The sequence below is a fragment of the Haemaphysalis longicornis genome, unplaced genomic scaffold (assembly GCF_048455015.1).
Source record: "Haemaphysalis longicornis isolate Haplotype H1 unplaced genomic scaffold, Haemaphysalis longicornis Haplotype H1 scaffold_4, whole genome shotgun sequence".
Lineage (NCBI taxonomy): Eukaryota > Metazoa > Arthropoda > Arachnida > Ixodida > Ixodidae > Haemaphysalis > Haemaphysalis longicornis.
Window position 1 is genome coordinate 96364689 of NW_027526361.1, and position 143747 is coordinate 96508435.

At 48.6% G+C, this 143747-nt stretch overlaps 3 protein-coding genes and 1 long non-coding RNA gene across 5 annotated transcripts in view; 3 read left to right on the forward strand and 1 right to left on the reverse strand.

Annotated features, from left to right (window-relative positions):
- The first annotated feature begins 4109 nt into the window (after positions 1-4109).
- LOC144179129 (uncharacterized) lies at positions 4110-6271 on the forward strand. 2 transcript variants are annotated; one of them, XR_013324156.1, is made up of 4 exons: positions 4110-5441; positions 5520-5599; positions 5655-5735; positions 5805-6271. It is a non-coding gene; the product is annotated as an uncharacterized LOC144179129 (long non-coding RNA). The 2 variants fall into 2 exon arrangements; XR_013324155.1 differs by having other exon boundaries at positions 4112-5441; positions 5520-5735; positions 5805-6270.
- Positions 6272-11080: 4809 nt separating this feature from the next.
- On the forward strand, positions 11081-37863 carry LOC144179130 (signal peptide peptidase-like 2B). The gene is made up of 13 exons (XM_077707360.1): positions 11081-11291; positions 11375-11590; positions 11854-11967; positions 12081-12263; positions 12365-12451; positions 20828-21197; positions 22771-22867; positions 23511-23706; positions 25340-25414; positions 26211-26364; positions 26765-26842; positions 28244-28398; positions 34603-37863. The coding sequence occupies exons 2-13, from the start codon at positions 11501-11503 to the stop codon at positions 35080-35082; spliced, it is 2079 nt and encodes a 692-aa protein (XP_077563486.1). The 5' UTR covers positions 11081-11291; positions 11375-11500; the 3' UTR covers positions 35083-37863.
- Positions 37864-46251: 8388 nt separating this feature from the next.
- On the reverse strand, positions 46252-62975 carry LOC144180452 (signal peptide peptidase-like 2A). The gene is made up of 5 exons (XM_077708792.1): positions 62913-62975; positions 59954-60098; positions 48976-49053; positions 48063-48217; positions 46252-46953 (listed from the first exon to the last, which is right to left on the reverse strand). The coding sequence occupies exons 1-5, from the start codon at positions 62937-62939 to the stop codon at positions 46783-46785; spliced, it is 576 nt and encodes a 191-aa protein (XP_077564918.1). The 5' UTR covers positions 62940-62975; the 3' UTR covers positions 46252-46782.
- Positions 62976-140115: 77140 nt separating this feature from the next.
- LOC144180453 (signal peptide peptidase-like 2C) overlaps positions 140116-143747 on the forward strand; it is a 7279-nt gene continuing 3647 nt past the window's right edge. The window contains exons 1-2 of the mRNA XM_077708793.1: positions 140116-140449; positions 141208-141285. Coding sequence (XP_077564919.1) covers positions 140245-140449; positions 141208-141285 — 283 coding nt within the window. The 5' untranslated portion in view covers positions 140116-140244. The remainder of the gene's footprint in view (positions 140450-141207; positions 141286-143747) is intronic.

A 143747-nucleotide genomic window follows, 5' to 3' on the forward strand; every position in this document is an offset into this window, starting at 1 on the left:
CCGCCATTCCGCGCATCGTGCGTTACAAGCCAGGTGCTGCACCGTTCTAAGACGGTCATTTTTTTCAAGATGGCCGCCGGCTGTTCCATGAATGAAATTCGTTTTTATTTCATTTTTTTAGTAAGCGGGTAAATCTCATCGCCGTTCTTGGTTTTAATGAAAATATACCACAAATATGGCACCTTCGATTGAAGGTTGAGCGCGAACAAAATATTTTTTTGTTCAGGAAAAACTTACAAAAACACTCATTTATTGCTGTATCATTTTGTAAAGCTAAAAAAATACACTAACAGGCTTCGTTTACGTTGGAGAACAGAATTTTAACAGGTCAGGCAGGCAGATTCCCGATCATAGCCAATACTTTCTAGCCTCACTAAGTTATCAGCGTCGTGCGTGAGCTCGCGTCATCCGCAAATTCCCCCGCAATGATCGTGTTGGCAGTGGCATTTCTTTGTGTTGCACATGGGCCCGCGGCGATTTCCTCCACGTGTAAGAAATCGAACTTCTATTATTAGTCACGCAGGCGTAATTATTATAATCATCGAAAAACTACGTCCAATAAATACAAATACAGTAGTCACTCGTTATAACGAAATCGCTTTATTCGAAATATCGCTTCATTCGAAATTTATTCTGGTCCCAACCCAAACGGATGCATTTTAGGCCGCATTACTCGAAGCGCCAGAAGAGCTTGACCCGCTTAGAGCGAATTAAGTGGCGAGCGGAGGCGTCGCTGTGCCGCGGTGACCCAGTGGCGAGTCAGGCTGTCAACATGGCAGGTCAACACAAGCTGGTACTTCGCCGGCGGTTTTCTCGAGCCGGTCATGCTCGATTCGGGTGATCCCCATTTTGGGCAAACGGTCCAAATGCGTGGTAGGGTCATTGAACTTCGTCGCAAAACATTGGTCAAGGGCGTGGACACGACGGTGCGCGAACACTGGCAATCGAACCGTATAGAATTGGCAGTGTCGCCGACAACGAGGCGCCGAAGAACTCTTGTGTTGCAAACTTCACGGCTGCACAACTCGGGAAAACAATTCCCAGTGATCATGCAATGCCCCTAATGCGAAACCGATCAGTTTTCATGATTGTGCTTTGTACGCCCAATGAGCGGTTAATCTTTTTATTATTACTATTTATTTATTTTTGGAGCTCAACAAACAACCTCCGTCTCGAGCCACGGCATCTGCGGCGCTTTTCAGCGCAAAACTCTCGTATAGCGTTTCGTGACGCCCGCACGCCCCCCTATAAAAGGGGCACTGCCGCTGCCAATTTTTGTTGGCGGCGACCATAGCCTCCTGCGTTGCTTGGTCAAATGGTCAAATTGTAGCAGGGGTTGCTCTCGCCCGGCAAGAACATGAAACAGCCACCACAGCTTACTCTGAATAACGTTTTGCTGCAGTGAATACATTATGGTTTGATTCCTCGCAGCTGTGGCGTATAATAAGCTAAACTGGTTTAGCTTTTCTCGAGTGCTCGCTTATATCAATATACCGCTTATAACGAAATTTTTCGCCGTCTTGCTGACTTCGCTATAACGAGGGATTACTGTATCTGTATTCTACATGTTTCCTCTTAGTTTTACGGAATAGCAAGCTCAGTTTAAGCCAATCTTTGCAGCGCGTATTTGTTTTCATCAGTAAACAATAACGAGAAGTTTGTGCTCCCCCTCGCCCCCTACTTGTTGCTTATCCCTGCTTCATTTATATGTCCCATTTGAACTTCAGCCTTCGTAATACTATACGAAACCAACTTCGCCATTTTGCGAATGCGCTCTTGGAACATCCGTGCGCTCAACGGTTCGCACCAGCCCCTGCAGGCCGTGTCGCTCATGCAATTGGTATACCGATTGTCTCATCTTACAGTGTGATTTAGTTATTCTAGAAACCCACCACGGTGGCTGTTGTGCTAGCGCTGAGTCCAAGGATTGAGCCCGAGGACGCGGGTTCGATTGCAGGCCGCGGCAGCCGCTTTTTGTGCGTGCGTGCGTGCGTGTGTGTGTGTGGAGGCGAGAAGCGGAAATGCCCGTGTGTTCGGGATTTCGGTGCACGTTAATTAGATCCCCAGGTGGTCAAAATTAATCCGGAGCCCTCTACTACGGCGCGCCTCATCGCCTGTGTAGCGTCGGCGCGTGAAACCTCATAATCAGTAAAATCAGATATTTTAGGGCGATTTTAACACATCATTAAACTTAAAGAGCAAAACACAACTGCTGAGCACCAATAAAGCCGCGCAGCTTTCACCCTCAACTGTGCGTTGTCACGTATGGCCAACTATCGGGCTGTTTTCGTGAGTAATTTACAAAGGCCATTCGGGTGCGTTTTTGTCCATGTGCATGCCGCATATATCCAGGAAACTGACCAAATGCACAGCGCCTGCTAATTAACCCAACGCGCGCGTGAAACGGATGGCGCAGCATTTCGACGTCGTGAGGCACGAATGAGAACTTGGGTTTCATTGCCGTGTGTTATTTCGTAATCATTATTTGCTGAATAAATAAATAAACTGGAATTTCAACAAGAAAATAGCTTTTTATGCCATCGTCAAATGGTATCTACTCCGACTTGAATTTACGTTCCATAGCCGCTCACTTCACCATGACATCATACCGAAATTTAACGCGGCCTCTTTACAATGGAGATGTGTTCTTTTGGGAAACGTGCACCATATGGAAAGACAAAGTGATCGGGTATACGCCGTGTTTTTCATTCGACGTGTTGTTGGCCGTATCTTTAAGAAGTTCGCGCACATTTCTTTCATAACTGCCTGAAAACAGCATCCAGAAATGACTTCCCAACTTTCCTTTCCTATTGTTAAAACATTGCGCGCCTTCCTTTGGTAGTAAACGGTTGCATTATAAAAAGGTAATCGTGCATCGACAAGGAAAATTTCCAGTTCCATTTTGCTAAGTTTTCACAAGCGACTCGCACTGTTAACTTTCTCTCTTAAAGGAGTACTGACACCAAATTTTTGCTTCATGTTTTTATTCGTTAGGTGTAATAGGTGTAATATTTGGTAAATGTTGCCGTGAATGGGTATTCTAGCGATTGCGCGATTACAATGGCGACCTTCGGAAGCCTATTTATGGCCCCTTTAAAGCATGCATGGCCGGGTTGTTTTATGTTGCCGCCTGTATATCCTTAAACAAAAATAATCTAGATAGAAGGCTCAAACATTGCCTTGTTGCTGGATCCTCATAATTGCTCGAAAAAATTAATTTACTAGAGAAATTTTATATGCAAGCTATATAAATTTCTGTGCATCATATGGGTGTGCGAGCCGTATACATGTCGCCAGCTAATTACAATCGTGTGTTTTCCCTTCATATATACATTGCCGCAGTAATTACGGTTGATTTATGAAATAGATTAAAGCCCAAAGTTCATGTACTTTAAATTGCCCCCTTCTTGTGACATTTAGTCACTGTTATAGCCCCTCTGATCAGCGAACGTTCCAACTAGTCCACACCTTGCACCTTTGTTTGAAATAGACAACATGAAGTGGGCTGTTTTATATTTCAACTTCCCCATAGACATTTCACCTACCTCGAGCGCCAAAGTCAGAGCACCATGATATTGTAACATATATGAAACAATAAAACAAAACAAAGACCTAACCCTTGTGTGACACCCATTTTCCAGGAGATACTGCCTGTACGAAAGCTCATTGGCCTATTTCAAGGATCTTTTCTCATTATACAAACGAACCTTCCAAGTAACCTGAAAATTTTTGCTCTTGTTCCCTTCCAATAGCATTGCACACACTATCTTCAGATTTTTCCTGGTGTAATTTTTATTCGTAAGAGGTTCCAATGCATCGAACACTTGTCGCGTTCTGCTTGGCGCGAAACGAAATACAGCAGGGCGCCAGGCGTTCTCGGAACCCCGCCTTTTTCCGAGACTTCAGCTGGGAATCAGGCACGCTGTCTCGCGCATTCCTTTCTTCCTGCATGCCTTATTTTTTGTTTTCGTCGACGCTCCGTCCCGTCCCGTCCCTTCTGTGTGTCGCGAAGGAAGTTTCAGCAGCCGAGCGCGAAGTGGGGGATGGCCGAAAAAAAAAAAAAAAAAGACCGAAAGAAAAGGCTTTCGTCCTTGGCCAGCGTCCTACCCTCCTCTCATACGCGCACACGTGCGCGCCCCTCGCAGAGGGGTCCTCCCCTCATGCTCCTTTGCCACTGGCAGCCGGCGGTGGGTTGGGAAGAGTAGACGAAATGCGCGCGCTTTTTTCAGAAAGGAGCAGCCATAGTGACAATCAAACGGAATGGAGAAGGAACCATGTCATACGAAATATTGTTGTGTGGCCGCATGTTACGGCGAATATTTGCGGGCCGGCAAGTTCATAGCAACCGACCAGTGAAGGTAAGCGCTCGATTTTCTGAGCTCGCCTCGTTCTTTCGAATGCAGTTTACTTCGTAAAAGAGCGGGAACAAGATTGCCCTCCCGTTTCTAACTTCTAAGCATATCCTTGCTTTTGTGAATGCGTACGGTTGTAAAAGGGGAACACGTATTCACTTAAATTTTATGGAAAGAGTATAATGAGAAATCAGGTGGGCGCTCAGTAGTAGAGTTTTTGTTATGATGCTGAAATCGAGTGTATATATGTTCTGCAAGAACCTTGATATGTACGATTGGCTTTTAATTTACTTCTCGCCGCAGCTGCTCACGAACGCGAAAAATACAACTAATAAATATAACTTTGTTATGTTTAATTTCACGCGAGTTTCGGCGGCATGCTGTAACGGAACACAATTTAGCGTTGCAGTTAAGCCATATGTTATCAGCTGCTTATGCGAACCATCTTACGATGTAAAACAACGCCTGACGTCTTTGTAGTATTCACATATTTTCCATGTGAAAGGCTGGTCTACGTCGGATGCTTATAACTATAAAGAAAATAAATGACAAATAAAAATAAATAAAATGATCAAAAATAAATAAAAATAAGAAAATAAAACAGCTCAAGCCAGTTTTTAGCACATTTTTCGAGAGCAAAAGGTAAAATTAGGCAACCAAGAAAATACACGGTTGTAATTTCATCTAGTTGTGCATGTAATGTTTCCCTTCTTTACATTTGCCTGTTTACTAATTTTTGTTCGTTGCGTTTTTATGTTTATGGCCATTGAGGTAATTATCGTCCTCTTTCAATGATTGCCGACGTACCACGTCGTCATCAGTTGGTCGGCTTCTCTTGTTAATTGAAAATTCTCTGGCAAGCTGTCTGATCGAAGACTTTTCACTTAATTACTCAATGGCCTGGAAAGAAAGCTGTAAGGTATTTTATATAATTCAGTATTTTGTCCTTTTCTGTTTTCCAGGGATGCTTGAGAAACCAACTGAAGCGATGTGCGTCATAAAGTTGGCACGGGCATTAGAAAAAGTTAAACAAGCAAGACAAAGTGAAAAGTGAAGAGGCCTGTTTTGCTATAATATTCCTTCCTAAAGGTAAGGTTTTCTCTATTAGCTAAAATTTGCTTCACTTCAGTTTTCTGAACCACTTCTATACACTCCGTTTTGTTTCAGAAATACCTTATGATTTACCAGCACCACAACATTGACACACGAATAAGCTCATCTGGCAGCAAGCGTCATCCAAACTGCAGGTGAGCTTCTGAGCACCCTGTGTGTTAGAGCAATGCCATTTTGTTTGTTTTCCAGGAATGGCAGTCAAACCTCATTTGAAGTACAAGAAAATTGATGAGGCCATATTGTATGCCAAAAGTCCTGGTGTTCTGAGAGGTGAGACATTGTCTATGCTGTAACAACTTTGCAACTTCTCCTAAACTACAGCTTTTTTTCATTTCGCAGAAGCGTGGCAGTAACAGCCCCATGTTACTGGGTTCATGGCCGTCAAGTATGTCATCAAACTGACTTGTCAAGGCAGAAGAACAAGCAAGCCCAGGAGGAGAAAAACGAAGACAACGGCTGAAACAGCGTACTTGCGAAATTCAATTGCTTTAACACAATACGTATTCGGATCTATTGTTAATGGTAAAATAAAACGCACATGTTCTTTCATCTTAAAGAGTGTCAGTGTTGTTATTTACGCTAGCTGGCATGTTCCTTGCTTTAAAATTCCGCCATTTCTTAGTTTGTTATTTTGCCGGACTGCCTTAATTGTGTGTGTTGGTCAGTGTAGGGATCAAATGTATGAACATGCAGTCTAAAATGCCAGTTTATACCTTTCAGGAGTTTATGAGGACGAGGTTTGAAGTGCTCGCTTATCATGCAGTCAACAATCGTCTGTCTAGGAAAAAGTTAACTTATAATATTTTCATCTAGTTATTGTTGCATGTGTATTAGATACATGTAACTGTAAGTCACCTGTGCATTGCTGCAATATCATCGCTTCGTAAGAGAAACATTGCTTGAACGTCATATCAACAGTGCGTGGATGTGGCCCTCGTGGGGAAAAAACGTATCTGTAAAGTCGCGGTAACGTTGTAGGAAGCATCGCTTGAACATGATAGCGACGTTTTCTAAATGTTACCCGCACGTTGGAAAAATATAGCTGGAAAGTTACCACAAAATTGTAGGAATGTTATTGCAACCTCATAAAAACATTGCTTGAACGTTGCAGCAACGTTCTTTGTATGCTAACTTCATGTTAAAAGTGTGGATCTAAAGTTGCTGCAAGATTGTAGCAATGTTATCACAACGTCCGAATGGTACAGGGATATGCTTAAATGTGGTATGCACGTTGCGAAAATGTAGCTGAAAAGTTGCTGCAATGTCATCAGAAAACGTCTCATAACGTTGTTCAAATGTGTCCCGCACGTGGCTGGAAGGTTGCTCCAAGGGTGTAGCAACGTTGACGAACGTCAGAAACAACGTTATCCAAACATTAAAACAACACCCTTAAAACGTTGCCCCCATGTTGGAGCAATGCTAATAGCATGTTGACGCAATGTTTCTGGGAAACATTGCACTAACGTTAAAAAAAGCGGACATTAGCCACGTTTTGGCAACGTTAAGGGGAAACGTTGTGGAAATGTTCGGGTGACATTCTGTGCTACTAGGGAGCGTTCAGTAAACAGACCCGGTGAAGGAGCTTTGACGATTCTGCCTGAGGCATAGGCGTTTGTTCTGCCAAAATATTTGATTTCAGTTTCCAAATACGCCAACGGCAGCTTAAAAAAAAAAAAAAAAACGTCGCGCCCGGGGAGAATCGAACTTCCCGCCTCCGCAACGTGAAGCCAGATTCTACCTATCGTCTATCCCAACAGATGGCGCATTCATGCCCAATAGACCGTTGCATTAAAAAACACACAACGGAACAGGAAAGCCTGCGATTCAAACTTTTTTTAGCTGGGGAAAAGTTTTTGAATATCGTTTTTTATTTCGCATACAGACAAAAGTATGTTGCCGGGCTTCTCTATGTCATGGCTGCCAGCATCATTTTTGGGAGGGACACATACGCATCGCAGATCTAAAAACTGGCCAACTAGCTCTAGAAAGGCAGGAACTTTAGGAATATGAAAGTGTCAAGAATAAAGGAGCAAACCTAATTCGCGGAGCGGTCGAAATAGGTTAACAGAAGCAAGGTAAGTACCCATAAAGTTAACAATAAGTAAAATGTGGGTTGCATAGTAAAACTAGCGGCAATGTTTTACGCTCAGTTCTAAGCCGTGATATTGCGTGCATGTATGCGTTTACACTTCTATTAGACCGCGAGACGGATATGTCTGATTTGCCCGAATCGGCGATACAACACGGGTTGCGGTGGGATTCAAAAACGCCGCCACAGCTCCTGTTGGCTTGATGTAAGAGATCGGTTTTTGGTGGAAAGTGGCTGTCGTTTGGATAACAAATGTATTAGTAGCAGTTTTATTTAAGCTCTTTAAGAAAAAACAAAACTATTTGTACTTGCTAAGTGAAAAAATAAAAACAAATTGTAGATAAATGATAGTTTTATGAAGTCATAATAATCCACTCGAGCGAGCCAGGACGGTGAGCGTCAGCCAGCTGAGCTAGAGTGTACTAGAAGTTTTAGAGTGGCCCGAGCGGCGGCCTCTCCCATTGCTCCGCCGGGTCGACTTTCGCGCAGAAAATAAAACCGGTATAGCGGCGGCGCTGCTGTCGTCAACAACTGAACAGCCGGCGCTCCCCGGCACTAGCTCCCAGCCTGCGCGCGGCAATATTTGCGTTGCTCGCCGCGGTGTTTTGCGCTTGCGAAGCTGATTTATTTCGGATTATGAGGTTTAACGCGCCGGCGCAACACAGGTGATGAGGCAAGCGGTACTGGAGGGCTCCGGATTAATTTTGGCCACCGGGGGATCTTTAACGTGCGCCGAAATCTCGAAGACACGGGCGCTTTTCGCTTTTATCCTCCATCACAAAAGCAGCTGCCGTGGCCGAAAATCGAACCTGCGCCTTTGGTTAGCTGATTTAGAAAGTAGACGCAGAAACGTTATGACTCCGCTTGAGCAAACTTTAAACTAGTACGACCCACCATAAAATTACCGACCTCCCCCCTCCCCTCCCCCCACTAACAATACCTTCTCATTTTTATGCGTTTTCTGAAAACGTTAATTGTTGATATACAGTAATCTCTCGTTAACTCAAAGTCGTAAAATTGGCTGAAAATTTTCAGATAAGCGCGGAGTTTCGAGTTAAGTCAAATACAGAAAATTTGTAGCCAGGTCAATGAAATAACAGCTAGTGCTGCTAACAAAAGCACTATTGCACAGGGGAGACTTCGTAATAAAGGCAAAATAATTCGCAGGAAAAAGAAACTTTTTTTATTGCAGAAGGAAGAACTGTGTTGCGCTCGGCTGTTTTGCGTTCGCATTTGCAACCCAGAAAAGCGTACCCGAGAATTCTCAACGCATCGCATGAATTGGTGGTCGCCACCGCTACATTCTACCTTGTTACAAAGCAGACGCAGCATGTATGTTGTTTCTGGCGTGGTAGGCCCCTCTGGAGGCTCCTTCTCGTCCGCATGATCAGCTGCGTCGTCCACAGCTATCTTAATGATGTACGCGCCAGACAGCATTAATCCCGGTAACGGGGACGCGTAGTCCGCGTTAACTTGCACTTAGCGATCGCGTTCGGTGGGTAGTGGGAGTAATCATTCGAACGGGGACCTTATCAGCTGCCTGGAGCGGACTTTGCCTTGTGTCCTCTCTGCCACTATTTCGACACATCCGTGGTCCTCCGAAACAACGTTTGGAGATAAAGCGGGAAATGCGTAGCGCCTATGGGAGGTAAACACAGAAGATATTTTGAGATATAGCAGAGTTCGAGTTAAAGAGGGATTAATTTGACGGACAGGCACCAGGAATGTTCTTCCCTTCCCCTTCTTGACTCTGCGCATGAAGCAAAAGCGGCGGGGCGCACATATTCTATGCTGCAAAAAGTTTACTGTGTTTTTTATACGTTCCTATTTGGAACGAAAATACCAAAACCCTTTTTCTGGGATACCCCTACCGCTGATGCTTGTACTGTTGTTAGTGGACTTTCTTATTTTATTAACCTGCTATGTCGCATGCAGGCACTTGGTAAGGAAGTGTGCACTGAAAACGAAGTGCCAAGTCTGCAGGACCAATGCTATATGCCAGGGGACGATGCCGCTGTGTTTACTACCTCTTGTAATTTGGGGGTGCTTCTGAATCCTTCCGCGCATTTTTTAAAGTTTATTAGCGATCTCTAGGACGTTTTTACCAGTTGCTTCAGAGACAAGGAGCTCCACCATGACAGCGTTATGGATGTGCTGCAGCCCTTAATTATTCACAACAAACACCTTAACGGCGTTGGTTGCGACCAGCACGTGAGACCTTGACAGCAAATTTGGTTTGGTTCTGTATACATTGTGACACGGATTCATTTCTATATAAAATGTTTAAACAAGTTCCGTGATTACATGCGAAGGTGGGAGCAACACTTTAAACTTAGCCGTTGCTAATGATCGAGGGCGAGTTATGAAAATGCGTTAGCCAAAAATGTCAATTTAAATCTCCATGTTAGCGTTATTCCTAAACCTTTACATGTGTAGACTTTGTGCATGATATCCCGCGTTACATTTCATTTGCTGGGCTATTGAAAAGGAAAACAAAATGTGTATTTGTTCCAGTTCCGTTTCATGTTAGCGTTCTTGAACTTTTACCTCTATAGTAGATGTGTTATATTTCATCTTTGTCGCGGTCAATATATTTTCTGATCTATGTTTTGCATTTGTTTTATGTGCGTGTAATTGTACCCTCAGCATACTTGTGAATTAAATTTGCGTTAATTTGATTCAACTCCTTTCTTGATCGAATCAGGTGAAAGGTGGTGCGATTAATAGAACTTTGCGGGAATAGTTCTATGAAATACGGTCATTGGGAGAACTGAGCTACCACTGGGCTAACCCCTGTTTAGTTAAAAAGATATCTCGCTTGCGCGTGTCATTTTCTGTTGGGCCACCACGGTGACCCGTAATTATCCCAAGCGGGCCACTGCTTAAATACTGCTATATTAACTACTCACGCAATAAAAAACAAACGCGACTTATGATATTAACCCACATAACTGCAGTCCGAGCGTAAATTGCAAGACAATAACTAAGAAATTCTTTTGAGAAGCTATCATCCCAGTCCTCATATTTTTTCGTGTCATGTCCATTAAGCAGCACAATAAGGACACAATCATAACGCAATCATAAAGTGGTTCATATTACGCAATTCAACGCGAAATACTTTTTTATGGGAAATTGAAATAGCGAAAATGTCGGCTGCAATTACTTTATTTACAATCCGTTACGAATGCTGCACCGAAGGAAAATTCGTAATTTTTCTTGTTGTCGAGCGGGAAAGGCAAAACTAACGCAAAATGAGCTGCAGCGTTTATTTTTCATTTCGTTACCCACAGTCCACTGTACCTACAGTACAATTCAGCAATTGGACGACCCGCAGAACAAATTTCCAGCGCTCCGCGCGCAAAGCGTTTCCTGGCCCGGCCGGCCGCGCGGCCTTGCGCGCGCCCAGCCGCCGCTTTCGCTTTCAATGGTCGTTGATTACAGCGCCGCCGCTATTTTCTGCGCGAAACGAGCACCTCTCCGGGCGGCCGGTCGGGCCACTCTAAAACTTCTAGTACACTCTAGCTGAGCTTAGGTGGGGGTTATGGGAACTGGCGTTTATTGCAGGCCCCTTTTACGATCTTATACAAACGCGTTGATTTTGTGATGATTGGAAATAGTCCTTGAAAAATTACGCTTCGAGCGGCGGTGCGACAAGCGCGACTGGCGCTTTCCGCAAGCAGCCGACTGCGACTGGTCCCGATGAGGACTCAAGCCGTCTACCCGCATTGAAGACAGCGGTGCGCTAATCGTTCGTTCTTGTCAAGCTCTGTGGTGCCACGGTGGAGATCTGATGGTATTTCCGCTCTGCGTTCCATTGCAGAGCTTTGTGAGCGAAGCCGAGGGGTTTGGAGCGGACGCGGCGAACATGGTCTGTCCGAGATACTGTTGCCGTCGGCCACCTGTGTTGGAGTACTCCTAGCACTTCTCCGCGACCACTCATATCGGCATGACGTTATTTTGTGGGCGCCGTTCATGCGGCGCAACGCCCGTGGCCCTGATGCGGCTGGTTTTATCCCTGGCCTTGGTCATCACGCAGGTATTGTTATCTCCATGCCGCACAAGAAATCTTTGCTGGTGCTTTGCGCATCGCTACATTTTTACCGATCGTATACGCGAAGACAATGTCTTTATTTGGCGGGAAGGATAACCACAGACCGTATGATGTAAATGGAGGGGGAAGAAAGCTAAGGGAGCTGAAGTATTTGATGTCGTGGAATTAAAGGTACAAAAAGAGAAACTGCTGTCTATGCAGGAAACGTTACACGTTGTCAATGTAACACATTCGTCGTTGTCTCGCAGGTCTCGGCTGGGGAGTACTCGGTTATTATGGCTGAAGCAGATAACAATATCCACCAGTTCTGTATGGTGTATTTCTCGGAATTCAAAGAATTGCCAGAGAGCCCAGACGACATGGTAAGAAGCTTGTTGTGGTTGCATTAATCCGACTTGCAGGTCTGAGCAAAGGCCTTACGAACAAGTGCCGAGCATTGTGGGTTATGGGAGTTCTCTTGCGTTTCACAATGCAGGCTTTCGTCCAAATGGTCAACCTGACAGCTCAGGATGGCTGCAAGAAACTGCAGTCCATTAACTTGCACGGGAAAATCGCTCTGATCCGAGACAGCGGGAACTGCACCCTCGACAAGATCGTCCTTCACTACAAGGCCGCCCAAGCGTACGGTATCGTCATCTCCACGCAAAAAACTAGAGTGGTGAGTGGATGATGCGCAGTGGCATCTGTGGTTGAGATTCTGGTGCTTGCGACACAGCTCTCATCATGTGTCCTTATCTTTTTTATTTGAAACTGCCGTAGGACAACATCATTATTAACAGAAACGACACGCGGCACATGGACCTTGTCGTAGGCTTCGTCACGGACATCACTGGCAACACCTTGCTGGTATGTTTCTTCAGCAGATATGCTCTTGTGTACTTTTAAAGTGGCCGTGAGGAAAAAATACAAATTTGGTTCGTTAAGGAGTCCTGATAACAAGGACACCAATTTTATCGCAAAATTCCAACCAGATGTTAAGGGGCCATGCAGACAAAATACAAGTTTGTTTTATTCGAAAGATTTCGTGTTTCGTAGTGCCCCCAACACTTATCCGGCAGCAAACAATGCCGTATTTGCCGAGAAATTTATCAATTTAGGTTAAAATTTTGATTCTCCCGCCAAACCGTGTGTTTTCGTGACGTCTGCCATGAAGTCACAAGGGGCGGGTAATGGAACGGAATTTCAGGGCGTCCTTAGGCTCTGCAGCCTTGCTTACCATCAATCCTCCCTGATGGTGCTGCCATACTGAGCCGCGGACCGCTGTCGACCGTTGCTTTGTTTTTGACCGTATTTGCATCTGGCTTGTTTTTGTTACTGTAGAAATTAATAATTTTGAGAAACCTGGGGTATCCTCGATGAACAGAGTGTCGTAAGACAAGATCGCATACGCCGATCGCCCAGTGTCATGTAAGACAACTCCAAAGCGGCAGACTGCTGTGCAGCTAAAACAAGCATAGTGGGCCCAGTACCAACAGTAGTGCACATTGGTACTTTTATGTTTACGACAATTTTTGTAATTTTCATTGTTTACCCCGCCATTATTACTGCTGTAAAATTAATAGGCATTACATTGAAGTGCAAAAGCTTGTTCGGCAAGCTTATAAGCCCTCCATAATTAGCGTTTGCTTTTGCCGGCCTCAGCCAATTGCACAGCTGAACGTATGACATCATAGGTTCTGTTGCGGGAAATGAGCTAGTGGGTCGCATGGCCATTCCCTTTAATTATACAGCTTATTTCAGTGAAGTGTGCATTAAAAGTGGTGTCAGTATGATTCTGAAGAGGCAATCTTTCTGATGAACCAAACCTGTGTTTTGTCTGCATGGCTCCTAAGGAAGATAGATTAAGCAGTGGTGACTTGCCCTGCCTTTCTCCCCGGGTCCTTATGATGTCATAGAATCTTGTTTATGCAGTGAGCAGCTGCTGACCAATCCAAGGAACATAACAGGGATTGTAGTGGGCTCCATTTGATCGTATTACCTAAACGGTAATTTGCAGTAAGCACACTAACGTGCTTAGCATTTCCCTTGTTACGTCGCTGCTGACATTGTATTGTGAAAAATTTAAGTTTGTTTTGTGATACATATTTCGTGTGATTTTTGGTAAAGAAATGTCTTTCGGGGCTGGAATTGAGTGGGCTGTCAAAGGCTAATTTTTCCGGAGACCACTTCCGATTGTGTTAAAGTGAAGGGTCAACGTGCATTCAGCAAGCAGCTGCGGCGTTGTTGAATTGTTCCTTTTTTTGGGTAATGAATATGGGGTGATTTAATGTCCCTATTTTTAATGGCCTCACCCTTGTCACAAACAAGATTGCAAAAATTGTTGCTCTATGCGTTAGAGGCAGGCGGTCAAAAACATTTTCTTTTTTCACTCTGGTTTTCGACGAGCAAATGCTGTTCTGGGCTTGTTATACCCCTGTCACACAGCAGATCTAATAGCATTTAGAGCAAACACCATTCACTGTAAATGTCATTAATTTGGCACTACACGAGAATACCGAATGACATTTTAGGTGAATGACATTTAGCGGCTAACTGAGGCCATGAACCTCAGTTTGCGGCTAATTGAGTAGCCTCGACAGCAGTGGCGCGTCACTAGACAAGAAAATTCAGTAATAAGCCAAAGATTACCGTTTCTAAAAGACTTCAGTAAGCTTATATTTTCTTCTTTGTGTTGCGGTTGAAATAAAGACAGACAAACAAGTACTAACAAAAAAGAAAATCTCGTCCGCAGTGCGTGCGCTACCCTAAAACGAATTTTTTGCGGACTTGTCTGGGCTTGTGATGTCTACTGATGTCACCTAAGATTTTCATATTTTTATTTTTGAAGAAATATTATGTGTGACAACATTTCTTGATGCACTTGAAGTATAATTTTGCGGTTTCGCGAGCTCGCTAATCGTCACTGCTATCTCAATCAAACGACATTTGTTTCGTCGTGTAGACTCGTACGGCCGAACCGAATGTCATTAACAGCTAATGTCATTCAATTTGAATGACATTAGATTAGCCGTGTGACTGGGGTATTGGGTTTGTTAAGGAGGAGGAGCTCAGGAGGCGACAAGGAAGAAGCACCCGAAGGCAGGGGAGACCGTTTACCGTGGAAAATGTGACTACTGAAGGCTGCGTATGGTAGCTCACAATTGACGCCTCCAGCAGCATCCAATTGAGTTACACAATCTCAAGCACAGGTGTTCACTTGGGCGTTTGTTAGCAGCTTCTGGTATCTGGGGACTGTGCATACACACAGGCATTGGCAACAGAACAGAAAGTTGGAAACTTAGTTGGTATGAATTCATCTTGGTGGTAAAAGAGGTGGTCTTTATTCTTCTTCTTTAAAGACCCCCTTCTTTAAAGAATAAAGACCCCCTTATTGAAAAAAGGGGGTCTTTATTCTTCTTCTGTCTGCTTCTGCTCACATCAATGTTGTCTGAGCACTTTTTTTACCCAGATGGGCAACAGGGTGTTGTACTGTCTATAATCTATACTTATAAAAAGAAGTGCCCGACTGACTGACTGACTGACTCATCAACGCCCAGCCAAAACTGTTAGACCTAGAGACTTGAAATTTCACGAGTTTATTTGCGTCATTGAGTAGGTGCTCACTAAGGCGGGTTTTCCAGAAATTGCCCTCCGAACCGAAGAAAATGGCGAAATTGTGGTTTTGCGAATTCATGATTTTCTCGGTCACCCATTCACATATCGAAGTGCTTTTTACTGATTTAAGTAGCCCTTAAGAATACCTAAAAAGTAGTTTTTGGATTTCGCCCTAACCTACACCAGCGAGGTGACTCCGCATTCCGGATCTAAAACGGCGTTCCTAAAGATTCTTAAATAAATCTTTCACCGATTCAGTAATCCAACTGATTTTTGCTAGAATATGTTACTCATAGAAATGCACAGAACCGCTTTGAAGAATTTCGCTCTGCGACGCCGCTAAAAGGGTCAAATTGTTTTTTACAAATTACACGGCTGATGAGCCAAAAAGGCCCGACAGGTTATGTACACGTCTAGCCAAACTGTTCTTTGAAACGGCTACAGATTGCAAGGGCACGTTCTGATTACGGTGTTGGAGGTCAATATTTCTTAAAATTTTAAAAATTCCACCATGGAGAGAGTGAAAAGCGGTAAAATTGTTTTTCACATATTAATTGTTTTACCGCCCGCCATCGGAGATATCGAACTGGGTTTTCCTGAGATAGGCAACTTACTCACTTATCTCAACACTGTTATACAACATTTTTCAAAGACACCCTCCCAATAGGGGCAAGCGGGATTTCGGGAAAACACTGTGTTTTTACACTTTCACAAATTATCACCCAGCCAGTTGATTTCTCCCATTCGTTTTTCCTTGAAAATGCTGCCCATTTAATTGCCCGGAATCCACTTTCAGGATTTTGTCCTAAAATGGTGATTAGAAGGCCAGCGAAATTTTTTATCTGCATCCTTTTGGACGTAAAATTCAGTTGAGTTTTCCCGCGTTCGCTTAGCGGTCGCCATCTGTTGACACCTTCGGCAACTACGCGTCTCCAGTAGGAGCAGGTGTCATATATCATAAATGTAAAAGAGAAGATGTACCAGTAAAAAGCGAAAAAGTGAGCCCTCGGCATCTGCTGGGACTTTCTGCAACCTCGCGTTTCCCACGGGAAGCCCATGTTACTTATGATAAAACTGTCCCGATGAACATTGTTCATATCTTCTGAGATAGCACTTCCTACGAGGAAGAATACCCCTCACCAAGCCGGCCTCCATCATGTGTTCCCAACGCAATCTCCTGCCGAATTCAAGTTGTGGCTGCAACCTGGCACTCTTCCTCATATATTAAGAGCGAAAGCAAACCAAGCTCCTCCTTCTTTCATCCACTTTTCAAAACCTTGAGCTGTGGGAGAACCTGGTGACAGTCAGCGATCTGGATGTCCTGACAATACTTCCTCCATAGTGAAGGCTGCCCACTCATCACATGGCTTTCTGAAATAGGGAACCACTCCCACTTCGCCGGCCCAATAAAACCTTTTTCACTCACTGACTCATTCGCCCAAACGCGCCATCTTGGTGCAATTTGTTTAGCGAGAGTTGGAGTAAAACACGAGTACCAGTCGTTTCACATTACCACGACGCGGCTGAAGTAGGAGCCTATGTACTGACAGCAGGCAGGCGCTCCCGAGTGTGTACCACTTCCCAATGAAGCAGCCTAATATGGCGACTAACAAATACCAATTGCTGTCCTTAATATAATGGCTCACCCGGGCACCGCCGGGTACTACCGCTAGTGTTCCCATAAACGTGTAATATTGAAAGTTTGCATTCTTTTTGTCCTGTGCATGTTCCTGTGATTTTGTTTCTGTGTCCTTTGTTTTTGCATTTTTTGATATTCGTATCTCCTGGTAACCCTAGTGTTAAATTTCTAACACAGTTATTCCTACTTACTAGGGGTGGGCGATTGATCGATTTACTTACCGATGAATCGATTATTGCATTGTTCATGACCAAATTTTTTAACCAGTGAATTGGTTCAACTCGCGTGAGTTGAGTAGACCAGATATCAAGCGCCCCAAATTTCTGTCAGCATATTTGACGGCATGGCTTTACATAGCTACAACATGTTCCTCTAATACAATGGTTAGAACCGCAACAGCATGTCATGGCAATGACGACTAGAGGCGCCGGCCGCTCTCGGGTGTACCACGCAAGGATCTCTTTAGCCCACCTGGACGGCCTCCTCGACACGCATACACAATATATCCTTAAAATGGGAGAATGTGTAATATGATTTAGGCTCCCCCGTGTTGATGACCCACAAGAAAAAGGAGACTTCAAACTCATAACCTCGCTTTATTCTTTTTATTCCTTGTGTAAATCACAAAAACAGATTAATTGGATTAAAATTTTTAATCGACGCCCAGCACTACCACTTACCTTTACCAAAAGTGGGAAACGGTGAGATTTTTTTTTTGTTTTGCTAAGACAATATTTCTCTGATTCTCATTTGACTCAAACATAGGGCTAAGTTGGAAACCACCGTTTGTCACGTAGTATGTTTTTTTCTTAGGGGGCATTTGTTGCTTTAGTGGTTCGAGGACATTTCCAGAGCAAAACAAAAAATCCAGTTTATGCAATATTTTTGCACACGTTAAAATATGGAAATAATTCATAGCCATACAGTGTGACTTGGAGTTTCAGACATAGCTTTAGTGCCTTAAAATAAGCAATTATAGCTTCGAAATTTTATACATCATACAGGGCAGTATTATTTCTTATTTCTCAGGGACACCGCAATCAATTTTGCAAGTGCTTGCGGGAAAAATCTGTGCATGAATTCTTGTGTCTGCTGCTTGTATGAGGCCCTAGCCAAAGTACTCCTTTCGAATAATATACATCACACAAAGGAAACAAAAAAAAAAAGGAGAGAGGGGAAGTCAACCCACTCTTAAGTTACCCAGAGTAATGGTCTTTCTAGTTTCAAGCCTGGACTTAATCATCCAACCTTTGCGGTTGCATGACAATAAATTCAGCCTACATTCTATAGGCCAGAGGAAAGAACAATAGTGCCTGGTCTGGGACTTAGCATTTGTTGGCCCTTTTTTTTTTAATTTATTTTTGCTGTTATTACATCCTTTACCTTCGATGCCCTGCAAGAATGGTCAGCTGATCAGTTCGGGTTTGCACTGCTCACTTCTGAAAAAAATAAAAAGGCATCCTGGCTCTTGCATGATAAGGCAAAAAAGTGAAAGTAAGCAGGGGCTGTTAGCCGGCATTGGGGATGCAAGACACTAGCTCGAGGCTAGCTAAGTGTGAGGGGACTCAAAAGGTAGTTTATCACTTGGCGGGAGGGAAAAGGTGTGCTCATAAATGCTGACACAGCTGTTCCGGAAAGATTCTTTGTTGTTTCTGTTTTGTGCTTCGTTTTAGCGCTTGCATGAAGATTTGTGCTTCCTTTCTGTCTCTCTCCGAGAAAAAATTTAGCTGTTGTGAATACCAAATGTGCATGCGCACACACGCACATACACATGTGTGTGCGTGCACATAGAAGAGCTGTATTTGGTTGCCATAATACAGTGCAAAGACAGTATATGCTTATAAAAAGTTGTTTATTGGTCGATGTTTTAATGAAAGCCCACCTTACTCAAGCAATGTTGAAAAAGGTTTAGACCCCGACCATGACGTTGCCTAATAAATGCTTATTTAAATCATATACACAGAAAGCCAATTTGGGTTCCTTTCTTTTTCCTGCGAGGAAGAAGATTTAGACCAGTGCGCTTTTCAGTTTGCCATTACCTTATTGGACACAGTGGCCACTGGGAGTGCAGTTGCTTGTTCGATTAGGGGGCCAATTAATGGAAAAACTTCATTTACATTTTATTGTTGTCTTTAGAGGATATTGCAGTTATGAAACAGAGGTGTAGTGCGTTGAATTAAACTGGGAAAAAAGAAAAACCGTTCAGGGAGAAAGTGATTGAAGAAAGAGCAGCAGTGACATTCTTACACGATACATTGCTGGGGTGCCGTGGCAATGTTTCACCTTCCCTGCTTCCCTTTGTTCAGCAGCCAGTTTTAAAAAGTGCCCATGAAGAAAAAATACAAGTTTAATTCACTGAAAAGCCTGCTTTGTCCCAATAGCAGTGGCACCAGTGTTATTGCGAACTCCAAACAAATAATGTAGATATTAAAAAATTAAAGCCGTTCCACTCCACGTGAAAGCTGTCAGAAGTGCAGAGCAGTGATTCGCCATAATGGGCTGTAGCGCCGTTATCCGCTCACTGCTATTTCCCGCCTTTGCAGTGCTCACCCCCCCCCCCCTTCCCCCCCTTCCTGCCTGAAATTGCGCCAGCGGGAGTTCTGTTCTTTTTGTGCTTGCTTTTCCTCCCGCACGTGCCAGCGTTGCACTGCCACTTTTTTTCGCTTACTATTGCAAAAACCAACCCAACGAGTGTTTACAACTAAATAAACACGGGTGCTGCCGGTTAATTACATATATATTTTGCGTCAAATGTACCTGCAGTTGTTTTAGTGCTAAACAACGGGGAGATGCAGGACAAGTGCCAGCGTTTGACGAGTTTCGAACTGTTATGACTATTTAAACTGCTTGGTTTTCGAAGCCTCTGCGGGACGCCCTACGATGGAACGCCGGGCTCTACTTGGGTCCATTATCTCGCGGCACCGCCTGATTCCGGCAGTCATTTCTCATTGATCGTTACAGCGAGCTAAGACGACAAGGCGAGCCCCTAAAGTGCTCTCTGTACTTAAAAAACATGGATGAAGCAGTGGCCACCAGCCAGTTTCTCTTGCATCTTTATGATGTCACGGAATTTTGTTTTTTGTGATTGGTAGCCACGACCAAAGCCACTGCCGGGAAGCATCACTGTGCAGTTTCAATGGAGTGTCTAGTTCCATTTGTTCGTATCACTTGAACCGTTTACAAGTAAACACACTGATAGCCATGTTTTTAGTGTTCCCTATATTGCATCACTGCTGACATTGTGTGGCACGAAATTTAAACTTTAAAAGTTATGTCTCACCTTTTTTTTTAGTTTAAAAAAGCGTTCATCAGGGCTAGAACGGAGCTGAGAGAGTTACCAGAGGCTAAATGACGTTAGATTTTGTCTTCATGGCCCTTACCCCTTTGTGACATGCATTGTGATGTAGCCGTCAGAAAAATTTTTAACTGCCTGTGTATGCTTTTGATAACCAAAACTTCACTTAAAAACCATAAACAACTCAATCTCATAAGTAGTTAATAAATTAGGTTGTGTCTTAATCGTAAACATGGCATCGCAAACGTGACCACCGTTTCCTAACCATTGCTACAGTAGAAAAGGTATTCACATTATTGTGGTCTGTAGCCCTTATATATTAAGGTAACAGCTTCAGTTTTGCTTTAATAAACATTTTTAACTAGACAGAAAAGGTAGCACCAAGAACACCTACTTGACGTGCTGTAGAACGCTGGGGCGTTCATCTTGCTCTCTTGTTTGGTAAAGCATTGGTGGATGGTAAAGGCGCGACATTTACGAGATGGCAGCACCGTTCCATAGAGTGGGAAATGCGAGTGCTGGCTGAGCGGTTCAAGTGGGGATGACGACGATTGTAACTCACAAAAGTTTTCTTAAAAGTCGCGTGTGCAATTGTACTCACTGTGTCACGAAAGGTTATAATGTTGTGCTACGGCAAAAGTGGAGACGGTGTGGTGGATGGAGGTGGTGCGAGTCCTATGTGATCACCTTGCAGAGCCTCATGAAGCCAAAGGAGCCGCTGCTGACCAAGCTGTTCACCAAGCGCAGCCTGGCGTTTGACTACAGCCTCATCATCATCTGGCTGGTGGCCGTGTTCACCCTGGGCGTGGGCTCCTACTGGTCGGGCCTGGTCAAGCACGAGATCTACCAGCACGAGATGGGCAAGTGCACGCACGGCTCGCACGTGGCCGGAGGAGGAGGGGCCGGGACGGGTGCCGCGGGGGGCGAGGAGAGCTCGCTGCCCAAGTCGGACAACCTGTTCGAGGAAGAGAGCTCGCTGGACGTGTCGCCCGTGCTGGTCACCCTCTTCGTCATCTGCATGGGCGTCATGCTGCTGCTGCTCTACTTCTTCTTCCAGTACCTCGGTCAGTCGCTGCCCTTCTCCTCGAGGATGATGGTAGCTGGGGACCCATTGTAGATATCCTCTAGTATTCTTACATAATGCTCATCTACCTCCTGGTTCCTTAATGCCCGAATGACTGCTGAGGTTTCGACCGATTCAAATGCTTTCTCACAACCTATGAAGGCTATATATAGGGGTTCAGTATACTCGGCGCACTTCTCTATCACCTGATTGATCGTGTGAATATGATCCATTGTTGAATAGCCTTTACGGAACCCTGCTTGTTCTTTAGGTTGACTGAAATCTAAGGTGGCAGAAATTCTGTTAGCGATTACCTTGGTGAGTACCTTGTAGATGACTGACAGTAAGCTTCTGGTTCATTGTGACGCAAACAGTGGCTGCAGCAGCCAGTGTTTGCATTGTGGAGTCGCTGCGAGGGAAATGAGGACGGGAAATGCACATTTTGATTAGCTGTATTTCAGCAATTAAGGCATCTTTCAGCACCAAATCAACACTAATATGTCTATGGGAAGTTTCGAACTTTCGTTTGAAACTGACTTACTGGTTGCCTTCAGCCAGCGTCCCTTTAACCCTTTCACTGTCGGGTGCTTCTGACTGTGACACACCCCCAGTGCCGGCTTGGTTTCCGAAATATGAGGGAAAGAACATAGTGGTTTATTTGCCTACGATAGCATCTGGAATGTAACGCATCGACAGGAAAGAGCGTGGGTGAGAAATTGCCTTTCTTCCAGATATTATCAGTTTGCTGTGCACGCTTCTGGAATGACCACCCCAACCGCTTAATTAAACATCACAATCTGACGGTGTGGAACTCGCACCCCTTCCTTGGGTGGGAAACTCTCAGAATGCGAATCCGAGCTCGGCTCGTATTTGGATCGTAATCAAAGAACCATTGCTCCTGTCCGCGTTGAAGGCTCCGCGTGGTCAGCCATCCGAAAGTAACCACGTGCATGGAGGGAGCATTTTCAGCAGCCCGCACAATGCACAGAAATGAGCGAGTGAAAGCTGCGATTGAGACATGTTGCGGACTATTGGAGAGGCAACAGCGCGCTGGGATAACCTGACATGTCGTAGCAGGCGCGGGAACCAAACAAACAAACAAAAAAAAACAACCTAGAAACCCGTTGAGGATAGCGCAACAACCCCAGCACCCGTAATCGCACGCGTGCCACATGGTTACTCATCCTGACAGAGTACAGCGCGCAGGGCAACCAAGCTCCACAGCAATGAAGGGTGGGCGTTGTCACTCTGTACTCTTCAATATACCATCGTAAGAGTTAGCGAGTGAAAATACGAGCCACTAGAAAAATTAGACAGATGGTGCAAACAGTCTAGGCACGCCTGCTTTGCGCTATTGTGCGGATTTTTGAACGCACAATGGAGAACGTACCGGTACGTCAGTGACACTGCGGAGGGGAAATGCGAAAACGTACAGGTACGTAAATGACAGCGAAATGGTTAAGGAGCCAGTGATGTATGTGTACGTTGCATTGTTGCACATGTGTTGCACAGCTTGTGTGCCACTCAAGTTTGTGTGACCGGCGTGTTGTTCCCCCTTGTTCTGTCTTTTGCAGTGTTCTTCATCATAGGCATGTTTGCCCTGGCATCGGTGGTCTCTGTCATTGGAGTGCTCGAGCCCCTTATATACATGGTCCCAATAGGTACCACAAGGTGGGTACATGCCACAGCAGTACGGGCTGAGATTAGGGTGTTGAGGCCAGAGAAGTTCCCTTTCTCTAGGAGTACCCAAAGTACTCTTTCACTGTAGTATCGGGCACCTAGGGTCCTGTGCAGAGCAGTTTGAGCAATGTCCTCCCGCAAAAACTTGGTTAATCGATGGGTATGAAGGGAGTTTTAAATATCAGGAGTGTTTGTCCCTTCATGTCGTTTGTAATGCTGCAGAAGCTATGTCAACCCTTGTGCATGGCGATGGCCCCTCCTGATGATAGTTGTTATATACCACCTCCAACTTAATGCTTCCATTTCAACAGGTTGGTAAGGCCATGTGTTAGAGGTGTAACAAAGTTTGCCTCCTAAATATACTGCAGGTGTAGCTTGCAGTACTGAGTACGAGCAGTTTCCGGCAGTTCGTGGTGGAGTTCCTTTACGCTGCGTGCAACACTTAGGTTGTATTAGGACAATTTTTGCTCTGCTCCAGTGCAATTAGATGTGGCTGCAGTGATCGACGCAGCCCTCAGCAGAGCAAATGCTTCAGTTTTCTGCGATACGTTGTAGGCATGAAGAAGGAAAATGAAGTTTGAGCCAATGAGTGAGTGCTCTTGGCATCGCCTAAGAAGTGCTCACTTGCCTGCAGGATCCCGCGCAATCTGTGCCCCTGCTTCTACGGCCCGCTGGAGATTCGTCAGTTGGTGCTGATCATCTTCGCCATCTCGGTGTCGGTCAGCTGGGTGGTCCTGCGGCACCACCCGCAGTCCTGGATACTCCAAGACCTGCTGGGCGTTGCCTTCAGCATCAACATGCTCAAGACCCTGCGGCTGCCCAACCTCATGGTGAGCACCTCTCGGGGCCTGTCTTCACAGCTAACCAATGTGTACCGGTTGTGGAACTCCCCGAAGGCCCTATGTATGAAAAAATTAAAGCCGTTCCACTCAATGTGAAAGCTGTCGGAAGTGCAGAGCAGTGATTCGCCATAATGGGCTGTAGCACCATTATCTGCTCACTGCTACCTCCCAATGCAAGTCAAATTTCCCGCCTTCGCAGTGCTCGCGCGCCCCCTGCCTGAAACTGCACCAGCGGGAGTTCTATTCTCCTTGTACTTGCTTTTCCCCTCGCATGTGCCAACATTGCACTGCCACTTTTTTTTCTCTTACTATCGTAAAAACCAACCCAAGAGGGTTCCTAACTAAGTGAACGCGGGCGCTGCCGGTTAGTTACGTACATTTCGCCTCAAATGTACCTACAGCTTTCTTTGCGCTAAACAACGGGGAGATGTATGGCAAGCACCAGCAGTTCACGAGTTTTGAACGCTAATGACTATATAAACCGCTTGGCTTTTGAAGCCTCTGGGTTGCGCCGCGATGACAGAATGCCGCGTGGCTCTATTTGGGTCCAGTGAGCGAGCTAAAACGACAAGGCGAGCCCTTAAAGCGCTCTGCACTTAAAACCAGTCCACGGTTGGCCCCCTACGCTGAGAACAAACAGAGGCAAGCATGGGGCAAGCTGAGTAGCCTGCCATCTGTTGGCGGAAAGTTGAAGTAGTTACTCGAGTGCTTGCAGCTATTGCCGTAAGTCATAAGGCATAAACCGTGGAAGCATTGGTAAACCACACCTAATTTAAAGTTTTCTTATTTTAACAGCAAGCCTTAGTAAGTTTTGTTATTAAAGATAAATGTTTTGCAAAGCCTCAAGTAATAAAAAAATTTTCGAGACGTAAGTAAACGTTACCCGATTTAAAGTTTCCTGATTTGAAAAACAGCCTTTATTTTATTAAGTTTTGTTATTAAGTAAATGCTTAGTGAAGTCCAGTTTCTGTCCCCTAGGTGCCGCGGTGCTGCTCACTTGGCTAGGATTCTGAAGTTGTGTTTTGCAGCTGGTGTGTATTGAAAAACTGTGCTGTTGCAGCTCTCGCAACTAATGGTTTCCCAGTGAGCGTTTGATCAGCAGAGGTAGTGTTGGCGTCTTGCTCTGTAGTTCTTTGATTGATTCGTAGGTGGCACAATGTGAAATAACCATGTTTTCACCGGGCATACTGCGGGGCAGATTTGTGTCCTTGGCTTTGCTGACCTCTCTGGAAGCAGTCTCACACTTGTCACAGAATGCAATGTCTGCTTGGCTCCAGTGAGAAATATGTCGGTACTTACGTAAGCGCATTTATATGTTGCAATGTACCTTACCACCGCATTATCCCATTTTCTGTGCCCCCCCCCCGTTGGTGTACCGGCCAAGTTCAAAAGGTGTTACTGCTTCGAGTACCAGGGGAGGGGGGAATTTTATACGTGCCAGCTTTATTCTGATTGTTAAAATTTAAATCTGAGGCTTCTTAGATCTTTGTGCCATTGCAGCAAAAACAGTTCACAGTGCAGTGAGCCCCTAAGAACTTAAATTAAGTATGGCTCTACAACATGTTTGGTAGCAGCTTGATTCTCAGACGTGTTCTTTTGTTCCCTTTACCTTGTGTCGCAGATCTGCAGTGTGCTGCTTGTGTTGCTGTTCTTCTACGACATCTTCTTTGTGTTCGTCACTCCTTTCTTGACTATGGTAAGTTTGGATGCGTGGTGCCAGACTGCAGAGCATTTTGATGTGAAACTTGTAAATACAGTGGAATCCCGGTAATACGACTTTCAAAGGACCGTGCGAAAGTGTCGTATGACCGAGGTGTTAACTTCAGCAAACACACAGTGGTTCAGTCAGCTATGAAACGACGACGATGCAATGTACATAGGTGCATGCGGGTTTCTGCGCTTGCCAAAAATGCCAGGAGCGCACAGTGGGATGTCTCAGTCGCATAGCTCCCAATGAAGAAGCATCCCAGATGTCGTGTTCATAAGCCTGATGAATAGCCAGTGCACACGGTGGAAGAAGCTGTGCTCTCTGGCTATTCATCAGGCTTGTGAACTCGACATCTATTATTCATCTTCTGCAAACAGCGAAAGAGGAGAAAGCTTGCAGAAGCTGTTGTAAAAAAACAGTTTAAATATAATCGTGAAGCAAACAAGGATTCAGAACTACCTCATAAATTCCGCGGGCAAAACATAAATCAGAATAAGCCTCTTGCAACATGCTGTAGCCTTCCTTTGCGCTTATTTTAGTTCTACTGTGCCCACATTTAACTACGGGTTGATCAGTTAGTGAAAATATGGTTCCCTGCTTATAAGAGACCTGTCATATAAGAGACAGGAACTGCTTTCTGGTACGTGTCTCCTATAAAGGGGTTCAACTGTAATGCAGATAGACACGTTTATTAAGACTTGCGAAGGAATGGCGAGAGTTTTCGTCCGCGGTTGCGGTGTGTGCTGACCGCCCTGTTCTCGCCTCTGCTGCTGCCCCCTCGCAGAAGGGCGAGAGCATCATGGTGGAGGTGGCCAAGGGGGGCAACACGCAGGAGCAGCTGCCCATGGTGCTGCGCGTGCCCCACTTCAACAATGAGGCCCTGTCCGTCTGCTTCGGCCAGTTCTCCCTGCTCGGCTTCGGCGACATCCTCGTGCCCGGTCAGTGGTGAACGTTGAGTGCTGGTGGCGGGAGGAAAATTCCAAGCCTGAAAGCAGCTGCGCTTGGAAAGATGAGGAAATTTACCAGTGGACTTGCTATGTGCAACAGCTTGAGGGCAAAAGAAGTGGGGCATTTTGTAAGGCCGAAGTGATCTTTTTGGGACCACTGCTCTTTTTGGGAAGAACTTTCACCTTTCATGGTTTGGAACGTTGCAAGTTGTGGTGTGGAGTAACGTATGCGTTGGACGACACCTGCTCTCAATACATTTGGCTGTTTTTGTTGTTATTGTTCAGAGTGATGCATACCACTCGTGTTGTTTTTACGCTTTTGTGTACCTTTTAGAGAGGGTCGCTTCTTGACCAGGTAGGCGTAATTAAACAGGGGTCCGTGTACTTGCAGGTCTCCTGGTTGCCTACTGCCATGGCTTTGACCTGCTGACGACCCGGAGCCGGCTGTACTTCATCTCCGGAACCCTGTGTACGTCGCATCCTGTCTCCACTCTCCTCCCTCCTTATTTCTTGGAACTTTCCCCATTTTTCATTTTTGTAACGTGATGAGAACAGTCCTTAACTTTGCTTTGCTTGATTTAGTTTTATGAAACTTTTTTTTACTTGTGCTTGCTGCGTGCTGGATTTATCTATTTTAGATGCCAATTAGCAGTGCTTACTGCTAGCTGGCGTCCGATCCTCTAGTGAATTGTCAGTGTTACTAGCTAAATAGTTTTTCAGCAGTTAATAACTTGGTAAATGTGCATGAAATTGGCTGTTTAACACTTTTCTGCCCATGGGAGAAGAAGTGAGCTTGGGTAGTCCAGTAAATCTCCTATGAGGAAGCAAGTGGTGCAAATACTCCGGCCACATGAGCACCTTGAGCCCCGCAAAATGAGATTGTGAGGCCAGGAAAGTGCAGCCATAATAAAATGAAGAAAGATTGTGCAACTTTAGAGAGATAAAAGTACCTCGCAAGCAATCCATGAAAAACAAACGGCATAAAGTGCCATAATGTTACAGCGGCAAGCACTTTGAATGCACCCGCCGCGGTGGCTCAGTGGCTAAGGCGTTGTGCTGCTGAGCACGAGGTCGCGGGTTCGATTCCCGGCCGCGGCGGCCGCTTTTCTGATGGAGGCGAAGAGCAAAAACACCCGTGTGTACGAGATTTCGGCGCACGTTAAAGATCCCCAGGTGGTCAAAATTAATCCGGAGCCCTCCACTACGGCGCGCCTCATCGCCTGCATTGCGTCGGCGCGTTAAACCCTACAATCAATCAATCACTTTGAATGCATCTGTGACAATGCTGGAAAGTTGAACTGGCGACCGCAAAAGGGTCAAGCTCCCGCGATAAAAAGGAAGTGAGGGGAATCTATGGATTTCTTTGTATCGAGGAAGTACAGGGCAAAGTAAAGGCACTGTTTCTGTTTGTTGAACACCGAATTCTATACATGGCTCCTGGTTGGTTGAGAACAGTTGTGTCAGAGTGGTAAGCCTTGTAGTTCTTTTGTTGTCCACTGAGCTTCAGTCTGCCGAAGGATTAGAAAAGGAAAAAATAAAGATCTGAGACAAGGGCTGTTGAATTCGCTACCAGAAGGGGGCACTGCACAAAACCAGTTGCTACCTTGCATTGCTTTTGGAAATAAATTCAGCAATGCAAAATGCTACAAACCTATTTATGTTTGGGGAGGACGCTAGACTCTTTTTAGTGCTTACAACTTGGCTGCATTTCATTGTTTCCTTTCTTCTAGCATTAATTATAGGGGTGGGGGGGATGTAATTACACTGTACCTAACTAGGTCAATGCAAACAGTGAACGGCGGATGTGCTTTCAAAGTTCTGGCAAGCAGCAAAGCTGGCCCTCCAAGTGCTTGGTTGTTCCTGTGCGCAGTCTATGGCGTTGGGCTGGTGCTGACGTTCGTCGCGCTCTACATGATGAGGACCCCTCAGCCGGCCCTGCTCTACCTGGTCCCTGCGACCCTGCTGCCCACGGTCTGCATAGCCTGGTGCAGGGGGCAGCTGGCCGACATCTGGCACGGCGTCAAGGTGAGCTCTCCGCAATCGTCCCTGGTGGCCGCGAGGGCTGTGCAGGGAGTTTGGTTAGGTGACGGAGGCCATAGGGCTTCGTGCTAACACAGTGGAACCCCGCTGATGCGTCCCCCTGACTCACCACGACCCGCTTCTTACGACGGATCGCTGTGGTCCTGGCAAACTCCTTATAGAAACAATGCATTAAAACCCCCTAATATACGATGCTCGGGTGCACACAGTCCGCTTCATACAACGGACCTTACCAGCAGGCGAGTAGTGGCGGGCGGCAGCTGACCTTCAATCGCCCCACGCGGCAGCAGAATGCCAATACGGCAACCGCGAGAAGTCAAACTCCAAGTGGCCGGCAGACTGCGAATTTGAAGCTCCTATCGAGCCGACTAATGCGAAAACACATACAACGCAACCTTACGGCGATGGCAGAACGCCCACTTTTTCTCGCCCACTCATCTAAGTTTCTTCCTTTCACGACGTTCTCTTTCTCCCCATCTCTTGGCTCTCTGCTTAAAGGAGCCATGAAGAGAAAACAAAAGTTTGTTTTATTCGAAAGATTAGGTGTTTCATAGTACCCCAAGCGCTTTCCCGGAAGCAAATGATGCTTTATTCACTGAGAAATAAGGCAATTTAAGCCAAAATTTTAAATCTCCCGCTAAAATTGCACATTTGGTGACGTGAGCAATGGTGTCACACGGGCCGGTCCATGAAACAGATACTTAGTATGTCGACTCCATATAGCACCCACACGCGGGAGTCGACCGAGACGGCGGCCATTTTAAAAATGCTAGTAAAACCTAGTGCACCCGCAGCCCTAGTCATGGAATCGCCTGATCCGGAGAACAAAACTCTCGCCGAGGAGCTCGGGCTTGCATTTAACAACCTCACACCACTTGAACGCTCAACGCTTCTAAGTGCACGAGCGGCAAGAGTTGTGGGATACGCGGTGGACGGGAAAGCGACCATTCCGCGATAGCCACAACAGACGAACGCCCTGCCGTCGGCACCGCTGCCTCGTCAGCGCCGTCGCCACGGACGAATACAGACTGGTACGTATGCGCCGTATTTTTATTACGGTTAATAATAGTTCAACTTCAGTAGCAGTATCGCTTATGCCAGTTGGCCGGTGTCGTGTATGGAAAGCCGTTCGCGCGAGCTCTCTGCTTCGACCAGAAAGATACGAGCGTCAATGCGCGGTGTTTACGGCATTTTTCCTCCAAGGTCAGAGCGCCTCGAACCCGAAAATTCGTCTGCGCGACGGCGAGATGTCGAGCTCGGCCAGGCGGTTGTTTCGTACGCATTGGCGCACACGCTTGCGTGTTCGTTCGGAACTTCAACCGTTTACTCCACCGTTCTTTGTCATAAAAAGAATGTGCAGTATGTTTCACGGGCATTTAGCTCGCTATGCAAACTGTAAGCCCTGCCTAACATGCGTTTGCTTTTGCCGGCCTCCGCCAATCGCAGAGCTTAGCCCATGTGACGGCATAGGTTCTGTTGCGGGAAATGAGCTGGTGGGTCGCATGACCATTCCCGTTTTTCCTAATTATGTAGCTTATTTGAGCGAAGTTTGCGTTATAAGTGGTGTCGTTATGGTTCTAACGAGGCAATCTTTCGAATGAACCAAACTTGTGTTTTCTCTTCATGGCTCCTTTAAGCGGGATTCACACGACGGAGAAACCCTCTCACGGAGGCGGACGGATATGTGACGTCAACAGCATGTGACCGGATTATCCGGCCTGGCGGCGCATCCACACGTGCGGAGCTACGCGGAGTGACTAGCAGACGACAGCGCCGAGGAACAGGTTCCATTCCCCGCCGAGGCCCACCGCCGTCGAGCGAAAACATGTGGAGGCATTCTTTCGCGGAGCCACTGCGGGCTATCCCCACCGAGGGGCGGAGCCTAAAACCGGTCACGTGAGCGGGTCCCGCGGGCCAAAAAGAGAGGGTTTCTCCGTCGTGTGAATCCCGCTTCATCAGCGTCTTTCAAAGCTGCGTTGTAGCTTGTCTTTTCCGCCATTTTTTCCATCGCTGCCTTGTTCTGTCGTTCGTTTCGCTTCGGCTTGGCATTTTTCACTCTCGCCTTTCCCCCTCTCAATCTGCTCAACTGCGTCGGCTTTGTTACGCACATGCGAGGCAAGGCAAGCAGGCTATAAATAGCACCGGATAGCACGGGGGTCGTGTAGCGCGTGGTGCATGGCTGGCGGGCTAGTGCAGATGCCATGGAGGGGTGGGGGGCGCAAAATAGCCATTTTAATTTTAAAAACTTTTCATTTCACGGAGGGGTTCACGAGTTACACGAGAACGCGCTTAATATAGTAGTTTAAATAAGTCCTTAGCCCACCTGTCATGTGAGACCATCTACTAGGCTGGCATTTACCTGTACCCTGGTCATACAACACCCTGGTCATATGGCGCTTTTGTGCGGTCTCTTGAAAGTCATATTATCAAGGTTCCACTGTATATACAGGAGGGAAATCTAGGCAAACCACGCATCAGCAAGCATGCCATTATGTACCGCAGAGAAGTGTTTCATTGTCACTTTGCATATGGCTTGCCAACAAGCTCTAAAGTTGCCTCTGGCTGCAAAAAAAAAAAGATATTTATCGTTAAAGGACAATAAAAAAGCGGGGCACCCAAAGATTTATTTGTCAGGGGTTATTTAGAAGCTTCATGCAAGATGAACAAGAGAAACAATGTTTTACCCTCTTTGGCTAATTTTTTGGCTTCAGGAGTGAAAAGAAGTCAAGCAGTTAGCCAAGCCAAGTAGGAGGGGAATGCTGCTATACTCGGTTACAACTCAAGAACGGCACCACCTCATGTAGTGAATCACTCCGCCAAAGCGCCAGACCCGTGACGTCAGGGCGCGCGCGTTTTGAAAGGGGTTTGCTATGAATGCGTGATATCGTCTGCCTTGTCTCACGCAGTTTGTTTGTCGTCACTGGAGTCGTTTATAAGCATATTAAGTCCAAAAAATCACGGGAACGGCTCACGCCATGTTCAAAATATTCCCAGTAACGCCCTACTTGCGCCACGCGGAGAAAGATCCGGCTACGGTGATAAGGCACAGCGGCAACTTCCGGTGCCGTTCTTAAGTTGTCACCAGTATAGCTGCTATGGCGGCACTCATGACGGTTCCCGATTGCAGCTACAGATTTCCCTCTAGAACATTCTAGTATGAAACTCTATGACTCAGCCGGCTTGTCGGTTTTGTGGACGTTCACTTTAAATTTGGGATTTTTTTATTTTGTGGCTACACTGTTGCTTAGAGAGGGCAATGTTTAGAGAGGGCAGTGTTTAGAGAGAACCTCCTCTCATCACTTCACCACTGGTTGTGCTCAGGTTGTGCCCTACCCAGCAGTCCTAACTTTACGTGGTCTACACACTGCGAGGGTTCAGCCATACAGGGGTCTACAGTGCTCGGTGGCTCTGCTGTTGAGAAAGGGACTAGAAATTCAAAGCCAGGCCACACACCTCCCTGTCAAAAGAGCGGTACAGTTGAACCCTGCAATAATGAAACCGCCGGGAAAAAAAAAATTCGCTTTTGCGAGAATTTTTTTGCTGCGAGAATGAAACATAACTGACGGGGAAATCGCCCACAAACCGAATACAGTAGAACCTTATTGATACGATTTCCCGGTTACTAAGTTCTCGATTGTGAACACCAAAAATGCCCCATAGTAGTACGTTTCTTCCCGGATAGCACATTTTCCTCGATAGTATGTTTCTCTCTCGCATTTTTAAAACGTATCAGAGAGGTTCTGCTGTATTTATTCACTAAAGTCGGTTATATTACTTTGCGAGCCTTACCTTGTGCCAACCTTACAGCTCAGCTCTTGCAGTACAAGCGGTTCATTGGAAGTCATCATGCGTGCCTACCTATAAAAACTACTGAATCATGTCAAACACATCGAAAACATCCCGCGGGTTCACATTCTCTGCGCGTTTTTCTCCTTGGTCCTTGGCACCGAGCATGCCAGAGCATGCAAGCGAAGTCTAGCTGCTTCTGTTGACTAACTTTGCCAGATAGTGGTGCCTCGTTGTTCCAGTGCTGTTCACAAAACCAAGGGAGCACCGCTTTGTTGTCATCTGGAAAGGTCGGAGCCATCAATGTTTTGTTTTGTGCACGTGCGCCATTAAAGGAACCATGTAGATAAAATACAAGTTGGGTTTATTAGAAAGACTGCTTAGTCCCGATAACAATGATACCAATATCATCGCAATCTTCGAACAAATAACGGTGATATTAAATAATAAATAAAACGTGTGAAGCAGTTGTGACCCCTTAGCCAATTTCCCACAACTTTTCTATGACGTCACGGAACCTTATTTGTGCGATTGGCGGCCGCCTAACTGACCTGTCGCGACGACACATGACTGGACGTCTGTAATGGGGCCTCTAGTTCCATTTGACTGCATCACTTTAATGCTAACGTGCAGTTAACGCACTGAAAATTATGTTTTATTGTTGGCCCATGTGACGTCATTCTTGCTCATAACACGTCACTGTGGCGCAAAATTTGAAAGTTTTTAAATAGTTCTTGCTTTTTTTTTTTCGTTAAAAAAACATCTTTTGTGGCTGTAATGGAGCTGAGTGAGGTACTGAATCCTAGTTCTTTCAAATTAAACGAAGTTGTATTTTCTCTTCATGGCTCCTTTAAAGAGTGGCAGCTTTCGAACTCATTATTGTAGAGTGAGCTGCAGGCGGTTCCAAACTTGTCAGCTCTATCCTCCCTTCCACCACTTGGGCCACTGACTTGGGCAATGATGGCTGCCTTATCTTGTAGGGATAAAAACTTCAGCCTTTGGGCAGGTGGAGGCATCTTATCAAGAGCAAATGTGCCAGTTGCCACGCACACAAGATGCACACAGAGAACGCACGCGTGCTGTTCAGTCAAAGCCAAGCCAAAGCCAATCCAAACCAAAGCCGTGCCCTGACTTAAACTGTCGCACCCTGGAGGTGTCGCTGCGAGGATGGTGCCTTCGTGGCTGTCTGCTGCCGGGATTTTTTGTAAACAAATAAGGCAGTGGCCATTCCAGCGTACAGTGACAAAGGTTTACGCAATTTGAGTCCGCAAAAAATGCATTCGAGCACTTTTTGGACACTGTTCGCCTCAAATGGATAGCTGAAATGCTGATTGGACTTGCAGCGAATTTCGTTAATGTGGGGTCGCTGTAGAAAAGCATTTCGTTGCTGCGAGATATGAAATACATGGTCTTCTTTGGCTGTTCACTGGGGATCCGAAAATATTTTGTTGGCACGGGAATTTCTTACTCATGGGATTTCCTTATCGCAGGGTTTGACTGCACCTCATTGTTATATTGATGCGTATGTCTGTGATTTCACTTTTTTTTTTTAGGAGCCCATGCTTATTCAGTTAGCACCTCATTGTTATATTGATGCGTATGTCCGTGATTTCACGGTTTTTTTTTTCAATAGGAGCCAATGCTTATTCAGTTAGAAATTATGGGGACACGTAAGCGCTCCTTGTGGTGCAGCGAACGTTAAAGCATTAGTGTCCAATTGCCAAACATTTCATCTCACTGTCATCATCATCTTTTCCCTTTTGCATCTTTTTCATTTTCGTTGGAGCGGCACGTGTCCCGGGGGTGATTGTGTGTTGACATTACCACGATCATCCTTCTCATCCGCGTTGTTCTCTTCTTCACCGTGTCACCATGTCTGAGATCTGAGCCTGGGCCAGTCACCTTCATTAAGGCTATGTCTATGGTATTAGCGGAAATGTACTTTGCTACTTACCTAACTGCTACTCTTGCAATTTGCTTGCTCCAATTGCTCCTGTAGGCCCCATTGCACGTCTCCAACACGTATCTAAGGCGAAGGCCACAGTGCAGTCACTGGGTCCACCCTCAGTTAAGAGCTAGGGCCATCGAGTTGTGGAGTTATTAGGGATGCCTGCTCGTCTCGTATTCCCGAAGCCCCAGGTTCGTTTCCTCTCCACATGCACATTGGTGCAGTTTTCGCTTAAACTTAAACTTACATTAGTTCGCAGGAGCTTTTCTGAGGGCTTTCCTCAAGAAGGAGCTCCTCAGCTTTCATTGCTCACTCGCTATGTTTTGTATTCTGTGGAATCCAGGGTGTCAAAGTGTTTCATCCTTATCACGTAGGACTTCTTTTGTGTGATGCTTGTCCATTGTGTGAGAAGTAAGTCCAGTTGCTAACAACGGCGCGCGTTGTACTCTGCGCAGCCCATACCCATGGTGGCACAGTCGAACATCCAGGTCGCCGCCGCTGCTGCCACGACTACCCTGCCAGCGATGAGTGCACCGGCTTCTCCACTTTCCTCGCCAAGCCTCCCACCAGCCCCGATCAACTCCAGTCCACGGGCAACGCCTCCGCGTTCCGCAAGTCCGCCGCCCACAGCAGTCTCACCGCAACCCGACGCCATGGCTGCTGCTCCCCCCACCGTGGTCCAGACGAGGAGGACACCTCCCGGTAGCCCCAATTTCATGCGGGACTCACCTCGAAGCCGTGCGTCAACAGTGGCTACCCCTCCGGTGCCGCTGAAAAGCGCTGGCAGGAGTATGAGGCTCGGGGGAACGCCGGAGGCCAGCACCCCTCTACTGCACGCTGTTCAATACGCCCAGCCCCAGGGCCAGTATTGGGCAGGGGCTCAGGACCACTTCGGCAGTGCCGCCGCCCCACCACAGACGACGGCACAGAGGTAGTAGCCAAGTGTGGCCGGTAGCCAAGCCGCCTCCTTCCACGTCTCTTCCCTGCTCTGCTTCAACGAGGACTGTCCCCCCGCTGCAACCAGTTCACTTCCCACTCGGGTGTCACGTGGCATGTTGCTCCTTATTTTTAGTTTTCGTTGCGCCTGCAGCAAAATTCTGGAGGAAGTTTGAAGTTGGTGTGTTTGCCTCCTTCTGTACGTATGTGACGGTTGTAAAGGGGGCTCTGGGGCAAGCACAGTGGTTCATCTTTGTGGCGAGCCATTTTTATGTGAAAGAGAGGAGGGAGGGAGTTTGATTTGTGCTGGTGGTTGTATCAGACGGAGCATGCAGGAAAATTTCTGCCCGCTTTCTTTCTCTTTTTTTTTTGTAGGGTATAAGCCAGGCTGCCAGTGCGCCGCAAAATGGCCAGTGTTTTCTCCTGACGCTGCCATGCCTTTTCTACTAAGCTGCAGAACTTCTTTTTGTACTTTTTGGCTTCATTGCATTGGAGTGATGATGGCCTGGCTTGTGAACCTCTGGGAGTGTATTACACGTGTACCATGCATCAAAGGCTTGCATCAAAGGCCCCTGGCATTATGAGGGTTTTTAGGGAACACACTTCAGATTGATATATGTGTCGTCAACATTGAAGAAGTTTCAGCTTTAAAATTACGTCAATGAATGTAGCTGCCAAATTAAGGCAGGTGTGTTAACAATTTTTGTTTGCAATTTGATCTGTACCTAATGTGCACACATAACGAGGGGTCTCTTTGAGACCTGAATAGCAAGATCGGTATTTTATGCTTACAAAAAAGCACAGCTGTACCACTTTGATGTTTGAATGCTGTTCAAAGAACAAGTTCCCGCAGTTGACACTGGTCTCAATAAGCCTTATGTTTCTTAGCGTTGCAGTACAGTGATTGAGTTGGGAGCACATGTCTGTAATCCTTGGCTGGGACTTTTTGGCCCTGTGTTTTGGCTAAAGTCACTGGGTGCCTTCACTGTGCTCCGTCCTCGCACTGTTTTGGGGTATGCCCTGTGCAGGTTGTGCTGCTTTCTTTTCTTTCACGAAAACTTCAGTCTTTAATGAAACCTTGCACCATCTGAAGTCTTGCACGCATCTGATCAATGGAATGAGGCATTCCGAGTCACAGTTTAAACTATACCCCAAGTTTTTCATCTTCTCGAGTGGTTCACAAGGTGATCAAGCCCGAATCGAGTGAACAAAAATATGTGATTGTGTGTTTGTACGCTGTTAGCTGTACGAATAATTGTAGAAGTATACCTAGATGTGAAGTTGTAACTGTTTGAACGTTCGTGCGCTGTAGTGCCAGGGCGCGTGATTGCATTTCAATTGCTGCAAGCGCAGATTAGCATAGTTTGGTATATTGTACTAGTTACAAATTGTCATTTACAAAGGGTGTGTTGACACAAATAGAAGTGTTGAGTAGGGATATGTGAATATTTAAGTTTCGGATTCAAGTTGGATAATGACTGCCTGAGTAATGTGATTCAAAATTAGGGTACCTAATATATTCAAGTTCACGATAATTTCAAGGAGTTCGAACATTCGAAGCCATTGGTCGGTACCTTTTGCAAACCTTGTCACAAGCTTGCCATCCTAATCTGCTAGATCGAAGTCGCTAACACAAAAACTACCATGCGTAGGACTTTTTTTACGTCTTACATTGTGTCCTTTGCTTTACAAATGATATGGGGTAGGCCACAATGAAATTGGTCTTTTTGGGTAGACACCTATGGTGTGGTGGTGCCAGCTATCACTCATGCCCTGTTCATTTGAAGTCTGTCTTAACCCATCCAAATACTCGCTTTTAAATAATAAACTGATGCTTTTGCATAGATATGGGTACACAGATTGGGGTTTAAAAGCAACAATGTTTTCGATAACTTGGTGGTAGAAAAAAAATCTGGGAGAACCATTTTAGCTAAAGCAGAAAGTTGGGCAAATTGGTTTCTAACTAAGGAATTCAATGTGCTAGGAAACATCGAACGGGACTAAGTAAAGGAGACAGAATCTAGGAACACATTTTTAAGTTTGTATTCTGTTCCCCCAAGAATTTTTCTTAAATTCGAACGGAACAAATATTCAGTTTTGATGTTGGATTCGATATCGGAACTTTTTTGCTGCTGTTCGAAAATACTTTAATTCACGTTTAATTAGAGCTGAGTTTTTACTATTTGTGTACCCCTAGTGATGACTCGTTACACGTCACAAAGTTTTGTTATTATTTTAGCCATGAGATCATGTTGCAAGGTAGGAGGGAGATTTGGTGTAAGCATCTGCTTGTATGCGTGAACACAGTGATTATGAATACATCACAGATTTGCTTGCCTGTTAAGTGAAAGTGTGAAAGACTGTATTTTTGAAAATTACAAATGTGTCGTGTGCCAAGTACTCTCCTTTTATAAAATTGTTTGAGTGGTGGTGATCATAACGTACAAATATTCGTAAATCGTGCAAGCAGCGAAGGAAATAGCTGCATCCGAACTGTCGATTGCTTTGTTTGCAAACGTGGCCATGTAAACACGCCACTGGTTGTGGCTTTATTAAACATATTTCGGACAATTTGTTCATCAAGGAATGGTATCAGCGTTTTTATGTTTTTTTATTTAAATTGCACCGTCTGAAGTTTTATTCTAACATTTAATCATGGTGCTGTGGAAGCAACAAAAATTCTCTACAGATATTTTGCCCACCATCCGCATGCTTCTTCCTTCTGTACCTTGTTCCGAGAGTCCTTTGAATCTCGAATAAATTTATACGTGTTTGGTTGACGCGATGCGCTTGTGTTCGAATCTATGCTGAGAAACAAGCAAAATCTTTAAATGCTCACATGCAAGAATGCTTTTGCCGTCTGTCTACAAAGGTTTCTAAACCTTGGGACTTTCTGCTATCGTGCACAAAACAGTGGCGGATGCAAGGCAAGCACGAGTGTGAGGGGAGTCCGTCGCCGTAGTTTGAGGAAGGGCGACCCAGATGTTTCGCGGAAATGGACGCAGAGTAGTAGATAATGGGGTGATTTTTGTGGATGCATGGGTTGTTGCCTGGTTGAGATATTGGATGAAGTTTGCAGTAGTGAATCGAGCAAAGGAGTTCTATTATCTGTCTGTACTAAGGTAATAGCGCTTTCCATTGGGTGAACAGGAGCACTTCTAACTGCACTCAAAGTGCTTTCACGAGTTATGGTGTCTTCCCGTGGTCGGGCAGGAGAAGGGGCGTTGTGTTTTATTGGTCGAGGAGGAGCACTTTTTTGGCGCCGAGAGCAGCTGAGAGCAGTTCTCGGTGCTCCATCGTCAGCGGCGGAGTAACAGGGAACGCCGAGGAAGCCACATGGGTGTAGCCCGAGACAACCCATTCCCGTTTGAACCCGTCCCGCTTGAGCCCCTTCCCGTTTGGCCCGTCCCGTGTGCGTCCGTTCCCAAAACGTCCTTCCCGTTTGACCGCTTTCTTTTTCATCCCGTTCACTAAACACCCTTCCCGTTTCAACCCACTCCCAGAACGCCCGCCTGAAATGGTTCAGATAAGTTTCTGAGCTCGCAGTGCGCTTTTCGGCCTCCAAAATTGTGCTGGGCAAGGAGCGTAGGTTACTGAGTTTACTACAACACAGTTTACTCATGCCTTGCCTAAATACTTAGCGCAGGGGGAAATTCTATTTTACCTTGACTCTAATTCTACTCAGTAGATGGCGCCATCGACACGTTTCCTTTTTAAAGCTCTACAGGTGATGGCTACAGTACTTTCAAACAACTACAATTATTGTGAACACTTCACCTGAAAAGTGAAATATTCAAGCTAATTTGAGCGAAAGCAAATACATATGAGCAACAAAATTATGCGTGATTTGCTTTGAGACTAATTAATCAGATTTCGCTACTTGCGCCGCAGCAGCCGGAATACGCAAACCGCAAATGGTGTGCTAAAACGTGTCCTACCGTTTTCAGCGGCAAACGGAAACTCCGGCTCCCGGTTACACGGTAAACGGTGACGCGAACACGGTAACGATATGCTAAAACTGTCTATTTTAGACGGATAACTACCTAAATGTTTGCTTTTACTTTTCCACGTGCTGCGTGCCCGCCTATGCATTATCTGTAAAAAGTACCCACAAGAGAATACAGCTTGGTGTGCTCTTAACGCCTGGGTGAAAAACCGGTGCGACCTATTTCCTCCAAGCACCAGCTTTAGACTTTAAGGGCCATTCTTTTACAGACGTGGGGTTTGGGAGGTGCTGTGCAAAAAAAATTTCCCCGCATTTCCCCGAGGGGAAGAATGTGAAAGTGCGAATGCAGGAGTTGCGCGGTTCGGTAATGGTCGCGAAAGAGAGATCACACACACACACACAACTACAAAGAAAGAAAGATGCATTTATTCACAGACACCTATTTGTGTTGTCGTTGTACTTGATTGCTAGAGCGGATCTCAGCTTTGAAATTTCGTGTCAGTACTCCTTTAAGCGGGTGCATTAGCCCTTCTCACGCCCGATTCCTGGCCAATCCCCCACGTGGGTATGTGCCATGTCAGCGGCCAGGCAGCGCGCGCCCATCTCCCCCCGTTGCCAAGGAAGACGAGGAGCGCGCGCACCCGCAGCTGTTGCTATGTGGACGGACGGCGGTCAACGGAATTCAGGGTCGCTTATAAAGTGCATTCGCACTTAAAATCGAGTCAGCACGTCCGCTTCCAGAAGCGTTCTGTTGGGCCGGCGGGCACCTGTTTTGACTCGGGAGCAACTGGAAATACGTTCGGCGGATGCTCGCCGCAGTCGTTTTGCGATGGCTAAGGTGACAAAAGCAAAAGCCAAAGCTAAATACCACAACTTTGTTGCGTGGCCATGGTGACAAGAATGGAAGAGAGAGAGAGAGAGAGAAACACCAGTGAAATTTTAGATTCCCTGGGAAATCGTACCAAAAGTAAAGGCGACAAACATGGATAACTGCGATCCCAAAGGTCAAGCTGGCAAATTTTTGGTTTTATTCCTGCACTTGCTAAAAGTTTCCGCTTCTGGTCTTTTAAAATGTGAACTGTGTTTTGAAGTTTCTCTTTTCTTAGAATATGCCAGCTGCCAATGAGTGCTTTCTACTTTGACCTGGCTCTGCTCGATAACGTTGCATATTTTTGTTGACACGTACACACGCACACACGCACGCACGCACTCACAATATTACCGGCACGTATGTTCACCTTAATTGTGCATGGGAGGACAAAAATAGTGGCTTAGTTCGGCTATGCCAGGATATACATTGCGTGAGCTAATAAGGCTTAGCTGGTTATTCTTAGCTTTCCTGGTTGTCTAGGATTAGCTTCATTATCATGCTTACGGCTGCTTCAATGACACGCACACGGCTTCGCGATCGCTGCACCGCCTGCCGCCGCTTCTCCTCGGCGCTTACGGGAGCAGCGCTGCGTGGATCATTGGGGCTCATGCTGGGTTTTGGTTCTCTCTGACTTCTTTTTGCCTTTCCACGCCATAAACAACTTGTTATGGGGATGTCTGTAAGCAACGGGTACGTTTAGGCCACTTCGAAAAGCAACTGCGCATGCATGCGTCTTGGTAGAGTGCTCGAACGCCAACAAGATCGATCCGGGGCGTGGTTCTGCGAGCTTCTCTCGTACGGGCGTCGGCGACGGAAGCAGCATATCACCACTGTCACTTCCGAATACGTCAGTCACGAGTGAATTCTATTGTCGCCTACTGGCACCGTGAGAGGTTGATTTCATTTTGCAGCGCGGACAACGAATGCGGCTTTGTTTCGAATATATACGTCGCAGAACAATATATTTCGGGGATGGGATTACCCTATCCCTGACAATAACCTGTGCTTGTTAGGGGAATATAAGCCACCCGAAAATGTTAAGTATATTCCAAGGCTGGGGTTCATTAAATATGTACCCACTCAGGACCAAAGAAATTTAATGAAACCACGGAAAAATAAATGGTCTGCCAAGTCCGGAAGGAACACAACAGCTAGCTCGTACGGGAATGAAAAAAACCCAGTGCAGCTTCGGAAATGCTAAAAACGTTTGTCGAAACTGAAGCAAGGTAGTGCTCATTAGACGAACTAGATGCGAAATGCGCTGACATTTCGTAAGACAGGGGGGGGGGGGGGGGGGGGGACGCTGTGTACAAATGCAGAGTGAATCAAAGAATGCACATTTTTGTAATCACACACACGCTGGCCGTTCATTTTGCTTTTGTTTTTCGACTTCAACGAACAGCTGATCACTCGGCGCACGCATTTTTTAACTATACAGTAAATAAGTTCAACGGTGTCGTTAGAAGCTTAGTGGTATCTGATAATGTCCTCTGATTTCAGTTTGTCCTAAATTCTGCAGGCTGCCTCTGTCATATGGCTATGCTTGGAAGACGCGATTAGTTGCCGACCCAGATTACTCTTTAAGCCCATCTTTAGCACATGATCGATTGCGAGCGCTGACATCGCGCAAGACGACCCAGCACTATTTTTTTTTTTTGTCGTGTGCTGATTCCCCAGTAGAATATTGCATTGTACATCGTACTTATCCCGTAGAATGTTCGTGAAATTTATGCTACATTGGTTTGTCCGGGGTAGTGATCAATATCTAAGGTATGAAGCGTAACTGGCGTGGTCAGGTATAAGCTAGTGCTCCGGCCGCTAGATTGACCCTTTAATAGGCGTGTCTTTTAAAGGCGTCTTTCATATCAGCCGTCTGATTTCTTCAAATGACAGAATTAATATGCCTACGAGATCGATCCCATTCAAGTCGCATTTCTTGCAAGTTGCTCAGCCGTAAAAAAAAAAAAAGGAATCCGAATGTCCTAATTGCGAAAACGTGAAGGAAATACCAAACAAGAGAAAAATTAAACAGCTGTCTCCTTCCTGACGAAAAGACGGCTGCCGACGACCGCCCAAGAACTCGTTTCATCCCGCGAAATCGACGGAGCACTCGGCCGGTCGAGCTTTGCGTAGCAGACGACGCATCTACAGCAGACGACAAAACCATTAGGCACCGGCAAACATTAAATATTCTACGTTTAAATCGAGCTTGCTGAACACGTAGTACGCGTTTGGTCTCATACGTCAAAAAATAATTTTACACGAAGCTCATCTTAGCGCGAAAAATGCAGCACGTACGCGGTGCACTGAAATATTTTTCTTAATTTTTGGTTGTTCAGAAATCTGTTCTACCAAAGATCTCCATTTACCCAATTAAAACAGTTACAGGGTAACTTCCGCCATATCTGAATTTGTGGAAACGAAGGGCGTTACAGGGTTCGCCACTTATCGCCATTTTTTTATATTTTTCTTATGCTTTGGTTGCTCATAATTCTGTTCCACCAATTATCCCCAGTTACGCAATTATAACGATTGGAGGTGGAACTTCCGCCAAATCTGCATCTTTGTGGAAATGCAGGGCGTGTACTACACAGTTCGTCATGTTTCGCTATTTTCGTTTCTATTTTTCTTAGGTTTGGTTGTTCAAAATTCTGTTCGACGGATTATCTACATTTAGGCAATTATAACGATTACGGGTGCAACTTCCACCAAATCTGCATTTTTGTGGAAATGGAGGGCGTTATACACGGTCTGGTCGGTGGGAGTACTCGGCAAGGAATGCTACGCATTAAAAAGCACGTACCAGAGCGGCGTCAGCTCGCACATACTCCCAGAGATGGAGGAAATAGGAAACTGCAGCACCCTCCTGCAACCTGACCTCTTCGCCGCGAGCTCGACATGTAGGTGGCGACAGCGTCGCGCTGCTAGTGTGGATGCTCCGCTGAGCGGCCCGTAAGAATGCACACTGAGGGCGCGCTTCGTGCTTTTTTCTCGCCGTATGTGCGCACAAAAGGTGCAAACAAGAGTGGTATGCTGTAGTTCGGTTCCTCAACGTTCAATGTATAGCATGGAAGCAGCAGTCAGTTTTCATTACTACGCCAAAAAAAGCGACGACTCATCGGGAATCTTAGAATGGCCGTAATTGTGACAGTGAACTTGTACGCTGTGGCTCGTAGCAAGCTCGATCTTTCCAGACTATGTCTTTGAGCCTTCAATAAAAGCATAAATAGAAACAAATCAGGAAGCCTCGATCGCTGAAATTCAGTTGATAACGGCAATCTCAATCGCTTTCACTGGTAGCATGACGCATTCTTGCATTTTTGGGATGCCCTGAAATTGTAACACTACTTAACTGCCTCGAAATTCTTTCTAAGAGCTTACGATATTTTTTGTGTGTTCAAAAGGCAACATAAAATTACTGAATTTTGATCAGCGCAGATATATAAATGTAACCGCTCTAACGGGTCTTTTAAATTAAATTTTATCGACTCTGAAGGAAGGTTTGATGAATAACGGTTTCAGATCACTTATGTACGGCTTTCGTCGCAAGTGCACTTGCGAATTGAATTGTCAACGCACGCAGCACAATCAACATCTCATGTTTAGCTAGGTTTTCGCAAAGTGACAAGTAGGTTACAAGTGACTCTAGGTTTACAGTGTGCAAACCAAGCTTCTGGGACCTCACAGTGAGCACAAATTTTCTATTACGGCTGCTCTGTTGACCATTTGCGTTCCTTTTAAAATCTAACAGGTGCCTGCAACAGCGAGATGTGTTTGTTTGATTGATTGATTGATTGATTGATTGATTGATTGATTGATTGATTGATTGATTGATTGATTGATTGATTGATTGATTGATTGATTGTAGGGTATAACGCGCCGACGCAACGCAGGCGATGAGGCGCGCCGTAGGGGAGGGCTCCGGATTAATTTTGACCACCTGGGGATCTTTATCGTGCGCCGAAATCTCGTACACACGGGCGTTTTTGCTTTTCGCCTCCATCAGAAAAGCGGCCGCCGCGGCCGGGAAGATGTGTTTGCATTTTTGCGTATAAGGTCGCTTAGGATCCCTAAAGATGGCAATAAATGAAGTTGCTCTGTTGCAGATGCAATAAAACAGTTCCTTTTTATTTCTCGTTGCGAATCAGCGCAACGGGTTCCCGGTAACTACTTTGTTTTGTAAACTGAATATCGCCTTTGTCTTGGCCTTTAATTCTTGAGAATTGGTTAAAAAATTAAATTCTGTGCATTTCTTTTTCGGGAAAAGGGGGGGGGGGTGAAGGGATCCTGCCAACGTTGCAAGAGCAGCGAGAAGAGAACGCATGTAACGCGAAAAGCCAAAACTATGGTTACCAGTATTACTTACAATCGAAACTACACTAGGCGTCGTGTTCTGTAGCGGCGAAAAAGCAGTACTTTACACGTATTTTCAAAACTGATTAACCCCCCTTTGGTCTGAGATTGTCCAGGAATTGTGGCTCGCCTTTTTCAAAACTGTATTGAAAGCAAGCATTGTGGGAAAAAATTAAAAAAAAAAAAACAGCGAGTCATGGCACACATCCCTCACACATGTGGGCAACAACGTGCATTATATTACGCGTTTTCTCCTCTTTCTTTAAACTTAGGTCCACCTTAAGAGGCTAAGACGTTACCATATTAGGCATTTGGTTATGCTGAGTGAGACACGTTTCTGGATAAGGGGATTCATGTCGGATTTGAAAATGATATATATGAAAATGACACACGAAATGCCACATGGCAGACGCAAACTCACAACCGCTTAATTTTACCGAAAACTCCCCCCTAAATACTCTTGCGCATCCATAGAAACGTATTTTAAATAATACGTAAAATTAGCAACTCGATACAGTTGAATAAATGTTTATTCCTCCTCCTCCTCAGTATAAACAACGACTGTCCAAAAATGGTATTTATTTTAGAAAAGGTACGGGAAGGACACGGTCACACGTACAGGCGCTTGCGGGTGTAAAATACGTGCCCGGTAATGTATGGGCGATAGCGCACGGGTCGTGTGCAGTGTAAATGTTTTTGTTTGTTTCTTCTTTCTATGAGGGCACAGCGCAATTTTACAAGGGTGTGGAATTTGCGCGCGTATGCACAGGTCTTATCGCTTACCCGTTTCGCGTGCTAAACTTTTATCCTTTAAATAATCACCACGCCACCTTCAAAAAGCACCCTTCGACGTTCCCGAAACGGCAGACGACTGCACTCAACAAAATAAGTAAAGTGCAATGTGTGGAAGCAATGTTTATAACACGTTTCACCCTCGAGCGCTGACCACGGCGAAGATGTTTCGTCGAATTAAACCAGCGCATTAACCCGCAACGACCGCTGATTATTGCGTTTCTAGAGGAAATGCGCAAGCAGAAGTCACTATGTCATTGCTTACTGCCAAACGAGCACACATATTGGTTGTTTTGTCGTGTGCAGCACGCGTCTTGCGCCGCACGCAACGTGAAAAAGCAGACGACGCGAGAGCGCCATCCACACTAGGAGCGGTTCGTCCCGCCGCCGCCAGGGGCCGACTGTGTTCGCGCTCGGGGCGGACCTGATCTGTAGTGTAGGTAGCCTGTACGCAGTTTTACTACTACACACAAATGATTTGCTCCCAGGGGAGACATTTTTTAGGGGTGATATACAGTGTACATTTCGGAATTTTCTCTATCTTCGCACTACTTTTCCGCCATTACCTTTTTTTTTTTTTTTTGAAAACTTGGCGCCTTACTAAACAACTTGAAAGCTATGTCGGCTCAGCGGGCTATGCAAAGAAGGATGATGGGAGTTACGGTAATGGAGAGCAAAATACCACCATGGATCAGAGTGACAAACTAGAGTGGAGGATATAATCAAATAAAGAAAAAGAAATATAAATAAAAGAAATAAGAAGGAAATAAGAATATAGAAATAAAAAATAAGAAATAAGAAAGAATATAAAAGAAATAAATATAAAGAAATATATAAATAAAGAAAGAAATATAATCACATAAGAAAAAAAAAGTACTCGGGCTGGCCTGTAAGAAAATTCGGAGGCAAAGAGTGGACTCGAACAGCGGAAAAAAGGAGCGGCTGGAGGTCGATGGGAGAGGCCTTCGTGCTGCAGAGGACCTAGTAGACTGTTGTCGTTGTTGTTGATGATGATGATGTACCGAACACCATATGGTGAATGCGAGCACTGTTTTGCGGTGGGCAAAGCGCACGTACAGATCAGTCATTGAAAAAAATAGGTAAAAGAAACTGCCATTGTGTGCAGGAATTGCATAACTTTATTCAGTTTAACAAGCAGGAGTAATACTCTAAACACTTTGCTCCTTGGAAAAAAAAAAACGCGTACAAAAGTAATACTTTGAGAAATTGGTTTGTCTGGGTTTCTCAGCCTCTGGGGTGCACGCTATTTTAATTTCGATTTTCACACCCGGCTAGTTGGGGTAGCCAGAGTATACGTGAAACTTGTTCTACAAGAGCGGGTGTTTACTGCTCTTCACATATTTCTCAGGTGACCCAGGTTAGCAAGTCTGACGAACCGCACAATACTGAGAGCGGTGGCTCGGGCAACGGAGAGATGCAGCAAAAAATAGCAATAACAGTTCGCTCACGTAGAAACAAGGAATGATCCAAACTTGCACTTCTGAAACTTGTGGCGGCATAGAGAAACTCATCAATCCATCATCAATTCGGTCAGTCATCATTCGGCTGAACACGCGGGTGGTGCGGAATTGAAGTGGACGCCGGTCATAAAAGAATAAACGCAGTCACCCTTTTTGTACATTTGCTTAAAACCCGAATCAAGTAATACGAAGCAGTCAAAATGAGGGACGGGGAAGAAGAAATGAGGCGTGCAGGTGGGTCGCACGCCATAGCCGGTTAGTTCCCCTTGGCGTCGTAGTCCTTCTGCGAGACCGGCAGCGGAATCGCGAACCAGGAGACCACAGGCGTGGCTACGTAGAGGAGGCCGCGGCTCTGCATCATCTGGAACTGCTCGTTGGACGAGACATGCGCGTCCACGCGAGGGGCCGTGTCACTTTCCGGGGGAACCTGCACGGAAACGGGCGGGTCTCAAAAAGTTATGCCTGCATCGACGGAGCCGTCGTTTCCGAAACGTAGCCGCAGAACACGCATGCCTCGTCTTCAGCTACATCTTCGAGAACTCTGGTTTGCGGTTCTTAGCTACGATAAAGTAAAGCTGGGCAACAGCAGCGCTGAACGCTTACTGCTGTTCCTTTAAATGTACGCGGAAGGGCTTTTTTTAAGTGGAAATTGAGCTTGTTCACTTGGCATAATTGGTGGTGGAGACGGGGTCGAACATGAGCCCAGCATGGTAGGACTTTCCTCCATGAGGAAGACCCTCTTCAGCTGCCGACCGTCTGAGAAACTATCGGGCCCCTAAATAAAGCCTTCTCTCTCTCTCTCTCTCTCTCTCTCTCAGCTGATGTTGATGCCACTACCGTGCATGTGTTTCACTGCCGTGCCATTCTACGTAAAGTGTAAAACTGCTACTCGCTCCACCTAGCGACGTCACATTGTAAATCAAAGGTTCGCTTACTGCCAGTGCTCCCGATGTCTGTCCAGTCACTCAATTTATAAAGAGTACAGGGCAGCTCGTACTGCAGATGCTCCAATATGTTGTGATCTGGCACTACAAGCCTCACCAACGCCGCCTCACTCACCGCGCTTACGTCCCTCCATCGGTACTCCAATAGCGGCATCTCCGAGAACACCTAAATGCACGAGAAAGACACCAGCGCCTTCTGGTGGCCCCCAAAATGAAATCGCACGCGCTCCACTAGTGTCAGGTTTTCTTTCTTTCCTTCTTTAACTAAAGTTTGGGTTTGGGCTAGTTGGTTCATAATTAAGCTGTGAAACAGCGCTTTAAACGAGGACAGCGAGAGAAGACACAGACACGAGCGCTCGTGTCTGCGTATTCTTCTCTCGCTGTCCTCGTTTAAGTTTCACAGTTAAATTTCTTTCTTTGCTTGTTTTTTTTTCTTTGTTTCACTTCGTTCCTTTCACGTTCTGTCTTTCACTTCATTTTTCATGGTCCCTGCCAATTCATTACCAACTGGTAGAATAAGATAAAAATGCACGTGTCTGCAGCTCAAAATAGCTAGTATTTCTTCCAGTCATTCCAGTGAGAGCGCACTGACCAGATCTCCTTGCCAGAATTTCTTGAGGTCCCCTCGCCACCAGGCCAGTGTCAGGACGGGCAGGAGAACGCCCGGGACGAGATAGAGGAGCGCGGGCTGACCAGTATTCAAGTGTGACGTGATTAACAGCGTCACCACCAGCGTAACGACGTAACCTGCGCAGTTGCAAGGGAAGCGAAATTGCAGCCAAGGTTGCCCGAAGGAAATGTTACTCTTCTGAATCTTAGGCTCGTAGGAAAAAAAAAAAAAAAGCATCAGCTCTCGGTCACAAGTGAAGCCTGAGATAAGTGTTTAGAGAGATTTTACCGACACAGCTGCAAATGGGGCGAATGGGCGGACTGCACTCTCAGCGTTTACCTGCGCTCTTCATGTAGCCCTTCTGTGCTTAACAATCTATATTTGCCTGCGGTTTGTGTGCATGTGAGGGGGCCGGGATGGAGGATTGATATGAGGCCTTTGGTTGTTTATTAAGCATGGCAGGATTTCGTTTAGGGCCAGTCATTAACAACTTGGCCTTTTTGTCTGACGTCGCTTGCGGAGCCTTGCAAAAATTTCAGGGTTTACTCTATTTAGGAAGGAATTGGTTAGAAAGCAGGATGATAGGAGTTCTGCTAAATCCATGAGCACGCCACGATGAAGTTAGAGTTTTACTAGTGCGGAGGTGCAGGCAGGAATAAAGAGAATCCAAAGTCGTTTTAAGTATGTAGATTTGAATGATTATGTCTCTCCTCGCCATGGGTGGACGACACTCCGTGTTAATGTCATCGAGATATCAGTGCCTGAAAAATATCCACCCAATTTTTTTAGTTAGGCTCCTTGGGGGAAAAATTACGAGCAGGACATACCGTAGTACTTGTTTCGAACAACGCAATTCGATTAATTGGAAAGCGAGTTTATTCTAGGTGGCACTTACAAACAATTGCAAGCAGGAAGTACCGGGACCCCTTTTTGACCATTACGTCATACGAGCGGCAGTAGGCGACAGCCAAACCTGGAGGAGAAAAAAATGTACATATGGAATTAGGAGAGAGAGAGAGAGAGAGAGAATGCAGTTTATACTGACGAGGTGTGTCCACTGAAGAGCCTCACATGCTACGAGAGGTGAAAAATGAGACGGGTGAATAAGAAGGAGAAACACAGAAAGAAGTAAAAAAAAAAATAAGGAAAGAAAAAGGAATAAGCTGAGTTAAGGTCTGGCGAGAGAGTTTGGTAAAATACAATCGAGAAAATGTTCGCTTTAAAGTTGCACGGAGTTCTGAAACCACGGAGTACCAACAAGCGAGCACGGCACGTTCAGCGCTAGCATAGCAGACATGCTGAACTAGTGGCTACGCCAGTGGTGTGTTCAGCATGTTTGCTATGCTCAACAAGCAGCCGGGATGTCTGCTATGTTCACCATGCAGCCATGATGTTCAGCATGCCTGCTATGTTCAGCATGGGGATTCAGCGTGCAGCCGGGGGGGTGGGGGGGGGGGAGTTCTATCCCCCTCGAAATTTTCATTGATGGATGTTTCCCCCTCTTCCCCTCTTTCTTCCTTCTTTCCTTCCTTACCTTCTTCCTTCCCTCTCCTCCGGAAATAAATTTATTGTGGAAACCAGCTTATTCCGGAGAGCAGTACGGTTGAAATCACGGTGATGTCAAAAGCATTTGAAACACCTTTGCGGAAAAAAAGTTGGTTCCCCGGTATTAAGTACAGCCACACCGCGATGGTAAGCAATATCTAATAAACGCTGCGCTTTAATTGTTGTTTTACGGCTACCCCTTAACGGATGATGGGCATTGAAATCACCAGTGGGTATATGCGGAGACAGCACAGTACGGATAATACTCTCCAAACGATCGTTATCTTGCGGCTTTCGAGGCGGTATAAGGCGGCAATGACCGTGAAAGACAAACCTTCGCTTTGCACGATGGCTGCTACGTACTCGTTCACTGCACTTGGCGTAACATTATGGTGTGTAATGGTAAGGTCATTTCTCAAAGCTAAAAGTACTCTTGTTGAAGGCAGACTAGTTTTGGAACGCAAGACTGTGCATCCTAAAAGGCGTACGTCTGAGACAGACGTGGTTCCCAGATTGCTATCACATGAAAACGATGAAAACAACCCTCCTGAAATCTGGGAGTCATGACTGCAGTCCACCCGCATTCCACTGAAAAATTGTGGCTGCACTGCGAATTTGGTGCATTGTAGGAATACTGGCTAAAGCCATAACCACTACAGCCACTGGGTGAGGGAGCGAACCGCAGAGCTGATGAGTGTCACAACGGTTTCAGCCTCTGGCAAAAAAAAAAAAAAAAAAATGACGCCAGGAATGTACGCATGACCTCAGCAATAAATGAAATTAAGGAGCCCAGTTTCCAAAAATCTTGTTTATTGGAGGTTTCTGGCTCACATGTACGATGTGGAGATTTTGAAAGTCGGGCCCCAAAAGCCTGTCTAGATGTAGGACCAGTGGTGAGTTTTGCTGCGAAATTGCGACTGCGGCTGGAGATGCGACCGAAGGTACAACTGGCGGTGTATGCGCAGTGGTATCTGGGGATGCAGCTGGTGCATGTATTTACTATGCACCAGCTTTTACGCTCACGGGAAGTATTTTGCTCGCTGTTAGGGCTTTGGACAACTATAGTGCTTGGTGTGACGGCGGGACGGCGATCAGCGATAAAAAGGCGAGTAAAATAGCGATTGTCGAGCCTTTCGTTTAAAAATTTGCTTCACGTGCGCAGGAACCATTCTTTAAAAATACATTTGCACGTTGCAAGCGTCACTGGTGTAATTTGTCTGGTAATGGTATGCTCTATTTGACATTGACATTGCTTTAATATTGACGTTGTTTTATTAAAATGTTACAGGGTTTTACAAAGAACGAGGTATTATAGTTTTAGAGTTTTGTAGCGCAAGCTGCACTACGCTACCTCGGACAGTCTTCGCGGGGTGACCAGTTTTGCCCGTGAGCGTTAGAGTTCACACCACATCCCCTTCCGCAAGCACCCGGCAGGGAGCAGCGACCGGATAAACAGGGAGACATAGGCGGCAGGGAGAGATAGGCGAATAAGGAAAGGAGACGTGCGCGGGACCCGTGCGTGGGACGTGGCGGAAGAAGGCGAGGAGGCCGCCGCCGCAGCGATAAGCGCGCGCCACAAAGGTAGGCCACGAGTACATGCGGCGCAGAACCGTGTGCGATAGAGGAAGACGACCATCCAGCTGTGGTCCCTCGTACAGCGGCGAGGCTTAAACAACGCCGTGAGGCGAAAAAAAGGAAAAACGTTACAGCTTCGCTACATTCTAGTCTTACGCATCAGGGTGAGCTTCCTTCATTTTTTTATGGAGGAAGCTCCCTACAGCCACGGCGGCTGGATTTCATCAAGTGGCCGTGCTGGCACTAATTTCGGTTTCAGAGTTTTCGACTTTTCCTGGTGGCTGTCATTTTCAAAATGGGAGCTTGGTGGCTCTTCGTTCTGTCCCGTGCTTCCATCTGTCAAATCGACTTGGTACACTATCGCGAATTTCTCGTTGCCTGGAAATTTTTTTGTGAATTTTTTTTTTCTGTCTTCTAGAGACGTAAAATTTGGCTCCCACCTTTTGAAATGAACTAATACACGCCGATATGACCATGGCTTGCAGTCTATCTTGTGCTATTTTACGAGACCTAAGAGCAGTCCTGTTTCGCCGGCCATGATTGACTGGAAGCAGCTGAACTCTTTCAAACCACAGGCAGGAAATCTACTCGCCGCAACTTGTTGAGATTGGATGCCATGTAAAGCCCGTTCTACACGGAGCGAATTTCGCCTGCGAATCCGCTGGAACGAACATTCGCACTTGCGAAGTTCGCAATGCCTGGAATTGTCGTCTACATGGGGCCTGCGAACGCCGAGATTTTCGCATTTCAGATGCGCCCTGTTTGCAGACTGAATTAAGTTTGCCACCAGCAAAGGTTGTTGTGATTTTAACAAGCGTGGTTTCATTTTACTTTCTTGGCAAGTTGTTTCTGCCTGGTTTGCGGTAAATATAAGTTTATTTACAGTTTATATAAGAATCGCCAATTCTTTATCAATATACGCACACACAGCAGAGAAGACAAACGTTTTGGTGTGCCCGCGATTTTGTCGCGCTCATACAAGCAACGCCATCTGGTTTCCATGCGTGCAAGTGGTGCCGAGCTGTGCTTCTATTGGCCGCAGGTCCGGCCCCTCCACGCCGCGCACGCCGCACGAGCGGCGTTTGCTCGACCGCTTCAAATGTTTGGCACTTTGCCGCAGCAACGAAATAAGGTGGTTTTGCCGCACGAGCGGCGCCGCATCGGCGAATTCGCAGGCGAAATCGCTCCATGTAGTACGGGCTTTAGTCGACACCTTAGATAAAACCGTCAATGGCGCCAAGTAAATGGGGACTGGAATTTGTGACAGAGACATCATGTGCCAAGTGAGATCGAAGCATGCGCGAGCATTCGAAAAGGGGCTGTCAGGTCCACTCATGAGGTCAGTGGCCAGGCGCCCTGGCCTCGGGTGTGAAAGGATAGATCCCCGCCGCTCGGTCTAGCGGCACAGCACTGTCGACACTACGCTGTGGCCGTCGTCAATTCGCTGCGGCGCGTTCGGCAGACGACTTGTCTGGATGGAGGAATGCCGCGGGAAAAATCCCCTTTGCGAAGGCAGACGGCCCCGCCAAGTTCCGAGGATTCTGCGCGTAACGGGCAACGAAGGGGTAATTATCGTCTGACCGCACGGCAGCGGCGGCTTTTCCGCGAGATCCCATTGTCGCGCGCCACCGTCGGAACGGCTGCTTTTCGGTAGCCGCCACTTTTCACCCCCACCCTTCGGAGGCACGTCTACTCGCCGCCGCGTGCTTGCTCGCCCGCGTACAGGCTTTCGACCCGAAGGTGGTGACGCCTTATTGAATACTCGGCAAATGTTCTGAGTGACAGCTTTCTACGTGAATTTGGGCCCTTCCTTACGCGTGTAGGAAAGCTAGAGGGGCGTTCCCAAGAGAGAGAGAGAGAGAGAGAGTAATACCGAGGCCGTTAAACAGCGTTCTTGTCTGAGCTCTCAGCTAGGCAGTTCTAGTGTCACTAAAACCTTATTTAGTGACACTAGGCAGTTCCAGGCGAGACAAGGAGTCTCGACCGCTGAAGCTAGGTTGGGATTTGTGAGCCCCCTAAGCAAGAGGTAGACTGGAGGATTGCGTCGGAAGTTTAGGGTACTGCTGTGTACCGGGCAACTAAACGGGTCCTGCGGCGGGAACAGAGTCCAGGCCGTCGTTTCTCGAGCGGTTTGTGTACGCTCCGAGCACAGGAGAGTTAGACGGAGCTGAGAAGCTCGAGTGACTTGTACGCACTTAGAGCTAGTGTCTAACTGCAGTTTGAAGTTTTTCCCTTATGTACCCAGCTATTCTAATGTAAATAGTTGTATATAAAGTCTTCGTTTCCCTTCATCAAATACAAACGCCTCGAGTTCGCCAATTCGACTGCCATGTCCGAGTACTTCAACACCAGCGCCCTGCGAGCCTCCTGCCAAATCAACCGAAGCCCACGCGACTGGGTTTCTGATCGAGACCGGACTTCGGGGAAACGAACAACATCTATCTTTACTTGGGCGATGGCCAAGCGTGTGCCGAGCACGCCTGACGTGTGCACATGCTGTAATGGTGGTTAATAGGCAAGAGCTAGCGCAGAAGAAAGTAGTTAGTACCATGATCGCCATTGTGTCACAGAACAAGGCGCATGGAAAAAATTACAACGACAATCACTCCTGTAGATGCAGTGACCACAAAAACATTTAGGCAGCCTATCGGGAAACGGCCCCTTGCTTAGGCGTACTGTACACTTGAGCCGGTTTATTTCGTTAGGCGAATGCGCCCGTTACGCCTCGCTGATTTTGCAAGTTCGCCCCGTGTCGGCTGGGGAACGAGCGTTCAAGGCCGCGAGGCGTCATGTTACTATGCTCTTCTCTCAGTTGCTCCAGCTAAACTGCTCAATATTTCTTAGGTCTGTGAAGTTATGTAATTAGTTTTAAAGCACAAGGAGGGCCGACCACAAGAAATCTGTGCGCAAAAATCGGTCCCTATTTTGCTCCTTGCGGTTTCGAGGCAAGCAAAGACAACCCGGAGTTACTGCATCTGCTCCCCCAAAGGAGCAGTATGCAGGGAATCTAGGGAAATCTGGTGGTAGTAGTAGTAGTAGAAATAGGTCGCTGGAACTTGGAAAGTACCGCCTCTCTTTTCTCTCAGCCGCCGCGTGAATCCGCGCCGTTCATTGGCCCGTTTCGGTCACGTGGTCGGTGGCGACCACTTTCGGTACATCTGCTCGGTTCTCCCCACCAGTGGCGGCTGGGATCGTGTGGGAATCGGAATGTATCGCAGTTTTCGTGCGTGTTTTTTTTTTCATACATACGTGCAACAACGCAAGCTAAATGATAGCAGAATGTCAGGGTGCTGTGCTTTTGGCTGGAGCTATAGAACGGAGGCTGGAAGGGCACTTTTTTCGATTCCGAGCGGCAAGGCAGATGCGAAGTGGCGAGCGATATGGATACACACGATCCGGCGAAACGAGTCTGTCCAAACAGGAGATACGAGACTGTGCGAGGACTTTACAGAGAGCTTCACAGTTGTTTCTTTTCATACGAAAGTGTTTTATTCCTGGATGCACCAAGATTTCAGTGACGTCATATCCGTCACGGAAATTACGCCTGTAAACCATAGCAAGCGGCCTGTAAAGGGTGCACCCTTGCACACAAGGTGCTTTGCGGGAAAGCAACCTTTAGTACTAAAGAGTACGTTATACTTGGGGTTGTTCCTTTTCGGGTTTTTTTTTTAACATACGAGAGTGTTGTTTGCCAGGATACACCAATATTTCACTGACGTCATATCCGTCACGGAAATGACGCCCGTACACCTTTGCCGAAGTGACCAGCCAGCGGGACGTCGCTCGCCAAGCCCACCCCCAAGACAGCCACCGACCCGCAAATCATGTTCAGCTGCAGATTTCGCTGCACACTTCACTTTCGTGTTTTACCGATTCCTATGACAGAGGAATCAACCGCAGTTTGTTTTTGTATTTACGTCGCGTTGAACCGACACGGCTGTTACTGACCAAACGGGCCGGTTGAAGCGTTCGAAGGCGCAAACGTTGCGTGTTATTGTGCGGAGTCATTTACGCAGCTCACACCCGTTTGTTTTCGAGGCGCCACAAAAAACTTTCCACCTATTTTACTTGTTTGTATATGCTTCATTCAACCCGTGTCCTTTATTTTGTATTCTGGACCTCCCAGTGCTAGCCCAGAAATAGCGCAAACGCGTGATGCTGCGCTGGGTACACTTCTTCGATGGGAACTTTTATATGTCACTACGCAACACTCAGTGACGGTATGATGAAAGAGGTTCGGCGTTCGAAGGTCGACAGAGCATATACCCCTTAACGGGGCTGACAATTGAGTTTTGAAGAGTATATTTTCTTTGCCCAAATGACAGGGAATCACTTAAAACACCTTAACCCGATACGGTTTTGCTGATAGCGCCTTGGAACTTTTTAAATCGCAATTTTTAAATCATAGCCGTACGGTAACATTCTCTTAGTGTACGTAAGATTAAAAAAGTATACTTAAAAACTTGTCCCTGGCTGAAACAATAGCAATGTGCAACCTTTTTATCCCTTGATGCGGTTTTTGAATGACGTGTTAAAGACGACGAAATTGTTGGGACACGTAAGGTAGTGTAACATGTAGACAGTCCATGGCGCCAAATTTTTAACACGAAAGTGTTTTATTCCCGGATACACGAAGATTTCGCTGACGTCATATCTGTCATGGACGTGACGCCTGTACAACGAAGCAAGCGGTCTGTAAAGGGTGCGCACATGCACACAGGGTCTTCTTGCGGGGAAGCAACCTTTACTACCAAAAAGTACGTTGTACTTAGGGTTGTTTGTTTTCGGGTTTTATATTGTAACACGAAAGTGCTTTATGCCGCGACACCCCAAGATTCGCTGACATCATATCCGTTACGGAAATGACGCCAGTACAACTTGCCGAAGCGATCCGCAGGCAGGATATCGCCCGCCAAGCACACCCAAAAGACAGCCGCCAACCCGCAAATCACGCTCAGCTGCAGATTTCGCTGCAGATTTCACTTTCGTGTTTTACCGATTCCTATGACAGAGAAATCAACCACAGTTTTTTACCCCTCTCTTTTTTTAGTACTACTACTGTACTACTACTAGCAATAGTTTGGTGTAAAATTAAAAATTATTTTCGCCTGTCTATTTAAAAATTTCTTGCGGTTACATCAGTATATAAAACGGTGCCTTCCATACCAACTGGAGGACATGCACTCCACAAAAATCGGTTGTCTGTCCCTTTAATAATTCCTTCTCTCAACAACTGCACAAAACGCGCGCTGGGAAAATCAGAAGGCTGAAGCATCTTGCAGCTAGTGATAGATAATTTTGTTGCTATTTAAATCTAATATGAATAAGCTCGAACATATTGCGATGTACGGTGAACGACCCCTGCGTGCGCTCCGTACGCGAATGGGAAAGGCAGGCGTACCCCCTAGGGGCCCCCTCCCCCTCCTCTTATTTTGTTACAGGGTGTTATATAGCTTGGATCGAGGCCAGTTGACGCTGGTGAGAATGAATATAACACTTTTTTAATGTCTTGAACATTAAATCTGATTTTATAATTTAAATTATTACAATTACTCTCCTTGTGTTTTCACATTTTTGTGAGCACCGTCTTCGCCCGGAAAGAAATTCAGTGTACGCCACTGACGCATACTCATAACAAAAATGTTCGCTGATATGCGACCGGAAAATAGGAAATAAATCCCGTGTACGCCACTGGCGCGTACTCATAACGTATACACGTTCGCTGATATGCGCCCTATACGCACCACTGCATGTTTGAAAACTGTGGGACTTGCACCATTCGGTAAAAACAACCACTTGGATAATGATCATGTTCACGCAAATATTGCGTGCAATTTTGAGCGCGCGAGACGCCAATAGCGCCCAAATATACGGCGCACGAAGTTCAGATGATTTCCGGCACACGGGAAAACGTGTGCCGGAAATGGGAACGTTAGGCTTAGCATCCTGGCGGATATTTGATCGCCGCTATCTGTGCAACTGCGAATGACAATCCGTAACACAACTTTTCACCACACTATCATGCCCTCTCTCGCATGTGGATCTTTATCTCAGCTATAACTGCCGTTTGAGCGATCGGTGACCAAGACATCTGCGAAGCCTGTTTCGATGCTTCCGCGCAGGTATTGCCATCCTACCGCCGCTCGGCGCACCGCGCGCCGCGGCGACCGGCCGGACCGGCGGACCTCCACGGCGAAGTCATCGTCGGCTTGCATCGCGGCAGATATCTGATCGCCGCTCTTAAAATAAGCCCTGACAACAATCCCTAGCACAATTTTTTACCACACTAACACCCACTTTCTCGCGTGTGGAACTTCTTTTTTGCGATCAGATTGACTCGGAAGAGCAGCGACAAGCGATTGCTACCGTGGTAGCTGCGCCGGTTCGAGCCGCTGAGTGTGCCGAGCTGGCAGGCGCGGCCGGCGTGTGCGCGGACTGTTTCCGAAGGCAGAAAATGCTTCACGATTGCCTGCTTTATCCATTTCTTGCGAACAAACGCGCGGAATCTACAAATTCAGCTCAGCGATCGTCGTAGTTGACCATGAAGCAAAAATAGTGGGCGGAGCATCGCCGACGACGCATCGCACGCGCGCATCGGGCCATGTGTCTCAAATTCACGCGTACAACTAGTCGTGCCGACAGTCGTAACGATCAGTCGCATGCGATTCGCATGCACCAATCGTCCATGTGTCTCGCGCGGTCGAAAGGCTGGTGATGGTAGTCGTAGGGCGGGCTGCCGTCACGGCGTCGATATGTGGCGTAAGCTCGTCTTTCATCTTGCTGACGTCTCCGGCAGAACCGAGAGATATGGCCCCGGATGCCACAGTAGAAGCAAGTGGGCCGCGACGGGCGCCAAGGGGAGTAATAGGGATTGGGAGCGGTCGCTCTTGACAGGGGAGCCATCAGCGCTTGAGAGGGTTGAGGAGGCTCCGAATATGAAACCGGGGCACAAGCGTGTGGGACAGGGTGGAGCATAGAAACCTGGGCTGTGGGCAGTGTGACCGGAATGTTTCCTTTTGGTGGGGAAGCACACGTAATTGAAGCGAGCTCTTCCTTTATCATGTCTCCGCAAGCCAGGAATGAGACTCTGGTTTTGACTGCCTGAAAAGCTCCCCTTAGGCTGCCCTTGAAGCTCTTCCCTTATGATGGAGCGGATTATAAAGTGCAGGTCGCTGTCCGTAGGTGCAGGTGAGTCCCACGTAGCAGATGGCAAGCGCTGAGCCTGGAAGGTGTCTAAACGCTGGCAAGTCGATATGACGTCATTGACACCTGTGGGATTTTGCAGGGCGAGGGCATGAAAAGCAAAGTTGGGAATGCCCTTGAAGATGTGACGCACCCGCTCGTCCCCTGTCATGCTGGCGTTGACGCGTGTGCAAAGGGCCAGGACGTCTTCTATGTATGATGTGTAGGTTTCGCCGGGTTGTTGAACGCGTAGATCCAGCTTCTTTTTGGCGGCCTCTGAGCGCGTTGCCGATGTCCCAGAAATCTTGCGTATTTCGGTAGTAAATTCGGACCAAGTAGTGAGTTTTGCTTCGTTGTTCAGAAACCACGTTTTCGTGACTTTATGTAGGGACCATCCGACGTTAATTAGTTTGAAAGAGTCGTCCCACCTACTGAAAGCGCTTACACGGTTGTAAGTGTCCTACCAGTCCTCCACGTCATCGCCGCGGAGTCCAGTGAAGTCCGGTGGGTCACGCGGTCTGCTGCTGATCGTCCAGTATGGCGTGGGTGGGCCACCAGGGTTACTGCCAGCAGCGGGGTTGATACCCTCCGCCTGCATGTCGGAATCCGGCCGAAATATTCGCCGACCCGACCGGAGCTCCGAAGGAAACGCTGTAGACGACGTCGCGGGGTCGAACTTCACCTCCAGCACTTGAGAGGCTCCGGCGAGAAGGCTTGGTTGAAGGCGAAAAGGCCCTTTATTCGGCAAGCAGCTGCCTGAAACTGAGGAATGACTTCGAACGACGATGATGATGATCGAGCGTTGCGCGCCCAGGCGATGATGTGCTGATGATGAACGTGCGAGGTAAGAGGACGAAGACGATGCCTTGATGGCAAATAAATGGAGGGAAATCGATTAAGGAAGCTCGGCGCTCAGATTTAGTCACTTTCGCTTACATTATTATTATTATTACTATTTATTATTATTATTATTGCATCCCCTTCGGATCGGGGCGACGGCATGCGCCATCTTGCCTACGTTATTCGTTTAAATAAATTCAGCTAACCACAATTCCGTATTTCTCTTTAATTTTGTCTTGCCACTATCTCTGACTGTGATGACCCTACATCGACTTCTTTCCTGTTTTTTCCCCACCAGTACTCTAGTCGCTGTTCAGTACTACCCACTGCTGATCCGTTAATGCTGGCATCAACTGCAAAACCCAGTGCCTCATGAAGTGGAGAAAACCGGAATTAGCCTGCCATCTGTCGATAGACAGTGGAAGTAATAAGCAAGTGTGTGCGGCGGGTACTAGCCGTTGAAGAAATACCACGAAATATAAGACGCATTTCTTACTTTATTGTCTCCTAACTCTAAAACCAATCTTAATTAAGGTAATTCTGTTAAAAGTAAATGCTTAACAAGTTTAGTTTTCGACCCCGCGATACGCTTGTTCTGCATTCACTTAGAAGGGGATGGTGGTTGAGGAAGGACCGGCATTCTAAATGGAAGTTTTACAACTGTCACAAAATCAATCCACGTACGATACCAAGACGGGCCGGGCCGGTAGCGGCACCGCACTCTATCTCACCGGGGACGACTATGTCGCCACAGCCCAGTATCACGACGATGTCTCTGCAGGCGGCCGCGTTGCCCGGGCGTAAGTGCGGCACCCGCATCAGCACAGGCAGATCGTAAAAGCCACTTGCGACGCTCTCCATCACGCTTACACCCTTCTGCGAGGCACAAAGAAAGGAAAAGAAAATGTTGTGGCAAGCCGTTGATATGGATCACCCTGCGAAGCTGCTGCGGTTCCGCCAGATTGCACATACGCAGGGAACAAAACACCGTTGACCGTGGCGCATTCCAAATGTCGTACCGGACGGCGGTGTCCACGTGATTGGCGGCGGGAGCGGCTGCGTCGCGTTCGACGCCACCCTCCGTCCACCCTCTCCCTCCCCATTACCCCGCTGCGTAGAAGCCTTTGCTATACTCGGTGACAACTTAAAGGAGCCATGAAGACAAAATACAAGTTGGGTTTATTAGAAAGACTGCTTAGTCCAGATAACAATGATACCAACATCATCGCAATCTTCGAATAAATAACGGATATATTAAAGAAAATGTGTGAAGCAGTCGCGACCCCCTAGTCAATTTCCCGCAACTTTTCTATGACGTCACGGAACCTTGTTTGTGGGATTGGCGGCCGCCTAACTGAGCTGTCGCGACGACACATGACTGGACGTCGGTAATGGGGCCTCTAGTTCCCTTTTACCCCACCACTTGAATGCTAACGTGCAGTTAACGCACTGAAAATTGTGTTTTATTGTTGGCCCGTATGACGTCATTCTTGCTCATAACACGTCACTGTGGCGCAAAATTTGAAAGTTTTTAAATACGTCTTGCTTTTTTTCCGTTAAAAAACACTTTTTGGGGCTGTAATGAAGCTGAGTGGGATACTGAATCCTAGTTCTTTCAAATTAAACGAAGTTGTATTTTCTCTTCATGGCTCCTTTAAAGGGGCACTGACACAAAAATTTTGCATCTTGTTTTTTTTTTGTTGCGATAAGTAGCTAGTGACCTACTTATAACCTGTAGAAACCTCATTTGCTTCAGCGTGCGACGGTTGTTTAATTAGAGGCATTTTCAATGCGGCCAGCCGCAGTTTCGGTTTCAGCGAGTGGCGCGAAACGATGGATTTTGTGGATTTTGTGTGAACAAAGCTGACCACGTGACCATCGGAGGGATATCACAGAGCAGAGCCGCCGTAGCACTGTCGAATCCGCATCGACGGCAGTTTCTGCGAATGCCCCCACGTACTGATCTCGTGAGGCGCTTAATTAAAAAGCGACCGTGGATGTGACGCAGGCGCTGCGAGTGCAAATGCTACCGCGGCTAAAGAACGACGCGCGACGCTCGAGACGGTGGGTGGCGAGACGCGCGCTGGGAGCAGCCGGCCGGTCTGCCTACAGGTCCGCCTACAGATGTGTTCGGCTTAGCACTGCGGCGGATATTCGAGTGCCGCTCACGTAAGTGGTGCAGATGACAATTTTAATGCAACCCGCCATCGCATCATTAACTCCTTTCTCATGTAAGCCACCATGGTCGGGACTTGGGACAATTTCGTGCAGCGGTAACAAGCTATCACTCGAGCTACCTGCGCCGGCCTGGGCCACTTCGCGGCCGTGGCCGCCGCCTGCACAGCGACCGTGCGGCTCGCTCAGTGGGCTTTTCGTGCCTCCGGCGCGTTTTCGCGTCTAATGTAAATAACAAGTAATAGAAACAGGGTGCCTTTGGTCGCGGCCAGCTGCCCAATGAGCTGACGAAATCACGGAGCCTGCGCCGCCAACGATCGGGTCGTTCGTTCTCGAGAGCAGAAGCTCCACCCTCCGGCCCTCCGATTGGAGCGGCGAGCCGGGCGAGCCGGCGAAAAACGCCGGCAGTGCGGAAGCGGCAAACACAAACTCGTGACGTGTTTGGATGTTGTTTATTTACACAATATCTTCGGGATGTCGATTGCGCGTGGTCCTCTGCTGGCTGCTCGGTTGCGTTTCACACACTTTAAAATTGATTTTAAATATGTTCTAGGCTGTATTCGCCGCTGATATTTTGCAGATGATGTACATGTGTTCCCACCAATCTATCTCCGCAGTTATCTCGCCTTCAAAATTTTGTGTCAGTGCTCCTTTAAGAACGGCACCCGAAGTTGCCGCTGTGCCTTATCACCGTAGCCGGATGCTTCTCCGCGCGGCGCAAGTAGGGCGTTACTGGGAATACTTTGAACATGGCGTGAGCCGTTCCCGTGATTTTTTGGACTTAATATGCTTACAAACGACTCCAGTGACGACAAACAAACTGCGTGATACAAGGCAGACGATATCACGCATTCATAGCAAACCCCTTTCAAAACGCGCGCGCACTGACGTCACGGGTCCGGCGCTTTGGCGGAGTGATACACTACAGGAGGTGGTGCCGTTCTTGAGTTGTAACCGAGTATAACAAGACTATCGCTGCTGCTGCCTTTACTCTCGCCTCAGCGCAAAAATGGTTCCGGTCGGGCTGTAAAGCCTCACCGAACTGTCCCCACTGCCATGTTTTCTCAGACCTCCAACACGTAACCTGGCCTCTCCAATCTCTTAACGGTTATTCAACGCACCATCTGACGCGGCACAAAGGGGCCGCACAGCGCATTTCTAATTCGCAGCGGAAGTGACTGCGATATGTTGTCGAAGAAAAAGGAGACACTTATCAGTGTTCTACAATGCGTATATATTGTATGGTCCCGCTGCACTTCCGCAATCTCTATAGAGACGTTTTTAAAATCGTCGAGGGAAACATGCGCTGTGAAGCAATTGTCACCGAAAATTGTGCAAATCATAAAATATAATAGTGACACGTTTACATGAAGGGAATTTATTGCCTAACGCAGGTCGATAAATTTGCGATAGCGAATTCCTCGTGAGGGGTTTGCTTTTTGCGTGGTGAGACAGAAACACATCAATAACCATCAATGAAATTAGTGCACGGAGATGAAAAAACGTGTTTCTTACCGAAAGGTATGATGTGACAAAGACCATAAATATATCGTAGCAAAATAACAGGAATAATACGAGGGAAATAGTCTGCAAGAAAATGACGAAAGATGGTATTTAGTGCTAAACATGCACGCATGTATAGATATAATAAGCTTACAAGTTATCGTCACAAATGTGTGTATACAACTGCGGAGTCACAGAGACAGCATAGGAGACAACCTAACAAAGTGGGATGGCTAAGTTGAGGAGCAAGACCAGTGCTTTGCAGGGTCGCCATCAGTTCGTAAGCGTGAGCTGGAGAGCTTAAAGGGACCCTGCAACACTTTATTCAACTTTTACGAAATCTTAAATGCTTGCAGTATGTTGTCAACCAACACATCCAGTACTTAGATTAGGAAGTCACAAAGTACCTGAGCCAAAAATAACTGCTCTAGCCCATCAGATAACTTGTAAACTCGCTCAAAAGACTTTTCTCTTTTTCCCGGTCTTGACGTTCTTAGACGGCTCGAATTACGTCACTAAGGCCATGTAGCGGCTGTTGTACGCTTATCCTTAAGTTGCCGCAATGAACGCTTTTCGATAGCAACTTTAAAAAATTCTCGCGCCTTCCCGCGAGGGCAACACGAGTAAATGCAGAGCATTGGGGCCTCAGTACTGGTTGAAGGCAGTGTTGCTTCCATCGCTTCTTCCGTGATGCTGGAGTAGCAGACACGAGTAAACGTGGGAGCGAGCGTCAACCAAGGAAGGAGCAACGCAGTGCATGAAGCACGAGCGACCGCTAGCCGCTTTATATTTGCAGCGCGCGCAGTAGAGGGAGAGCAGTACAGTGAGAGCAGTACGGGGGGGAGAGCGCGCATGCGCAAGCAGCGCGCGCCCTTCCACGCCCCACCGCGCTGCTATCACGCACCTGTTACGCCGAGACCGCGACGGAGCGAACAGGCTGAATACGACGCATGCGCGCGCCAGCTGCTGTTGAGAGAGAGAGGAGGGAAGGAGGAGAGGCGCACCTGCTGCGGACGCGGAGCTGTGGACGCCGTCCGACGCAGGAAGAGGCGAGGCTAAGAAATGCTCTGCATTTAAAATAAAGCCACAAAAACAAAGCAGTAATGGAAGGTTTATCTAGATAAGGTGCGGCGAGCAAATCACGCAGTGCCGCTCCGTGCTTGCAATAACTCTATAGCTTTCGCAGCGCTTCGCAGTGCAGCGCGCAGTAAAGGGTCAAAGCGTTTATTCGAAGTGTTGCAGAACCCTTCCTTCGCGTTTGCAGCCACTGCGAAAGCTATAGTTATCGCCAGCACGGAGCGGCACTGCGTGATTTGCTCGCCGCACCAGATAAGCCTTCCATTTCTGCTTTGTTTTCGTGGCTTTTTTTAAAAGTTGCTATCGAAAAGCGTTCATTGCGGCAACCGAAGGAAAAGCGCCCAATAACCGCTACATGGTCTTAGTGACGTAATTCGAGCCGTCTAAGAACATCAAGACCGGGAAAGGGAGAAAAATGTTTTGAGCGAGTTTACAAGTTATCTGATGGGCATAGAGCAGTAATTTTTGGCTCAGGTGCTTTGCGACCCCCTAATCTAAGTACTGGGTGTGTTGGGCGACCATACGTTCTGCAAACATTTAAGTTTCAAAAAAAGTTCAAAAAAGTGTTGCAGGGCTTTGTGCGCGTGTACGTACAGGGGGGATCGAAAGAAATACGAACAACGGAGGACACAGCCTCTGACGCATGCCGCACCGTGCGGCTGCACCTTCACTAAACTGCGCGCATGCGTAGTTCTTTCAGAGCGTTTGAGAGTGTGGCCTACTGTTGGGGGAAATGTCTGATAAAGAAGCGACGCCGGTCATTTATTTTGAGGCGTCTTTTTATGCTCTGTCGCCACTGAGCGTCATGTTATCTAGCACATTGGGGAGCCAAGCGCGCAGCAGGCTGATTGCAGCTAGCATGATGCCCTTCAACGATCGTCCTGGGCGACACTGGTGAAAAGGCGCCTCAAAATGAACAACTGGCGCCGCTTCTTGATCAAGCCTGTCCCGGAAATGTAGGCCACACTCTCAAACGCTCTCAAAGAAATGCGCATGCGCGCAGTTTCTGGCTTGGCAGCCAGGCGGTGCGGCATGCGTCGGAGGCTGTGTGCTCCGTTGTTCGCATTTCTTTTGATCCCCCCTGTACAATGGAAAGGTGTTCGACGATTTGTAACAGGCGTGATATTTAAGGCGAAGCTTTGTACGGCTGGGCGAAAGGAAAATCCGGCGTTCCAGTGAACGCAGAAAACTCCTCCTGCGCAGCGCCGTGCGCATGCGCTAAAATAAAAACCAGGTTGGACAGGAGGAGAGAGTGTGGCTATAGGTTTAGAGATGACGCAGGTGCACTCAGAGGCGGATCCAGGCTTTTTCTGAGAGGGGGGTCAGCTACTATCAGTGATGATGATGATTATGATTATGATGATTATTATGATGATGATGATGATGATGATGATGATGAGCAGGAGAAGGAGGAGGAGGAGGAGGAGGAGCCTTATTTATTCACTGAAATTTCTGGGAAGCAAAAACACAAGGAATACAACAAGTCATCAATTCACCTTTTTCTGCGACCTGAGTGGTCATCTCCTTGGAGGTTTCGAAAATTAAGGGAGGGGTCAGGACATCCGGACCCCCCCTCTGGATCCGCCAATGGGTGCACTCTTGCATCTACCGACATATGGTAAGTGGGTGCGGCGCATCGCAGGGACCGAAAAGGAGTCTCTCTCAGCGGAGCTCGCGCGAAGCCAGCTACTGCGTGCAGTACAGCTTCAGCGACAACGGAAGGCAGGGGCGGTCGCGGTTCGGGCAGAGCCGCGTCAACGTGACAATGGCAAACACCAGCCGCACTTTACAGCTTCGCTGGTTAACCATCTGAACAGAGTGCATGGGCACATTTCTGCTGCCATGCTTGTTAATTCATTGCTCTCGTCTGCTACCACCTCATCTACAGCGGTACCAGCCGGCGGTACCAATGGCTACCATACAGCGGTACGGTATTTTCGCTGTCATTCTTGTTTGTTTTTATTTTTTCAAATGGTTGATGCGCCACGGTGTACAAAAATGAGTGCGCCGTCGCACTGAACTCTTGGCTGTTGACTGGCACTACTGGCAGCATGGTGAGACTAAGGCCCTGTCCCTACACGGTTTCTACATTCAATTCACTGCTTCCGGTGCAACCTGAACGCGAGAAAACACGCTTGAACGCGTATATATATGCTTGCCTTGAAGCTGGGGAAGTGCACGCATCGCAGGATGTTGATGGCGAAGCACAAGCCCAGGAAGTTCTGCAGGATCCAAGCGTGCGGGTGTTTGCGGAAGCTCAGCCATAGGATGGGGATGGCGACGGCGAGCCAGATCACCACGTGGTGCCGCAGCTCCATGCTCCGAACAAAGCACGGAAACGCCACGTTGGGAAGCCTGTGAGCAGGGAAGAGGGAGAACCGTCAGACTGCACCATTGATGTTCATACTGTCTCCCTTCTTTCCAGGCAGCTGTGGCGCTACGGAGCCATTGCTCGTGTTACGACATTGGCCAACTGCATGCCGCGCGCGTCTGCTCGCCTCCGGCATTTCCTTCTTTTTAGAGCAAACACTTTCTTTAAAAAAAGGTGGTGGCATTTACTAACAAAACACCAACCAGTTACTTGTTACAGCATCTACTAGGTACTTAATTGGAGATAGTAACTACGTGCTTTTACTAACTGGCCATGCACAACCCAGCAAAAAGCTAGATGGACAATGCGGATCGGCTGAGCATACAGCACGACATCACGGCACCTTCAACACGCACATATCACACTTAGAACACAAATAAATTGAGCAAGAAAACCAACGGGATGCACGGGGAGATCGAGAATAACTTTGTTACCTTAGAAATACATGTGCTCTTCTAGCTTTTATAGCCAGCAGCGAAAAGTTATCAGGTAGAGTGGCTGGGTTTGTCGCAAAAATCGAATATTTTAACGACAGTTTTGGAATTATGCATTTTAATGCGAGCATATACAGGTCAGCATGTGGATTTGCAAAAAAAAAAAAAAAAAAAAAAAACTTTTTAGTCGTGAGGTGGAGTGGGAGAAGCGCTGTAGTTATTATGTTCAATAAGTCATGGAATTTCGTTAATATCAATGGATGTTAGTATCAAACAAGGAACAATTACCAAGTGCACGGTCTAGGCTGTAACGATAGTATTTAGGGTCCATACTTAGTGGCAGCACCTGCGTACCGTTGGGCGGGGTAGTAAAGTTCGTAAGGAGTTAGTAAATACAACCCGGCCGTTACTACCGTCAAGAGTGAAGCTTACTAATCTCGTCGGGCTGTTTCGCCGTCGTGGTAAATTTGACCTTCATTTGGCCGCAGTTGCGCCGCACCCTTGCCAATGCATCACGTGAATCTCTGGGCCGAGCTCCGCTGACCAAGCTCCGCCGACGGCCGCGTTCACTGCTGCCACCGCCACTGCCGTTTTGGCGCATGCGCTCTCGCAGCCTGTTCCCGCCTGACCACGTGACTCTCCGCTTGCATGCGAGCTTGGCCATGAATGAGAGCGACGCCAGGGCATCCTCTGTGAGCGTTGTGTGGGAGCTGGAGGCTTTGAGGCGTCGTTGGCAAGCGACGTCTGACCACCCCGCGGATATCGCCCGACGAGCCGCTGTACCCAGAAAACTCCCGAAGCGGGACCACAACCTATACAAAGGCTAACTTTGTACGAATAGTATAATGATCAAAGCTAAATAAAAGGTTCACCAAGTGAAACCGAGGCTTAATCAGGCTAAGCCAAGCTTTGGCTTTGCATTTCCAGTGTAAACTGAGCTAAGCCGCAGCCATTTTTATTACGTCTTAGGCCTCATTCACACAGCCGTTTTTCATCCCGTCACGTCACCGTCACGTCACCGTCCTCCGTCATGGGCGACGGTTTCTCAGGCGATTTCCCGCCGAAAACGGTGCGACGGTGACGGGAGGCCAAGCTCCATTCTGCCAACGCGACGGGACCATGCCCGTGGTAAACCAGCCAATCAGAAAACAATATTTAGGGCTAAACTTAGCGAAAAGTGAGCGCACGTAGAAATCTAAGCCGTTTTCTTTATTTTTCAGATTGAGCACGCTCAATTCTAGGCTAAACTGATCACTATAGGCAGACGACCCTGTACTCTGACGGAGAGCTCCAGTACGAACGCTACTCCGTTTATGTCTCCGTCGCGGTTTTTTGACGTGACGGTGCCGTGATGGTGATGGTGATTTGCTCGCCGCACCAGATAAGCCTTCCATTTCTGCTTTGTTTTTGCGACTTTTTTTAAAAGTTGCTATCGAAAAGCGTTCATGGCGGCAACTGAACGAAAAGCGTCCAACAGCCGCTACATGGCCTTAGAGACCTACTGACATGGCCTAATCTGAGGGGCTGTGTGAATGAGGGCTTACAGTGGTCGGTCTTCCTCAGCACCGCACGAATAACTGTCCTGACCGAGCAGGAGACAACTTTAACGTCTAGAGGGTAACGGGCTCTTCATTTACATAAACACCATTAGAAGTGCAATAGCGTAAGACTGGATGGAAATATCCGAAGTCCTTGTCTACCATTGGCAACTTCACTGAAAGGAGTCGGCGCGTAAGGTGAACAAATAAACTCGAGAGGAAAGACTGAAGACCGGATGGGGAGTCATGGAAAGGCCTTTATGCGGCATACGCACCAGTCTGTGGACCGTGCAGGGAGCGTTTTATGAGATTCCTCTGGCGTGCGGGTAGCAATGTGTCGGTCAGGCTGGTAAGAGTGTTAACGTAAGGCTGAAGGTGCACCTTTTTCGTTTATAAGGCCGCCCACACAAACACTTAGTCACGCATAGTGCACAGTGCGCACTTAGCCTGTTCTCGGGAGAGAGAGAGAGAAACAACATTTATTCAGGCCTGCGTAAACCCGGTGGGTTACCTACTGGCGCTACTCGCCGGACCCCGTGCAAGGGGTGGTGGAAAGTCGCACTTTCGGCCGCTGGCGTTCGATGGCCGCGAGCGCGAGCTCGGCAGCCATCTTTTGGAGTTCGTAGTTGACGCTGGTGACCGCGTCCCTCACGCTTGGTGGGAGCGGATCATCGTCCTCCTCCGTTGTTGTTGTCGGTGGTTGATTGAGGCAACCCCACAGCATGTGCTGCATGGTCGCACGAGCGCTCCCGCACAGCGCACACTCGTCCGTTGGGTATAGTTCGGGGCACACGTGCTTGGCGACCACGGGCGTCCATATCGCCCGCGTTTGGAGCTGTCGCACGAGCACCCCTTCCCTCCTGGTGAGTTTACGGTGTGGCGGCGGGAAGGCGCGCCTCGTCTCTCTGTACCACGCAAGCACATCCTTGTAGGAGCTGACCGGGGTTGCCTCCTCTTCTTCCCTGTAGTAGTCTTCCGCGTTCGATGGAGTAGGAGGAGGAGGCAGACTCGCCTCGGCCGCAGCCGCCGCCCGAGCCGCCGCCGCACCCTCCGCAGGCGCAGCAGCAGCAGCCGCGGCAGCGGCCGCACCAGCGACGGCGGCGCCATCGTGTCTCGTTAGCACGCGCGCCGCTCGGTCCGCCTCCTCGTTGCGGTTGGTCCCGGTCCCCACCGGTCCCACGTGTGCCGGGAACCACTTGAGGACCACCGGTAGCGTCCGTCGGGGCAGGGCCCCGCACACCCTGTTCGCGCACTCCGACACCGAGTTCCGAGCGTAGCTCAGTATCGCGTTTCGCGAGTCACTGATCACTGTCGCGCACCGTGGGTCCACCAGGGCCAGCGCGATCGCCAGCTCCTCCGCTTGCGTTGAGTCCCGGGCCCTGACGCTGCCCGCCGAGCACAGCTTCCCGGAGGTCGCTGCAATTACGGCCACGGCGTACGTGCCCCGGCGGCCTGGGTATTCCGCCGCGTCCACGTAGAAGGCGTTGGTGTCCGCCGCGTGCACGTCCGTCAGGGCTTTCGCTCTGGCCGCTCGCCGCTCTCGGTTCTCTTCTGGGTCCATGTGCTTCGGCAGCGGCGGCACGTGCATGAGGGCGAGCAGCCCGCGCGGCAGCGACCGCGCCGGCTTCGGCATCGGCGGCCGGCTTGCCGGCCACCCCCCGCCTCCACCACCGCGACCACCACCACCGCCCCCGCCGCCGCACCCGCCGCTCTCGCTTTCGCCTTCTCGCGTTAATTCCGACCGGTAGCCTACCCTACGTAGAATAGCCCTACCAGTTCTCGTCTCCGTAAGCCTCGCGATCTGCGCGGTGCCCTGGGCCTCGGCTATCTCGCTGAGGGTGTTGTGCACCCCCAGTTCGAGAAGCCTTTCTGTGTTGGTATGTGCGTATAGGCCCAGGGCCGTCTTATAAGCTTTGCGTAGCAGAGCGTCCACTTTCCCTCGCTCCGCCACCGTCCAATTGTGGAATGCAGCTACATATGCAACGTGGCTGACGGCGAACGACTGGACCAGCCTGAGGAGATTCGCCTCTCTCATGCCTCCGTGTCTGGACGCCACTCTTTTGATCAACCTCAAGGCCATTGCGACTTTTGATTCCAACTTGGCAATGGTGAAGCCGTTGTGTCCGTGGGCGTCGATGTGTAGTCCGAGGACTCGCAGCGTCTTCACCCTCGGAATGGCCGTCCCGTCCCGCGTCTTCAGGTGGATGTTATTGTTTCTTTCTTCTTCTCCTCTCTTGTGGCTTCCTCTTCTCTTTGGTGTTAGTACCAGCAGCTCCGACTTGGTCGGGGAGCACGTCAGACCCGTGTCTTTTAGGTGATCTTCGACTGCGTCGATGGCCTCTTGCAGGGACGCCTCGATCTCGCCGTCACTGCCGCCGGACACCCACAGCGTGATGTCGTCCGCGTATATGGTGTGTCCGACTTTCGGGACGCCCTGGAGGCGCTGGGCGACCCCGATCATTACGATGTTAAACAGCGTCGGCGAGATCACTGCGCCCTGTGGCGTCCCCGTGCTCCCCAGGCTCTTCTTTGGGAGCTCCATGTCACCGGCAACGATCCTCGCGGTGCGGCCCGAGAGGAAGTCGCGAATGTACGCGAACGACCTCTCCCCCATGTTGAGGCGCGAGACCTGGTCCAGGATGGCTGAGTGTCGGACGTTGTCAAACGCCCCTTTCAGATCTAGGCCGAGCACCGCCCGGTTGTCCATGGAGCCGGCCGGCCGGTCGATGACTTCGTTCTTGAGCAGCAACATTGCGTCCTGGGTGCTTAACTTGGCCCTGAAGCCCAGCATGGTGTCCGGGTACAGGCCTTCCTCTTCGAGGTATGTCTGCCACCTGTTGAGCAGGACGTGCTCCAGCACCTTCCCCACGCAGGACGTCAGGGATATCGGCCGGAGGTTGTCTATGCTCGGTTCCTTTCCCGGCTTCGGGATCAGGACCGTCTTTGCCTCCTTCCAGCTGGCCGGGAGCTTGCCGGTTCGCCAGCACTGGTTGTAGTACCCCGTCAGCGATTTTATCGCCGCATCGCTCAGGTTGCGTAGCGCTTTGTTGGTAACCCCGTCCGGCCCTGGGGCGGACTTGCTGTTTATCGTTTGGATGACTGCCCGCACCTCCCATTCCTCGATGTCGGCGTCGAGCTTGGCATTGGCCTCGCCCGCGTAACTCGGGAGGGGGGTCGGCGGGGTGGACGGGAGGTACTGGTCGTTTATGCGCCGGCGGACCTCGGCCTCGCCGAGCTCCCTTTTCGCTTTGTGCAGCGTCCATGCGAGGGTGTGATGTTGGGCCCCTTTCGTTTTGCCTTCGTCAAGGAGGTGCCGGAGCAGGTGCCAGGTCCTGCTCTTATGGATCTGGCCGTCCGCTTCCTGACAGACCGCCTGCCACTGCTGTCGGCAGAGCACCGCGCTGTGCTTCTCGATTTCGATGTTTAACAGTGCTATTCTTTTGCGGAGCCTTCTGTTGTGGCGTTGCCTCCGCCATCGAGCCTTCAGCGAGTTCCTCGCCTCCAGCAAGTGCGCGAGGCGGCTGTCCAGCTGCGGGGTCTCTTCGTCGACCTCGATTTCCTTGGTGGCTGTTTTCGCGGCCGCGTTCAAGGCTCGCGTCCACTTCTCGATGTCTCCATCCTCCTCTTCCTGGGCCTGTCCGATGATCAGGGCGTCCAGCTCCGTTCTGTATTTATTCCAGTCTGTGATGGCCTGCTTGCGGGTGACCGGGGGTCGGCCGTGCAGCGGCACCGCAATTTCCAGGACGCAGTGGTCGCTGCCCAGCGTCTCGCCCGTGTTCCGCCAGCTTACTCCCGCGGTGGCTTTGCTGCAGAAAACGAGGTCCGGATTCGTATCGCGCTGCACCGACGTGCCGTGTCGCGTGTAGATGTTCGTGTCGTTGAGCAGGTGGAGGTCCGCCTCGAGAGCCTCGTCGTGCAGATTTCGCCCCTTGGCCGTGGTCTTCTGGTACCCCCACGCCGTGTGCGGCGCGTTAAAGTCTCCGCACACGAGCGCGGTGTCGTCCCCGGCAAGCTGCTTCGTTCTTTGCATGAGTGATCTGAACTTTTGTTGGGATTGCTTGGGGTTACTGTAGATGTTGATTAAATACGTGCTTTCTTTCTTCTTTCGGCCCGTCACGACTTCGATTGCCAAGTGTTCAATGGTACTGTTCTGCAGTAAGCCGTGTTCTATGTACGTGATTCCTTTCCTCACCAGGGTACACACTCCCTGCCCCGCGCCTTTCCCGGCCTTTCTTGCGCTGGGCGGGCTGGCATAGGAGCGGTACCCCGGCAAGCCTGGGGAGGGGTCTTCCATGTGCGTTTCCTGTATTAATATGACGTCTGGTCTCTTGCCGACACTCTTGATGTATTGTTGTAATGTTGCCTTTTTTCCTCGCAGGCCATTCGCGTTCCACTGCCAAACCACAAGCTCGCGCGCTAGCGTTGTTCCGGCCATGTTGGGCGAGTGACGTTGGCCACCTGCTGTTGCTGCGGCGGCTGTGGTTGTGGCTGTAGTGGTTGCTGTGACGACTGCGGCGGCTGCTGTTGTTGTTGGTGGTGGGTGATGTCAGGGATTCTCGCTAGTAGTTGTTGTAACAGGCTTTCCACATTCGCTATGCGGGTACTCATGTCCGCTGTCACGGCTTCTACTTTAGCTATGCGGGTGCTCATGTCCGCTGTCGCGGCTTCCACCTTTGCCAGCCTCTGGTTGATGGCTTCCAGCTCTTTTTCCTCGTGGTCGACGCGCTCCTCCACCCGCTGTTGGCGGCATTCGAGCGCTTCTAGCATAATAACCCGCCTCTTGGTTCTGGGGCTGAAGTCTTCCATCTCCTCCTCTTCCTCTTCTTCTTCTTCTTCTGTAGTTGTAAAATCGTTTCTCCTCTTCGTAGCTGCCATTACTTCTTCTTCCTCTCTTTCTTCTTCCTTCTCCTCTGTGGACCCCGCCGTCTGCAGGCCAGCCGCGTACTCCGGCTCCGACTCTTCCTGCAGCTGCATTCGTTCTTCTCGCGCGTGCGCTCGCCTGGGCGCCTGTCTTCGCGCGACCTGCGGTGGTTGAGTTCGCAACTGCAGCGATGGCTGTTGTTTCAGCTGACATTGTTGCTGTTGTTGTAGCTGATTGAGGATCATGTCCATTTTGGCACTGAGTTCCTGTATTTGCCTGTCTTTTTGCGCTAGCTGCGCCTTGAGACGTGCAACCTCGTTCGTCTCCGCCATTGGTTGATGTTGTTGTTGCAGTTGCCTTTGCTGTGGCCTCGGCTGCGGCGGTGGTACCGCCGCCGCCTCTCCTGCCACTGTCCTGGCCCACGTGATTCCCTCTTGCAGCTGTCCGCCACCGCCGCTGCTGCTCCCTCCGCGGTTTCCCGCGTTGCCGGTTGACCTTTCCGCCGCCCGAGCGCTGCCATCTGTTGCGTTTGTCGTTGCCGTTGCGGCTGCCGTGACCTCTCGAGCGGGCTTCGCTCCAGCTGGCCCAGCCGCCGCCTCTCTGCCGTTATTGACGTCAGCCGCATTCCTTCGTGGAATCGACTGCCTTGGCAGCTGCATTTTCGCGCCTTTTTCGGGTGCGTGCTGCTGCTGCTGCTGCTGCAGCTGCGGGAAGTCAGCTAGGCCTAACTTCGGCGCGTGTTGCTGCCGCTGCTGCCTTTGTACCTCCTCTGCACGCCGGCGCTCCCACCTTCGTTGCTTCACCAAATGGGGGGTCTTATATCGGTTCTTGCAACCCGCCTCCCCGGTGGGGTGAGCCCCGCCGCAGAGCTTGCAGCGGGGGTTGCATTCCCGCTCGTGCGCGGGGCCCGGGTTGGACGCCCCGCACGCAAAGCATATCTTAGTGTTTGGGTAAGGGCACACGTCCGCGCGGTGCCCCAACCTGCCGCAGCACCGGCACACTTCGTAGTGCTGCCTGTATAGACTGCACTTGGTGATTGCCACTCCGAACTTTATTGTATTTGGTACCTTGGTGCCCTCGAAGGCTACGATCACCGTGGTGGTATTGCCTATTCTGTGCGCTTCGAGCGCCGTTGGATTCTCCTCGCTGACTATAATTTCCTGCAGGTCCTGCTCCGTATACACGGTCGGAATGCCCCTGATGACTCCTTTCACGGTGCCCTCGGGTGCCGGTGCGTACGCGAATACTTCGTGCATCCTGCCCGCTATCCTGAGCGAGCTGATGCTCGAGTACTTCTGAGCTCTCTGCTCGTTCGGGGTGCTAATGACTATAATATTCTGCGAGTCGTTGGTGCAGATCGCGTCCTCCCTAGACTCTTGCAACGTGGTACCCACCATCTCGAAGATGGCCTCCATGAGTAGCGGTGCCGCCGTGCGAGCTACGTTAAGCCCGCCACGTGGCCGGAGTATTACCCTAAAATCACCCTTCGGTAGCTCGCGCGGCATGCGCGCTGCCTTCGTTAGCCTGGCCGCGACCTGCCTAACGAACTTTGCCTGATTCTTAACGGGGGCTGCGGCGGGCGCGGGAACGGACGCGACCGCGGCCGCGGAAGCGGCAGAAGAAGTGGGGACCGACTTACCGCCGGCCGCTTCCTCCCCGGTCGTCCGCCGCCGCATCCTTCGCCTCGCTTCCTGCCATCTGCCTTCTCCGCCCTCCTTCGGTGTTGGATCCTCGCCGGCAACTATGACCGACATCCTCCCTTGCGTGTAGTTGACTTGCATCGTTGGCGCTCGCCGGTGGTTGCTGTCCCTCTCGAACTCGGGAACCTGGGTGGTTGTAGTAGCGGTGGTGGTGATGGTAGTAATAGTAGCATTGGCGTCCTCGATGTCGGTGTCCATGGAGGTGGACATCTCTCCTTCCAGGATGGTCTCCGTCTTCGCCGCAGCGGCCGTCAGGGAGGCGCCAGAAAGAAGATCGGTTTGCGCCAGTGGAAGGGGTGCGCTAGCGGCCACAGCCGCATCACACACACTGTCCAGCATGGGGCACGTGCCGTCGGGCGCGAGGCTCGTGCCGTCGAGCATGGGGCCACCTCAGCGCTCTGCTCACGTGCTGCAAGCAGCCGGCGAAGCTCCTAGGCCTAACCCACCGAGTGGGCTAGAACTTGCCCGGTAAAGCGTCTACTCACGTGAAATGTCCGGGATTCGGTGTCGATGTGTGCACTAGACAACCGCGCACTCAGAAATCACGCGTACATGAGCCTGAGATGAAAAAGACCACTGAAAAGTCAAATTCACCGGAGACCGATGTGAGCGCATCTTCACTTTCCTCGCCCCCTGGCGGGAAAAACGCCTGTTCTCGGGAGTGTATAATCGAATTACTATACTACTTTCTAACCCTAATGAGATACTATACTACTATACTATACAATACTATACTATACTATACTACTTTCTAACCCTAACTACTTTCTAACCCTACTTTCTAACCCTACTTTCTAACCCTTTCTAACCCTACTTTCTAACCCAATAACGAAAGATATTGTGTACACTTGGCGCATTTCGACAGCTGAAGGAAGGATGTGTGAGCCACCCTACTGTCACTCGGTCTGATAAAGATATTGACTTACGAGACAATATGAGATAGCTTAAAATGGTTATAAGGTTTTTATTCTTCTTGCGTATGTCTAGACTTCTGCTCATTCGCTCTTAGGTTTTGCACGTATGCGGTGTTTATGAATATGCTATAAGTTGCTAGTTCTGTGAGCTCAATCTTTCAGCCCCAACTTTGTACCAACTATCCCGGCTTCTCATCTTATTTCACCGTAGCTGATTCGAATGTGAGCCTGTTGCGTCATTCGCCAATGCGAACGACGATTTCTGCATTGAATAATGGTTAATACCGGGTTTACCAAAGGGAGAGCAAAAAAAAAAAAAAAAAGCAACTCTGGACTTTTTGCTGAATCTTGTTTAAAGTTGACAGGTTTTAGAGGTTATAACTATGCCGGCTGCATGTAAAGGAGTACTGGCACGAAATTTCAAAAGCTGAGATAACTATGTAAAAAGCTTCCTTTGAATGTGGAAATAACTCCCACGAAGTTTCAATCGTAACCGTTGAGTTTGACATTTTTAAATCAATTTTAATCTTTCTACGCCGCGGAAAGCTCAGAGCGGATGCCCTTTTGACATCGGCATCAGCATGACGACATCTGCTCTGTGGCCCAAACTGCCGGCGACCGAGCTGCTGTGACGTAGTCAAAGCGTTGGCTGCTTTTGGCGCGCGCGGCTCCGCCTTGTGTATTCCGTCAGAGTTTTAGGATTGACGTCATGCTGTCCTGGCGTGTGCGACCACAGACAGCCTGGAAGCGAGCGAGCACGCGTCCAGACTGGCTGTGCTGCAACGGGAACAGTGACGTCAAGTGCGCCCTCCTGTCATGGAGGCCGCCTTATTTTTGTGTCATCGAAACCGAATTTGACGCGAATAAACGAGGCTGTAAACAGTTATTTGTGCTGCGATGAGCGGGCTATGATTATGATTCTATGATTAGTGGGCTGGTATAGGCACCCATAGCAGCAAAAAAAAAAAAAAAAGACATAACCCGAAGATTTCGTGTCAGTGCTCCTTTAAGGTGGCGGTACTATTGCTGCCATGTTAATCCGAGTAGTTCACATTCTGAAATCAGGGTATACGCCACTCATCCACGGCTGAGCAATGTTTTACCTCCTTGCTCCCGAGGGACCAGAGATTGGATTTGGGTGATATGTTGTTTTTATTCAAATACCCTAAAGGCCCTTGCAGGCATTGCATAGCGGAGGGGGGGGGGGAGTTACAAAATAGTTCAAACATCTCTACACTTACTGTCGACCTGCGCTGCGTGAATGATTTTTATTTTTTTTAGTCCCACGCCCCACGAGAGCTTCCAGGAAGACTTTCCAGGGGTCCCAAGTCCTGGTGCACATGATAAGATCCGGAGCTTCTCTTAAGCCCCACCACATGCACGCGTAAAACCGGCGTACTCGCGCAACGACGTAAACCGGCGTAAGCGCGTAAGGAACCGGCGTACTCCGGCGTAAGCCGAATGCATTGGTACGCGCTTGTTACGCCGAAGTCAGAGCCCGCCAGATATCGACGCAAACTTTCGGGCGCACGGTGTTGACGTACACCTCTGGCGGTGATGTTATCGGCGGTCAGGTCGCATAACACGACAGGGAATTGATAAATAAGCTAACTTCACTATTAATTATGCGACAAAACGAAGTAATTTGTAAAATACGGGGACCAAACAACCGGATAAAAAAACGCGAAGCAACGAGCAACTGTGGGAGCAAGGCAGTTTACGCCAAATGTAGCGGAGGGTTTTGTGCCTGCCAAGTATGCATACTAATCCTTAACGTTTTTTAATGTCCCAAGAACTGTTTTAGTTGTTTCTGTATTAAACATACGTATTTTTGTGAGAATAGGCATTATTTCTTTTATTTGAGTTAATATGTAGTTGAACTGGTCGCCACAAAGCTGAGTCCGGAGTAGTCGAGCCACACTGCGCGGCGCATTGGTTTACGCGCGCGTTGCGCCGATATGTGGTTACTCGCCCTCTTCGACGTCGTCGGTCGGCTCAAAGATGTCGCCGCAGGCGTACGTCGTTGTGCGAGTACGTCGATTTTACGCGTGCATGTGGTTGGGCCTTTACGGAAGACATGCTCACTAAGTGGCGGGCATACGTTCCTCGCCGCTCAAGACACCTGAGAGACCCCCCACCATGAACTACAGGGAAACCACCGCCGTGACCTGCTCCTCGTGTCAGGTACCGACGAGGCCCACAGCGCGGTACAAGCTGTGGGAATGCTCTTGGCTCGCGGCAGAAAGAAGAGGTCATCTTCAGCCTAAAATCGAGACCCTCCGGCAGTGGGCACCGCCTCCTTTGGGACGGGCGCTCCTAAAAGATACTTTCACGTCCCTGTGGACTTCAGAATGGGAAGTGTAGACGCCCTCCCCTTCCATACCGCCTTCCCCGGCCCTGATTGGACCTTGAGTCACCACTTCTAAGTAAAGAGGAATAAAAATAATTTTCCTCCAGCCTGAACCATGGCGCCCAAGATGACGTGCGGGAGAGACGGCGTGCGCGGAACGGGCGAACAAGCGAGCAAGTGATCAAGGTCAAGGCGCTTTCTCCACACAAGTTGTCGGTACGTAAGAGCATTCAGGCTGACCCTGTCTCATAGCTCGTGAGGCTGCCCGCACTAAACGCCGCGTATTAGAGGGGCAGATTCCTTCATTTTTCTCAAAACGCGTAAACTCACCGCCTGCTGGCGCAAGGTATAAGGAAAGCGAGGTAGTCGAAAATGGCGATCAGTGACATCATTGCGCTGATGGTAATGCAGCCGACCTGGAAGACATCTGCAAGGAAAGCCAAACAGAGGGTGGCAAGTCAAATCTACTGTACCCACTATTGGGTACCTATTTAATTCGTAGCTATTTGTTAAGCTTGAAAGACCAATTTTAAAGCAAAGCTCTCTACCTCTACCAGCCAACGGTTCTTTTGTGGCGTGCGGGACAAGAAAGTGCCAACGTGGCTGCGGAGGAAAGGGCGGTTTTCGCTCACGGAGCACAGTGTAGATGGCGCGGCGAATTTACCCAGCGTTCCCCGCGCGCTCACGCCGCCGGGCGCATCGGCGCGACCCGGCTTTGTCGTCTGCTTTAGATACGGTTGTTTTGGGCCTGTTTAGGAGCAGCTTCGCCTCCAATGCGCGCTTCCTTCGCACGGCTTGATTAAATTGTTCGACATAACCTCCTGGGTAACCCGAAAACGGCAGAATTAAGTGGTCGTACGGCAAAGATACGCTAGAAATTGGTTTGCAGGGCACGAAAACAAAATGTAGAGACCACATGCAGACATCTGGCCGCTAAACAAACACGACCTTTTGCGCACTGCTCGCCACGAATGAGACTCCGTTTTCTAAATTGGTGAATGCCAATTCGGTTGTGTTTTAACAGGTATTACAAAAGGCGAAAGGAGCAACTGGCTCTGATAAAAAAGCGATTATAAGAGTTCCCTCAGCTTTCTCGCAATTCTCAAACTTACTAAACTAACTAGTTTAAATCGGTATAAATGGGAATCACTAAGCTCACATGCCGAATTGTTTCGGTGTCTGCGCTTGTGTCGCGCAGTGGTGTAGCTCCGAGCTAGCCCATCAGGATGGCTAGGTTCCGCTGTATTACTCTTCCAATGACGCTCCTTGCCGTTTTCTTTCCGCAGACGCACGTCCGGACTACAGCGGCGGCGTCCGCCGCTCCAGCCCGGCCGTGGCCGACGCTTCTGCGATCGGGACACTGCCCCTACGAATTCTAGGTAACGGCAGGCAGAATCTCGGTTTCATTCTTTGTAGAGCCACGTTGTGAATTTAAGTAACGTGGCATGGGCAGTTGTTGTGGGTTTAGTTTACAGCTTTGCTTTCCAACCCCCTTCACAGCGTGGATTTGAGCCAATTTGTTTATTTTTCCAATGAAGATTTCACCTGCTTCATAAGCAGTTCTATACTCCGAGGGCGGGGTGACTATTTTAATATATGCACAAAATTGGATTTTAGCATGGGAGTCAGCCGGATTTTGTCTTGAGGGGTGCAAACCCATTGTATTGAGGGGAAGAGGGAGATGGTGAGGGGGCTGGGGAATTGTCGAGGGGTGGCTTGGGGGGAGGGGGGGGGGCAACTACCCTTTTTGCACCCCCCTGCCGAAGCCCATGGACTTCAGGTAGAATGCTCTATACGTAAGCGGGTGGAGGGCACGAGTGTGTCCGCTTTGGTCCGTTACTTTGGCGTCATTTATTGGTATTGTACAGCACATGCAGTGAACCACTATGCCGAAGCGACTAGCCCGTGACGTCAGCCCGCGAGACCCTTGCATGACGATTGCACGGTCAATGCACGATATCATTCGCTTTCCTCTTGGACGTTGAAGATAACAATTTACCCTCATAAAAAAACGTTGAGTTCGCAAGTTTTCTTTTTGCGCCCGCTTTTATGTTGGCCTTTCTGAAATATTCGCAGCAATAAATTCTTCGCGCCATGCATAAGAACAGCTGGCTTCGGTAAGGCCCATATTTTAGGGGCCTTAGGCTGCGGTGACAAGGCGGAGGGGCAGATGGGGCAGACAACTGGCGTTGCTGTTCTTGTAACCGAGGGCAGAATCATCGTTCACAATACCTTTCCCTGCACGAACTCTGCAAGTGTTTCTCTCCTCGAAGCCTTCGCCTTTAATGACAGCATTGCTTTGTTCTGGCTGAGCTGGGCAACCACCGACAGCACACATACAACAGGTTTTATTGCTCCGCTAGCAGCAGCGTCATTCTGCGAAAACCCGCTTGCCCGTTATTAGTGGTTTGAGGCCTCGGCCGAAGTGGACAGAAGAACAGAGTGGAAAGGAGGAGGGGTGAAGTGAAATAATTTATTTCATTGATTGGTTGTAGGGTTTAACGCGCCGACGCAACGCAGGCGATGAGGCGTGCCGTAGTGGAGGGCTACGGATTAATTTTGACCACCTGGGGATCTTTCACGTGCGCCGAAATCTCGTACACACGGGCGTTTTCGCTTGTCGCCTCCATCGGAAAATGAAGTGAATTGGACTCAACACAAAACTGCCACACAGCTGGAATCGCACTGTGACAGTGCAGTTTCCATCACGTCTTCTGGGGCCCAATTCTATAAAAAAAGGGGCGTCGTTTTGAAACGACGGGGTGGCGTCATGCAAATGCATGTGTTTTGGGGTTGGAGCACCGCTTTGAGTTGTTTCGGGGCGTGAGCATCCCTGCAGAAAAGCACTATGGCAAGGGCGCGAAGCGACAAGCGAAACCACGGGGCCCTTTGCCCAGTGGGTGCCGATTTGCGCCCTTGCCATAGTGCTTTTCTGCAGGGATGCTCACGTCCCGAAACAACTCAAAGCGGTGCCCCAACCCCAAAACACACGTATTTTCATGGCGCCACCACGTCGTTCCAAAAGGACGGCCTCTTGTTTTAGGGAATCGGACTGCTGGAGGGATCTCCTGTCTCTGATTGCGGGCTGCACTCTCCCGTCTAGGCGGGCACGGCATCGCCGGCTGCAAAGCTTGAGTTTGGGCAAAAAAGAGTACAGGGGTTTTCGGAATTACTTGTTGTCCAAAATACTGCTTGGCGCTTTTTTTATGGATGGCAAAACTACACGCAGTGTGATTACCCGCCGAAATATATATATTCGTTCTCAGCCGTGGCTCCGGGGGTGAGGCATTGTGCTACTGAGCACAAGGCTGCCGATTGGATTGCAGACCTGCACAGGTGTTTTAATGCGCAGCACTTACGTGCCCGATCGTGTTGTTTCACGGCGCCGTCGTCCCTCGCTGTAACCGAGCGAACGATGGGGACACCGAAGACAAACGAGATAGAACGAGCGGAAAGTGGAGGAGGATAGTGTAAGGGGCTGGGCGGTATGCCGAGACGACGCGAGACAATTATCTGGCGGCGACGAGGAGCCATGGACGAGACGAAGGCGACAGACTGTCCCTCTCTCCTCTGTCCTCTCTCTGTCTCTTCCTAGCCTTTGAAACACGCACTCCCCTTCCCTGAACTGGGTTGTATAATAAGTTCAATAATATCCCCAGTTCTTTTCTCTCCCCTCCCTTCTTAATAAATCCCCACCACCACCACGCGCTAAGAGATAACCGAAAGAACGAAGAGGCCACCGAAGATAGGACGAGCAGGAAAGCGAAGGATGAAACTACGGCGAAAGGCGCGAGACACTGTCCCCCGCAGCGACGCGCTATGAGACAACGCCAGAGTATATAGCGCACCCTCGTGCTTTCGCTGATGCGGCGATCACTTCCGGAGGCGCGGCACGTATGCGCCGTCACCCATAAGATTACAGTTCTTTCTGCGCACAAATTTCGCTTTAGGGACTATCATAATCGTCAGTCAATTTTTGATTTGTGGAAGTGAAAAACAAAACCACACGCAAACACAAGATTAGGTGCACGCTAAAGGCTCTCCAGGCGACCAAAGTGACCCGCAGTAGCCCTTCACTACGGTTCACCTCACTGCCCAGGTGGTATATATATACATTAAATTGGGCTCACGCGAAACCAACATAACATCTCTCGAATTTTGGTGCAAGGAAGTAACTAAATGTTCCTTCTGTTTCTTAATCTGAACTCTGGTAACATTGCTTGTATAAACAACTTTAACTGGCCTTTCGCCTTTTCGAATGTACAGTGCGCAACACCCTTGTCTATAACACTGAGTTCAACTTCAATTGGTTATCTCTCAAAACTGCGGACTCAAACTTGTCACAAAAAACGTTGAGGTCACAATATATGGTTAAGACTTCAGAATGACACAATAGTTTTCTTCAAATGTTTTTCGGCCGAGGCAAGGTAAGGCCATAAGTACGAAACCTGTTTTATAGACAAGGGTGTTGCCCTCTGTACATACCGTGAACTGTTGGTCCCGTGCATGAATGTTTGGCCATTTCCACACCGGTTTTATGCTGCAGCTTAACAACTCTTTCCATCGACCGCGTTTCTCTTATTTATCCACAACAGGATAAGTGCAGTCCTAAATTACCTCGTTAATTGTTGCAAGGGCTCTGAATGGGTAGCCGAAAAGTCTATTCCGTGGCAGAAACGTTGAATTGGTAAAACAAGCTTGACCTAAACTACATATAACGACATATCCTGTCGCACTCATTTGGCTGCGCTATTCTGCTCCCTTACTATATCTGCGGTGTGCTGGTGCGGACAGCAACCGTTCGCACCTGCCGAGTTAAAGCTTGCGCCGTGGAACGCTTCGCGCTATGGATCGTGTCAAGCACATTAGACCTAAGAGCCGTACCACTGCTTGCGGCGCCGAGGCCAACGCCAACGCCGGCTTTTTAGCTCAACGTGTCATTTATTGCTTTCGAATGAGAAGAGTCAGAAGTAGCGGCAACTCACAAAGCTGGTTGAAGAAATAGTAGAGCACTAGCAGGTTGGCCGACAACAGCAGATAAGCCGTGACGAGGAGCTTGCAGTCGACGGGACAGCCGATGAACGACGCGTGTTTCTCGGCGCGTTCGCCCAAAGAGTTGGTGAAATCCTCGGGAAATGTCCACTCGTACTCGGAAGGTGGCCAAGCCGCCCACTCCGGCTGCGCCTGTAGCTCTACCACGTCGGTCTGCGAGGCAGCGTCCTCCCTAGGCTCGGTCGACGGGGCAGGGAACACCGGCCAGGCGTTCAGCCCAGACGAGGACTCCGGCTGCGGCTGTTGTGCTTCCACGTCGTCCCACCAGGCCTCCTCCAGCTCAGACGCGGTCAATGGGACATCGAACACCGGCACGCCGCCCAGGGTGGAGTCGTCGTCGTCGTTGATCGTCTGATGGTGGTCCTCGGGCTTGATGCGCTGGTGTTGTGTGAGGAAACTGCGCCCACTGCTTTCATGTATCCGTGTAACTCGAGAGCACTTTCGGCGATGTATGACCGTGTGTCGAGATTTCGGCGCACGTTAAAGATCCCCAGTTGGTCAAAATTAATCCGGAGATCTTTACTGCGGCGCGCCTCATAGCCCAAGTGTAGCTTCGGTGCGTGCCCCACAATCAAATAAACTAATCAATGGCTTTCGCCGACGTAAAATAGGAAATTTTCTCCACCAACACTTCCACGTAACAATTATCTAAACGGAAATTTATTCATTCACTTAAACACACTGCAACCACTATGGTGCCACAGCAGAAGTAGGGAGAAGGTACAAAATATCAAATAAAAAACTAGTGAAGAGCAATTCACGCAAGAAAACAAAGCAAACAATTCGGCTCAGCAGCGGAACAGAGGCCCTAGAATGAACACGAAAGAAAAAAAAAACAAAACAGAAGAACAAGAAAAGAGAACATACAAATGTTTGCGCATTAAACACAGTATGCGCAATTTACCTTGATTACGCATATATGAGTTTAGATAATGAGTTCATAACACCGTTTGGGAAGGCGTCCCGAAATCAATTTTTCGCTGGCAAGACAGAACAACAACAACGATGACGATGACGACGACAACAGCAAAAATGACAACGACGACGACGACGACAACAACAACAACAACAACAACGATGACGACAGCGACGACAACAACAACAAAAGGCGTGTGGTAACCGTCTGATTTTTCAAGAGTGAATGTTTGGCAATGCATAAAACAATACGAAGAATGTGGGAGAGAGATAGGGAGGGAGAGATGGAGGAATATTTTATATTTTATATTTAAGTGATTTTAAGTGATAACATTTTGAAGACAAGCGCTATAGACCAATGACTCTCTGCGCTACGTAGCTTGTACACAAACGAAACCATGGAAACGCACACGGATGCACATAGACAATCTCATAAACCAGCACAGGCGATCTAAAAAAGGAGAACCGGTTGGGCGGCATCACTCGGTCTGGTGTCGCCGCCGTTGAAAATGTTTGCATACGCTAAAAAGTTGCAGTCAGTAAAATTGGCGCGAGGTCTTGAAATGAAATGGCATTTAAAAGTGCGGTTTATGGCGGTGCAATTAATCATTTTGACGGAGTGTTCTGTCTCTTGTCTAGGGCAAGGAGAGAAAGACATAACGACAGGAATGAAATGCAGGAACTTTTTGGTTGAACACAACTGCGCTGCTTTTTCTTTAAGCCGACATAACCGCTAAAAAGAAAGGGGCCAGCACGCTACCCTTACGGTAAGTTAATCGTGAGCTCATGTGCCCATGTAATGTGCCTATTGTGCATCCACAGCGCGATAGGAAAATAGTTGAGAAAAAAAAAGACTAAAGCCAGAGTAAGTTCAGTTCTACACAGTGAAAGCGTTGACGCTGTCAATTAACAGGTAGTCGTTATAGGCCGCTATTTATTTTTAATTTTACGTCTCCCAGAAATAGTCTTCGTTACGTCCACTTCGTGGGTGAGCTTCGCCGCGTGGCTTTTGAGTGCATAGTGAAGCACGCTTGGAGTTTTCGATACGAAACCAGTACATGTGTGACACTGGAAATTCGGTGCTACTGTTGCATAGACTTGAATTGCGCGATTAACGTTAACAGTGTCAACTATCATAGAACAACGCTGTTTTTGAAGTTATCTTGAAACCTTTTTGGAAATGAGATGCGGAATGCTTAATCTTTAAACCTCGAGAACTAGCTATATCTTTTTCGCGATGTCTTCTAAAAACTTGTTCAGGTCTAAAATTATCATGTCACTTCAGTAAGAATACTCTATTTGTATTTTCTTGTGCAGATGGGGTCACCGATTCGCGAATGGCTATGTTTTCTGGACCCGATAGTAAGTTGCTTAAGTTATACCTAATTACACGTTTTGTACCGGTCGCCCAATTTCGATCTGATCATTGTTTACTTTATTTATGCTGCGTAATATTTTGCCGTTGGCCGTGGCAGGCATGGGAGTTCGGGACCATCGTCTGTATATTTAATCAGTTCGAACTCCATTTCAACGACAAATGAATAACTCCTAAATTTGTATTTAAAATTCGCCGGTGCGCTGCCCATGAACAGGTAGGTAATTTTGTAGAATTTGCTAATTCACAGTTCAACTAGCACAACGCAGTAAGAAAAAGGGCTACCTCCAGAAGGAAAAAATTGAAACAGCCTTTTAAACAACACTGCGAGCGAAACTAGGTCAAAAGAGCATCTTCAACTTACAGCATCTTCCTGGTGCTGCCGGCCCATAGCGCACCCAGGGCCACAGTTGTACTGGCCACGAGGCAGAGGACTGCCCAAGTGGGCACCAGGTTGCGGTTCAATCTGTACAGCAAGGCCACGTCGCCGCCCAGGGAACCGTTTCCTGCGGCCGCCTCTGTCAACTCCGCCGCATTTATGACCTGCACCGGTCAGCCACCTGTGAGCCTAAGTTACACGCCGACCGACCGACCGACCGACCGACCGACCGACCGACCGACCGACCGACCGACAGACAAACAAACAAACAAACGAACAAACAAACAACACAGAATGCTGGCAAAGCTTCGAGTAGCCATTCAGATTTTTCGCAGTATAACGCTGTTTTGCCTGCCTTTTTTACGTGTACACGTTCCTCTAGGATGAACATCTACGGCCATTAAAGGGACCATGAAGACAAAATACAAGTTTGGATCATTAGAAGGACTGCTTTGTCCCGATAACAATAATGCGATTTCATCGCAAACTTCGAACAAATAGTGGAGATGTTAAGGAAAGCATGTAAAACAGCGGAGACTCCCTAGCAATTTTCTCGCAACTTTTCTATGACGTCACCGAATCGTTTTTGTGTGATTGGCGGCAGCCGAACTAACCTATCGGGAAAACACACGATTGGACGATTGTAGTGGGGCCTGTAGGTCCGTTTGATCGCATTACTTGAATGCTAATTTGGAGTTAGCATACTGAAAATTGTATTTTTAGCTCTCGCCCATATGACATCACTTGTTCCCAGAACACGTCACCGCAACGGAAAATTTGAAAGCCTTTTAATGATTATTCGTTTTTTGGGTTAAAAAACATCTTTCGTGGCTGGCATGAAGCTGAACGAGATACTGAAGCACACCTCTCAAATTCAACACAGTTGTACTTTGTCTTGTATTTGTCTTGTATTTGTATTGTATTTTGTATCAAAGGAGGAAGGCGTTCGCTGTGTTTGAGTCAGCGCAAAAATTCGCGCTTCTTGATTCGACTTGGTGCTAACTGCAATAAAGAGCCTTATATTCGAGGAACAGACGGACATACATTTATCCTCCATTTCCGCAAGAACGGGCGGGGGGTTATGTTTTGAAAAAACGCAATTCCGGACTGATTAGGTAACGGGAATTTGATGTTGTAACAAGCGTAAATTATCTTCGCAGGTAGCGGAAGGCCCGCAAGTTCATCCCGCTGTTGTGGCTTTATGACACGGCAAATGTGCACGCCAAAGCGATGCGAGTTGAGGTGGAGATTTAGCTCGCTCCTGGCTGCTTGATTTTTTGTTTGTTACCTAGTCGCAATTGTTTTCCCCTTTGTTATTCAGAAATGGGAGGGGGAAGGGGGACGCAGCGACGACTCGTCTCAACGCAAACTAGATACTAGGTGGTGTTGCTCATCTGCGATGTTGTAAACATAGGCTCGTCAGTCTCCGAATCTGACTCGCCGTCGGCGTGTTTCGGTCCTTGGTCTCCGATCAGCGATGACACTTTTCAATATTCTAGCTTCGCCCACTTCCTCCAATAGGGCTGCGAGTTTGGAAGTGGCGCCGAAAATTCCAGGTTATGTGTATTCTGCATTGTCGCAGTTGTCTGTGAATTGAACACGTGCCTGACGTGTTTTTGTTTCGCATTTATTATCTCCTATTAGATTTTGTGAAGGATATTAAGATAAGATCGCTAATGGAGGTACGTAGGCCACGAGGTATCTGAGATTCGTCCGCCATGCCCGGTAATATAAAGCCGTTACTCCTTTTTTCAACTTGTTCCGAAACCTTAAATGCTTGCACGACGTAGTCAACTGACGCATCCAGAATTAAGATTAGGAGGTCGCGAAGTACCTCAATCAAGGATAACTGCTCTATGCCCATCATACAACTTAAAAACTTGCTCAAAAGATTTTTCTCTTTTCCCCGGTCTCAGCGTTCTTCGACCGCTGGAGTTACGTCATTGCAGCGGTGTAGCGGCTATTGGCCGGCTTTCGTTTAGTTGTCGCAATGAATGCATTCGGTAGCCATTTTAAAAAGAAAGCCTCGAAAGCAAAGCAGTAACGGAAGGCGTATCTGCTGCAACGAGCAAATCACGCAGTGCCGCTCCTTTCTAGCTTTCGCAGGGCTTCCAGACGCGAAGAGAGAGAGAGAGAGAAAACGCAGTTTAATGGTACTGACGAGGTCTGTCCAGCAGATAGCCTAACACGCTACGTCAGGTGAATAATGACACAAATGCAAAAAAAAAAAAAAACGACAAGCGGTCTGTAGACAGAGTTCAGTAGTTCAAGGTAAAAATGAAAGAAGTGTTAAAACACACTAGAGAAATGTTCTAACGCACTGGGGAAATGTTCGCTTTCAATTTTAGCAGAGTTCAGGCAACCGCGGAGCGACTACACGTGGTCATGAGATCACAAGGTCAGGTTAAAAATAAAAGAAGGGGTAAACACGCAATGGCTGAAGGTTCACTTTGAGTTTGAGCACAGTTCAGGAAACTGCGGAGCGACCACGAGCAATCATAACACTTTGACAGCCAACCTAGTAGTCACGGTGAACACAGCCCCGAAATGTTCACTGGGACGCCACTAAGAGTTTGAGAGCGCAAAGGTAACGGTCACGGTCCTGTAGCACATGTCGAATCAATGCTCGGCACTGTTAAAGTCTGTGAACTAGGCCTGAACTGCGAAGGAAGCTTAGGAAGGCCCTCGTCGCACGTGAAGCCATCTTTGCGCATGACCAGGGGCCAAGCTCATCACTCAACGTAAGACACGATGTTGGTAGCCTGCCCAAAGTCACTGTCAAGGAGCGTCTTGGTTCGTCATATCGTTTACACACACATACGACATGGTAAATATCTTTGGGACAGTTACAGTCCGGACAGAAGGGTGATCTGGTCTGCTGAAGCTTGAAACGAAAAAGGCGAGTGTAGGCGACGTTCAGGCGTATGCGGTGTATTACGGCTGCGTCGTGTTTGGTGAGATTAGAGGGCAACTTGAAAGTACATTCTGGGTCAACAGAATAAAGCGGGGTATAGCGACGTGAGGGATCCATCCATATTGAAAGCTGTACCTGCCGCGCAACACGACACGCAAGTGCGGCCGCATCCTTCCTAGAGAACGGTATTGCCGCAGTAAGCACTTGGCAGTTGTGAGCTTGGGAAGCTACAGCGTCTGCTGTTGAATTACCCGATACTCCGCAATGTGCCGGTATCCACTGTAGTTCGACGAAATGGCGAGCATTCACGGCTTGGTGATGTAAAAACCGAATGTCCTCGACCAGCTGGTCAGAAGGGAAAGACTGAAGGCATTGAAGGGCCGCGCGGGAATCCGTAAAGATAGCCCATTGGCTGGGTGACTGCGTGGTGATGTATTCAAGAGCAGCACGGATGGCGCGAGCTCGGTCACTGTTGATGACGTCCTGTGACTGAGTTTTTTGGTTATCGTAGTGCACGACGCAGGTATTCAAACACCAATCGTGGAAGATCCTTCTGTCACTGAGCCATCAGTGTATTTATGTTTATGACCGATGTATTTCCTGTCTAGAAGTTGTAGAGTGTAAAACTTAAGAGCTGGAGCGGGAACATTTGCTCTTCGCGTCACTCCTGGCACGGTTGTGTGAATGCTTATGGGTGGGAGCAACCATAGCGGGTACGAAGGCAGAGATGGAATCTCGTAATGTTGCGGTAAAAGGTCTTGCAGAACTGAAGCAGAAGTCTCAGCCAATGGATGGTGACGTTGCCTCGTGACAAAACGCAAACATGCCCGAAGCAGTTCCTGTTTGCGCAGCGCTATCGGCGTCAATCGTCTACATTCAATGAACGTTCCCAGGGTTGATGTTTTCGGGACGCCGATACACACCCGGAGTATGCGCGCCTGCATGCTTTCCAAAGCCTTGAGATTTGCAGCTGAGAGGGGAAACAACGCAGGAAGGCTGTAGCGTAAAAGACCTTCGCAGAGAGCGTCGTAGAGACGAAGAAGCGAGTAAACTGTGCAGCCACCACTGTTGCTGGAAAGCATTCGGAAGATGTTGAGAAATGACGAGAACTTTTCTGTCAAACTGCGAATGTGGGGTGTCCATGTCAGCAATCTGTCGAATGTGACGCCGAGAAATTTATGATTTGTGACATAAGGTATTGGTATCCTCATTGCCGTGAGCTCGTACCGTGTGACATCACGTTTCGTAAAAGCGATGGCTGCTGATTTTGTTGCCGAGATTTGGAGTCCACGCACTACGAGGAATTCTGAGATAGCATCTATTCCCCGCTGAAGCCTCGCACGAAGCACACGCCTATTTCGGCCGGAGCACCATATGCAAATATCATCGGCATATAAGGAAATCGCGATATGAGGTGGCAAACATTTTTCAATGCCGATGAGGGAAATATTAAAAAGCGCTGGGCTGAGTACCCCTCCTTGTGGAACACCACGAGTTACGGTGTGCTTCGATGTGTCGCCATCAGAGGTGGTCATAAAGATGCTTCTGTCGCTAAGGTAATTCGATAGCCAATCGTACATCCGACCACCAATACCCAATGAGTGAATTTGAAAGCGGATAGCGTCATGCGTGACAGAGTCATACGCAGCCTTGATGTCCAAAAACACCGCTATAACGGTGTTACGAAGTGCTTTTTCGCGCTTGACGCAATTAGCAAGGGCGATTACATTGTCGATACTGCTCCTGCCTTTGCGGAAACCGGACATTTGTGGCGGGTAAATATTTCTAGTACTTAGATCCCAATCTAGCTGACGCAGCACCATTTTTTCCATCAGCTTGCCTACGCAGCTCAAAAGCGCAATGGGTCGATACGATTGAATGTCTGAGGGATCTTTTCCTGGTTTCAGTATAGGCACAATGCGAGCAGTCTTCCAGCTGGGCTGCAGACGACCGGTCCTCCAGGATTGGTTGAAAATGTCCAGGAGAAATCTCTTCCCCTCTTCTCCCAGATGGGTCAGAGCAGTATAAGTTATGCCGTCCGGACCAGGGGAGGCGGACTTCTTAACTGCAGATAAAGCCTTGACGAGTTCCGGTATTGTAAACGGGGCATCTGTAACGGGTGTGTGATGTGATAGGCGTCCGTTATCCGAAAATGGAAGTGACGGAGGTGACGTTGATGTGGCCGCAATTTTTGCACAGAACACCTCAGCGACATCTAAAAATGTGGAATTGGTACGTAATGAAACTGCGTTAAATGGGTGGATACATGTCGGTGGTGTGCGAATACTTCGGACAAGGCTCCATATTCTAGTGAGTGGTTTCCTGGGGTCCAACTTTGAGCAGAAAGATGTCCATTCACGTTTAGCCAATTTCCCCATGTGCCGTTGAATGCGCTTCTGCACTCGTCTGGATTCGCGAATGTCTTCAGGTGCCAGTGTTCTACGCGCTCTTCTTTCTGCTCGCCGGCGTATGGCACGAAGCCTTTCAAACTCTGCGTCGGCGACAGAAAATAACTTGAGACGCGAAGAAAAAAGTGAAAGCGTTTATAGGGAGTGTTGCACGGTTCGTTTGAAGGGGTTAATACCTAGCGATTGCGGAAAATATACCGTCATGATAAAAGATACGAGTTAATGATATCCAGGAACAACGTAAGTAGAAATGTTGAATCTGAACAACGCGTAGGTTCTTTTTAAAAACAAAGGGTTTGGGATATTTGCGAGACTGCGCCGTATGGTGGTATATGTGAATAGAACTTACGGTGAAGATGGCTGCTTTTATACTAATGGTAGGCGGAGAAACAAAACGACGGAAGGAAGAAGCAGTGACACCACCTGTTTTCTGCAAGATTACGCATTTACTGTACAGGTGCGGTCAGAAATAATTGGAGCACGGGAGCTGTGGGCGAACCGCATAGGAGGGCCGTGTATAGCTACAACGGCGGTAAAGGAGCAGAACACGCATGCGCGCCTGTCGACGGTGATAGCCCACCTAAACTTAGCAACCCACTTCCCACTTCTTTTAACACGGCTTCGAGCACTATTCGCAGCATACTGTTTTTAGCGATGGCGCTGATAGCAGAGGCGGCATCTGGCAGCGTCGCTCACACAATTTCAGCGCACGCGAGCTGCTGGAGAAGCGTCGCAGTCGCAGGGATCTGAAGTGATAAATTTTCTTTTCTAGTATTTTTAGGTGGGTCTGCTATAGGCGCCATCGCCGAGACCAGTATGCTGCGAACAACGCTCGAAACCGCGTTAAAAGAATGGGTTGTGAAGTACAGAAGGGCTATCTCATAGAGTTTCTTAGTAAGTATACCAGAGAGGAAACTGCGCCTTGTAAGCCATGTCGTCGTGGGTGCTCATGGGAAGACCCCCCTTTTTGGCTTGGGCTTGGCATGACAATTGAATTCTTATGCGGTTTTTGGGATTTGCGTTCTTCACTATGCATAACACGTTTACGAGCTACAAGGAAGCCGAACTCCTCCCTGTTCTGTGGTAGCCGTGTTCGGTGAAACAGGAGGTAGTGCGTGATCGCACCTGACGTTGCTCATGCCGCAGTCGAAGGACGCATGACTGAGCGGGTAATATGCCGCCGCGAAATTTGTAGCCGACGAAAAGAAGAAACAAAACGTACTTCGACGAAAGCAAGATACGACCATGAGGATACGACAGATACGGGGGTGCTTGTATGCGTCCTGTCTTGTCATCGTGCACGACTGTTTAACGCAACGTTTTCTTCTTTCTTGTTAAACTAGTTGGCGGTCGGTGCACCGGTTCACCACAAGGGCAACGTTTTAATAGGCACGCTCAAAAAACTTTCCAAGCTCTTCAAGCAAGTTATTGTTTGCAATAATGGTAAAATTAACAAAAATCAGAATCTCTAATAAGTTCCCCCCGCCAAATATTAACCTTGTTCATAACTACAACCTTGGCCTGAGGAATAGCAGGCACAACCGTTCCGGCAAAAATACGCTTTCCTTCCTTTTTCCTTGGTTTTAAAACAGCCTGCTTTTATTTTCCACCTACATAATTGCACACTATTCTTCGCGTTTTTGTGGCACTTTGTATAAATTTGCGGTCACTAAAATGTTTCAATCCAAGCCAATGATGGAACTAAGGCGAACGCAATGTATAATGGCGGTCCATGACGACGCAGACGGTCTTGATGTGAGCCGCATAGACGCTAGCGCCAGATTCCTCTCTAGTGTATATTGTAAGAAACTCTATGGGCTATCGGCGTCGGAAGGCACTCATGCGTGTTCTTCTCGTTTAGTTCAGCTACACGGCGCTCCTATGCGGTTCGGCCACAGCTCCCGTGCTCCAATTACTTCTGACGGCACCTGTACATTGTTATGCCATGGTTCAAACCTGATCGCGATTTTAGAAAAAAAAAAAAAAACGCCCATAAAAACCAAGAAATGCGGCTTACTTGTGATTACGTTCTTTGAGAAATGTGAGCTGCTTGAAGCTTACACAATACACAAGAGTGGTGCTGATAGTGTGAGCGGCTCGTATGTTGCCTCGTCTCCAAAATAGCGTTGATTGAAAACTGCTTTTTAACTTTAGGCAGCGAACAGTTAGAACCGATATCATGATGGCGTAAATGTTTGTCTGTTGTGTTTTTTGTTATGTTTTTCTCATCTCTGTTCTTACAGTGGAGCAGCTTTTCCCTCTATATTGCCTTGCGGCAAATAAACACCTTTGCGGGTAACTTTGTGTGTAGCCTCTCCCTTCGTACAGCCCTGAGCGCTGTTTTGTTTTTGTGATACACACCTCCCCGTGGTGTACAGCACCAAAAAAAAAAAAAAGCATGCCTTGTAATCTTCTTCTACAATTCGTCGTTCTTGTCGACGAAAGTGACTTGAAACTGGCATCATTTTTATAGCGTTAGATTGCGCTAGAAATGTTAGATAGGTAGGCGTAGGAAAGGGCCACAAAAAACCAGTTCTCTTCGCAGATGCCATCGCATTTGTGATGCGCGCCGCGATGTTTGAGAACTGTACTTGCACTTTCGCGCCTCTTTCGAACAGGACCGGGCATATTCTTGGTTGCGAAAAAAAAAAAAAAGGCTCGTCTATGCATTCGCGCCGTCTTAGGCAACCCCTTCATGCATATGTATAGGGCCGCTGAAAGCGCTGCCTCGAAAGCGTCCCAAGGCATAACATATGCCTCCACTTTAAATAATAAACGAGCTCGCGCTGCCTGCGAGGGCTCAGCTCGTCGCGAAACGATTGAAGTTTGTGAAATCTGCCTCAACCGTCATCTTTCTTTTCACCCGGACAGGCGTGGTTTGTAAGTGCTTGGTTCCTACCCAGGCGGGTTCTAAGCAGTCCTACTCCAGCCTTCGTGTTTTTCTCGCACTTAAAATAACATTCCAAAATCAACTTCGTCCTAGAGAGGATGTTAAGGTGAGTCCTTCATCACTCAAAGAGCTTTCTCGCGTGGTGGGCTCTTGATTTGCAAACGCCGCCGCCAAATGTCTGCCTGAACGGGGTCCAGTATTTCGCCCAGACCACGGAAGGGTGAAAGGGCATTGCAGGGGACGATTTGTTAAAGTTTCCCGAGCGTATACAAAAGCGAAGAGGACGCAGTGAGCGTAGTCACGAAACACACGGTAAAACTGAGCTTACGGTCTAGGCTGAGGTTTCCCGTTACTACTTCCTCTTCGAATTGACGGAAAATGTCCACCGAAAATTGGTTGCTTTCATCCTACTTGAGAAGTATAGGAATGCCTAAAAACGACAAAAAAAGTAAACGACGGAGGAAGCCTTTGCTCGAATGGACTTCTCGTTAGACATTCGTAAAATATGTTGCCACGAACGGGCGGCATGGTCACCGATGATGAATGTTCAGGCGCTCACGCACATAGATATCTGTGGTTCCGCTCTGCAAAAAGTTTCAGCTTTGTGTCGCTCAAGGAGCAATAGGAGACTGTATACCTACCGACCTCCGCCGTTTTGCTGTAGATATCTTTATGAGGCTAGGATTTAGAAAACTCCTTGTTTTTAATGCGGACAGGCTAGGAAGGTCGCGTCTCAATGACGACGCGTGCCTGTTCCGCACCTGAAAATCTGCGACTGCGCTCACCGTTATGAGGCCGACAATGATGTCCTGAGGAGGCACCGTGCCGTTCGTTCCGGGAGTCAGGTAGAGTTTTTGAGACTGCATGGTAGAAATTAGAGGGAAACAGTGAGCACAAGGGACACGTCACGACGCATCAATCATCATTACAGATTCACAATATAATCGCTTCAATACTCCTCATAATCATGATTATTCTCCTCATACTCCTTATAATCATCATTACTGTTCAAACCCAACACAGCTGATCGTTCGAACTCCCCAGTTCGAACAGTCAGCTGGGTTGAGGTTGATGCTGATGCTGATATGACGACAGAATGTACAAACAAAATCTACGCGGATATAGGCGGGTAATACGTTACATGACAAAACTAATTGAGCATTTGGCACCGCATAAACTTAGAACGGATAAAATGCTCAGAACGGTCATGCAAAGCGGACGAAGCACAACAGATGACCCATACGTTGGACGAAATGTTCACAAAGGGACGGTAAACTAAGCAGGGGAAGACCGAGGTTCGATGGATTGACGAAATAAGAAAATTAATGGTCCTAGAATGAGCCCCACAAACTCACAACAGAAGTGGCCGTAAATCTTTGGGAGTGGCCCTCGTTAGAGTGAACTATAATATTCTAGATGACTTTCATGCAATGAGAACGAATAAACAGCTGCTGTTGCTGCTGCTGGTGATGCTGATGCTGATAATGATGTCCAGAACAACGGAATACTTTATCGTGAAAGAGAAAATAAGTTTTGTGCCGTCTTGTAAGACTAAATCGGTGGTCGGTGGTACCTGGAGATCCTTTCCCCTGGCAACGATAAGAGAGTACGCCCTGGCGGACACGGCATGCGCCAACGCCGTCTCGAACGGGCACGGCGGATGTGCCTTGTCATCGGGCAAGATCAGGAAGACGTGCTTGGCCGACGCCACCTTATCCAGACCAAGCTGGCAGCTTTGGTGCGCGTGGCGGAACTCCACGCCCCGGAACACCTGCGCATGCGCGGAGGAGAAGGACATCGGCCGTTTATCCCACCTTTCGGCAGCGCGAATCATGATGATGTAGGCACTTTATCACTGCTTTCAAGCAAAGCTACCTGTAGACTTTCACGTGGTTTGTTCCGATCGCCACTGGTAGGTAAGATTTCAGAAAACCTACATCAAATAAACGGAATATTACTTTACACTGGTAGCTTTTCTGTCAGCAACAACAACAAAACTTGGCTAATTTGTTAGCAGCAAAAAATCAGAATTAAAAAAAAAATGTCTGATTTAGATAATCGAATTATCTACTCATGAAAACATGATTGTTCAGAGTCCCTAACTGCAGCCTACAAAATCATCCACCTACAAGTCTGGTGTAATACCATAAATAGTGATAAAATTATACACGGACGAAGCCGTTACGCACAATTCTACAAGAAAAACGCTGGCGCACGTATTGTCAAACAATGTCGGTTGCAGTTTAACGACACCCAAAGACGACTGCGTAGACAAGGCGATGTGCGAAAAGCACCACCAAATGCGTGCGTGCATGAGTGCGCACTCACTCACTCACTCACTCACTCACTCACTCACTCACTCACTCACTCACTCACTCACTCACTCACTCACTCACTCACTCACTCACTCACTCACTCACTCACTCACTCACTCACTCACTCACTCACTCACTCACTCACTCACTCACTCACTCACTCACTCACTCACTCACTCACTCACTCACTCACTCACTCACTCACTCACTCACTCACTCACTCACTCACTCACTCACTCACTCACTCACTCACTCACTCACTCACTCACTCACTCACTCACTCACTCACTCACTCACTCACTCACTCACTCACTCACTCACTCACTCACTCACTCACTCACTCACTCACTCACTCACTCACTCACTCACTCACTCACTCACTCACTCACTCACTCACTCACTCACTCACTCACTCACTCACTCACTCACTCACTCACTCACTCACTCACTCACTCACTCACTCACTCACTCACTCACTCACTCACTCACTCACTCACTCACTCACAAAGCTTATGACACAACGCAGCACGAAAATGGTTCTAGACGCATGCGGATCCACAGACGGAGCATACGTTCCCACAACGGACACAAAATAGTAGCAAAAACATTCGCTTGAATTCAAATCTCATTTCCAGCTCCCGTTTCCGTCCGTCACCCTCTCCGGAAAACCCGTTCCAAGCACGCGCGGCACGCACGCTCCCTCAGCGTCCGAGCGCCTGTTTAGGCGGGCTTATCTGAGAGTGAATGTCGTTGCGGTTCTTTCGTCGCATAATTTTCCCATGAGAAAGTGCGCAGGTGTAATGACGCTTATTTACTCCGAACTCCGAACTCCGAACTCTTCTTTGTTCTATGGTTGTGCACGTACGGGTGCTCTTCGTTATGATGTAAATTATCCTTGTTTACATTGTATAATCCCTGTTCTTCCTTTGTGGTTTTGGCTCAACTTCATGTATGTGGTCTGTGGTCCGTTATTTATTTATGATGTGATGTGTTCGTCTCCATTTCGGTGTCACCCCGAATCCTCGGATAAGTTCTCTCGTGCTTTTTTGCCTTTGTATCTTTGCCTTTGCATTCTTTGCTGATCTATTTGAAGTCCAGAGATAGAAATGAAGCGCACTGTAGAATTTGGAACCGGGGAGGAAGTGATTTTTTCCTCAGTGGCAGCAGGCGAAGGTGATTGGCGCAGTGCCTCGCGTGGAAGACACGTAGAAAATGCCTTGGAATACTACGCTTAGAATACGAAAACGGCTGCAAGTTACCTAGTCTCAAAAATTTGACCCCGCTGTGGAAAAAAAAAAATAGTTGACAGCTATTACTGTCCTTTGAATAGCACCAGATCAGTGTGCGACAGGTGACAACGTAATCTTCCCTCGTTATGCCCTACGCGCAATTCGACTAGAAATAACCTGCGTGCACCGAGGACTGCAACGTATGGTTTACACGAAGTGGTTAAGTTGTGGCGAATACAAGCACCGCGATGCGTACGATATGCAGCTCTTTAACTGTTGGCTGCAGTTACTAGCATATAGTTAGTTTACATATAGCACACTGTTTCCTTTGCTTAGGCCGGGTTCAAACTGTTGCCGCAACTGTCGTAATAACTAAAGCTTGACTTTGGCCAAGTCGGATACACATTACACCTTAGGAAACAGCGCGACGAACTTGGAGAGAGGGCAAGCAGACCCGAGCGCTGACGAGCAACTGGTGAAATTTTATTAGAGTTGGCAATAAATAGAAGAAGAGAACAACGTAATCATATGCCAGTGCGAGAAAGAAAAGCGAGATATTGATTGATTGTGGGGTTTAACGCGCCGACGCAACGCAGGCGATGAGGCGCGCCGTAGTGGAGGGCTCCGGATTAATTTTGACCACCTGGGGATCTTTATCGTGCGCCGAAATCTCGTACACACGGGCGTTTTTGCTTTTCGCCTCCATCAGAAAAGCGGCCGCCGCGGCCGGTAATCGAATTCGCGACATCGTGCTCAGCAGCTCAACGCCTTATCCACTGAGCCACCGCGGCGGGTGAAAAGCGAGATAAACAAAGCTTAAAGAGCTATTTATTTATGTAAAAAGCTATTTATTAAAAGGATATCTATTTGAAAGCTATTTATTTTAAGCTATTAAAAGCTTAAAAAATCGCTATTTATTGCCAAATCTAATAAAATTTCACCAGTTGCTCGTCAGCGCTCGTGTCTGTTCCCTCTCTCTGTCGAAGTTTCTCGCGCTGTTTCCTAAGGTGTCGTAATAACTTTAGAGAATGACATCCTTTAACGTCTCAGCCAACCGAACTGCGTAACTTGCCTTTTTTTTTTTACGTCCATAGATAACGATGTGGCTTTTGCGTCGGTAGTCTTAACATAGCCTTACGTACAGAATGTAAACATTAAAAACATTACAAACATCTCTGCGAGGGTCGGGCACACATCGCTGAATCGCGTTTAAGATGTTGCCCACGAGGGATCGTTGGTCTCGTGTGGTAACACCCGTATGTGCGGTTTACGCGAGTATCCGTTTAGGTCCAGCCATATTTGGAGCATACAAGTGGAGATGCACGGGCAGGCGGAATACAGTCAAGCTGCGGTACGAAAAAAGATAGGCGAAAGGAATATACGAAGGAAATAACGTAGCCACTGCCGACAGTGGTGCGGTTCTTTTGACAGGGAAGTCAACTGCCCCGCTCATGCGGATAACGTACACAAACTACTTCTTCCCTGTCGTCTTGCGAAAAAGTCCAAGAGGAAATTCACCCACCCGAATTTAGCATTGTCCCCGCTAGTGGTGACGGAGCGACACTGCCTCTGAAACAGTGTCGTGCCGCTGTCATGCTCGTCATTGCTGTCGTTACTATCGCCGCCATCAACAACAGTAACGACAACGACGACGACAGCGACAACAACAGTATGCCAACAACGGCAACGCGAATACCAACAACGACGATAACAAAATAAGAGGACACGATCCTTCTTAGCGGGTAACTCCCCCTCACGACAGTGAAAAGGAAATGACAGTTTTGTATTATGAACAGGAGTAAATCCTATTTATCCACACTGCAATGGCAGAAGTGCTTTTTCTCTGGTAACGTTGTGTTTCTGGCACCTAAAACTGACTTTAAGACAAAGGCCTAGCAAGAACAACAACAACTACAACAACCAAAGCCAAAAGGTGGCAAAAACAACAACAACAAAAAAACTGACGCTAAAAATTCTGCTGAAGTTAGCCGGAATCTGCCTGGAATACAAAAATCTGCAAATTACGCTGTAAATACGCTCGCATAGTCAAACACGTTTACTTGGCAGCCACTGCGGTGTTCGCTTCTTTGTGCCGGCCCGCACAGATAACAGGTCTGTGCTGTGTTTTCCTTCGCCTGTAAGTCTTCTCAGCTTCTCAGCTCCCTCCGTGCAACGATACCGGTGGCACCGACACAGATATACACTCAGGAACAAGATAAGAACGGCAATAGCTCATGTACGGTACCACTCCGACTAAGAGGAGATTGAAAGGAGATTGCTATGAATGCGTGATATCGTCTGCCTTTTCTCACATCGCTTGTTTGTCGTCGCTGTAGTTTATAAGCATATTAAGTCTGAAAAATCACGAAAACGGCTCGTGCCATTTTCCAAATATTCCCAGTAACGCACTACTTGCGCCGCGCGGAGTAACATCCGGCTGCGGGGATGAGGCACAGCGGCCAATTCTGTTGCCGTTCTCAAGTTGTGCCCGAGCATAGCTCGAGACGCCTGCTACCAACAGCGGGTGAAATAGCCTAGCTGTGAATGATTGTTTGGAGTCTATGCCACTTATTAATCTTGAAGGAACGATAAAGAATGAGTATTCATACTTGTTTTGATTCGAAGGATCAAACCGTTTATACTAGATGCTTTCCAATAGTTCTCTCCCGTCTTCTTCCGTCTTTCTTGCAGTAGAGAAAGGAAATGCCGCAATCCGTGCGAGATACAATCCTGCAGGGCTATCCTCAAGCACATTGGGTGACAACGGCAGCGTAGTTTGCTGGCATTGGGAGCGGTATCGCCAATGGCTATGTGACGGTCGTGTGTGTGCCCCGGCTACTCCTAACCAGATGGAGGACCTTTGGCCGCAGGAAGTTTTCCCGTGGGAACTCGCGGCCGTTTCACTAAGGACACATGGTTCCGTTTTGCCTTGAGGCCAGCCAGGCTTCCCTCCTGCAAGACGCGCCCTTGGCGGGTACACACAGCCCGCCACGTCGTCCACCGCCGATTGAAGCCGGCCCTTCTCCCCCTTCTCCCCGCCGCTGCTCGGACGTAGGAGCAGGAGGAGATAAAGAGGAGCGAACGGAGAGGATCAGGGTCAGATCTGGGGCGACCGTCTTGCGAGCCGGACGCAGCCGTAGCAGAAATCCGAAAGCAGAAATCCGAAAGCGCGTCCCTCCCAAGAGCCCGCACGCTACCAACGTTCCCTGCCCCCGGTCTACCTCCCGAGCCCGCCGAGCTACCGGTCCTGCCCGGCCTCCCCTTCCTGACCGCGGCCTATAGCTCGAGCTCGCCGAACTACCGGTCCGGTACCACCTCCCGTTCCTGCCCTGGAATTCACCTCGACAGGGAGACCTTTCGAGCCATCGGCCCCGCACTGCCTCCATCTCCTGGTCACGAGACCCACTTAGCGTCCCGTCGACGTTGACCACCCCTGCGACCCGAACGATTCCGGCCAACCTGGTGAGGAAGTCGGCACCACCGAGGCACTCCATTAAACTAATTGTTAATGTTTTCGCCCGCCTCAGTGTGTCTCATTTCCTCCAAGCTCTGCGTGGACCCACCTTAATATAAGTTTGTGACTAGCCAATTAACGAGCGTCACAAATAGATTGGTTGCGTAGTCATGTGCTGCAGTAATATCTCCCTTTTGTCACATTCCATGGTAAACAACACTGGCAGAAAGAAGCAATGGAAGCTGGCGCGTTCACACTCCTAAATATTTTACGCTGCCCTTGGACAAATATATGAAAACCGTGTTCTAAATTCAAGCTGAAACACTAATAACTGCCTGAGGGGCAGCCTATTTCGTTGTCTTTACAAGCTGCAATCTGCTGGTTTTTTATTCAGGGGGGCAAGTTCAGTAAAATGTTTCAGGCATAGCTATCTTGTAATTTACAGGGGCCAATCAACCTGTAGCTTCCATTAAAACGGTAAACCAGTTCCTCCCCACTCATTTCCCGTTTCACGAATTAGGTCGGTTAATTGTACGTAATGATATTGCGGCCCATTTCGACGCTCTTTGGAAGAAAGAGAAAACAGATAATCTTTTTTTTTTATTTAAAACGTAGCTGAGAAAAAAACATCGGGTTCAAGGGCATACCTTTTCCGGGAAACCGGTTTCTGTGCTTATACAGTAGCAAACAACGTGGAACGTTGTATTTTATATCCTAATATTTCTTAAAAGAATTTGTTCTAGTCTGTATGCGATATGCGAACGTTCAGACGCATTCCAAACAGTAGACAGGACAAAAAATACATACGTCGCTCTCTCTGCTTTCAGGGGGCTGCCTAAAGCGCTCGGACACGGAGATACAGTGGACAGATTGGGATCCGGAAGCACTTCGATAAAGCAGGATGGCCAATGTCGAGGCGCCGAAATTCTGGAAAGAATAGAGTACGGTTAGGACACACGACACACTGGCGCAGTCAATGCAGTATATAGGAAAGTCTGCTCTTAGTCAGCTAGAGCTCTGAGCTGAGCTGAACGATAAGGTCGTCATCCGGCAGCACGCCCAGGACTCTTACTCCTGTGTCAACTCAGTAATTATAACTGGAACCAACGGCCAGCTGAACAGTGAGCTCATACTGAAGCCGATGCTGTGCAAGCGATAATGTCGGCGAATGTGGAGGTAGGCTTGGAGGGCGAAAATTTAGAGGGCGCTTTTTTCGCACGCTCCTAATTCCGTGCGTAACTTTTTAGGGCCCATAACGCCATCGCGGTGATGTTCAGTGCAACTTGGCTTGCAATAACGTCGGCAGTGGTCATTATAACACAGCCCTACAAGCTCTGCACAAAACTCAGATTATCTGAAATAATTTTTTTTCAAACAGCCCCCAGGAATGTCAGAGCGACGTACTGCTATGCGGTGTCTGCTAAGGCACCCTTCCCAGGAAACGTGACTTACTAGATCGCTAATGACATGCCCCTTGGTAAAAACAGCGCGAATAAGGGTCACCCTTTTCTGCACAGCCTTGCTCATGAAAACGGATGTGGGCCGGAGATCCTAGCAAAAACCGTGGTATTAAAGTAGACTATGCTGTCATGGCGGACTTCCGTGGGGCATAGCTTAGCGGGCACTAGCTCACCGCCTCCTCTTCTTGGGCAGCGTGGGATTCGTACACCAGCGTCGCTACAAGCAAGAGCAGAAGCGGGACACGGCGCCAGCACGATGGTACGGTAGAATACTTTTGCCAGAGACCAGCCATGAGAGGTTGGGACAATGGCAACGTTGGGCGTGATTCTGTCGCCTGCTTGAGCACGGGTGGCCGCTCGTGGTGGTGGTGGTGGTACCCGCAGCTGTGTCTCATATCCACTCAGGGGGATTGGCCAGGAAAGGGGCGCTCACTGAAACTATATAGTCAGTAATTAAAGAAATATATTTAACGATATCATTTAAAGTAGGCGTTTAGGGGGAAATATAAACAGAAAAAAAAAACTGAATACGTTATTTTATGGCCCTTCTTTCTTTATCTTCTGACGGGTGGACACTTGCCCAAGAAAGGGAGGATTTGCCAGTAATTGGAGATGCAGTCGACCTTGGCGTTTAAAATGCGGTTAACCCCGTCCAGCGTTGCGCCGTTGTCGAGAGCAAACGAAGCCGTTGGGGGAACTCATTTGTGCCATCCTCGCTGCAAATGAATGGCTTATTAACAAACACTGCATCGCTCGCAGCAGCACCATCATCACCCGCTTAAAAATAGGACCATTCTCTCATTAAGCGAAATAGCGACGAACACATTTAAACAGTGCTGAAAGAAGTGCAATGAGAGTTATATTATGTGACCTAAAAAAACAGGAGCCGAATATGGTCATTGAGATCATTAACAGAAGCGTAGACTGGCGGAATGGCGGGGGTGAGCTCGTTAGAGTGAGAAAAGGTGACGAAGAACAAAATATTTTTTGGATAGCCTAGGCTGTAATCGACTTAGGAGTGTCCCCCCGTCCCAAAGGGGCAGGAAGTAAGCCTCCGCCGCCATCGTCACCACCGTCTCCATCTCCGTCGCCCTCATCATCATTATCGTCGACATTGCCTTCGTCGTCATCTTTCTCATTCTTATCACCATAGCGGTCACGGGTGGACGCCGTTAGGGCAGCGTAGAATTGCTGCGGTAGCACACCTTGTCCCCCTCCGCTGGTTCATGGCTCCCGCCCGTAGGCCGGGCTTGGGTCCCGACGTGTCTGCCAGGCTCAATTTGCCGCCACCTGGGCTGGTGCCGGTGTTGCTGCTGCTGCTTGGAACAAAATTGCACTCCGCGTCCGCCACGAGGATCGACACGGTAAGCATGCGGGCAACATTCATCCACTTGTACATGACGGGCAAGCTTTCACCAAGAAAGGGCTTTGGTGTGGTTGTGTCTGTGCTTCCGTCATGCTTATTAAATGCAGAGCATTTCAGTAACTCACAATGTCACCCGCGTTGTCCCGTCGTAGTCCGCACCGTCGTTGTCCGCACCCCTCCCCCTACACTATATAAAAGAAAATACTATCCGGCGCCTGGTTTCGATCCCTCGACCCTGCGAGCGGAACGCAATGTACATGGTGCTGAACCCACTGCGCCACAAAGCCGACACAGAATGGGACGCTACGAACGCGCCTTATATCGTTGACTCATTCAAATTACTGCTGACGAGCGCTCTCTCGTCAGCAGTTGCCACAAGTGCAACAACATTAACGTAACGGAAACTACTTAACGTCGTGCGCCCCCGGAAATGCTCTGCATTTGATCGTGCCCCTCGCGAGGGGGATGTTTCACTGCGTCGCCATGCGAACAGTTTGCCACGCTTTAGTTTCAGTTCTTTCTTTGCTGGGGTGCCGACGAGCGGCGCCACCTCCTCGCACTTCGCCGCGGGAGGATCCGCGGCGGGGGCGAGAGATGGCGCTGGCGTCTCCGCGGCCGCGTCTGCGGCCTCCGCGGGCACCGGCGCCGGCGCGGGGTCATCGCCCTTCTTTAAAAGTTTAGTTCGCACGCCACGCAGGAACAATTTTAATATATCCTTAACACGCGTTTGCTCCCTGACCCACTCCGTTCTCTTCTTGTTGTCATGCTTTGCCACAGAAGGACGGACATGTAGGCAAGCTACAATAGGCACCGACGGGAGCTTAACGTGAAGTCCCATTTGTTTTCTCGCAATAGCAGCCGCCTGCCATGACTGTTGATGGTGATATATAGCGCCCTCTACGCCTCCGTCGTTTATTCCGGAAGTCCCTTAGAAGTTCAGCCGCGACGGCCTCGTCACAAGCCAGCCATTACGGGTTCTTAGCACGCTGCTTCAACCCTGGACGGGCAGTCGATTGGCCCAATCATGTCTGGGTGGCAGAAAGTCGATTTGCGAAGAGTCTGCCAGTCGCTAGCGAAATGTGGCTTGGGGGATACGGCCAGTACCAGGGGGTGGCTGTACCACGCCTGGCTGAAGTTCGGCCGCAAATGTTACCAGGCGCTGGTGGTTACGCTGGGGGAGATCGCCCTGGTCACTTTCTACAATGCAAGACCATGGGCGTTGAACTAGACTAATTATAGCCGTTTGCTGCTCAGGCCTAATACAAATACATTTGTCTGGTTGGAGAGGGGCAACTTTCTGGCTCGATGGTGTATACCATAGTGGCCAGCCCGTTGCTTCTTACGCGCTCCGTTGGACTCCGCAGGCGGTATTTTTGTGTTGCCAGAAAACAACTGAAGCTGTTGTTTCCTTTCCGGAACACGAGCTGGGCCGGGCTTCAACAAATTTACACCGGTTGTGCCCAAGTTCCTAAAACGTGCGAAAGGTTGGTCACTACTTTCGGGAAGCTGCAATTAAGGGTGCTTATCGTCCCTCCTCTTACCTATTGGATTGCGGGAAATGAGCACCGTTGGTCCCGTGCATGACCTTGCGAAAGCCGCACATTTATGGGTTGAAGATGGCTGGCCGTTGTCGGATCTGACTCGCACCAGAGGGCACTGACAAGGAAAGGTACTTTTCTGTGCATCTGCGACTTGGGGAGCCGTTTTTCTTGGCAGTTTCAGAACCTTGGGGTAAGGAGAGCAGTGGTACACGATGAGTATGAACGCCTATCCACATAGCGAGAGACATCCACTTCTAAATCTTCCAAAATGTTGCCGGCAGCGGACTGGTAATTGATAAGAGGTTCTGCCAGGACAACCTTGGTGGAGTCACACTGTTGGCAGCTTGAAATTAGAGCGGAAAGATGTGTTTTCACACCCAGCCACCAAACGCACTTTTGAGTCCTAGATCTGAGGCCATGTCGAGTTGTGTTACGCAAAGGAGGAGACGTAGAGAAGTTACATCCGGCACCGGGTGCGCAAAGGGGGATGTTTGTTTCATCACAATAACAGACGGCTCAAATGGGAGCGCCACAACAGTGTCTGTTCCGGGAAAAATGTTACTATTTCTTTCAAAATCGTAAGCTGAAGGGTCCGAACAAGTTTAAATGGCGGCAATGGGGCCACTGGAGAGTGTAGGGGAGGATGTGAATGATATTGGGGGCTCATTGGTTGAACGTTAGGGCAGGCTGGCTGCAGGCTCTCCGTGCATGAACCAAGGGGAAATTCGGACGAACCGAGCGCTTTGTCTTGCTTTTGCACAGAGTATGAGTTCCCACATCTTTAAAGCTACGCATGGACTATGACGCACGATGTAGGGCTCCGGATTGTGTTCGACCCCTCGAGGATTTTATACGCGCAAGGGAATCTCGACACTCGGGCATTTTTGTTTTTCGTCTCCATCAGAAAAAACAGGCAAGGAGGCCGGGATTGAACCCACGTCTTTGGGCTCAGCAGCACAACGTCTTCGACACTGAGTCACCGCGGCGGGTGGTGTTGTGACTGCTCGACGGGGTTATTTCTGAACTAAAGGCGGGCTAACACACAGAAAGAAAAATAAAACAGTACAGGAAATGCCAGGAGGTTAACCAGGGAGGCGTCGGATTTGCTACCCTACACATGGGGAAAATAAAAGTGTTTCAAAGGGAAAAAAAGGTACATGGCAGGGCAAAAAGGTAAGGACGAATACAAAAGCTGGGTAAAAAAAGGCATAGAACGAAGCATGTGAACTGAGGAAGTTGCGAACGAAGGACACTGTACGCTGGTAATGTCCCTACGACCGTTCAGGCGAGCGTGTGACTTTCGACAAGAAAAGTAAGGAGATTGTAGGCTTTTGGGCCTGTGTCAGCTCTATAGAGAGTTACAAATAGGACCCTGAACAAGGGCAGTAGTACTCTCAAACTGCGGTTTTATCACGTGGGAACCCCCTAAACGCTGATGGGAACCTAGTCTTGCGACAGCTGAAGCAAATCGTGGAGGTCGATGAATAGATGAAACAACCTTTCTTTCGCAGAACTTCGGGCCGCCGGTGACGGGAATACTGCTGTATCGTGACGCCGAGGGCTCCGTGACTCCCTTCTGCATCGACCTGTCGAAGCGTTTCAGCCTTCCGTCGTACGACGTCGAAAACAATGTACGCCCCCTGTTCTTATTTTCACTCACGAGCATGCGGGCGCAAGGCTACTTCATTTGCCGAGAGTACAGTGACGTGTCTAAATACTTTTATTCAAACGAATAGCGCTATAAAAATACAAAGTGGGTATTGCGGTGCCTTTTATACATGACCGACTACAAGAGAGGAATGTGTCGCAACGCAAAGTAATTTTTTATTGCGCTCCATTTCATCGTAAGTGCTGGCGTTTTCTGATTCAATCGTCTTTATCACTGCATACGCTGCTGACGACACGACTGATTGCGGTAATCTGGCTCCCTATATCCTTACAATCTGCGCTTCGAAGCTTTCTTGAGCTTTGTGGTGCCATGGCCTCTTCAAAGCCGACGTGATGTACTAGATGGCGCTCACCCGCTTTTTTTTTTTTATTGTAGGGTTTAACGCGCCGACGCAACGCAGGTGATGAGGCGCGCCGTAGTGGAGGGCTCCGGATTAATTTTGACCACCTGGGGATCTTTAACGTGCGCCGAAATCTCGTACACACGGGCGTTTTTGCTTTTCGCCTCCATCAGAAAAGCGGCCGCCGCGGCCGGGAATCGAACAAGCGACCTCGTGCTCAGGCTCACCCGCTTTACTGTTTTGGAATGAGCTGACTCATATGAAAGCAATATTTTTGAGGACCACAGATGGGTAAGGCAGAATGTTATTTATAACAATTTATGAAAATTGAGTTTTGTTACCTTTTTTTACATGGTGGGTTATGGTTGAACTTGAGCTATATGATTAAAAGACATGTAGGCGTCGTGTGTTTGCGAGGTCCGTTTAACCGAAAAAAAAATATCCCTTCTCTATCAGAATAAAGCGCACTACGAACTTAAAATGTCGTGGCCTTGCGCAGACGTACCGTGGGATTGTGTTCCGACATGCAAACCAGAGCTGTGCATTGGACCTGCTCCGTGTGTCGTCGGGGAAGCACGTCTTCATGCTGCTACCCCCGGAACAAACACCGTGTCCCTTCGAGGACTCGCTCCTGCAAGCCGTGTCTGCCAGGGCGCATTCGATCATCATCTCCCGCATGGTGGAAAACAAGGTGCGTCTTTGTAGTGAATGAGGAGAAATGAATGAATGGATGACTAGTTGAATGCCTGAGGCGCCTGATCCCGCACCAAGTAGTCAATGGGCTGTGTAATCTTGCTGATTGATGCGCCATAATGCTTTCGAATGGCTTCGATCTGTCTAACGTGTTGCGCCACCCTCGTGTAATGGGAGAGTTTCTTAATGGCTAATTTCACTGCACGTCGGTTGAATGGTTGGGCTGCGTTCTTCCGCAAGCAGTTTCATCATGCGCTGTACAGGAGGGGACGGCCATTCCTCGGTACTGAGTTAAGCTCGCGCACCTTTCGCTATTGATGCCTGTTGGAATCGCATTCTTGGGGACGCGAGTTCGAATCTCAGCAAACGGATCGGCTGATTTTATTCTGTTCACGCTGCCGGCCACTTTTTGAGTGCACCTTTCGCTCGTGCCCAGGCCGGACACCCGAAACCGCAGCATTTTTTTTCTTTCGCATTAACACGGCACGCTCTTGAGAGGTAAGACGAGTTATCGAGCAGCAAAGCCGAAGAAATAGGATTCTGTGGGGCAGCGTTGATGAGGCTTCTCTGCTCACTGAGAATCCAGTTCCTCTTGCCGGTCCTCCAGAAAGTAAAGAGAGCGATTATTTTCCGAGCTTCGGGTATTTTTCAGACCGATAACAGACACAAAAATATTTCGGCTGAGGTTACGTTTACAGCTTCAAAAAAGAACAACGCAGGAAGGCTGTCGATAAAAAAAGGCACACGGACTCACTACGGTGCTCTGCCTATGTTTTACATGTCACTTGTTCATATAAGCTGAGTTGCTAGCACCTTCTGCCATCTTCTTTTGTATTTTTGCAAATTGTTTATGATGATTTTAAGGTAGGGATCCCAAACGAAAACTATGCACGCCCGTGTGTGACGAATAATGGAATGGTAGGCATGGTTGTGGCTGTTGTTGTTGTGAGTGCTTTTATTTAAAACGGCAACTTTTCGGCCGGCTGTGGTTATCGCGAGGAAGGGTAGAGAAAATCAGGCTGAAATTAGGGAACAGAGTTTATGACTGCACGAGGCTGGCCAGGGCGGGCACAAGTGAACTGTAGAAGAGTTGAACGACTTCCCTTAGAACGCTTGCGAAGGAACTCGCCCGTAGAGCCTCGATGTGCTTTCTCCAAGAGGTATTAGCGATCTATAGGCAGAGATTTGTACTGTGTTTCTTCTGAAAGGATTGTGTAGAGGATAATCAGGTTTGCACGGACAGAATTCTTGTGCGAGTAGAGAAATGGTTGGAGAAATGGCGGAGAATACAGAGGATGCAGCGCACGAGCGTGTTAACCATTGATAGGACTGGACGCATCTGTGGCAAGAAGTATATTTTGAGAAAATAGTTAAACATGATAGAAAAAGTTTGCACTATTTTTACGCGCACAGTCTTTTAGCATTGAATTTGTGTATCAAAAAAGCGTTATTGATTTTCGCGCTCCTGGTTAACGTTTTAACATTCAGTAAGGCCTTGATTCTACCTGAGGATGTTGTATATCGAATAACGCTTCGTAAAATAGCGGCACTGCAGCCGAAGACCCTCGAATAATGAGTTACGGATCTCCCTTTCCTCTCACCTCTTTTTCAACTACCCAGGTGCACGCTGGCTACTTCAAGGCGGGGAAGAATGGCACCGTGCCACCGCAAGATATTATCGTCGGCGTCATAAAGATCACCACAGCCGAAGAGATGATGGTAAATATATTGCCGACATTGTCCACGCGCGATAGGCAGAGTTAAAAATCTCTAGCTCTGTTTGTTTGATTTTTGTTGATTGCGAAATACAATCCATCAACAAAGACGTGTTTAGGTACAACAGTTCCTGAGGTGATGCCGAATGAGATGCCGATAATTTCGTAGAGTTTCCCTGCCCGCGAAGCATGGTCCGTCGCATATTCGCTAATTGTTTTTCAGACACATATTTGTATCTTATTTCTACTCTGATCCCATCCTACCTGTAGTGAGCTCTGTAGCGGCTGCACCACACAACGCCTAAACTTGTTGGCAGCGTTGTAATCGATATCAATATCGGCGCTCGTCAATCCAATAACGTGACATCTTGGTCTACCGACCACTCACTTCTAGGGTTACGTACGCTTCAGTGTCTAGAAAAATTCGAAAACTAAACTGGGGTCCCAAAAAACAGCTTTTAGTGTCGGAAACAGGGAAGATAGTTTGTCATAAGGGTATTAAAAATCGCAGTTATGCTTGTTGTATTACGTGCACCACTATACAAGTATAAAAATTAATATCACAGGAGCGTCAGAAGCGAGAAAGGGCACGGGCTGACACCCATGACATTATTTGCTACAGGCTGTACGTGATCGACTTTGAAGAAATGACTTATGACTGGGAGGGGTCCTTACATGGAAAAGGACGGGGTGCCACAGCTGAGTACTTCTTTTAGCGTACAGCAACGCGAAGGAGAGAGAAGCCGTGGTGACCTTGCCAGCGTCACCAAGGTATAAAAAAGAGAGCAGCACCGAAAAGCAATAGCAATAACTTGCCCGCACAGTCAACCTGGCTTAAGTTGTGACCATTCACTGCATAAAACCGCAGTACAGTACGCTTTTAAAGCTTGACGCTTTTTTACACAGCCACGATCTTCAAGTTCCGCTTAATTGTTCGTAATTTCTTTTGCGGTGAGCGACAAGATTTCCTTCTTTCTTGGTTTCTAATTTTAATGCTACGCGACTATGCTGGTTTTTAGAAGCACGCAAGAAGCCGTTTAATATAGAGGAAGCGGCTCATTTCAAGTGCGCGGCGACATGAGAGGAGCGAAAAATATTTTCACGCAGACGAAAGATGGTCGGATGTTACCAAACAGCCTTGGAAATTTTCGTCTTCTGATGTTGCTGAAACAAGTAGTTCAAGGTATCGCGCCTCGCACAATTGAGGAGGGGGTCCGGTCCTGCTTTACAGATAACGTTCTACACGTTTTATTTGGTTCACATAGTAAGCTAAGCGGTTAACATGGTACGGTAATTATAAACTTTGTTACCGTGAAAAAAAATTGTGTAGAGGCGAGTAGTTATGGTTGTGAATTCGAATTTAACGTGCGCTGCATACTTAGGCGATAGACAGGGACCAGGGAAGGAACACCAACGCAATAGCATATGGGTCGAATACTTCTGTGTAGGGCATCAGCGTTTTAAAATTATTCGTGATCGCCTTGTTATGGCTGTACAGTCGCTCAGTTCATTGCGCGTTTCCTTTCTACTTCCCCCTAGAGGCCTCGAGAATATTCTGGTTCGAGGCGTCTATGAGTCATAATTCGGCTTCGTTCTCGAAAACAGACACCACAGTGCCATGTGTAACGGAGCGCAATGTAAAAAGAGCGTCTGAGCATTCCGTATGTTCCGTGTCTTCCGTGCGTACCCTGTTGACCGGGACCCGACTGGACACTCGCGCATTCGTCCCGGTATAGGGGATTATTTTTTTGGCCCGTCCCTCGCAATGCCTACGCATTCGTTACGATGGAATGTGTCCTCCTCGCCGTGCCCGCGCCCGCAGGCGCAGTCAGGTCCCGGTACTGACAGTACGCACGGAACAGGCGGAAAAGACGGACTGCTAAAAGTCTAATAAAATAAACGGCCACCGCTTCGCGTCCACGAGAACATTCTAGGCTAGTCCGAAAGCCGCGTAACTTTTGCAGTGTTGATCTGTGGATGATTCGAGAAGGGGGACAGATGGAAGAAAGCCAACGCAACTGCAGCGGACGCTTTGTGTGTAGTTTTTCTTTACGCGTTTGCGGGTTCATAAAAGGAACGCCCGTTCAATGGAAAAGGAGTGTCGTTGGAATGTCGTGATGTTACTGTGGCTTGTTTCCGTGCGTGCATCATCAATGGCGACTCGCGTCTTTGAAGACACCAACGTGCTTTGGGGTCCCTGAGTCTCCGTGTTCAACCTCGGACGACCTGGCCTGCACAGAAGTAACTCTTCTCAAGTAACTACATTGTCTCCGGACACAGTGCATCATCGGCCCGGCTGGTGAATATTGTGGGACGTTCGTATCGTATATATGCATCGAACTGTTTATTTTAGTTGACTCCTTCGCTTTTAACATTCTTTTCGTTCATCGTCCTCGTTTGTAACGCTTCACTAACTTTTAACTCTCTCGCATTTGTACTGTTTTATTGTTGCCCTTGGTCAATGTTCATGTTTTCCGGCCTGTACGGTACTTAGCCTGTTGAAATATAAGCGCCACTGTGTTTTTTTTGAGGGATACAGGACTCTGTCTTATTGTTCCGCGCATCGGACGCCCCCCCCCTTGCCTCGTCACCGATAGTCTGTAGAGTGAATAGGTTTGTTCCTCGCCAGAGTTCAGAATTGATTCCCCCATCTTCTCGGCAGTGCACCAATAGAAAATAGTGACGGTATGGTTGGTTCGTTCCCTCGTGTAAGTATGCAGCGCACGGTGAATCTGGTTTGTTCCATCGTCTCAGCGTGAGCGCACGCTGACTTTGAATTTAAAACTGTTCATTCTGATCCCACTTTCTGATAAGTCCCGCAGCCGATCTAAAAGTAGCCTATTTATAACAGGTAATTTGTAGAGAAGTCCAAGCCATGGCAGGATCGCACTGTTTTTTTCCTACGAAGCTTTTAGGTAGGCAGGGTGCTCGCAACTTTAGGTCTCAATGTTTGGAGTGGAGATTATTGCGCATCATCATGAGACAAGTGGTTCTTTTCAAGATTCATCTCTCAGTGTTCTGTGTTCTTCGTTCGTAAACTACGCATAGGTTCCTGATTGTGGGGCCTAACGCGCCGAAGCTGCACTGGGCTGTGAGGAGGGCTGCAGTAGAGGGCTCCGGATTAATTTTGACACCTGGGGCTTTTTAGCGTGCGCTGATATCTCGACGCACGGCGGGGGTTTTCGCTTTTCGCCTCCATCAGAAAGACGACGGCCGCGGCCGGGAATTGAACCCACATCCATGGGTTAAACAGCACAACGCCTTAGCCACTCAGCCACCACGGCGGGTCACATAAGTTCCTAAGCGGCCGAATTTCCGTGTACTGCCTAACATGTTCTGTGTACAAGCACACTTGCCGCGGTTTGATATGTCGCTTACTTTGGGAGAACTAATGCCTATGCCTGTATGCCGCAGTCTAAAAGCCTTGAAGAAACAGCCTCCCTCTGGACCAATGGGACCAGCAACCGACCAGGCGAAGCGATGGCCAAGATGTACCTGCTGAAAATGGACAGCTGGCCGCCGGTGGTCCTTATCTGGATCATGGCGTGCACCACCGTATTCCTGGGTGCGCTGTGGTCCGGGAGCACCAAGAAACTACTGTAAGCTGAACTTTCACATTTTACGCTCCGGTTTTTTCCTGCTTCTTGAAGAAGGGAAACATTCCTTGCACAGCTTAGAAAACTTCAGGTGGTTTGCAGTGCAACTCAGTTAAATGTGTTATGAAGTATCATCTTATCCGGCATATCATGCTTATAATCCCCGAAGTATAAAGTTACGAACAGCTGTTACGAATAGCCGCTTATTAAGCGAAGGGCAAATGCTTGTACCCTTCCATAGAAAAAAGTAACATATCAGAGATGTCCAACGGCGTGTACGTGAAAATTCCTGTTTCAGTGATTCCTCACAAGTGAGTTGAGTTCTTTCAGAGTGGGTTTAGTCGGGACACGCTTGGTGCAGTTGCCTTCCTGTCGGGACAACCCCCTTCGTTATAGACGTCTGTCTGTCTGTCTGTCTGTCTGTCTGTCTGTCTGTCTGTCTGTCTGTCGATTCAACCACGCCGTTTATATAAGCCAATATAGAAGTTTCGGCCTATATAGAAGTTTTGTCTATATAGTTGTTTCCATTGGCAAAACCTTTCCAAATTACTAAATCTGGTATCGTACTTCGTACTTGTCCCAATTTCTCTGCAAAAAAACCATATGGAAACAACATAAACACAGAACTGATACTGGTAATGCTCCTCTAATAAAAATAGACATGTAGGTTGGCTTGATTTTTTGAGATCACGTAAAAAACGCCTTCAAACGATGTCTTCACCACGTGACCATAAGATACAGTAAGGACTCTCGTTCAAGGCTGACCTTAAGGGCGGCGCCGCAGGAAGCCGAACAGGAAGAAAAGGTGTGTATATATATACACATACACACATGTATAATACAGTCAATCATGGATGTAATGAACCTCTATTTAGCGAATTAAGGGATTGGACCATCATTTCCCCATTTCCACCGTCATTGAAGCCTATGTGTTCGCGACCTCTATGTAACGAAGGAGTTGCGGCGGTTAAACCCGACGTAACAATCTATCTAGTTTGATGAGTCAATGTTATTGCCAATTTTAGGAAAATTCGCTTGGCTTAATGCACTAATTTAGCAAATTTCGCTCTCCCCGCAGTCTCCACGTGTGGGTGTGGTATCGATTAGGTGCTTGGCCTGCCTGTCGTGTAGTCGCGCTGCGTCTCCACTGCTATTTGTGGTGTCAGTTTGTCGGTGATCAGTTCGGCTGCCAGGAAACGAAAAGTTTTGACTTTTTAAGACAAGCTCGCTGTTTTAAATCGAGAAAGCCACTGTCATATATAGTGTCCCAGCTAGCATCCCTCAACAATTTTGATTGGGAAAAAGCATCGAGTTCGCAGAAAGGCGCGCTTTTAGTATAAGCAGAGTCCTTCAATGCTTTACTGGTCACGAAACTTCGGCGCTCGCTTCATATAGGGACCGCGCGCGCCACTACAGGCGCCACCTCCGCACGAAGGTCATCCAGCCGCCGCGCGTGCGGCGTATTGGCCAGGTCTTGGCGTGCAAACGCTCACTGCTTTTGGTGTCTGCGCGCTGATTAAGTGTTTTTTTTTTCGTAGTAGTTAGCGATGAATAGTCCAGTTATTGTGTTTATCACCTTCTTTCAATGGGGTTTTATTTTTCGAAGTAAGTTACCGTAGACTTCGGCCGCGAACGGCAACGGCTTCTGTGTGCTCTGGCACAAGCGCTGCGCCGTCGTGTTTACGGATTTTAAATCTATATTGCTTCTTTTCTTAAAGCAAAGTTGCAAATACCACATATACGGTAGCTGTGTAGTCACGGACTGCTGCGGTCCTATCGATAATACAATAAAATACTGAAAGAAACCAAGTACGCGTCGTTCAGACTACGCTTAATGAATCCGTTGATTGCTATGAAATGCACAGAACGCTAAAAGAGATAGCCCAATAGTATTGTCATTTCGATGAGCGGGTACATACTTGAGAACATCTAAAAACGCTGCAGAAACGCGAAGGATCAAAACACGAAGAGATAAACAGGGTGTTTCAGCGAACACTTTCAAAAATTCTTAAAAATAGGCTCTTCGAGAAAAAAGAAACCCTCTTCAGAAGGAGACTGCTAGCTGCAGCGGACGCCAGGTAGTATGAAGGGCGTGCACATTAGTTAGGTGGGTAATTAAACTCTACTAATTAACTTCTTAATTAGCGGAGTTTGGTGGCTATTGTAAATGGTGATTTTGTAGCCCCGGAGAATACGTTTTCACATCATATTTTAAAACAACGAAAAAGTCGGTGTTTAAAGCCCTGTAGCACGAGGAAACCTGCCGTTGTTTTTCGCTCAAAAACGAAACTCGGCGTTCGAGGAGCGCTGGAAGTCTTGAGCGAACGCAACGTCCGCTGGTGACGTGTTTCAATGAATGTGGCGGCCAATTCGAAATGTAAGTGCAATTTTCCCTAGCTAGGAAGCCTCAGCATGCGGCCAAAGCCGCGAAAGCCTTCCCCACCCAACAAACAAACTTTTCCTTTGTCTGATGCGCTTTCTGACACGCAGCGATTCTGAACGAACAGCAGATAAACCTGAGGGAAAAAAAAATGAACGGATGGTGACGTTTCACATTTTGCACGACTGGTAGCCACTTCAGATGTGGACAAGACAATAAAAAAAGAAAAACAAAACTGTCGCCAACGCCCACTAGGGCTCCTGAAACGGGCGACCGCGCAGTGGGCGATATGGCTAGCTTTTTTCTTGCGCCTACCAACGAAAGAAAAGATAACGCTAGCCGTGGTATAAGGTGATCGTTGATCATTGAAAAAATACAGGAGGCGATGGCGTTGATATCAGCTGATTCCCTAGCGTGGGGAATCACCAGGGCCTTCTTGAATTTGGCGACACAGTCACTGCAACACGTCATCAGCGGATGTTGCGTTTTCACTACACTTCTGGCGCACCATGTGCGCTGCGTTTCGGTTTCATGCGGGAAAAATACTTGATTTTTGCGGGCTGCAGGGCTCTACAGAGTGTCTTTTTCGTTGCTTTAAAAACTGATCGGTTATCGGCGTCTCCGTAGCTACAAACTCGCCATTGGCAATAACCGCCAAACTCCGCTAATTAAAAAGTTCATTAGACAATTTTAGTTAATTAACTATGTAATTCGCATGTTTCTCATAACTTCTGACGTCCGCCGAAACAGACAGCTTGTTTCTTAAGAGAATTCCTATTTTTCTTGAAAAGCCTACCTTCAGGAATTTTTGAAAGTGTTCACTGAAACACCCTGTATGTTGCACCATGTGTCTTTCTGCTCCCACGTTTTGCAATCCTTGCAAAAAAAGGAAGCGAAAAAAGAACAATGAAACTGATTTTATCACACGCAACAAAAAATTTCAATGTTACGAAGGGAGACAAAAGAGCGTGGTCCAGCGTACAAAACTTTATTTTTTCGCGCTGCGATGTGCAGCACACGGAGGAAACAAATATTGCCACGTAGCCAAGAACGACGCAAAGTTTTTCTGAACGCAGCGAGCTAGCGATCTCCTGCACTACAAAAGACTAGAATGAAACACAAACGTAGAAGAAGAAGTCCGCGGTGTGACGTGAACAGATGAACGTCGATAAAGTGAGTTGCGCGGCGTTTGCTATGCATGCATTACTCTTGGAACGTTATTAATTTCAGATCCATGGAACTAGGATCGAGAACATTGTCGAAGAAACAAAAAATCAAGTTAGCAACAAGGAGGCACCCTTTCGATATCAAACAATATTGCCCTGCGGGACGTACGACAAAAAGAGCAAACGGGCGCTCCGGGTGAAACGCCAGATAAGAAACCGGAATAGGCCGCGAGCGGTTACAAAACAAACAAAACGAACCCTAAGGGATAATTCGTGGAAATATGAAAAGTAAAAGCACAAGGACGTCCCAAAGCTTTTTTGACACGCGAGCCTGAGCGCAAGGCAATACAAGTTTGCAAACAGGTAATGAAGCACCGCTACAACCTGACTGATATGACAAAAATACGGCTTTAAGTAAGCCTTGTACAATTCTAGGTCCACGATGCTCTCAAAAGGGTACATTGCTTTTTCCATTCTCACACACAGTGCATTTCCACACACTGCCGCACACTTATAATCGAAGCTGAAATCTCCCGTTGCTTGCCTTGGAATGGCGCCCCTCCATTTCTCACACAGCTGCCCGTCGCTCGGTCAACAGAACAAGGAAACATTTTCTGTGGTATCGTTGTACAAGGAACGACATCCCGGGACGCAACACATGTTCGGCATCGTCATTGCAGTACTTAAGTCGCATCACAAGAGCGCGATATGCACGTTACATTTTTTCCCCGCACGAAACAAACACAACTAGCCGCTGCTCCGCCGTTCGAGCCAGCGCAACGCCGCCCGAGGAGTGACCTCAGTGAGAGGGTGGCGCCACCACGCGGCGCCCAAACGCAGCATATGAAGCTCTCCCATTGAGTTACGGAGCAGTTTCGTGACCAGTAAAACATTGAAGGACTCTGGTATAAGTTTGGTTTTTGAAACGCGTCAAGGCCCCTTAAAAGTATCAAAGTGCAAAAGTCAGACTTAAGTTACGTTTGTAAATACGGCAGCAGAAGACACAAATCACGCAGTTTTTTATTCTGAAATAAATCCTTTGAGTTCAGCGTCACTCATGTGTAGCATTTTGGTGTCGTATCCGCCATAAAAAATTGCAAGTTTTGTTCTCAACTTTGTTATATCCAGGTCTAGCTGTGCATATATATATATATTCTTTCCTCGACACGAGGGAGTCTTGCATTGTTCTTGTTGCGTGGGGTGCAGGCTCTTGACCCAATATCGAAGGCCAACAAAGGAGAGGCCGATCAACGATGATGCCGACCAGGGCGGCGCAGAGGTGGTAGCGGCTTGCTCCAGCAGCACATCGCTGCAACAGAGATCTCCAGAAACAGCGCCCGCGCCGGAAGCGCCACCGAAGAAGCACCACAAGAAACGCAAGGCCCATGAGGAACAGGAGGAAAACGAACAGCCGAAGCAGCCGAACTTGCCGGTTGCCCTTAACGCACTTCCGAGCGAGAGGCACGACGACTTCAGGTGCGTTCGCACTCGTGAATCCCAGCTTTCGCGTGGCGATTGCGACGATGCAAAGCGACAGGCAGGCTACCGATTTTTTTTCGAGGCCGATTGCTGTGGGGCGGATTTTATGTCGTCACACGATACTTTCGCAAACCAGTATGCCAATCATGCGCGCAGGGTCGGCTGGCATAGCCGCCATTGGAAATGGCGGCCAGTATTTGCTGGCAAGGCAACCTACCACACAAGTTGGGTCCATGGGAAGTCGTACTGAGGGCAAATGTTTGGCCGCATTAGCGAACACTGTTGCTCTCATCAATGGGTAGAAGCATTTTGTGTCGTGAAAGCAAGCGATTCTCCTGGATAGATAGATGAATCTCGAGACGTTAGGCTCACTCGCAGACTTTTTGTGCTTCTATCGGGGCATATTCCACGCAGTCATAATAGGGTACAGCCCGGCGAGAACTGCGCCTACCAAAATAAGCAACCTTTTCGGGCCGGAATACAATTGTCGGGGCGTTAAAGTGAACGTGCGTGTTTCTCATTACAAACGAGAGTTAGTTATAGCAGATAGGGGAAACGGTTTTGGTACGGTATCCGGTACACCTGCGCATGGGCACGAACAGTTCTTCCCCCTCGGCACCCGCGCGGTGGCGCCGGTCGCCTACCGGGTACCGTACCGGGACCGGTTCCCCACTCTGTCATGACTCTCGAATAATGGAGAGTTTTAGCTTACCTGGTGTGCCGTGTGTACCGAGACCCGACTGCGCATGCGCTGGCGGTCACAGCGAGAAGTCAGGGTGGACAAATGCCCAATCACGGCGAGGCGGGGGCCGTCAGTCATCGGAACTAAGCCGGTTTACCGGAACGAATGCTTACATGCCCATACGGATCCCGGGACGCGCGGTACACACAGTACGCACGGTACGCTAAAATGTTTTACTTTGTTCAAAAGAGTCCTCTCGGGTGTCGTTCTTTTTAGGTCCTTTCTCCGCAACCCGCGCTATGTTCGCGGCAGTTTTTCATATTTTGAAGTGATTTGTAGCTGTACTTGTCGCGCTAGTGTAATATTGAGCAAACTGTCCTTATAACAAAGACCTCAGGACAGAAAACGGACTTCTTAATAAAGAATACTTCGCGAAAAGAGTATGATTTGCTTTTTTTGCGGAGAAGCATAGGTCACGAAACACTTCAAATAAAGCAAAATTTAAAACTAAGTGATTTCTTGTTAGCCAGGGTTCACAGTATTTGTCTTTGAGTGGCAATGTTTGTTGTAGGCACGAAGAAAGTGGTATCTAACGCTCAAGAACACCACTACACCCGGTCGCTTCTTCCCTGGTCAAAAGTGGGAACACGGCCTATTCGCGACTCGTGTCGCCGGGCGCGTCGCGCGATATTCGCGAGTAGCAATTGCGAACGTACCTGTACCCTGTTCTTTCAGCACTCTTATCGATGAGGAAAGCGTGTTTACCGAGTGCCCCATCGACTGCGAGCTCATCATACTGTTCGTGCTGGTGTTGGCGATGAACCTCCTCGTGATGTACTACTTCTTCAGCAAAATGTGTGAGTGCCTTTTAAAGGCCATGGTCTTACTTTGGCTACTCCAACGCGAAAAGTTTGGTCTGGCTGTGTGTCCGTCCTTCCGCCCGTCTTTATAACAAACCGACCGACCGAAAGTTAAACAATTATGGAAGGAATGTTACATATCATAGTTACGGCATACTTGTAAACATTGTTAAGCGAAAAGAAAACAATAGGCATATTTGAAGCAAAACGAAAATGCATAGCTGATCCTAGCACCGTTATTTTATCAAACAGACACAAAGAGATGCTTTAAGACAATATTTCACTCAAAGTATAAAAAGGTTCACGCTTAAGCCTGGAGCTCATGTCTCCAGCGCCAAGCCAGAAAACAACGAAAGGTCCAATCAGATGGCGTACCAGCGGTGCAAACGAGGGAAAATGGAATTAAATTGGACAAACCTCTATTCAGCTTACTACGGGAGGACCGAGGTAGGAGGGGAACAGCGTGAGATGGGGGAGGGGGGGGGGGGGGGCTGAGGGAGGAGTAGTAGTTACGCAGCAGGAGCGGGAGAGGACTATCGTCTTTCGAAGACATTTTCAGCGAAGCGAACAGATACGCGGGTAATATTTTTCTCGATTGTCGTTATCACGTGCCGCATTGTCGGACACTGTTCCAGTTAATCCAGTTTTTTGCGCCAGGTCACAGAACTGCGTGAATACCAGAGAGTACGAGAACCCATTCGACGATTATGTGCTAAAGCCCTGAGAGCCAGATGGGACCGCAAATTTGCACGAAGGTTATTTTTTACGTGCGCCTATAAAGGACAGAGAAGAAACCAACACTTTGCGCAAATGCGACTGTCCTTGCTTGTTTGTTTTTGTCTTTTCATTTCGCGTGAACAAAATTTGAGAAGGCGTGGGTGACGGTCGGCATGTTAAAAATGGAGCTCATTAATAAAAATTGGTGAAGAGCCAAATGACACATTACGTGAATATCAAAATATTGCATTAAAGGCTTTCTGGTTAATTTAATGGGCGAAGCGATCGCCTACGAGGGTCTGATAATAATACAACCGCATTTTTCTTAGCAGTTTACTGAAGAGAAGAAATTAAGTCACGCCCATGGCTGAAATTATGAAGGCTCGAGAAGGTTTATCAATTTTATCTTCACCAAACGGGTAGTCTAGACAGGATCCCTAATGTCAAGTGCCTTGAAAGAAGATCTGGCAGGTAACTTCCGCATCACTCAGCTTCCGCATAGTTTTGGTTCCATAAAGAGGCACCCAAGAACGCACGCTCACCTTATTGACCGCTTTGCCATGCTCGGTGGTTTTAATAGCGGAGCTGTTAACTCGTGAACCTCTGCCGCTTGTCCTACATCTCCCCGTTGTTTAGCGCGAAGAAATCTATAGGTACATTTAATGCAAAATATAGCTAATTAACCTGCAGGGCCCGCGTTAATTTAGTTTGGATCACTCATTGGTATTGTATGGTCAACCTCCAAGGTCGCGTGGCATCTGCAGCAACATCGCGGGCAACGAGTGTGAAAGAGAGAGCGAGATTCCGAGGACAGCTCTTGGAATAAACTGGTGCTGACGCCAAGCTCCTGGGTCTGCCTCTTGCTTGTGGCGCACACCTGTGACCGTCCTTAAAACATTGTGTCAGAAGCTGGGTGAGAGCATCGCAAGAAATCCAGCTTGCAAGTACAACAGTAAAAACTAGACAATACCCAGCTAGCCGCGACGGACCGCCGCAACACCGCGCAGAGTTAGGCCTTGCCGGCCTTCGCCTCCATCCAGGGGAGCGGGGCAGAGCCACGAAACACGGCAGCGACACCGACCTACCGAAACGCCTTTAGTTGCTTTTTCAAGTATGTCGTCGTTCATTATTCAGCCCCCCGACCCCTTTTGCTTTTATTCACCCAACGAGTGGCCCAAATGGCGAAGGTTTGAACGCTTCTTCACGACGTCAGCCCTAAACGCGAAGCCGGAAGAACACCAAGTAGATGTCTTGCTCTACTTCATGGGGGGCAAGGCTGAGGACATCTTCAGCACATTTCAGCTCGCCCCAGACGAAGCAACGAAATTTATCGTCGTGATGGACCGCTTCGAGAAATATTTCATTCCTCGCCGCAATGTGATCTACAAGCGAGCACGCTTCAACACGCGAGTGCAAGAAGAAAGTGAGTCTGCCGAAGGCTTCGCGACGGCACTTCACGCACTGTCCCAGCATTGTGAATACGGCAGCCGTCAGGAGCAGCTGTTCCGTGACCGATTAGTCGTAGGTATTGGCGACAAGAAGTTGTCTGCCAGACTACAGCTTGACCCTGACCTAACGCTTCAAAAAGCTGTAGAATCAGCACGCCAGCTCGAGACAGTCAGGCAACAGCAAGCAGAGTTTCACCCCGGCATGGCAGCAGTCAAAAAGGTGGACTCTACACGTCGTGCACAACGGCAAGACACACGCACTAACTCAAGTCAAGGGAGACCCGCGACTAACACGTCTCGGGGCCCTAGGATTTGCCGTTGGTGTGGTAGAGGTTCGCATTCACGATCTACCTGCCCAGCAAAGGACACAAAATGCCACTCCTGTGTCAAAAAGGGACACTTTTCGTCCGTACGCCTCTACAAAACTGTGGACATTGTTGAAGGCGCCGATCAGGAAGCCGATTGTGTGTTTGTTGGCACCGTGAGTTCGTGTGGCATCCGGAACTGGGAAGCTACCTTCATGGTACAAGGACAACCATTGAAATTTAAAATCGACACGTGCGCAGATGAAACTGCACTCTCACTAGAGGCCGTCGAACAACCTAAACGTCATCCCACTTTGGCCAAGTCTCAACGGAAGCTCCACGGGCCAGATGGACGGTCGTTGTCTGTACGGGGAGTAGCACGACTGCAACTAGCGTTCCGAGATCAACAGACCACCGAAGATGTCTACGTTCTCGAGGAAGTGCGCTGCCCTCTCCTCGGCAAGCCAGCAATTGAAAAACTCCAGCTGATCACCTGCCTCAACTATGTCAGCCACACGGTCAACCCTAAAAAGGAGTTTCCGTCACTTTTCACTGGCCTAGGCGCTCTCCCAGGAGAGTACGTCGTATTTAAGATGGAGCGACGCCGTTTGCACTGTGCTCACCCCGACGCATTCCAATTCCCGTTTACGAGAAGACCGAAAAGGAACTGGAACGGATGACAAACAGGTGTCATTTCTCGAGTGGACGAGCCAACATGGTGCGCTTCAATGGTGCCTGTGGTGAAGCCCACAGGAGTCATACGTGTGTGTGGACTTCACAGAGCTCAACCGCTTTGTGCTAAGGGAATGGCACCCGATTCCTTCTGTTGAGCACACTTAAGGACTTCTCGCTGAAGCAATAATTTTTTAAAAGCTGTATGCCAATTCAGGTTTCTGGCAGATTAAGCTCGCTGAATCAAGCAGGAAGCTAACGGCAATCTTCACACCATATGGAAGGTTTCACTTCAGTCGCCTCCCATTTGGCAATGCCTCAGCCCCCGAGATATTTCAGAGACAGATGAACACCATGTTGGATGGAATACCTCGGGTCTTTTGTCGCATGGATGACATTCTCGTTTGGGGAGCTACCACAGAGGGGCACCGAGACCCTTCGTACAGTTCTACGACGCCTCGCCAAAGCGAAAGTCACGCTCAATGAGGTCAAGTGTGTGTTCTACGTCCGAGAGCTAATCTACTTCGGGCACGAATTCTGCCAGCAAGGCATCCGACCGGATGAGGCCAAAATCAAGGCAATCACAGAGATGAAATCCCAACGAACAGGACAGAGTTGCAAAGAGTACTAGGTATGGCAACATACTTAGCTCGGTTTATTCCCAACTTGGCGGAGGTGTTACAGCCTCTCACTAACGAGTGTTGTACACGTTCCTCTAAAACAGGAACGAAATCTCGTTCCTCGTTCCTTCCCAATTTTGAAACGAGTTCCCATTACAAGTTCCTTTATTGCGAAAGGAACGCGTTCCAGTTCCACTTCGAACATTGGAACGTGTCGTGACATTAACGTTACATTTCATTTTTTAAATTAAAACATGGGGTCGGATAATCCTGAGGCGAAATAAAGTGAGAAATTTAAAAATCACATCGAACTACGTATATTATACGAATATGAACACAGACAGCACCGGATTATCTGGAGACAAACAGTGTCCAATGAAACGCTGCTAGACGAATTTTTTTGAGGGAGCACTGGAAAAACTCCAGACATATCTAACTTCGACTTTGGTGCTAGTCTGTTATAGGTGCAACACATACGGCACTTTCCACTTCTGTCTTGCAAATCCGCAGTAAGATTACTGTGCTTCTGATGTGCAAATAGAAAGTTACTCATATGCAGGAACATAAATAATTTTTTTGCATAGGAAACCTGGTCGAAAAAAAAACTATACGTAAGTCTTTAATGTCATTCAACGCGAACGACATCAGCTATAAATAATATTCGCTTTTGCCATTCCGGTCTACATGGTGAAAAAATTCAGTTCGATAATGATAGCAGTAGCGATTTAAAAACTCGCAGATTTGCAAGGTAACAACGTAAATGCGTCAAGGATGGTTTCCAGACAGTTTATCGAACGCCATTTTATATATAAAAAAAGGCCCGTTTTATCGAACGGAACAGAACAAAACAATTATGGAGAAAAATTTCGCGCGTCACAAAAACAAAAAGCACGCAGGAAATAAAAGACAACTAGTACAAAGACTGCAAATTCTGTTAAATAGCTCGCTGTGGAGACAAGATCGGCAAATTACATAGCGAGAAGGGAACTAAAAACATACTGCAAATTTTGCTACAAGAGGTCGCGGGTTCGATTCCCGGCCGCGGCGGTCGCTTCTCTGATGGAGGCGAAAAGCAAAAATGCCCGTGTGTACGAGATTTCGGCGCACGTTAAAGATCCCCAGGTGGTCAAAATTAAGCCGGAGCCCTCCACTACGGCGCGCCTCATCGCCTGCGTTGCGTCGGCGCGGTAAACCCTACAATCAATCAATCAATCAATCAATCAATCAAATTTTGCTACAAGAAAAGGCGGGAAAAACACTTTCGATAAAACAGCTTCGATGAAACGTCCGTCGATAAAGCGGCGCTCGATAAAACGGCGTTCGATAAAACGGCTTCGATAAAACGGCGTTCGATAAATTGTCCGGATCCCGTCCAGGTTATCTTTAACCTTTTGTTGCGAAACACAAATGTCGTTCCCCCGGAAGGTTGTTCACTAAACTTGATTCTTTTAAACCGGGACACTTCGCTGTTGTTTCTGTGCGCAGGGTATTTCCTGATCGGCTGCATCACTCTGGGCTCCATGGTTTGTCTGGTGATCATTTTCGATTCCCTCGCCTTCCTGATACCCTGCGCCAGCCTACGGTGAGCACTTCATCGTTTCATTGACTCGCCACCACGTGCCTAGTAGAACGGCAAACTAGAAACGGCTGCACGTAGCCACGTATTGTTTGGGTGAAGCGAGTTCAAGGATTGAACATTCAGGAGGTTCAACGTCTCGCTTCGGGTTCTACGCGCCCACGCTATCAGCTTTCTACAGTGGGTGCCGTTAGTGAAGGATAGCGGATAAGTTTCATTCACCGTGATCGCATTTATGTGAAAAATGACTTTAGGCGAAAGCTTCATATTTCTCGTCTAGCGCAAAACGGGACAGTCATCATCGGCGCAAACACGAACGATGCAGGAATGGCCATCGCTGTAAGTAACAGTTTCTCTCGGACAGGCAGAAGCCTGTCATGCTATGGTGACGGGTACCCCTTACATACACGTCCACCCATCGACACAGCAACAAGGTTAATTTACCACCATTAATTTATCTATGATACGTTAATCTACCTAAATACCTTACCATCAATTGCTAATCAATAATTTACTTGTTCCTAATTCCAATCCCGTGTCATCAGTTATTCATCAATTAACTCGCACCAGTCTGATTTGTTTTCTGTCTGGTGGGGTTGCGAATAAGTGCAGTGTAAACACACTCTGCTCCTGTTTTGACCACCCTTAACCCATCTAATATACGTTAATCTAACTTAGTCCCATACAGGTGCAGGCTGGGAACCTCTTTCCCTCTCACACTCACTATCAATCGATAATCAAAAATTAACTGCTGTTTTACCTCGAATCCCATGTCATCAGTTATTCATCAATTGACTTTCACGAAGCTGACTTGTTTTCTCTCTGGTGGGGTGACGAATTCGCACGATATAAATGCTCCCTGCTCCTGTTTTTACTGCCCTTAATCCATCTTAATATGCATTATTCCACCTTAATTCCATACTACCAGTCACTAATCAATTATTAACTAGTCCTTAACAGTAATCTCTTGTCATCAATTATTCATCAATTGACCTGCAGCAGGCTGACTTGTTTTCTCTGTGTAGGCGCGCCTTAGTAGCGCAGAATAAACGCGCCCTGCTCCTCCTCTGTAGACCCAGGTCCAAAAGCCAAATGAACGCAGATGTGCGTTTTATTCTCTTTACGGCGGGGGTAGTTTCCGTAACATTCGTTTCGACTTGGGCGACGACGAAAACCAGAGAGAGAGAGAACATCTTTATTGGCCGGCTAAATTAGTCGCAGATACCAGCCTCCTGTAGGGGAGGCAGCATCTATGACTGCTGGCGTTGAAGGGCCTCCATCGCGAACTGGACGGCTCCCCGTTGAGAGTCTAAGTCTTCCTGAGGTCACGCGCTCACGTGCGCTGGCGATCGGACGCACCTCACATCGGCTCCGCGAGGAATGAAAGATTTCGGCGGTTCAAATTGCCCCAGCTCGACCTAAAAGGTGTGTACGGATTCAGTTTGACGAGATCTACGTCCTGCTGAAAGAATTTTGCAAATCGTTGCACTTTTGGGCATTTTAGGCCCATAGTTCTAAAATCGAGGTGGCGAGCGCGCTAGGCCTAACGGGCCGGCGTGGCCCGCCGTCGGCGTCGGCCGCATCGGAGCTCGCCTCGGGCCTCACCGGAGAAGAAATGACGTCGTCGGGACCTTCGACGGACATGGAAGTGACTCAAACGGAAGTCCAGGATGGATTTCTGGACCGCGGCCCAGGCCGCACGGCGATTGCAGTGCGTGGCTTAGACGTCGACGACTCGCCGTCGGGAAGCCACGCCGGATGGGTGGTTGTGAATCGTCGCAGCCGACCGACTAAGAGGGACTCGACCGAATCTTCGCAGCAGGTTCGTCAGCCCGGTAAGCGTTCTTCGACTTCACAACCATCGAGAGCGCAATTTGCCCAGAGAGTGAACGCGGCTTTTACGAAAGCAGCAAGGATGCCTAACATGCCCATTGGAGAGCATAAGGTGGTTGTTCGGCCACGTGGCGGACTGCTAGTGGGGAAATTGGACCCGCTCGTGCTCGTGCGAGCCATGGCGGCGGCAGCCAAGATCGAGTTGAATGCCTTTATGTCGGACAATGCATGCCCAAACGCGAACCAGAACATCTTTGTGATCGGAACGGCCAGCGAAGAGCGAGCCGGTCTGTACGACCGCGTGAGAGAGATTTCTGTCGGAGGCCGCAGCTACGCGGTGTTTGCCTACAGAGTTGCGCCGGAGAACACGGCTAAGGGAGTTATAGACAACATCTCCCCGGAACACTCGGCTGAAACCATCAACGAGTGCGTTATCCAAGACCGTAACCCCACGGTGCTTGCCGCGCATAGGATTGGAAGTTCCAGTTCTGTGATCGTGCTGTTTCAGGGCACCAAAGTCCCGTCGCACGTTAACTTCGCGGGCGTGTGGGTGAGATGCCGCCTGTATAGGCAGCACAAGGAAGTGTGTAGAACGTGCGGGAAAATTGGACACCGCAAAGATGTCTGCCCGCAACCGGAGCTCAGAATATGTTTCGCCTGCGGTCGTAACAACCCGGGCCCAAACCACGCTAACGAATGTAAGCCGAGATGCAAATTGTGCGGCGGACCGCACGCATCGGGCATGGGCAACTGCAAGAACAAGTTCAAAACGCCATTTATAGTCCGACAGCGTGAGCACGAGCGCAAGATGGCGGCCGAAAAGGCGGCAAAATCTGCCAGCCAGGCAAACAAGGTCCGGTTTCCCGGAAAGGAAGAATTCCCGAACCTCCGAGAAGCGGGCTTACATCACGCGAGCCGCAGCAAGAGCCGCGGCAAGAGCGGAGAGAGAGGGAAGAGCGGAGAGCGGAAGAGGAGCCAATCACGCAACCGCGCGACTTGGGCGACCGTTGCTAGGCGACGCGAGGAAGCCGGCAGCGCCCCTAGCGGCGCTGGCACCGCGCCAAGCGGAGAACGCGGGCGCTTCAAGACCCCGGCGAGGAAACCGAACGACCCGATGACGTCAAAGATGACGCAATTGGAGAACACGATCAAGATGTTGCAAGAGACCATCAAGCAGCAGCAGGAAACCATCAACAAGCTCACGGCAGCGCAGAAGCCGGCGTCCCCGTTCACGTGGACGCTCGGATCGGTCCCCAAACCGGCGAGCTTCATGGCCCTCGGGGTGAAACCGATGGCTGCGGAACCGTCGACGCCACCGGCCATGTCGTTTACACCGGCGCCGGAACAGAAGAAGATCCGGCCTCCCCCAGCAAAGCTGCGCAGGAGGAAGGCACCGGAATCGGACACCGAAACCGACAGCGCCATGGGCGAAAACAGCTCGGGCGATTCTCAGACCTCATCGGACGCCGGCATCAACTACGCCGTCAGAATTCGCAAGATGAACAAAAGGCTCGATTGCCACGAGCGGGAAATCAAGGTTCTGAACGAGAAGGTGACCCATCTCGACGAGCGAGTGAGTCGCCTGGAAGTCAGAGTGGAGAAGGGTTTCGCCGAAACGAAGCAATCAATCGAAGAGCTCAAGCAACTCATCATGGGCCTAGCAAGCAAGATAGGCCACGGTAACCAGGAACAACAGCAGGGTCCGACTCCGAAACATGGATAGAAGACCCCAAGGCGATCAACTCAGGATTTGGCACTGGAACGCGAACGGGTTTCGGTGCCGAAAGGCAGTATTACAGCAGCACCTGCGATCGCTAGATGCATCGGAACTCCCCGACGTAATAGCGGTGCAGGAGACGCACGCGGAAGATTCCACGAAGATGACCCTGCCTGGATACCGCGCACACGCCTGCCCGCCGAGCGCCCGCACCTGCGGGAAGGGGGCGGCACAAGGCGTGTGCACGTTCGTCCGCAAAGGCATAGCGCACATCAAGCACGACAAATTCCTGGGTTCCCGGGATTCTGCGATAGAGCTCTGTGTAACCGAACTGGCCATAACGGGACGGCGAAGCGGAAGCAGAAGAAAGGGGAAGACGTCGACGACGATCTACGTTGCCAACGTCTACAGTAATCCGCAACACGGGAAACAGAAATTTAAGACGCTGTTACACAAAGTCAAAGAAGCCACCCTTCAGGCGGGGAGGGACGTGGCGGGAAGAGGAGACGCGGCAGCCATCGTCTGCGGCGACTTTAACGCACAGCACACCGAACTCGGCTACACGCACACGACGGCCAAGGGCAGAAGCCTGCTGGACGACGCGAGCGAAGCCGAGTACACGTTACTCACGAACCCGGCGCACCCGTCACGCATCGGAACGTCGACTGCCCGAGACACAAACCCGGACCTCGCCTTTGCGATCCTGCCCGACGGCGGGACCGCGAGGTGGCGGAACACGGGCCACAACTTGGGCAGCGACCACTTCATCATCGAGATCACGATGCCGCTGAGCCATTCCCGCGAGGGAAGCGGCGGCAAGGTTACCAAGCACAAACTGGTCGACTGGCACAAGTTCCGCGAAACGGAGCTTGGAGAAGTCGAAGACATCGAAGCGTGGACCGCCAACATGGTGGCCGCGACAGAGGGCGCCACCGAAGAAATCGAGGCGCCGGGTGACGTGGAGAGGATGGATCCCCGCCTCGCTCACCTATTGGGGGCCAGAAGATCGCTCCAAATGCGATGGAGGAAACAACGCCATAACCGGACGCTGCGCAAGCGGGTGGCCAATCTCGGTCGCGAGATCGAGAAATACAGCCGCCAGCTCTGCGCGCAACAATGGTTCGCGCTATGCAACCAAGCCGACGGACAGCTGCACCGCGGCGGTACATGGAAGTTACTGCGACAGCTCATGGACGAGACCAAGAGCAGCGAATTTCAGCGCAGCCGAATGGCGCAGATATTACATACCACCGCAAGACAGCTGGGCGAGGACGAAATGCACAGGCGTCTCAACGAGAAGTACCTGCCGTCCACCCAGCACGAGGATCATCCAGACTACGCGGGCCCGCCCAACCCCGAACTCGACCGAGACATCGAGGAATGGGAGGTGCGACAAGCCACGCAAGATTTGAACTGCCGGTCGGCCGCTGGCCCCGACAGGGCAACAAACAAAGCGCTGCGAAACATGAGCGACGCGGCCATCTCGTCGCTCACCAGCTTCTTCAACAAATGCTGGCGCAGCGGACAGTTACCGAAGATATGGAAGACGGCCAAGACCATCTTGCTGCCGAAACCCAACAAGCCGCCGGGGATAGAGGGCCTGCGACCCATCTCGCTTACGTCCTGCGTGGGCAAGGTGCTGGAGCACGTCCTCAACACCCGGTGGAATCGATACTTGGAATCCCGTGGGATGTACCCGGATTCGATGCTGGGGTTCCGGGCGAAGCTCGGCACCCAGGATGCAATGTTGCTGCTTCAACGAGAGATTCTGGAGCCCCCCGGCGGGGTTCCGAAGAACGACAGCCGCGCGATCCTGGGCCTGGATCTGCAGAGCGCATTCGACAAGGTGCGTCACTCTGCGGTCCTGGCCCAGGTGTCGCGCCTCGGGTTGGGATCAAGATCCTACGAGTATATACGGTCCTTCCTCTCTCGTCGCACGGCTCGGCTGGAGGTGGGAGGAGTCAAGCTAGAAGAGCGAGAACTGGGCAATGTGGGCACCCCGCAAGGCTCGGTGATCTCCCCGCTCCTCTTCAACCTCGTGATGATCGAGGTGGCGAGGGGCCTGGAGAAGCTCGGACCTAACATCAAGCACTGCATATATGCGGACGACGTCACCATCTGGGCGACGGGCGGCAGCGACGGCGACGTCGAAGCCGGCCTGCAGGCAGCGGTGGACGCCGTCGAGACCGCGCTCTCGGGCACGGGCCTCCGGTGTTCGCCGCAGAAATCGCAGCTCCTGATTCTTCCGCCACCCGGCCGGCACAGAAAGAAGGCGACCGAAGAAGCGGCCCGCAACATCGTGGTCCGCACCGGAGACGGCGAACCGATCCCGCACGTCCCGGGCCTCCGGGTCCTGGGCATGTTCGTGGACGCCGTCCAAACCAACAGCACGGCGGTGAAACACATCACGACCAAGATGGGCATCGCCACGCGCCTTGTGAAGCGGGTCTCGTCTCGCTCGCGAGGCATGAAGGAAGAGAGCCTCCTGCGTTTGCTGCAGGCCTTCGTGGTCAGTCACGCAGCTTACGCGGGGGCTTTCCACCGCTGGACGCAGGCGGAACGTCAGAAGATCGACGCCGCCATCCGCAGGGCGTACGCGGGGGCCCTCGGGCTCCTGCAGGGAACCAAGACCACGGCCTTGCTGTCTCTGGGAGTACACAATACGCTCTCGGAGATCAGCGAGGCACAACGAGCGTCACAGCTGGCGCGCCTGGGCAGTACTGCCGTGGGCCGACGCTTGCTGGCGAGAGCCGGCCTATTGCCTCCGGGCGAAGAGCCGACGACAACATCGACGACGGACGAGCTCGTTCCCCTGCGGGACGACCTCGTCAGACGACTAGTGGTCTACCCGCTCCCCAAGAACACGGACCCGGAGCGGGACGGCGGAAGAAGGGCGGCACGCGCTCTCGCGCTCGCCCGGCAGTACGAGAACGACGACGGCGCAGTCTTCGTGGACGCCGCGAGGTGCCGGGGAAGACGCGACGCGTACGTGACGGTGGCGATTCGAGCGAGCACCGGGGAGCTGATCACGGCGAGCAGCGTGCGAGCTCGAACGGCCGGCCAGGCGGAGGAGATGGCGATCGCCGCGGCCGTGGGCCTACCGGGCACCCGCACGGTGCTGAGCGATTCCATGACGGCGGTGCGCAACTTCGCGCGCGGCGTGGTGTGGAGCGGTACGGCGCGACTGGCGGAGTCCCTGGAGGCTTCGCGGGCTGCGCGACAGGACCGCGCCAAGACTATCGTCATCAAGTGGTTCCCGGCCCACGCGGGTAGGGAGCTGGCACCCAACATCTGCAACCGCAACGAGGAGGCGGACGCTGCGGCTCGTGGTCTCGCCACGTGCCGGGCCGCGGCCGATCGTCCGCCACACCTCGTCGACGACGGTGAGGAAGACAAAGAAGAAGAAGCGAAGCCCCTCGTCGACTACGGCGGGGTGCTCCGCTGGCACCGCGACCAAAGAAGAACTTTCCCACCTCCGCATAGGGAATTATCCCGGGCCGAGGCAACGAAGTTCCGGCAATTGCAAACGGAGACCGTGCTCACGCCGGCGCTTGCGCGTCACGTGTGCCCGGAACTCTATGAGAGTGCTACGTGTAGCGTCTGTGAACTGGAGACAGCGACGCTCGCCCATATAATGTGGGGATGCAACAGTGCTGTGCGCGATGGGGGGGACAATGTGCTGTGCCCGACGGACACATACCCTCCGGAAGTGCGCGTGTGCGTGGGTTCCGTGGAACTCCAAGAACAGCGACGGGCGATCCAGCGGCTCGAAGACGCCCTGGCGAAGCAAAGGCGAAAGGGGATCTCCAATCCGCCTACCCCTCCCGGCAGCGATGCCAGGGACGGTGGGAAGGACGGAGGAACCCAAGTAGCCGGAGCTAAGGCGGGCCCAAGTCTCCGAGGTCTACGTCCAAGACATTAGGACTCTTACCTAAGTCTACGACAGGGGTGAAACCGAGCCCTGCGTGGCCGGTGTAACCCTGCACGCCGGTTTCGTTCAGTAAAGTCTTTTCTCTCTCTCTCTAAGTCTTCCTTGCCCACTGCACGAGCAAGAAAACCACGGACGTTTTTTGCATTTGATGGGGCACTAAACCACGGACGTTTTTTGCATTTGATGGGGCACTAAATTTTTGCCTCGAAACACGAGAGCGCTACCACTGCGGTGACTCGGCACCCTGTTGGGCAAGGAACGAGTTAGCGTGGCGCACGTAAATTTAATTAATATGTTTCAGAAGACAGTAAAAACTAAGGGGGACGTGATTACAGGGGATGACAGATTAATTAATGACTGAGGTGAGATTGATAGTAATGAAGGATAAGGATAACCGAAAAATAGTGGGGTATTAGTGACTATAGTACCCCACTAGTACCCCAAAGGTGGAGTAGAATGAATTCAGGTGGAGTAACGTAATTTAGGATGGATTTACGTATATAAGGCTAGATTAAGGTAAATTAAGGCAAGGGTTGAAACTAATCAAGGTGGACTAAGAAGGATTAAGGTGCATAAAAGGGAATTAAGACGGATTAAGGACGGCAAAATAGCGGGATGCCGTGTCAACGCATGGAAATTCATATAGAAGGTATTCGACATGATACAGTTGAATATCCTTTTTGGGAGCTCCGCATAAATAACAAATTTCTCACATTTACGAGAATTTCAAACTCATTGCCAAATCGCCTATATTGTCAATGTAAATGCACAACCATGAATTTCACTATTGCAATTATTTTAGAATAACGCGCTTAATTTATTTTTCCTTTACAGTCGAGGAACATCAGTATTACGAGTGCGGGTAAAGTAACGGCGCCGCAACTCTAGCGTGGAACAAACTACTGTTTGTGCGCGCGTTCCTCCAAGTGAAGTAGCTATCATCATCACCATCTTCAGGACAAGCTGTAGTTTAATGTGCAGTGGCATAGCCAGCCTAGCTGCTTTGGAACCTTGTCTCTCTCACTGCTTTGGGTGTGAGTCGGTGGCCAGTTGGCGGTTCGGTTGTTTTTCACGGTTTTCATGTGTGAGGGCAGGTATTTCTGTGCTGTGAGTGATCCTGCTGTGTAAGTTACTGTAGACTGTGGCAGTCGCCAGAAGAACATAACAGATTTCTTTAAATAAAGCTGCTTTGAAGTGAGTGCAATGCTTTGATTTGAGAGTTCGCTTCTCTGGACACGCGTATGTATACACTGCCAAGGTACGTCATTTTCACTTATACATATGGGCACTGTCTTATATACGGAAGTTATTTATTTCAGCGATACTTCAAAACAACGAACAATCCGGGGTGATCCCGCATGATTTGTTATATTGAGATTTGGCTGTAGGACGCCAGGTATTCGCCCTCAAAGCCCGTAAGCAGATCTAAGCGTTCCGAAAAGTAGTTTGTGGTTCTCTTTTTTTCCGTGTTTGGTCTGAAGGTGATGAGTGTGACTTCACTGGAGCCTTGCAAGACGGTTGAGAAGGAAGTGACGCTCAGCTCTGTTGTTCAGAAATTACGTTTTGTGAGTAGTTGGCGTGGCGCGAGCGTTTGAATAATGCTGTTGCCAGTATCTCTATTTTTTAACAAGATTTCTTTCCTCTTAATTGGAAGCTAACAAGGAAACAGCGAAGCTGAGCCCAATCCATGTGTCCTCATTTGGCGGCGTTGTCTTAACGGGATTTTAAACACGTTGACGAGAACACGCAGAAAGGAAAGAGAGAGAAGAGCTCTGATCCTGTTTATCCTGTCTGTTCTTTCTTTCTATCCTCGTCTAGATGCACTGCTAGCCCCTTCAAGGTGCCCTGCCAACTAGCCCACGAATCCATCATCGTGATCGGTGTTACCGTCACAGCTTGTCCTCTTACCCCACAGTTTTTGCTCTCTCTTCCAGGGCTGCATTTGACTTAGATACGACAGAAGCTATGTTTAATAGATTCGAGCTCTCTCGGCCTTCTTTGTGCATGGTACTAGCTCCACCCCGGCTTCGCGTCTTCGCAGGCTTCCGAATGTGGCGTTTCCGTGCTTCGTGCGGAGCATGGAGCTGCGGCACCACATGATCATCTGGCTCGGCGTCGCCATCCCCATCCTCTGGGTGACCTTCCACAAAAACCCACACGCCTGGATCCTGCAGAACTTCCTGGGCTCGAGCTTCGCCATCAACATCCTGCGATGCGTGCAGCTTCCAAACTTTAAGGTGCGTCTCGACAAAGCACATCTTTCATTGGCCGCCAAAAAGGCGAAAATTTGTCTGTCGGTCTGCCTGTCACTAGATACAGTCGCCCGAAAATAAATGAAAGCTCGTTTGATCACAAATTATATACAAACATTAATTTCTAAGTCACAAAAACTGCTAGCATGTGTCGTACGTATCAAGATTGTTGAGAAAAATGAAATATTTGGTATATTGGAGTGAAAGTACTTCCACGAATTTACAGGAACAGCATCCTTAAATAAAATACATGCTGAGTTAGTGCTTGTGGTAGCAAAAATACACTGTAAAAATACGAGCTTCGAGTAAGCATTATGACAGCTCGCCTCCCCGAGTTGTTCGAAAAACAATGAAAACAAAGGGTCACAGCAAATGGCGCGCGAGCAGCGTAAACGCGGGAAAATTGATTACAAAAGAGCCGACCATGATTTGTCTTCATGCTGGGAAATAGGAAAGGGGAACAGTGAGGGCGGGAAGACCGAAAGGCGAGAGGGTGAAACGGCAAAGGTAGCAGAAGACTATCATCTTTTGGCGACATTTGCCGAGGATAAAGCAGATACGTGGCCAGTTTATATTTCAGCGGCCGCTGCGAAGAAGACGCACACAAAAACACGCGTAAATTTACCGGTGTGTTTATCTACTTACGTGCGGGCCTCCTTCAGTATGGCTAGCAACAACTGAGTTTAGCTGCGTTGTTTAGCAGCATTTAGAGGCACAGTAGCGTAGTTCTTTGGGTACTCGCCACTGGCGTTTTCCGTCTGACCTTACGGTTAAAGATTGTGTTGAAACCACGAAAAATAGTCTCACCGTTGGAACTCTGTGTGAGGCTTCACTCAGGAAACAAACAAAAAATATATGTACATCTTCATCGTCGAGCGTTGTGCTGGCGTGTTAATGCTCAAGCATAACGTAAAACCAGAAAATCATTAAACGTGATTGGGATGTGATGCCCTTAATTGTGTAGTACCGATTCAGAGGTCATAACCGAGTGTTAGCTTGACAATATTCCCTACACACTTGTTACGTTCCCTCTTCCCTTCACACGTCGGAATGGAATCGCTGATATGGTTCACTGAGTATAGGCTGCGAGGTTGCATGAAGGAAAGGGTGATGGATCTCGGGAAAAGTATTGATTGATTGATTGTAGGATTTAACGCGCCGACGCAACGCAGGCGATGAGGCGCGCCGTAGTGGAGGGCTCCGGATTAATTTTGACCACCTGGGGATCTTTAACGTGCCCCGTCGGGAAAGGTATTAGGACACGATGCTAAAGAGAAGCCAATTTTGGAGAGCGGAGCAACTGAATATTGTAGCGTAAGCTACACTGGCCGAGGTTGAGCACTTTCGCGTGGACCTTGAAGGGCCGTGGTGCGCAAGCGCGAGGAGCATTGGATTGGATTTGATTCGATTGCATTGGATTTGGATTGGATTTGGATTGAATTCGATTACGTTGGATTGTATTGGATTGGATTAGAAATCCAATTCGATTGGACTACGGGTGCGTAGGGAATTGGGTCTGCACATTCGCCGGTCTGCGCATTCCAGATGAGTGACGTCATAGCCATGGCAGACACACTGGCGCTGGCGCGTGCCAAGCTGTGCGCCTCGGTTGCGCAGTAGCCAAGCCTGACGCTGCGCTAGAGCCGCTTGATAGCCGTTTCGCGTGGCTCCTGGAGAGCCGGGCTAGGGTGGCTAGCCGCCATAGCCACGCTGCGCATGCGCGAGGAGCAGTGACTTGACTAGACTGGACTGGACCGGACTGGATTGCATTGGATCGGATTGGATTGGAAATCGTTTTAGCAGCAGTAAGCATGATGATCAGCTAATCCTAGACAAACCGGAAACTTAAGAATAACCAGCTAAACCTAAGCTCACGCTACGTATATCCTGGCATAGCTGAACTAAGCCACTGCTAATTTTGCCGTCACCCCCAGTAAAACAAAAACTAACCATTTCACAACTATTGAGAAACAAAACCGTATGCTAAGATTTAGATCATTCCTGACCCTACATTCTTCAAATTAGGTGCGCCTTCCGCTGTATCAATCACCATGTGCATAATCATTTCCGACAGAAGTACAGAAGGCAGATTATCTGTCATCGATGACCACGCCATGCGAGATATGTTTGTACCAATGAATTGAACCTCAAGTGTACAACGTTTTTTCTTTCAGATCATTACATGGATATCCGTCTTCATGTTTCTTGACGACATATTCATGGTGTTCATCACGGCCTTACTTACGGTGAGTGGAGAGGAAATTTTGATGGATTCAAGGGATACTCGATGCCTGAACACACACGCACACGCGCACGTGCTCGCACATGCACACGCGCACGCACACGCGCGCCAAACTCACACCTGCACATGCACACACATGCTCTTAGCACACGCACGCAAACGCACTTGCACACAGACATGTGTACACACACGCACACACACACACGCACACACACACACGCACACACATCGAGAGAGAAAGAGCTAGAAAAGTTTCACAACTGAGATTCTCATACCTGAGGTAGTGACAGCAGTGGACATTATTGCAACCGGCTTCAATTCCCAAACATTTGGGATACATGTACCAAACTATTATTTTCCAGAAATAAAATAATTACAGATTTGCCGTGTTATATCGCGTTATCGAAATGACCACCAATGTTATGTGATTGCTATAAAAATGCATGCGAATGAGTGGTATTCTTCTAAATTCACTAGAGGAGTTATTAAAACTGTACGTACTAATTAGACGACAAAGATCGAAAAAATAAAACGGTGCTTCGGCAGTTGGAAACCGCCAAAACCACCCGCGGCGCGAAGTATGGGCGTGTCTACAACACCAAATTATTCTATCTGGCCACGCCCCCAACATCCCGACGCGAGCTCGTCAAACTTATGCCTGGCCTGAGGTGGTCGGCTAAGCCTTCCGTCTGTAGCACTGAAAGTCCTTGAATTATTTTGCGACAAGTGAGCCGCAAGAACGGATAGCTCTGTTCTACACGATCCGCTTGTAGCCTTTACTCACCAAAGGGCGACATTCTGAACTTACGAAAAATCGGAGCCCGGCAGCAGACAATACGCGCCCGTTTTTTCATTCCGCTAAGTGAGTGAGTGAGTGAGTGAGTGGGGATTGGGTGAGTAAGCGAGTGAATGAGTGAGTGAGTGAGTGAGTGAGTGAGTGAGTGAGTGAGTGAGTGAGTTAAAGAGTAAGTGAGAATGAGAGTGACTAAGTGAGTGAGCGAGTAAGTAAGAGTGTGTGAGCTAGTGTTTGAAAGATTGAGTCATTGAGTGAGAGAGTGAGTCATTGAGTGAGTCAGAATTTGACCTTGAGAGTGACAGTGATAGAGTGAAAGTGCGAACGATTTGGGGAGCGAGGAAGTGGATACGAAAGAAGTGCACGATTGCGTGGAAACGAGAAAGAGAATGTGAGAGGCTGAGAGGCTATATCCAGTCATAAATACGCGTTAGAACGGTGGTTTGAGCTAGTTGGTGCATACTAACTGAAATTCAAAACAGCGCCAAAAGACGGGACAAGAAACGACGACACGCGGCGCTGACTAGCAACTGGTTGGTTTATTCCGTGGCTTGCGAAATACACCCAAGGAAGGAAGGCGAGAAGGAGTCATGATAAAACGAAAGTGAATCCAACAATACACACAAATCACAAGGTCTATACACGTGCATTGACCAAAAAGTTAACAATGCTGATACAGCGCAACGATATAAGACGTTGCCAGAGGCACGAGGCAAGAAAAGGCAATCCTGGACAATGCAGCTTGGTTTTTTTATGAATCCAGATAACGGATTTCCTTACCTAGTAATTCAGCAAACGGCCTACTAACACAATCACCGTCTGCCTTGTGAAGGAGGTAAGCTTCAAAGATTTCATGCTCGCGCTGACCCTTATACGTTCATGCAACACTCGTATAGTGGAATCTAGGCCAGCACCCGTGGTCGTGATAATGTGTGGCAAGGTTGCTTCCAGTACCTGTTTTTAATGTGTTTGCGTGCTCGCGGAGACGATCGTTTTAAACATCACTCGGCCTGACCAATATAGGTCTTCACAAGCTTCTTAAGGTGCATATGCTACAACTCAATGATAAGGCGCGCTCTTGTTCATAACGTACCTAACACACTTGACGTTACGAACTTAACGTCATGTACGTAAATTCGTTTAATTTTTGGCGTTCATAATCTATACAAATGCAGCCGTGGTTTGACGGAAAAGGGGGACGTCATGCTTTACACACAGCCACTACTTATTATTCAAACCAAAAAAAGTTTTTGCGGAATTCCTAGCTGCCACCTACATTACTGACGATATTTATTGCTAAAGTGCAAGGAATGTGTAATGAGTGAACCCCTGCTCATGTCAGTGAGGAGAGGGTTAACGAGAAATGTTGTTTTTAGATGAGTTAGCATGTGTATAACCAAACACATACACTTGTAATGTTACATTTTATGCTTTTACCATGTCTTTAAACAGTGGAATTCGCAGTCATTTCTACCATGGGAAAAGGAACGTCAACCATTTTTCTGCATTGATCGTAATATTTGTGTAACGAGGTTGTAAAATGAATAAACGGGTGGGTTTTGGGCAGCCGGATTCAAACAATAGGAGCATTGCTGACGAACTCGTCAACATAGTTACCGAAGCTTAAAATTACACGCAAAAAAAAAACCAAAAAAAAAAAACCGGCGAACAGCTTCGGCAGTTCTGATGTGAAGTGTCGTAGTTTAATGAGGAATACTCACCGCCATTTTATTTTCAGCGAAGGCTCGCTACATCTACCAAAATCCTTTATCGCGTCAAGTTTTTTTTTTTTGAGCCACAGGCGCGGCAGCTGCGCCTTTCTGCTGTGGTCGCACGTGACCATGGGGAAACGCCTACTTGGCCTGCGTTTGATCGCTCAGCGCCAGCTGGGCATGCACTTCAGTGCAAGCGAACCACGTTATTGGGCGACGGCTTAACGGCTCTTTCGCCGGCACTTGGTTCCTTGAGCTCGCCATCGATGGAGCCACGACTGTGCTGCGTGTGCGGGCCCTTCAATGCAATCATCCAGTAGATGTAGTTTGACGGCGAGCTGCGAAATCTCAAGCAAAGGGGAATGTTTAGGAAACACTGTGTGCATAGTCCTTGTTTTTGGTCATGATGACTAGGTTTAGAAGTGTTGAACGTGAGCCTTTTTTATTTTTCTTTCGAGTTTCGCAGAAGGAGATGAGCGTGATGGAAAGCGTCGCGCACGGCGTGAAAGAACTGCCCGTGATAATGCGGGTGCCAAACTACTTTTATGGCGATGGAACCTCCTGCGAGAGCTATTTCATGCTCGGCTACGGAGACATTGCCGTCCCTGGTGAGAAATGGCAATTACCAGTCACTTTTATTAATGTTAAACGCGAAAGTAAAAAGGTAATCAGTGAATGTTCCCGATCAGGGAGTATAGCTTTCTTGGTGTACCATTCTCAAGCTACACCACGAAATGCGGCACCTTGCAAACTTGTTTCATGACATTTTTTTAGTAGAACAACTTGCAACAAGCTTCGACCTGGACTCCCTCGAGAAAAACTCCCTGCATAATCTCAAGTTTGAATTGGATAATTTTCTTTTATAACCGAGTAAGGGAGCAGTGTGCAAGGAAGAACAGCCTCTTGAAAAGGGCGTGAGAGGAGGTTCGACAGTCATAAAGAGAAGTCAGGTCAAGAGAGTCTGGCTTCAGAGTAGGTAGCACATGCCTATCTCTGAGAATTTGTGCGACACCAGCGGCCCCAAACAGCGGGTGATATAGGAGGAAAAGCTAGAGGTTCGGTGGAGAGTACATGAAAAGCCGACATTTGCCGCTGCCAGCTTCGTTGTGGTAGAGCCGGTCAAGGCGAACACCCTCCTTGTTGCATCGCATCGGCACACGAGAATGCGTGTCGGTACTTTAAACGGCGCTAAAAATCGAAAGTACGTATTTCTTCATGTGTATTTGGCCCGTTATACGGGTGGATGTAAACAATCATCGTGCTAGTCGACCTGTTTAACGGACGACCATAACGTGTAGTGAGCATGGCGAAAGATAATTTCTGGGGTAGATATTTCAGAAGAATGCTTTGACTATTTCATCCACAGGGCTTGCAGTGGCCTACTGTCACTCGTATGACCTCATCGTCAAGAAGGGACCTTGGTACTGCCTGCTGGCCATTATTTGTAAGCTTCTTAAATCACTTGCTCATTTCGATGTCTTGATGTCGGAGTGAGTAGCTCGAGGTCTGTTTAGTAATGCTGGTTGGCGTGTACTCTAGCTTTCCACTAATCATGCTTCAGATTCACAAGTGGCAAAACGATGGCATGAACAATGAGTAAGACTCCGGCGCAACATCCACTAACTAGAAAACAAGGGAAGGAGTAAACATTGCTGTTTCTTAAGAACCTTCGCCCAGGGAGCCTTATTTAAAATACTTTGCCAACCAAGGGTTGCCCCAGGCGTCAGCTGCGTCGAAACGCATGGGTCAGTCCGCCTAGCGTTGACTGATGATAGAGTTGGGTGAATGTTGGGTAACAAGGCCAAGCCTATGCCATACGCAACATGTTGGGGTACCCTCCGCAGAAGGAGCAGGTGGGACTCCCGGGTAGATTTAGGTAGCGGTACGCGATAAGGTCAGTGGGTACAGCGTGTAAGTCTACATTGGACAGAGGAAGACAGAATGCTGCCTTGAGAAATTATGATGTTGGGGTAGGTGCACCTCGCGCTGCAAGTGAAAAGGCCTGAGGCATGTGTGCGAACGGAAAGGCGGTTCGGCGGCGCCCGAGGTCATGGTGTGATGGTGAGGCGCCTGGAAAATAGTCACTCTGGGGAGCGTGTTTGTTCGCTTATTCCATGGGAACTCCTCGTGCCCAGGAGTCCAATGTTTATAGAATGTATTCCTGCAATCTTAGATCTGGCCAACTTGGTGGTTTTACAGGTCGTTGCGAAATTTTCTACAGGCGGCTTTCTAGTCTGTAATGATGATGATCAATGTATGCGAAGCACGGTGTAGGTTAAACGGCCACCGCGTTCGCGCTGGAAATAGAACGTCTTACTATGTAACCGATGGCGTGTGCGTCTGGTTCGAGAGGTCAGAGATTGTAGCTTAGAAGTCCAGCGACTGCCCTCGTGCCCCTGTCGTCGTCCCCGGGATGTGCGTCAACGTAGTACGTGTGTGCAGCGCAGACCCAAGGCGGTGGACAGTTTTGGCTAGGATGTTGGCTCTGAAAAGACGGCGTTCAGAGATCTTTCCAAGGTCCATGTTCTTTGGCAGGGAGTTCCGGTGCGAGCTGAGTGTTCGAGGAAGAGGTGTAACCTGCAGCTATGGGGGTAAAGACAGCGGCATGTCCGCAGAATAACCCAGATCGCACAGGATGGCCCTTTCTTGGTCTGTGTTGGGAAGCGGGTCAAACAGCCAAGCTGTGCGGGATGAGGATCTGTTCCAATTTTTTGGGGTCGCCGGTGGCCTCGAGTGCTTGCTTTGGCATGCATTGTGGACTCTCAGAGCTCGATTATGGCGTTTCTGCGAGGTGTGTTTATGCTTTATGGTTCCAGGTTGGGGGTGTGGGTAGGGGGTAGGATATCGGAGGCTGATAGTATGCAGGAGTAGATGGCCGGTTAGCAGAGTCGCCCTTGGTCGACCTCTGGCATTAACTTGCGCCGACTGGCTACTAGGTGTAGCTTAGGCCTTCGTAGGTTAGGTGTCGTAGGTCTGGTTGCGTTGATCTGTAATTTCCTAGTGAAGATGGTTGCTTTGGCATCGCCCTAGATTTGGAGTCTGAGAGCTTTATCTGAGAACATTGGGAAATTAGTCCGCCTTCTATGGTGATGTAGACATCTAGTATTTTTGTCTGATGCTCCGGCTGCTTTGCGACCAATAAAAGTTCGAATTGCTTAGATGATCAAGACAGGCTACCCTGGATGGTATATTACACGGTTTCATCACTAGCTTCTTGTAGTGCCTGCTCTATACCGTGCGGTGATCGTTTTGATCCTTATGGCAATGTCATTTGGCGTAGAAGGAATGTTTAATAATAGGGACAGAGGCGATCATTGCCCGGTTTTTTATGAGTCGGTTGAAATGAGTTGGCGACCGGAGAGAGCCTTATGGTGTGCCTCTGCTTGGGGTTGTTGAAGGCTTAATTTATGTAACCTTAGAGTTGGCGCTACACTGTGGTCACGAGAACAGTATCGAATAGAATTAGAAATTTCAGGGCCGCAATTCTCGCGTCTCAAATTATGAAGGATGAGGTAGCGTATGGCGTTATCAAATATTTTCCATGAATGGAATGCGAGTATAGCGTGCTGCTACGCTGGTCTAAGCTTTTCAAGCTGTCTTCCTCGATCCGCAGGAAACAGTCTTATGAGGATGCGCGCCTCCGATATCCAGAGGACGAGGTGAAAAGCTTGCGTACCGTACAGATGCTTGCACAGCCGGAAAAAATAGATCTATATTAGTTTGCCATGATGAAACATGGGGTATGCCGGCGGTCTTAGACTACCAGATCTGAACTGTTTTCCCGTTTTGGTGGTTTGACAGAGAATAATAGGGCGCCGACCTAGTAGTGAAAAAGAAAAACTAAAGGACGTAGCGTCTCCCGCATGGGAGCCTGGTTCACAAGGCTCCCGTGTTCAGCGGATAACG

Excerpts from the sequence above, each read along its gene's own strand:
- LOC144179130 (XM_077707360.1), top strand. The coding sequence starts at position 11,501 with ATGACGTTATTTTGTGGGCGCCGTTCATGCGGCGCAACGCCCGTGGCC. Across the intron at positions 21,198-22,770 it reads CTTCTTCTTCCAGTACCTCG|TGTTCTTCATCATAGGCATG; the intron begins GTCAGTCGCTGC and ends TGTCTTTTGCAG. Across the intron at positions 26,365-26,764 it reads CGGCGACATCCTCGTGCCCG|GTCTCCTGGTTGCCTACTGC; the intron begins GTCAGTGGTGAA and ends GTGTACTTGCAG.
- LOC144180452 (XM_077708792.1), bottom strand. The coding sequence starts at position 62,939 with ATGGTCTTTGTCACATCATACCTTTCG. Across the intron at positions 49,054-59,953 it reads TGGCGACATAGTCGTCCCCG|GTTTGGCTGTCGCCTACTGC; the intron begins GTGAGATAGAGT and ends TTTCTCCTCCAG. Across the intron at positions 48,218-48,975 it reads CTTCCTGCTTGCAATTGTTT|GTTACGTCGTTACGCTGGTG; the intron begins GTAAGTGCCACC and ends GCAACTGCGCAG.